At 53.6% G+C, this 139,674-nt stretch overlaps 5 protein-coding genes, 1 long non-coding RNA gene and 1 other non-coding gene across 17 annotated transcripts in view; 1 reads left to right on the top strand and 6 right to left on the bottom strand.

The window, feature by feature from the left end:
- Window positions 1-8,902: 8,902 nt before the first annotated feature.
- On the top strand, window positions 8,903-17,319 carry OPRD1 (opioid receptor delta 1). Of its 2 annotated transcripts, XM_059830734.1 has the most exons (4): window positions 8,903-8,912; window positions 9,833-9,929; window positions 15,722-16,071; window positions 16,787-17,319. In XM_059830734.1, exons 2-4 carry the CDS (start codon window positions 9,913-9,915, stop codon window positions 17,317-17,319), a joined length of 900 nt encoding a protein of 299 aa, XP_059686717.1. In that variant the 5' UTR covers window positions 8,903-8,912; window positions 9,833-9,912. The 2 variants fall into 2 exon arrangements, with proteins under 2 accessions (XP_059686717.1, XP_059686718.1); XM_059830735.1 differs by lacking the exon at window positions 8,903-8,912 and having other exon boundaries at window positions 9,883-9,914.
- A 10,155-nt stretch (window positions 17,320-27,474) lies between these two features.
- On the bottom strand, window positions 27,475-31,571 carry RCC1 (regulator of chromosome condensation 1). Of its 2 annotated transcripts, none has more exons than XM_059830791.1 (9): window positions 31,487-31,571; window positions 31,187-31,374; window positions 30,716-30,895; window positions 30,530-30,626; window positions 29,807-29,929; window positions 29,446-29,601; window positions 28,960-29,079; window positions 28,395-28,547; window positions 27,475-27,774 (listed from the first exon to the last, which is right to left on the bottom strand). In XM_059830791.1, exons 1-9 carry the CDS (start codon window positions 31,557-31,559, stop codon window positions 27,599-27,601), a joined length of 1,266 nt encoding a protein of 421 aa, XP_059686774.1. In that variant the 5' UTR covers window positions 31,560-31,571; the 3' UTR covers window positions 27,475-27,598. The 2 variants fall into 2 exon arrangements, with proteins under 2 accessions (XP_059686774.1, XP_059686773.1); XM_059830790.1 differs by having other exon boundaries at window positions 31,187-31,386; window positions 31,478-31,567.
- Window positions 31,572-34,433: 2,862 nt separating this feature from the next.
- LOC132319625 (uncharacterized) lies at window positions 34,434-36,385 on the bottom strand. Its single transcript, XR_009484518.1, has 3 exons — window positions 36,341-36,385; window positions 35,860-35,905; window positions 34,434-35,209 (listed from the first exon to the last, which is right to left on the bottom strand). It is a non-coding gene; the product is annotated as an uncharacterized LOC132319625 (long non-coding RNA).
- LOC132319671 (small nucleolar RNA SNORA73 family) lies at window positions 36,037-36,241 on the bottom strand. Its single transcript, XR_009484525.1, has one exon. It is a non-coding gene; the product is annotated as a small nucleolar RNA SNORA73 family (small nucleolar RNA).
- Window positions 36,386-37,214: 829 nt separating the features above from the next.
- Window positions 37,215-104,834, bottom strand: PHACTR4 (phosphatase and actin regulator 4). 6 transcript variants are annotated; one of them, XM_059830757.1, is made up of 16 exons: window positions 93,434-93,453; window positions 90,938-91,054; window positions 81,837-81,883; window positions 78,902-78,972; window positions 52,335-52,511; window positions 51,812-51,892; window positions 48,504-48,668; window positions 48,014-48,373; window positions 44,011-44,593; window positions 43,082-43,305; window positions 42,469-42,619; window positions 41,774-41,829; window positions 40,821-40,882; window positions 39,859-39,996; window positions 39,081-39,157; window positions 37,215-38,470 (listed from the first exon to the last, which is right to left on the bottom strand). In XM_059830757.1, the coding sequence occupies exons 5-16, from the start codon at window positions 52,474-52,476 to the stop codon at window positions 38,455-38,457; spliced, it is 2,055 nt and encodes a 684-aa protein (XP_059686740.1). In that variant the 5' UTR covers window positions 52,477-52,511; window positions 78,902-78,972; window positions 81,837-81,883; window positions 90,938-91,054; window positions 93,434-93,453; the 3' UTR covers window positions 37,215-38,454. The 6 variants fall into 6 exon arrangements, with proteins under 6 accessions (XP_059686740.1, XP_059686741.1, XP_059686738.1 ...); XM_059830758.1 differs by lacking the exons at window positions 90,938-91,054; window positions 93,434-93,453 and adding an exon at window positions 104,813-104,834; XM_059830755.1 differs by lacking the exon at window positions 90,938-91,054 and having other exon boundaries at window positions 93,374-93,600.
- A 16,304-nt stretch (window positions 104,835-121,138) lies between these two features.
- Window positions 121,139-131,271, bottom strand: SESN2 (sestrin 2). Of its 2 annotated transcripts, XM_059830731.1 has the most exons (10): window positions 131,194-131,271; window positions 125,837-125,902; window positions 124,787-124,984; window positions 124,194-124,376; window positions 123,641-123,850; window positions 123,111-123,261; window positions 122,811-122,926; window positions 122,334-122,524; window positions 122,022-122,166; window positions 121,139-121,938 (listed from the first exon to the last, which is right to left on the bottom strand). In XM_059830731.1, the coding sequence occupies exons 1-10, from the start codon at window positions 131,269-131,271 to the stop codon at window positions 121,852-121,854; spliced, it is 1,425 nt and encodes a 474-aa protein (XP_059686714.1). In that variant the 3' UTR covers window positions 121,139-121,851. The 2 variants fall into 2 exon arrangements, with proteins under 2 accessions (XP_059686714.1, XP_059686715.1); XM_059830732.1 differs by lacking the exons at window positions 124,194-124,376; window positions 125,837-125,902; window positions 131,194-131,271 and having other exon boundaries at window positions 122,811-122,917; window positions 123,090-123,261; window positions 124,787-124,904.
- An 8,016-nt stretch (window positions 131,272-139,287) lies between these two features.
- FAM76A (family with sequence similarity 76 member A) overlaps window positions 139,288-139,674 on the bottom strand; it is a 14,340-nt gene continuing 13,953 nt past the window's right edge. For all 3 annotated transcript variants that reach the window (XM_059830828.1, XM_059830829.1, XM_059830830.1), the window contains one exon: window positions 139,288-139,674. This exon is cut by the window's right edge and continues 282 nt beyond it. The gene's annotated coding sequence lies outside the window, so the exon portion shown is untranslated.

Genomic DNA, 139,674 nt, shown 5'->3' with positions numbered 1-139,674 from the left:
CTCTGGCTGATCCCAACTCCTGAGCCCTTCAGAGTTCGTTCAGAGTGTCAAGGAAAAATCCTGAGCTTTGCTGAGCTTTTCGGAGTGAGCCCTGCCCCGGCGTTGAACCGGCCGTCACCACCCCTGATCAAAGCCATGCGGGTGAGGGATGCTGCAGCCTGATTCCCTGCAACAAGTCCTGCCTTCAGGACCCGCTGAGCACCTTTCAAAACCTCCCAGGATCCTGCCACAAACCCAAGCATCACTCGGGGACCTGCTGCCTGCGAGCCCATGCTGCGGTGGGGATGTGCTGGTGCCCACGCTGCCCCACGGGCAGGCAGCCACCCTGCCCGGACTGGGCACTTGCTGGGTACGGCGAGCAGGCTCCCAGCTAGCCAGGAAAAGAAAGAACCTTAATCACACGTATAAAATACCCTGTAAACAACCGGTGCTTGATCATATGCCGTTGCTGCCCTGACCTTCACATCTCAGTGCCCTGCAGGGACCGATGGGCACGACAGCAAAGTGCCGGTCAGAGCCAGATGCTTTTTCTGCAGCTCCTGATGCTGATTCCTCCAGGTCTGAGCCATCCAAATCTCCATCCTTCAGCCCAAACACAAACCTTAGCCAAACCCTGCCGTGCTTTTCCACCTGGTTTCCACCAAGAGGAGGTTTCCTTTGCTCTCCCAACCCCAAACCAACTCATTCCACGGACATTTGGAGGAGCGTGAACAAGTAGAGAGGAGAACCGAGCTCTGCGCTGGGAGCAAGAGGCACCAAAGCGGTGGTGGGGGAGAGGAGCCGGGCTGCGCCCTGGGATTCGGCACAGTTAGAGAGCAGCAGGATTGCAGCTGACCTGGATTCACAACATCAAAGACAACACCCGCTTCCTCCCCGGCAGCCCCGGAGCCCACGGAGGAGGTGAATCAATGGGCTGAATGCCCACACGTCCGTCCCATCCCAGCACCGGCTCCACGGTGGATGTGCTGGCGATGGCTCGGCTGTGGGGACCGTGGGTCATGGCAGGAGCATCCCCCCTGCCCCAGGCGCTGGGGCAGGAAGCTAAACAGCAGAAAAAGCAAATACTTTATATGTTGAGAAGGAAAACTGCCCCCTCCATCACCAGGGCGGTCCAAGGTGGCACAGGGGGTCTAACCCAGGTCTGGCCTGGGTCTAACCCCTGCCTTGATGGTACAGCAACAGGCCCCGGCAAATCCCCTGCCAGACCCGTGGGAGATGGACAAACGGACCTTATTCCCTTAGGAAACGGCCATAAAACTCCTTCCTGTTCCTTGGTAGCGCAACATATATGTCTGCACACAGGTACATGGGGTCTTTGTCCCTCCAGCATGTCACGACCAGCCCCAGGCACCAGGACACACGGTCCCCATGTCACGACCAGCCACAGGCACCAGGACACATCGTCCCCATGTCATGACCAGCCCCAGGCACCAGGACACTCGGTCCCCATGTCACGACTGCAAGGGACCTGCTCCCTGCCCAGGAAAACCCAGCCCCAGCCCCTTCGGGGAGCCCAGGGCTCACATTCACACCAGTTCCCTCCACCAGCAGCTCAAAGCTTTATTTTTCCATCACAGCTCCGGCTCGGAGCAGCATCCCGTCGTGGATCCCCCCCTCCCCAAGATGGTTCATTTAGGAGATGACTCACAGGTTGTTAACGCTCCAGAGGCGCATCGGAGGGAAAGCAGTGATGCCACCTCCGAGAGCCAGCCTGGGGGGGGACAGCCTGGGCTCACAGCTCCCTGAAATCTGGGGGGACGCTGCCAGTTCCCAATCAATGCTCCATTGTCAGCTGAAGGCGGCACCGAGGCGGGGGCGAAAATACCTAAATAAGCAACAATCAGGAAAAAAAAGAAGTCTCCCATGGGGATTGGGTCCCCTGGGGATGGGGTATGATGCAGCGTCCTTTGTTGCCAGCACGGCTCGGGGAGGGTGGCCGTGCCTGTAGCCATACGCTGGCCTTGTCCCCGTCCCCGCTATGGGGCCAGGCACGAGCCTGGGTGAAGGAAGAGGGTTCCCTAACCCTTCAAATAAAGTAATCATTTTGGAGACATTTTTAGGAAAACAGGATGAACCAGCTGATGCACCCATCCTGTATTTGTAAGGACCCTCTGCACCCAGCCCTGGGGGGGAGCGGGGGGCTCGGGGCAGGCTGGCACCGTCACCAGCTCGAGCCCGGCGAGGGGACAGTCTCCGTCATGTCCCGGGGACACCGAGAACATCTCAGAGACACTGGTGGCATCACCCCCAGGGACACGGCTGATCTCCGGGAATGGGATCGGTGCCTGCAAAGTGCCGAGCTGAGATTTCCCATCCAACCTCCCGACCCGGCTCCAAACCCGGCCATCTCGCAGCAGGTCCACTGCAAATACCCTGCCCTCGGAGACAGCCTCCCCGCATACAATGCTGAGGAAATAACGCTGCAAAAAACCCCTCCCTCTTGCCATTCAGCCACGCATAATGGCGAGGCAGAGAAGAATCTCATCTAATTTTAACTCCCCTGACGGACGGGCTTTGTTCTTTCCCAGCAGCTGCCCCGCAAGGTATGAAAACACTCAGATCTGTTGACGTGGGAAAACAAAACACATAAATCAGCCCATTTTCCTCTTCAAGGCCAATTTACCTGGAGCTGTCAGCGAAGCGGGGGGAAGCGATGAACCCCAGGGAGCTGGGGGGAGCAGCCTGGACCCGCAGCTCGGTGGGTACCAGTGCGGTTGGGCTGATGCTCGTGGGGCATCTGGTCCATTCACTCCCTTCCTTGCAAGTCCCAAAACATCTCAGACCTACAGAAAACTGCTGCAATTCCCCGAGGTGTGATTCTGCACATGCCCCGGGCCATCCTTCTAAACAAGGGGAGCTGCGTGCAAACGGAGCCCTCCCAAAAGCGGTTCACCACGAGCTGGGCTCCATCCAGGTGCCCCCCATCGCACTGACCGCTTGGATTTCTCAAAGATGCAATGAGAGAGACAGAAATCCTCCGAGCACATCCATCCAACCTCCCTGAAGGGGCTGAGTTAGGATGGGGTGAATCAGGCCCTGAAGAAGTATAACGGCAGAAGGGGTAGGTAAATCCCAGCTGCAGGGGCTGGTATATCACTTATGTAAGGGGATGGATGGATGCATGGATGGATGGATAGATGGACGGAAGGACAGATGGACTCCCATTTGGGAAGAGAGGGCTTGCATACGGGACTGCTCTCACCACCACGTAACCTGGTCCTTGCCTCTAGCTGAGGCCGACGCTGGTCCCAGCACCCAGCACCCGTCCCCTCCCCAGGATGCTCGCAGGTCTGCGGGGACCGTGCGGCTCCGGCGGTGTGACAGAGGCACGGTCACCCTCAGCCCCGACCCACCAGCTTCGTTAATGACCGAGGATTCGTTTGGGCACTTCCCCACTGCTCCTTGCGCCTTGCTTTCAACGCGGCTTCCCCGCGGGAGGCCACGGGCTGGTCACAGCCCGTTTGCTCTCGGGCTCGGGGAGGCGATGGCCCGGGGTCCATCCCTGGGGGGGGTTTCCAAGGCAGAGCACCCCATCAGCCCTCCCACAGCACCCACAGGGCGCAAACACCACCCTGCTCTTTTTGCACGTGGTTTTCTGGGTGCTGCAGCACCCACCTGGATTTCCAGCCTTGTGGGAGCCTAGATCCCGTCTCCAACTTCCCATCTTTGACCTGGAAAACCCCAGCGGCTCAGCCTCCAGCCGTCCCGGCGAGGCTCCTCCTGCAGCAGCAGTTATTTTAGCTCACCTTGCTCTGCCCAGGTTGCTGTCTGCCTCGCTTAGCCCAGCTGCCTCCTCGCGTGATGATCCCCCTCCCAGCTCCTCTTACGCATCCTGCTATTTTTAGGCTTCGCCCGCAGACCCCACGACGGCTTCGCACCCCCGAGGGCAGACGGCTTCGCCGAGCAGAAGGGAAAGGGTCTGGTGGGCTCGACAGGAGCTGTTGCCCCCCTGTACCATGTTCCTTCCCCACGGGAGGGGTTGCATTTGCTACCAAGAGCAAAGCCATGCAAATAAAATCCCTCTCTTGGCAGGGTGCAGATGAAACCTGCAGGAAACTTTCCAAGCAGCATCTGATTTTGACTTCTGGTGCTGTGGATTCATCGAGGAGTTTATTCATTTGCTGCCACAACGGGGTTATTTTGGCTCCTCTTGAGCACCCGGGGATGTGGTGCTCCGTCGACAAACAGCCCCACAAAATGCTTTTGTCGAGGGCGAGTGGAAAAGCGGGCGAAGGGACAGAGAAAAAAGGTGCCCACACATGTGGTGTGTCCTTGCCCGCGGGTACCACCCGGCACCAGTCCATGCCAGGGCATTAGGAAGGGTCACGGACAACGATGGGACCAGGACGCAGCACCCAGGGTGGCATTTCAGTCGGTCCCCGTCCCCGCAGGATCGATGGCAGATGCTAAGCTCCAGGTCTGAGCGATATTTGCTTTGAAGGCAAAACCGAAAAACCTGCTTGTGTAGCTGCGGGAGGTGAGAAAGCGGCACACGAACTGCAGCGCAAGCCAGGGAAAGCCCGTGCATCCAACGCCTGGGCTGCTCGTCTTGCCAAAAGCAGCCCTCAGCCCTGCTGAAAGCCGTTGCACCCGGCTGCCCCAGCACCGCTTCTTCAGATTTGGGCAAAAAAAAAAAAAAAAAATCCAGTAAAAAGGGAAGTCAAGCACCAGGGAGGGGGAATAAAAATCGTAGCTTCCCCTCTACGCATCACAGCCCTGAATTGTCACAGGCAGGACTCAAGCTGGCTGCCAAACTTACATTTAAATTATATTTATAGCGATAAAAATAAATACAATTTACATTTATAGATATTCATCTATTTTTTGTATTTATATTACTGTAGTTATATACCTGGCAGAGCTGCCCTAGTGACCAGGCTCACGCCTCAGCCCCGTGGCCATCGGCACAAGACGCAGCCGTGCCGGCGTTGCCGGAGCCCCGTGCAAAGCTTTCTGCAACAGGACCACAGCCAGACAAGGTGAGCGGCACGTACAGAGGCTCACTGTCCTGAGTTCCCAAAAATCTTTGGGGAGAAATCATCTCCCCCCCTTTTCCTCCTCTATTAACCTCCAGAGATTCCCATGGATTTTGACTGGAGTCCTGCCAGAGCAGATTCACGGCTCCTGTGTGTTATTTTTAGGGCCATTTTAATTAAAACTAATAAATTCTGGAGGGGAAGAGGGTCTTCCCACGGTGAAATGCACTTTGTCAAGTTTGCAGCCTCTGAGTAAATCAAACCGCTGCCGTTAGCAGCTACAGCTGTAAATCCCCCCGGATGGACCCCAGCTCGCCGGGCAGACGAGCATCATGAATTTTCCTCCTCGACAGCTTCGGCATCGCTCTCGCCACCTCGATTTGATTTAACTCCTCTCTGCGCAGGGGCTGTTTGGAGGGGGCGGGAGAGGCAGCATCCCCCCCCCCCCCGTTATCCAGGGTGTGGAGGAGAAAATACGAGCTCAGGCGATGCCACGGAGAACTTCCTAAGAGGAGCGATCCCTGTAGCAGAGCAGGGCTCAAGCCAAGGTAAAGTGGCACCGAGAAAACTCAGGGTGCGGAGAGAAATCCTGGCTGCCCCGGCACCGCTCCTGGCTGGGGACTGACCACACCAGTGATGGGGGTCAGGACTCGCAGGAGCCATCGCTTCCCTTCGCCTGCTGCGTGCACAGTCCTCGGGCTCCGTGCACCGCAATGGGGTGATGCTCTCCCCTCCAACGTGACCTCCCTGCCTCAGTTTCCCCGATTTTGGAAACTACAGCCATGGCAGTAGCTGCGCAGGCGGAGCAGCAACAGCTGAACACGGGCGGATGAACAGCAAAGCCCTTTAAAGATTTTCCATTTGTTTTATGTATCCGCTGGGTTTATTTTTAACATTCCAGCTGAAAAAAATAAATAAATGCCGGAGCTGAGCCAAGAGGATGTGTTTGCTGGAACCTGCCAGGACGATGAGTTCCTTGCAGATAACCCCTTGGAAAAGGGTCAGTGTGGGGTCTCCGGCCGTACCGGGAGCCAAGCGAAGGGATGAACCCTCTTCCAAAGAGCTCCTCACCGATGCTAAAAGCTATTTCGCACTCCCCGACCCGGCGTTTCCCTCCTGTCGGGAGTGATCAGCAGCCGGACTGCATCAGAGCTGTGCACAGCAGAGACTCAGCACCCTGCTCCGGGCCTGGGAGGCTGTTTTCACCCCGGGAAGGTGTTTAAACCCCGTGTCCTGGAGGACACGCACGTGTGGGATGTAGCCCTCTGCCCCGCCTGGGCTTTCGGTGCCTCCTTGCAAAACCACCCCAGGAATGGAAACACCCAGAGAGGCTGATGCATCGCGTAAGGATGCAAAGTGCAGGACCCAAGGCAGATAACACATTCAAGCCATCCCAGTGCTCCCAGTTCCTGCCCGTATCCATCCCACCGGCCCGTTGGGATGAAGCTGGGACCGCTCCCACCGAAACCCTGGTTCCGTGACGGCGGAAACCCACCGCACGGTGTTGCCGCCTCCTCGGTCAGCAGCCCAGGAGCTGTTTACCGTCTGAACCATCGGATGAATGAAAAGCTATTAATTCCCTCCTAGGCGGTTTTATGAGGCTCTTGATGAAATATCTGGATGCTTCGACACTGCAGGAGTTTTATGCTGGCAGAGCGCTGCGCAGACTGAAAACCCCATCTCCAGGGTTGAACCAGCAGCTGGCCTTTCCTCCACGTCCTGTGCCCCCCGCCCTGTCCCTCCTGAGCCAAAGGCACCCAAAATTGCAGCAAACCAGCCTCCCTGGCCAAGGCAGCTCTGTCCCAGGGCACGGGGCAATGGCTGAGTCCCTCCCCAAAGTGAAGAGGCAACAGAGGCACCCTGATAATGGGTCCCCACAGCCCCCACTCTGCTGGGTCTCCAGGAAAAATAAGGCTCCTGCCTCTCTGCTTTGCAGACCCTGGAAAGGGGGAGACTTGCTGGGGGGGGGGGGGGGTCCTGCCCCAAGGAGGCGAGGGTGACCCTCAGCATCCCACAAGTCCAGCTCTGCCGAGCAGACGGTGCTGGTGGGTCTGTGTTGGTACCCCCACCCTGTAGCATCCCCCTAAATCCCTCACCCTGCAGCAGCATCCCTCCTAACCCCCCCCAGCATCCCTCCTACCCCCCCAGCATCCCTCCTAACACCCCCCAGCATCCCTCCTAACCCCCCCAGCATCCCTCCTACCCCCCCTCCAGCATCCCTCCTAACCCCCCCAGCATCCCTCCTAACCCCCCTCCAGCATCCCTCCTACCCCCCCCAGCATCCCTCCTAACCCCCCCAGCATCCCTCCAAACCCCCCCAGCATCCCTCCTAACCCCCCCAGCATCCCTCCTTCCCCCCCAGCATCCCTCCTAACCCCCCCAGCATCCCTCCTAACACCCCCCAGCATCCCTCCTAACCCCCCCAGCATCCCTCCTAACCCCCCCCCAGCATCCCTCCTACCCCCCCCAGCATCCCTCCTAACCCCCCCAGCATCCCTCCTACCCCCCCAGCATCCCTCCTAACCCCCCCCAGCATCCCTCCTAACCCCCCCAGCATCCCTCCTACCCCCCCCGCATCCCTCCTAACCCCCCCAGCATCCCTCCTACCCCCCCAGCATCCCTCCTAACCCCCCCAGCATCCCTCCTACCCCCCCAGCATCCCTCCTAACCCCCCCAGCATCCCTCCTAACACCCCCCAGCATCCCTCCTAACCCCCCCAGCATCCCTCCTACCCCCCCAGCATCCCTCCTAACCCCCTCCAGCATCCCTCCTACTCCCCCAGCATCCCTCCTTCCCCCCCAGCATCCCTCCTAACCCCCCAGCATCCCTCCTACCCCCCCCAGCATCCCTCCTAACCCCCCCAGCATCCCTCCTAACCCCCCCAGCATCCCTCCTACCCCCCCAGCATCCCTCCTAACCCCCTCCAGCATCCCTCCTACTCCCCCAGCATCCCTCCTTCCCCCCCAGCATCCCTCCTAACCCCCCAGCATCCCTCCTACCCCCCCCAGCAACCCTCCTTCCCCCCCAGCATCCCTCCTACCCCCCCCAGCATCCCTCCTAACCCCCCAGCATCCCTCCTACCCCCCCAGCATCCCTCCTTCCCCCCCCAGCATCCCTCCTACCCCCCCAGCATCCCTCCTTCCCCCCCAGCATCCCTCCTACCCCCCAGCATCCCTCCTTCCCCCCCCCAGCATCCCTCCTACCCCCCCCAGCATTGCTCCCCAAGTCCCTCTTCAGCATCCCCTCCAAACCCCTCACCCCACAGCAACCTCCCCAGAGTTGCCCCCCCCAAATCTCCCCCCCAGCACCCCTCCAAAGTCCCCCACCCACAGCATCCCTCCCAGTCCCTCCCCCAAGCCCCCACCCCACAGCATCCCTCCCGAATCCCCCTGCAACAACCCCCCAAACCTCCTCAGCAACCCCCAAATCCATCCAGCACCCCCAAACCCCCCCCCAGAATATAGGGCCAGAGAAGGATGGGGAGAAAAGGCACAGGGCTGGGGGGGGGGGGGGGTGGGGGGGGGGGGGGGGGGGGGGGGGGGGGGGGGGGGGATTGGAGAGACCCCCAGCTTTACTGTGGGGACAAGAGGGCTGTTTGTGTGTGTCCCCCCCCGCTTCTTCCAGACAAAGAAAATCCGAAACAGCCACAGCGCCGAGATACATCGCACCCCCCCCTCAAGCTCGGGGCCCCCAGGATGCTCGGGGACACCCCCATAGCTCTCACCGGCTTCGGGGGGGGGGGAGCATGCAGGGACCGGGGGGGGACAGTCGGGTGTTGGGGGTGGGGAAGGCAGGCAGGGATGGGGGGGGCAGGGACCGGGGGGGGACACAGAGGGGTATTGGGGGTGGGAAGGCGGGGGGGGGGGCATGCAGGGACCCGGGGGGGGGGACACAGACGGGTATTGGGGTGGGGAAGGCAGGCGGGGGGGGGGGGGCAGGCAGGTAGGGACCTGGAGGGGGGGGGGGAGGCAGGCAGGGACGCAGGGATGGGGGAGGCAGGCGGGGATGGGGGAAACAGAGGGGGGGGGCTGGAGGGGGGGGGACAAGGACCTGTCGGGGGGGGGAAAGGCAGGCACGGGACCGAGGCGGGAGGGAGGCAGGGAGGGATGGGGGGGGGACAGATAGGGAGCGGGGGGGAGGATAGCAGGCAGGGAGCGTGGGGGTGCAGGCAGGGATGGGGGGATACGGGCAGGGACGGGGGGTGCGGGCAGGGAGCGGGGGGTGGTGCGGGCAGGGACGGGGGGTGCGGGCAGGGAGCGGGGGGGTGCGGGCAGGGAGCGGGGGGATACGGGCAGGGACGGGGGGGGATACGGGCAGGGGACGGGGGGATGCGGGCAGGGACGGGGGGATGCGGGCAGGGACGGGGGGGGATACGGCAGGGACGGGGGGATGCGGGCAGGGACGGGGGGTTACGGGCGGGGAGCGGGGGGTGCGGGCAGGGACGGTGGGGGATACGGGCAGGGAGCGGGTGGGGATACGGGCAGGGACGGGGGGTGCGGGCAGGGCCCTGCTGCGGGAGGCGGGCAGGGGAGGGGGCAGGCGGGCGGGCAGGGCCGCCCCCGGCCCCACGTGGCTCGGGGGACACGCCGGGTTTATAAGGCGTCCCCGACCGCCGGGCGGGTGCGGGAGGCGGCGGCGGAGGCTCTGGCCGGGAGCGGGACTCGAACCCGCGGCGCTCGGATGCGCCCGGCGGCTACGGCGGGGCCAGGGCCGCCCGCGGGCCATGGAGCTGCCCACGGAGCTGCCCACGGAGCTGCCCACGGCTGCCGGTACCACCTGGGGCAACGGCACCGCCTGGCCCCCCCTTCTCGGCCATGGGGCCAACGAGACGGGGCCGCAGCGGGCCAAGAACGCCACCTCCATCCTCATCGCCATCGTCATCACCGCGCTCTACTCCGTGGTGTGCGTGGTGGGGCTGCTGGGCAACGTCCTGGTCATGTACGGCATCGTCAGGTGAGAGCGGGGCGCCCCGGCGGCACCCCACGCCGGCCTGGGTGCTGGGGTGTGAAAAAGGGGGTGTCTGGGGGTGAGCGGGTGTGAGAGATGGGCGTGCAGCGGGGGTAAGCGTGCGCCGGGGCGAGTGTGCATCACGTCTGAGACGGCAGCCGGAGCCAGCGTGCGCCGGTGATGAGTGTGCACCATGTGCGAGATGCGAGCCGGTGGGAGAAGCGAGTGTGCCCCGGGACTGGGTGTGCACCAGGGGTGGGTGTGCACCAGGGGTGGGTGTGCACTGGGTGCAAGACAGCGGCAGGAGTGAGGGTGGGTGTGCACCAGGCGCTTGTGAGCACTGGTTAGCACAGGTAGCACCGAGATGGGTGTAGCTGGTGGGTGTGACGTGCGTGTGAACAGCGTGTGTGCACAAATGTGTGTGGAGGATGTCCGGATGCTGTGCGAGAGGAAAAAGCAAAGACTGCGTGTGTATGGAGCAGCATGGGGTGGGGGGGGGGGGGCAGGAGCCGGTGTTTTGGGGGGGGAAGCTGGGGGACACACCCCGACCCCGGCAGCCGCATGTTCCTCACCTCTGCATGGGGAGTGGGAGGAAGAGGAGCTGCAGGGCTGGTCACGCCGCGGTTTGGGAGAAGCGAGAGGCTGGCGAGGTATTTATTTCCCACACACAAATGCCACCACTAACAGCTGCCCTGTTCGCAGGGAGGCTCCCGAGTCCCCCGCGCACCCACCCCGCAGCTGGGGGAGAGGGGCTGGTGGGCTCCCACCGGCACCTACCCCACTCCATCACCGGGACCGGAGATGCTCAGAGCACGAATTACCCACCCCAGCCCATTCCCAGCTCCACCGCGAGCTCGTGTTCATGCCGTCGGCACCTCCCGCAGCTGCCTGACTCCTGCTTTTCTCTAACAAAGAGCAGGAGCCCGCATCGCCCAGCCCCAGCTCGCACCACGGCTGAGCTGTCCCCTGCCCCTCCCAGCACGAGGTACCAGGTCCAGTGGCAGAGAGACCCACTCGCGCCCCGGGGGACCCTGAACCCCGCTTTGGCCCCATCCAGCATTGCAGTGGGAAAGCAGGCGCCGGGGCAGGTCCTCGGCTGGTGGAGGCACCTCTGCCGAGGCTTTCCCTGGGCAGAGAGAGGGGTCTGACGGGTCTCTGCACCCCAGGACAAGCAACAGGACCCCAATGCCCCCGTTTCAGTAGATGGGGCACGGCGAGACGCTGCTGTATCCAGCCCTGCGCTTCTGCCAGGGTGCAGAATTTCCCGCCCATACGAACCACCTCTTTGTCCGAGACGCTGGTTGATCCTCTCTGGGTAAGATGGGTTAAACATGGCCAAGGCTGCAGTTAATACTGGACAATAAAGCCAAGTCTTGCAGACCACAGGACCACCGCCGGCACCGGGGGGCTGGCAGAGCCCTCCATGGCCCCAGGTCCCACCGGCAGCGGAGGACGGGGCCGGATGGCAGCGGAGGCAGGAGCTGTGCTCACCGTCACACCGCTGTCGGCGACGGCGCAGAGACTTCACCACCTCCAGCCTGGCTGGAGGGAGCGGAGGTCTCGCTGGGTGCCTGGGCTTCACAGCACCCCCTCCCACACCGGAGGGGGCTTGTCTGGCGGGGCGGGGGGCAGGACTCATGGGGTTAGTCCCAACTCCCATCGCCCCAAGGGTTGCTGTAACCCCAGCCGGGGCCAAAACCCTGGGGCCAAACCAGACCTTGTAGCTTGATTTAGGCAAACCCCCCAAATCCCCATTTTTTTACCATTTCCATTCCCCCCCCGCAGCACTTTCAGTCCATAGCCATCGTTTCAGGAGGTCAGCATGGCCCGGCACTGCCTGCTCATAAAATAAATGCGGTGACTCACTGGGAGGAAGGAAGGAAACCAGCCTGAAACGTGCCCACGAGCAGTGCCGGGCTGCCCATCACCCTTGCGCCTGGCTCCCCACTCTTTGGGTAACTCTGCCCTGTATTTTTAACCACCTGAGAGGGTGAGCAGATGGGTAGCGGAACGGGGGTGTCACTCACTGAACCTACCCGAGACCAGACGGGATTTTTCATCAACTCGAAGCAGCTTTAAAAAATCAGCCCTAGACTGAAAAAGCAAATTAAGGTAATTGTTGCAGAGACATACGCCACGTACGGTGTCACGGTGAAGGATGAGTGTTATTAGACCCCCTCCGGCTGGTTCTGCTCTTAGAGAAGAGGGAAGGCATTTTAAAGAGAAGGTTTTAATGTGCAAACAACATCCTCCCTATTTAACTTGCTAAGTAACCTAATGCTACCCATGCTTTAGAAAGCCTGACCCTACAGCATCCACAGATCCCATCACCGTGGTTTCTAGCCCCCTCATCTTCCCACCCACCAGCTGATGCTGGAATTGAACACATCTCCCAAGGAATGAATAATTGCCGTGCTCCGAGCCCTGGGACAGGGGCTGCGGACACGCACAGAGCCCCCCGGGAGTTTCACAGGGGTTCCCTGGCAGAGTTGCCCCACGTCGGCAGGGTTTAGTCCGGGACTAGTTAGGCTTTACTGGGGGAAACCTGTGTCCGTGCAGGATAGGGCTGTGACACGGGATCGGCTAGGGTTCGCACCTCGCTGATGGGGAGATGCCGGGCATTGCCTTGTGGCCTTGGGGACATCTCCCGGTGTCACCTCCCGCTGCCCTTGGGCCCGCGCAGAGTGCCCGGGCAGCCTGCAAGCACGGCTGGAGCGCATCCTGCGGGGCTCGGGGACCTCGGGGTCCCTGGGGATGCAGCGCCGAGGATGCTGCGGAGCCCGTGCATGCCGGGGAGCAGTTACACGCAGGACCCTGTTCCACGGCCCCCACCTGAGCTCCCCGAACGGGCACCCGGCACCCCAGAGAGCGCCGACAGCCGAAACCCAAAGCGCTCCTTACCCAGAGCAGCCAAAACCCAACCGCGCGCCCGGAGGGAGCTCAGCCTCCCCAGCACCCTCCGACAGCAGCGCGGCCGACCGCTTGGATGCCAACCGGCGCTGCAATTATCGCCGCCTTGTCAGACGCTTTTAAAAATACCCCTGAAAGCAATTTGCAGCTGCGAGCTCAGGCTTGCGAGTGCCCACGTCCCCGCAGAGCCCATCAACCCCCCGCCAGCTCCCGCACAGGCTGCGAGGGCATGCCTTTGCCAGGCGCCGGATTTGTTAAGCCAGGCTCTTTTAAGGCGGTGGCTTTTAGCAGCTCCAGGAGTTTTGCAAGTGGTTTCTTTCGCTTATTTACTTTCCGAGAGGTTTGGAGAGCTAAGGGGTCCCTACCTGGGAGTCCAGACGCCGGCATCGCGGCTGGAACGCGGAGCCGCCCTACGTTCGCTCCATCCCCTCCAGCCTCATCTCTCCGTCAACACCTTCCAGATTGTTTCGTTCAAGTGCGTAACTTCCCAATCAAGGCACTGGCTTAATTGCGATGGGTTTGGCAGCCCGGGGAGCTCCATCAGCAGAAGCAGCCGGTTCGCTCTGCTGCGGGGGATAAACCTCTTTCCTGGAGCGGTGGCTTCGTTTGCAGCTCTGGTGGGGGGGGTGTCACCACGATGGACCCCCCCCACACCCCGTGCAGTGGGTTTGACCCTCAGCCCAATCCTGGAGGAGGTTGAATCCTGCCTCAAAACCCCAGCTCCGGGGGCTAAATTGTCATCCCCATCATCCCAGTCATCCCCATCATCCCAGTCATCCCCATCGCCGCTTTGCTCTCACCAGCACAGCCCCGTCGTGCCCGGGGAGGGGGCTACAGTCCCGGCCCCCCCGGCCCCCCGGCCCCGGCACATCTGGCAGGGGCTTGGGAAAGTGCTTACCCAGCACGGCCGAGGGCGCTCGGCAGAGCACGGCGTGAATAACTGATTTTTTTCCACTTTACTCGAAAAGCAGAGCTCAAAGAAGTGTGACTCTGCCTGAAACGGCAATTTTTTTAATCTAGGTGAGGCAAAACCTGACAATAACACAAATTTGCAGGTTTTTGTTTAACCTGGAATGAAACTTTTGTAAGAGATGCATTCGCAAAAGAGCTTGGAAAATAACACTAAAGAGAACTGAAAAGGGCGTTTCAAGGAAAAGACAGTTTTTAATGCCATATTTAAAATTAAAAAAAAAAAGTCCAACTCAAATATTTCCACCCTTGGGCAAGGGACTGCCATTTCCAGCCAACGCGAACGAGAAGGGAATGTCGCTGGGGCCGGGAGCCGGACTGAGCTGCTCTTTTCTCCCAGAGGGAAAAGGTTTTGGCAGCCTTCATCTCTCGGCTCTACTGACAGCGTAACCCCATGGGTCTCTGCCCCCACCGGCACGTTCTGACCCTGCTGAGATGGAGAAAAGGATAAACCGAAGGGAATTGATATTACCATCGAGCCCAGGAACCTCTTTCCTACACCAACCCGCTCTCCTGGTCTTCAGCCGGGGCGGCAGAGCAGCAACCATCTGAGATTGGAGCTACTCAGTGCCCTCACCCCAATTTATTCTGTGTACCCCATCACAGGACGGGGTTATTCGATGAACTGTGCCAATATCGTTTCATCTGGTTGTCTCCCCCCATGCACCAAGGGCCGAATCCAGCCCCCCTCCGCCTAGGAACAAACCCCACTCCGGGGATGCTACAGGCAGGTTTAGCCGTGCGCGGAGATGCTTGCGGAGATGCTTTTGTTAATTAATTAGGGTGCATCTAAATGAGCTCGGGGCTGCGGAGGATGCTCTGAGCAACGGGGACTTGCTGGAAGGGAGCGCATGGGGAGGGTTCGAGCCGCTGGCGTAGCCCTGACCTCAGCCTAGCAAAAAACCCGGGGGTGACCGCAGAGCCCCCACCCCAACCCAACCTCGATGTGTTGCCCTTCGGGGATGCCCCGACAGCAGAGATGAGCATCCGTTTCAAACCAACCGCCCCATTCAAAGCATCACCTCGAGCAAGACCTGCAGGGCAGGATGCTCCGAGGACATGCACCCATCCCCAAACGATGCCTCAGCCCTTCAGGAAGGGTTTTGGCACTCAGGAATGGGCGTATCTCTTACCGTGATGTGACAAAGACCAGAGCCGGCGTGCCAGCCATGGGCGGCTGCAGCCCTGGCCGAATTGCCCCGGGGGAAGCGGCACCATGCCCCCCGAGCCACGTGCCGTGGCCGAGGCAGCCAGGCTTCCCCAAAGGCTCCGGAGCTCCGGCCTGGCTAATTGGGCTGCTTCCAGATGGCCTGTTTCCGGGGGTAATCGATCCAATTTCTGCAAGTAAACTCGACAGGGAAGCAAGCTAGATAATCACGATTTACTGGGTGGAAAATCAGATAAAGGAGGTTTGGGGAGGTAAAGGACATTGTGCAACTGATTCAGGGAAATGGAGTAAATTGATTTAATTGGAGAAGTAAATTCTCCGAAAATTTCTTCAGATTTCCTTTGAATAAAGGCAGCCACGGGAATGAGTGTCACCTCCCTGGACAGGTATGGGGTAACCACTTTGGCAGGGTCTAAGCCATGTTCTGCAGGTGCTGGATAAGGTCCCACGAGTGAGTGCAACCCCATGCTCAGGCACCGGGACTTCAACACACAGTAACACCATGCACAAACACAAGTACTTTCTCAACATGCTCCCTGGTCCATCCAGAAAGGTGCTGAGCACATCAGTGCTGCAGAAGTGCACGTCACAAGCACGTACCTTTGCCCACCAAGGGTGATGGCACCTTGCGAGCAGCCGGGGAAAGTCAGGCTGTGCCGCCTCCTCCTCATGTTGAGTGTGCGCACACATACGTGGGCATGGTAAGCCAGCCCTGACCGTCCGTAACGGCTCCCTTCTCTGCCACCCCCAGGTACACCAAGATGAAGACAGCCACCAACATCTACATCTTCAACCTGGCCCTGGCAGACGCGCTGGCCACCAGCACGCTGCCCTTCCAGAGTGCCAAGTACCTGATGGAGACCTGGCCCTTCGGAGAGCTGCTCTGCAAAGTCGTGCTCTCCATTGACTACTACAACATGTTCACCAGTATCTTCACCCTCACCATGATGAGCGTGGACCGCTACGTCGCCGTGTGCCACCCGGTTAAGGCCCTGGACTTCCGCACGCCGGCCAAGGCCAAGATCATCAATGTCTGCATCTGGGTGCTCTCCTCCCTCATCGGGGTGCCCATCATGGCCATGGCGGTCACCAAGTCAAAAGGCAAGTGGCTTCTGCAGAAAGGTCCCCTCCTGTCCCATCCGTCCGTCCCGGGGCTGAGCTGGCAAACCCAAACCTGGTCCTGTAGCAGGTTTGAGGTCAGTGATGGGCACCCCTCCATGGGACCGTAAGCATGCCCTGCCATGGAAAAAGCATCACGGTGTCATTTTCCATCTTGGCTGCACAGGTCGGAAACCGTCCCAGAAATTGTCCTCCCCCTTCCCCATCTCCAGTCCAACCAGCGCCTCTCTCCAGCTCCTGGGGGGCAAATCAGGTGCCTGAGAACACTCCCAGTGGTATTGCAAAGTCCCCAACTGGCCCACACTAAGATCCACAGCTCCTGCCTGAGGACGCCAGCCCTCGGCTGCTAGGAAAGCTCTGGGCGCCTTGAGGAAGTGGACAGGTTTCAGTGGAAGGTGTCACAGGGACATGTCCACCACGGGGGTTGGGAGGAGACAGCGTGGGGATGGCCCAGGAGGCTCTGCAGAGAACAAGTCCCCGGGTCACTGCACCCACTACATCCCATCAGCACCCCAGGGGCAGGGGGTTGGTGGGACAAAGCTCCTGGGGAATCTCTGCAAAGAGCTGGCAGGTGGGCGTGCATCTCCTTGTGTTTTTAACAAGCATGGACGTGTCCAGCCATGACCAAGCAGAAAGCAGACAGTATTCATAGCAGACTCTCCACCCACTCCCTCTTTGATCGTCCTCTTTCCCGCAGACGGAATGGTGCTGTGCACGCTCCAGTTTCCCGATCCTCCCATCTACTGGGACACCGTGACCAAGATCTGCGTCTTCATCTTCGCCTTCATGGTCCCCATCTTGGTCATCACCATCTGCTACGGGCTGATGATCCTTCGCCTGAAGAGCGTTCGCCTCCTCTCGGGCTCCAAGGAGAAAGACCGCAACCTGCGGCGCATCACGCGCATGGTGCTGGTGGTGGTGGCAGCCTTCATCATCTGTTGGACGCCCATCCACATCTTCGTCATCGTCTGGACGTTGGTGGACATAGACAAGAAGAACCCCTACGTGGTGGCCAGCCTGCATTTCTGCATCGCCCTGGGTTACACCAACAGCAGCCTCAACCCCGTCCTTTACGCTTTCCTGGACGAAAATTTCAAGAGGTGTTTCCGAGAATTTTGCCTGCCTTTCCAAGCCCGTGCGGACCAGAACAGCTTCTCCCGTGCCAGAAACACCACGCGGGAGCGCGTCTCCACCTGCACCCCTTCCGAAGCCCGCAACAAGCCAGCATGACTAGACGTGGGCAGCCTCCACCGGGGCTGCCGGGGCCACGGCGGGGACGACCTGCGCTCGGAAGTGACCCAGGTCACCACCACGGAGCTCTAGCAGAGCGGTGGCCCGGGCGCTGCTCGATATCGCCGCTGGGTTTATGTTCAGACTGAAAGCAAGTGACTGCAAAGACTTTTTTCATCCTGGAGAACCCAGGATGGGGGAATTGAGACTCACCAAGCAATGTAGGGAGAGGACCAAAATAAGAGGCAACCTGGGCAAAGCTGCTCTGCTGCTGCTCCCACCGCGGCCGGGGAGAGCCGGCAGCCCCATACACCCAACAAGGGCTGTCACACGCGGCTGTTGGCAAAGCCCGAGCATCCTGGGACACCATGATTGCAACGACCACGTGCTTCTCCTCCTGCACGGGCTAACGCCGGCATCGCAGTCCGAGGCAAGAGCGGAAACGCTCCCATGGCAGAAGGGGACCATGCTGGATGGTGATGCCACGTCATGGGGCCTCACTCCATCCCCTTCTGAGCTGTGTCCAAAAAATGGCCAGAGATGGGAAAAGAAAACGATGCCGCTTCAGAGACAGCGTTATCAAAGAGCTCCATAGTAAAAATTTCACTGGAGTCCTTCAAACTGGGACTGGCCCCAGAGGACAACTTTCTGCTGTTAATGTCATCACTGTATTATTTAGAGACCTCTGACTGTAGCCAGGGCAGCCCTGGACATGGATGTGATGCTCGGAATACGGATACAGCCAGGGAACGGGCAGGGGACGGAGCAGGGCACGTCCCAAGCTCACCCCGTGTCCACATGACGATCCAAATTCCCCCAGCATCCATCAGGGTGATGGGGAGCCGCTCCTCACCCATCTGCCTCCTAAGACATTAAGCCCAAGGAAGATCTCATTAAGGGAGCAATTTGTGGGGACTTGAGGAGTTTCTCGCAGTGCTAAAGCAATTAGGATGGACTAACGGGCGGTGCTGCGAGGGCTCTCCCTCCCCGGCCCGTGGGGTGAGGGATGAGCAACCGCGCTGCCCAGATTTCCTTTAGCAAAGCCAAGAAGGACAGGACTTATTTTTTCTTTTTTTTTTTAGTAGAAGATGGGAAAAATACCACCATCATTTCATCATTCCCCAGGCAAGGACAGAGGTCATGCAAGCACTGAGAAAGGACCCACAGCCCGCGAGAGGCAGAGATTTGGGATTTCATGCTCGGCGCTCAGCTGGACGGAGCAGCCATCCCTCCGAGGAAGCGGCCGCGCTCCAAGGCAGCGCATCCTGCAGCAGCCACCGGCCAGGGACCTCTGGACCAAATTATCCGCCGCTAAACGATGACCGATGGGTCCTCCCGGCCTTCCGCTCCCCGACCCCCCCCGCCAGCCCCACATAGGCTGTGAGCAGCGTCTGGGAGCCGTGACTTTCCCTTCCTCTCACCTTCCCACCGCCGCAGCTGCGGTCGGGAGGTCAAACGGGCCGAGGAGGAGGAGGAGGAGGAGGAGGCGGCTCAGAGGGAGCGGTAATAGCATTTAGCGGACAAATTGATGCAGCTGGAGGAAGCAGGCGAGCGCCCGGCTGCACCTGGGGCTCGTGGGCTGGATGGAGAGCCTGGATTGCGTCTCTGGTTTTTCCAGTTGCATCAATTTAGCCAAATAAAGGTCATTACCTCTCCTTACCAGCCCTACCTTTCTCTGGAGCCTGTGGAAATTGCAGCCTCCCCGTTAGGAAGGCAGAGCTGACGAGGCAGCCGAAACCAATTTCTCCTTCAAAAGAACCAAATAGGATGAAATTGCCCATTTGGATCTCAAATCAATCGCTGCTGAAGCGCGTGAGAGATCCTCCTCATCTGCCCGCACCGTGTCCCCCCACCCTGAGCAAAAGCCTCTCGCTCGGCGTTGCGCCAGCCTGGACATCTCCAGCCCCCACCCAGGGCTCCTCGGGATCCCTTTGCAGGCACGGATGGAGTCCTGGACCACCGGCAGAGCCACGCTCGGTCTGCTCATCCCCTGCTGCCGCAAGCCCGGCTGTTCACGGAGCATCGGGTGCGGGAGGGTGAGCAGGATCAGCTCCGGGGCAGGAATTGAGGGAGAACCACCCCCGGGTCCCTCGAGGCTGAGCTTCAGCTCTGTGAGAAGAGAGATGAAGGTGTCCAGGAGTTGGAGACCACCCTTCAGCTCTCCACCTCCACCCAAACCCTCAGTGCCATGTGGTGGGAAAGGCTCTTGGTTTGGAGCCGGTTCACGGCGAGGTCCCGGCAGGGGTGGGATGTCTCACGCGGTGGACCAGGAAATCTTGGGTTTCACCCCAGACTTCAGCATGAAGCTGAATTCCAGCTTGATATCTCAATTTGGGGGGGGTAACCCCAAAAATGTGATGACCCAAAATCATTGATCTTTTTAACCCACCTTAGCCAGTGCCTCAGTGTCCCCTAGAAATACCGACCCCGTGATCGAGGCTGGTAAAGGCACAAAGGAGAGCGGCGTTTCCAACCGCAGCGGCGGTGGCTGCCGAGAGCACAGCGAAGAAACTGGGGGACGCAGGGGAGGTGAACCCCATCACCTGGGGATGGGGCATCTCTGCCCCAGCGCAGCCCCTCCGAGGACACGCCATCGTGTCGGGGGGGACCAAGCCACGAGTGCCGGGGGGTGCGGGTTGGCTCGGGACTCCGCGGGCAGCTCAGCCACCCCAATTCCCATCCCCACGGGGCCTTAGTTCCGTCTGCCAAATTCCCAGCCTGCTGGGAGAGGTGCCTGCAATGGCTTTAAAGCAGGTTAAAAGGCTTCAAATCATGATTTTTTAAACACAGCCACGCTCGGGCAGAGCTGGGAGCCCAGGACGCAGCAAGGATCGTGGCTTTCCTTAGCTTAGGTTTTGCTGAATAATACAAAAAAGAAAAAAAAAGAATATTCCTGGGGAAAAGGGGACGCTGATGGCAAACGCCGCACCGGAGCCCTTCCAATGACACGGACCTGGAGCATCACCTGCCTACAGCAGCGTCCCGGCAGGCACCCGAGAGCAGATCCAGCTTCTCCCCGCAACAGCACCCACCCAAAAACCAGCTCCACCAGCCCCTTTTTCCGGCTGGGAAACTGGGGTCGAATCCTGACCCAGGGAAACAGCGCTGGGAGCTTCTATCTGCTCATGCAGAGCCATGCCGCGGCTGGGATGCTCGGAGGGCACTCCCTGTATACTTTTATATATATATATATATGTACACCTCTGTCTACAGCTGTATGAAATTCAAGTGACCCCAGTCGCCCCATCGCACCCCCCCGCTATAGCAGCCCCCTGCTACGCTGTGCGTGACGGAGCTCGGGCTCCTGCCCGCGCCCGCCGGGTCCGCAGCACCGACCGGGACCTCGCAACGTGCTTCAGCCAATATTTCCAGCTCCAGCCCTGGTGATTTTGGGCTTTTGATGGCATTTCTGTATAGGAACCGTGCTTTCTAAAAAAAAAAAAAAGAAATAAAATAAGAGATAGCAAACAGCTTCCAGCTCTCCTTTGACTCCCAGGCACTGAAAATGAGCAGGGATGGGGTCAGGGTGGTGTTTTGGGGAGCGATGGGAGAGGAACTACCTCCAAATTCGAGTTCTAAAAGCTCTTCCGTAGTGGGAAAAACCCACCTTCATGAAACTCCAAGCCCCTTTAGCTGAGATTATTTTGCAAGTCCCAGTAACCAAAAGCCTTCGCACGCACCAGCAGCATTCGAGGCAACCCTCTGCTGCCGGTCATCAAGATAAAGTTTTATTTTAATAGCCTGGCAGCTCAATCTCTGGCCCAAATTACATTTATAATTTAAATGCAAATGAGCATTTAGGGAAAATGTAATGGGAAGGGGTGTTGGAGTCTGTAACTCCGCTCCTGCTTCATGAGGCTTTGGATTTTAAAGTATTTCTCGCTTCTGCCATGTCGATTTGTGGTTTGGGACTTCCCAAAGAATGGGAAAAACCGTAAAGAGCGCGGAGTGGATGCGAAACCTGGATTTCCAGCCCGGAGGTGATTTCCAGCAGGAGCATCGCTGCTCCAGCGCCGCTCCAAGACCCCTCTCCATCACCCAGCGCCTTCGGAAAACGACTCCAGGCACCGACTCCTGTGATTTCACAGCCCAGTTAAACCAGCCCGGCTGAATAATGCAGCACACGGGAGCTGCCACGCACCTACAAGCTATTTCCAGGGCCCGTCCTCGCAGTTGAATAACACATTTGCTACTGCAGAAAATGGGTTTTTTTTTAATTAATCCACCAAATACTGAGCCCTAATGTAACAGGCTTTATTCTTACACGTGGGATTAATTACGAAGCCGCCTGTTTCTTTGTCTGCACCGCAGGTTTAGGCTGACTTTGTAATTGCATTATTATGCATATGGAAATGAGTAAATCTGGCTTTCCTGGCGAGGACGCGGGCGATATCTCCCACCACCCTTGCTCCGGAGCAGCCTGGGGTGGATTCAGGCTCTCAGCCCTGAAGAGACACATCTTAACTTGCGATTCATCATTTAAAAAGAAAAAAACACCCACTATGGATAATCACTAGCGCTTTTTTTTTTTCTTTTCCCTCCTTTCATAGTTATGAATTCTGCACAACTCATGCTATTTTCATCCCTGCGCAAGCGGGACTGGGAGGAACAGGCAGAGCACAGGGAGCGGCCGGGCGGGTGGCTGGTGTCCCACGGGAGCACCAGGGCTCCTCCGGGCAGGGAAGGAGCCGGACTCCCGTTCCCCAAATCCGGAGCGACGTCCTGAGCTGGATGAGAAGTTTTCTCTATTTTTGGCCCGTTAAAGGAGATGAACCAGGACTTCAGCGGTTTTGGGAGGGGGGGCAGAGAGCTTCACGCGCCGCTATTTCAGCCCAGTTCCCGTCCCCAAAACACCCAACACGCTCCTCTACCAGGAGCCACACCAGACCATTGCGCGCCCCAGTTGTACTGGGATATACTGGCCAGGTTCCCGGCCTTAATGATGGGACTCAGGGGGCTGAGACCACCCGGTGCAATGACCAAACTCTCTCCTTCGTTTGCAGACCCATCGTTAAAGACCCGCGTACCCCGACACGCTGCGGCAGGCTGGTTAATTAGCCGGCTCCCAAAGCCCGGGGAAAACCACGCGGCCCTGCCAGCACGCAACTCAGCAATAATTAAAGCTCGTTTCCTCTTTGAGGCGGGAAAAGGCGGCCAAGAAATCAACTCAGTATCCCCCAAACCCTCTTGAAGACGCAATTCCTTCCCGGCAGATCCTGCAGGAGCATTGCACAGGTAGATTTTTTTTTTTTTTTTTTCAGCCAAAAAAGCAATGTGTTAAAAAACAAGGGGGAAAAAAGCCACAACCACCACCCATCGCTCCAACAACGCACAAAGTGCTTCTATTCCGGAGACAAAAGAGCCTCACACCACCAGAGCTCATCCTCCGCAGATGCTAAAAGCCCCAAATTCCACGTTCCCATCTTTTGTCTGTAAATTAAAAGCCTTTTACGCACTTCGAATAGCAACAGATGGGGACCGGGAGTGCGGGATCAGAGCCGATGACCGGGGACCCCCCAGCAATGAGAAAGGGTCTGGCTGTGCCGGCGGTGGAAAACCTCCGCCATGTGCCGAGGCCGGACCCTGGCACAGCCGGGGGTCCCCCCCAAACCCCACCATGGGACCCAAATTCTTCCTCATCCCCGAAACGCCACCGCCTCGCTCCGCCGTGGCAAAACCTCGTTAATGAGATGTTTCCCTTCCCTCAATTAAGCTGTTTTCCTTCACCCACCCTCTCCCCCTGCGCGGGGGCTCATCCTTCCCCCAATTTCCAGCAACTTCCCATTGAAGTGCCACTCCGGCTCCCAAGACAACGCTGGCTGATTCATCAGCTCCGAATATTTTAAATCCTATTGTTCTCCCCAGCCCTGTTTTCCCCTTTTTCTTGAAAATACCAATGGGTTCCCTACTCACCGGGGGATGTTTTCCCCCTCCTGGAAGCAGGACCAGCCCCTCGGGAATGGGTGGATGGGAATGATCCCATCCCATTTGGGAACGATCAGGGTTTTGTCCCCAGCTGCAGGAGATGGAGGAGGGAATTGCATCGGCTCCTGGCAGGATCTGGCCCCGGTGGGACCACACAGGATGGTACCACCAGCCCGGTCCTGCTCGTGCTGCAAGAAATTGCCCAAATCTGGGGGGTGGATGCAAAAACCTGCCCATGCTAAGGGGACGGGGAGCACTGGGAGCACTGGGATGGGGGCTCCTGGCTCGCACTGCGGGGAGATTCGGGGAGGAAGAGGAGGTCGGGCAGGACCAGCACGAGCCGACCCCTCTGTAAGGGTGTCCCTGCCCCGGGGTCGGTGTTACCGGGAAGGGACAAACCAGCCCTTGGCCAAGACGCCGGGCGGGTGTTTGTTCTCAGGGGTTATCGATGGTGCTCGGGAGCGGAGCCCGGCCACCGCGAGAGGCTCCCGGCTCCCCGCAGCCGAGGCGATAGGGGATGACCGAGCAGGAGGCTTTCGGCAGCACCAGCAGCTGAGGAAATAAGGAAAATCCCGCTCAGTAGAAGGGAGGAGGAATCTCGCCCACCTACCCTATGTTTTGCTGTGTGCCCAAAGATGCTGCACCCCGATAGGGACACCCCGGTTCAGGGGGACGGGACCTTCTTGGTGCAACCGGAGCAACCGGGCCAGGCTCCCTCTGGAAAAGCCTTCCCAGGTACCAGCTCAGCCCCTTGCACTGGCTTGTCTTGGTTCAGCATTGCATCGTGAAACTCTTCCCTGTCCAATGGTGGGACTGAGAAGGAGGGATCGGGAATGGTGCTGCCCCGAGCTGATGGTGAGAGAGACGCTGGGAGTGGAGCCGGACCCACCGGGGACACCAGTCAATGGGGTGACGAGGAGGGGAGAACCCAAACTCCAGCCAGCCCTGGGTTTGCACCGGGGAGGTTGCAAAGCAAAACACTTCGCTGCCGATGGAGCGGTCGCTGGGAGGTGGTGCCTCGGCCAGGCTGGTCCGGTCCCTTGGGTCCCTCCCCGGCTGCTCTGCGTGTCCCCTTCCCCTCCGTGCTGCCAGCAACGCCTCGGGGGGCTCTAGCCCTTACCAGGGCGACTTTTGTCCTTCCCAAAATCATTTACCACAGGGTTTTGAACAGCACATCACCTCTACAGAGTCCTAACCTTCTTTGGGAGACATTCACACCACCCAGGCATGGCACCAAAACCCACACCTCGAACTCCCCGGACCCCGAGCCCGGCTTAACTGGCAATTTAACCCATCTAATCCCAACCCCAACAGAGCCAGCGCCGGAGCCGTCTCCTTCCACCCAGGCGCCGGGAGCCCCGCAGAGTGAGAAGCCGCTCTTCCAACCCCAGCAGCCACCGTGGCTTGGCAGCATCACCCCGATGCCGGAGGAGTCCCACGTCTCCCTTTATTAAGGCGCTCTGCATTTCTTAGCTATAAATAGGCCGGCGAGGTTCGAAGCGAAGGGCACAAAGACGCACAAAAAGCGGCCGCCGAAGCGGGACTTTGCAGAGCCCGGCACAGCCGTCTGCATCACGGCGGCATCAATGGGCTTGGAAAAAGGGTGGCAGAGCAAGTCAGGGTGAGCTTTTCCCTGGGAGGGATGTAAAAATACCTGTGCTGGTTTTGGAAACAAGACATTAACGTTGAGCTTGTCGCTGGGAGTCAGGCCCAAGACAACAAACAATTTCCCCATCAGGTATCCAGCACCAGCAGGTCACATTCGATGGAGGACCATCAAATGGAGGGTGACGGTCCCCAGGGAGCAGCATTAGCCACGGTATTAGTGAACACTCACCCATGGCTCAGCCCGCAAGTGACGGCAAATTACGGGCTCCATCCTTGGCAATAAAACACTCCCCGTGGGGCCACATCCCAACTTCACGCTTCCACGGAAAAAAAACTTGAGCCCTTTGCAAGCCTGGCACCGCAACCACCAAACACAAACCCGGCCTTTAGCGGTGGGAGAGGTGGGTGCCCACAGCACCCCCAGCCTCGTGCTGGACCCCCCACCAGCTGCCCACTGAGGCTGTCCCTGATTGCAAATCAAAGCTCGTCCTTCCCCAGCCCAAAAGACACGGGAGCAGCAGAGGCAAGAGGCCACCGGCAGCCCAAACTTCTCCCGGTACTCACCAACCACCCGCCCAAAGCCCATTCCGGGCTGGAGGCTCATTAAGGAACCTGCTCCTTCCCAAACTAATTAAGAGTGAACAGACACCGGGGCCTCTGGTCACACCAGAATGCGGAAATTTGCTCCATCGGTGCCAGCCTCTGCGCTAGAGCAGACACGTGCGTCCGGCTCAGCTCTGACAGAGCTGCCGTGAGCGCCCAGCCTGCGGCAGGGACACATCAAGACGCCTTCCGGCCGTGCCGGTGGGCTCAGCTGTGTCTCTGGAGGCCCAAATAGGGCAGGAATAGGGGTCCCATGGGGACCATCCCCTCTCCCTGCCCCACGTCCCCCAGTCCAGCAGTCCCCAGCGCCTTCCCCTGCTGCCATCCCGTGGCCGTGTCCCACAACTGCACACGTGCACACGCGTACGGCACCGGACAGGGCTGTGGCCAGGCTGGGACCACAGCAGCACCCAAGGGTGGCCCCACACCCTTACAAAGCGGGCGCCCATCTCAACCTGTCCCCAAGCGTCATGGCCACAGAGAGCTGGCCTCACGCCACAGCGGCCCCTTGCCCAGGGGTGGCAGGAGGTCTGGGTGTCCTCAGTCCGTCCCCTTCTCCCCCCTGAGCACGGGCTGAAGGATGCTGAGCCTCCGCTCAGCCCGGGGCCACCTCGGCGCAGATGCCAAAGCTCAGCTGGAAGCGCAGCTCCCGTGGCAGCTTGGGGACAGGAACGCGGCAGGGTTTGTGGAGAGAGGTGGCAGGAGGGGACACGAGCAGCCCTTCCTGGCCCTACCATCCTCAGATGTCAGCCCAGAGCAGGGCCGTGCCTATGGGAGGAGGGCTGCCCACCCCTCCAAACCACGGGAAACCCCAGGGTTTATCAAAACTCAGTTTATTCCAAACGTTAAAAGATTACAGTTTTTTTCCTCTCTTCCTCAATTAATCAACCAAAATACATTTTCTTTTAAAAAAAAAATCAACCTATTCTGAGCCATTGTACAAGTCCCAGCCCCCCGCCCCACACACACCCCCCACTTCCCCCTATTGCTATAACTTAACATATAAAATTTAATCTTCACGGATCCCCTTCTCAGTCCAAGTACCTGGAAGGCAGCACGGAAAGAGAAGACGGGGCAGGCCGGGCGCAGGGAGCGAGACCAGTTGGACCGAGACCAGAGGCGATTGGGAGGCAGGCGTTAGGTTGTTTCGGGTGATTCGATGCATAGCTGGGTTTTGGTTGTCTTCTCAGTGAGGCCCTAATGGCAAATGAAGCTTCTTCCTCAGCAAAGGGAAGAGAGAAAATTAAAATAACAAAGTCCCCACCCGTGGGATGGATTTTGTTGGGTTTCTGAAGGCAATGGGAAAGAGCAAGAGTGGCTGGGACTGCAAAAAGCAGCGCTGGAGGCGGCAGCTCCAGGCAGGAGGGAGCGGGGGAACCTGCTCCCGGCCTCGCTGCCTGGGGGATTTTTGGCTCAGCCCTGTAAATGGTGACAGGTGGGAAGCAGGAGCCCCCCTTTTCCAGCAGCCACAGCTCTGTGTGCAGTGCAGGCCGGGCATCATCCAGCCACGTTTCCCCTCGCAGCCTCCCAGCCGCAGCTCCCCACTGCGGCCACAGCGTTGGGTGCGAGAGGAGAGAGCTCCCCGGGAGCGTTTCTGCTGGACTGAGGTCTCACCCGGAATGAGCCCAGAGGGGTTTGGTGGGTGGCAGCAGACAAATCCAAGTCAGAGAGGTAAAAGATGTTCATGTTGAAGATGGAGGAGCACCCAAAGACTGGTGGAACATGGGGACCTCAGAAAGCCCCATGCCCAAACCCTTTTGTGTAGTGAAGAACAAGGCCCTCAGCTTTGCCAGGCCAGGAAATATTAAAAAAAAAAAACCAAAACAAACGAGAAATGGAAAACCCATCCAGCCACAGCACTGAGATCAGTTTAGGACCAAGCCGACCCGGGGGAGCTGACAGAGCACCGGGCACCACGGGAAGACAGACACACGCTTGCAGGGAGAAAACATGAGCATCCCTGAAGAGCCCTGCTCCAGCCACACAGACATTGCCGGGGCCCGGCTCCGGGAGCCTCCCGCCTTCCCCACCGCCATCGGTGGGAGACCAGAGCTAGAAAGCGGTCGCCCGACCCGGGCGGAAGGTGGGGGTGTGTGCGAGGGTCCCACGATCCTGCTGGGCTCGGCTGCGCGGCCTCGCGTCATCAACTCTGCTCTTTGTCCTTGACCAGCAGCACTGTGTGTTGGCCGCCGCTGGATACAGCCAGGACCGTGCGGTTTTCCAGCTGCTTGCCCGTCATCTCTATGGGGCTCCAGACGTCGTCCTCCTCCCCCGTGCCCAGCTGGTAGTTGGTGCCCATGCCCCAGGCAAACGCTCGTCCTGCAATGGAGGCAAATTTTGGCTTCCAGGTGGCCGCAGGACGGGGTGACAAGGGGACCCAGCAGCCAAACCCAAGGGGACTTCACACCCAGGTAGGGGAATGAGCAATGGGTGCCGGAGATGCAGGAAGGAGGAAAAGGAGCAGCACTTTCAACTCAAAGAGGCATTTCATCACGCAGTCAAGGCAGTGTTTTGCCCCCAGGGAGCAAACCAAATCCACCCGTCCCCTACAAACCCTCCTTCCCACAGCCGTGGGCTGCAGATGCCACAGACAAGAGAGCACAGCACCAGAGCACGGAGGTCTCGCAGCAGCGAAGTTCAGGGTGTGGAGAAGGGACCGGCAGGCCAAGGACCCCCTCCCAGTCAACACCCTGTTACAAACCTCACTGCCAAGGGCTCACAAAAATATTTGAGCAGCTGCTGCCCAGCTGCCCCCGGGCTGAGTGCTCGGCAGGGGCTGCGTCAGCACCAGGACCTGGCTCCAGTCCCGACCCAGCCAGCAGCGTGCGATGACGCTGTGTGGGTCCGGCTGGATCCAGGGGGGCCAGGATGGATGGATGAGGGGTGGGGAGGGTATATAGGGCAGCATTCCCAAGCCCGCAGAGGCCCTCGGCACTCACCATCACTGCTGACAGCGTAGCCGACCGATGCACCGCACGCAACGGAAGAGATGCTGGGGAGATCCGGGATGACCGTGGGCGTGCTCTTCTCCTCCGCCCCTGCCCCGAGGCCCAGCCGGCCGTACTCTGCCCTGCCCAGGCTGTAGGCTTTACCTGGGGCACAACAGATGCACAGGAGTGACTCGAGGCAGGCAGAAGCCCACAGCAGGCCATAGCTGGACTCTCTCTCCCCAGTCTGACTCGTGGAGGAGCATCACTCCTCCCTACCACACCCTAGACCCCAACCAGGAGGCGCAGGGTGGGATAGAGACCCTTGAACTCCCCAAAAATCAAGAGGGTGTGTGGGTGCCTGGACAGACTACTGAACCTGCAAGAGCAGAGTTCACAAGTGACTCCAGGTTCCTGCCATCCTCCCTGCCCTTTGCTGCAAATTCACGCCGCCCTTGTTGCCTTGAACACCAAGAACCTGGAGGGCTCCAGCACGTCACGCTCACCCCGACACCTCCCCAGCCAGGACGAGGGCCTCGGGAGTCCCCCCCATCCCACCCGTCGCGCCAGTGCTCACCCTCTGAGTCGACGCACACCGTGTGGTGCTGCCCGCCGGAGAACCCGACCCAGGACTTGGTGGAGTTCTTGAAGCACGTCAGGTTCTGCGGGGAGAAGCAGGGCTCGGTGCCCTGGGTCCCTGCGGGGCCGGACACACAAACGCAAGCAGATCAGATCCACAGGCACAGACAGCCCAGGCCAGGCACCGGCACTGAGCCATCCACCCTGGGGCTCACCCCACCAGAGACTAACACAGCCCCCCAGGCCCCCAAAATCAAATTTCTGCTCAAACCCACCAGCTGCAGGGGCTGGGACCTAAACCTGGGGCTATGCAGGGTGACTCCGCACCCCAATTTCAGCTCTGGTGTGTCCAGTGGGTGCTTGGTGTTCAAGATCCGGGCCACCCAGCAGCATTCCCCCACCAGGCCAGGGCAGCACAGGACCAGGGAGTCCACAGCGAGACCAAAGCGGGCAGGAGATCTGGAGGGACGTAACCGAATCTCACCCAGCTGGTGGTAGTTGGAGAGGCCGAATCCATAGATGTGTCCCTCCTGCGTGACAGCGAAGGTGAAGTAAGCCCCACAAAAGGCGTCCTGGAAGCGCATTTTGCCTCTGTTGCCTTTGCCTCTGACAGGGACGTGCTGGGGGACCAGCAGGCGCTCTGGGGGCAGGAGACAAGGCATCATACAAGGTCTTGTGATTTACACCCTCTTCATCCCCTCTTAGATCCAGCTCACTGAATCCAATTTATACACAAGCCCTTGAGCAACAGGGAAAGAGACTGGGTCTCTTCGCTCCCCTGCAAAGCGCAGAGCTGGGGCTGAAGGCCGCAGCACCGCGCGCCTCTGAGCACCAAAGCAACTCACGCAGCCCTTTCCTTCCTCCTCGGTTGGCAAAGAGCGCCGGCACTCTCCCCAGCTGGCCCTGCTCGCCACAGCCGCACGTGAAGAGGTCACCGTCCACTGTCAGCATCACTAAGTGGTCATTCCCTGGGAGGAGATGGGGAGAAGAGTGAAGCAGAAGTCATGCTGCAGGTCCCCCAGCAAGACCCAGGGGCTGAGATCCCACATGTAAACCCCAGCTGTCCCAGCTTTCTAGAGTTCAGTGGGGTTTACTGCACCGGATACCTTGACACCAGCTTCTGGCACAACTTAAAACACCAGGATCTCCCTCCTCCTGATCCCAGTTCCCCATCTGAAACTCCAAAGAAGTTTCTCTAGGAAGGTTTAGGGGCACAGGTCGCCCGCAACCTCACCTGGGCCCTGGACAAGTTCCCTGGCTGCTCTGCTCAGCTTCCCCAAGTCTGGAAGAGGGGGAGCGCTTTGACCCCGCAGGGTCGTGATTAGGGCACTCTTGTAAGACAATTTACATCAGATTGGGTCAAATATGAACAATATTGTTGGGGCTAGAAGAGGCACAAGGTCTGTTCTCTCAGGAGCCAGAGGAGAGCAAGCACACCCTTGTACCTGGCTCAGAGCAGCCAAGAGGGAGGAAAAGGACATGGATCTCTGGGATCTTCACCTCCTCCCGAGGGTTGCAACAGCCTCGTGCAGCAGCCTGACCGGCGTGCACCCCAGGACCTTGCTCACCTGAGACAATTTTAACGATGGGTGCACTGAGCTGGAGCAGCACAGGAATAGAGCTCGTCTTCATGGGCTCCAGCAAGCCGATCACCCCGTTGTTATCCTGGGTGGAAAGACAGACGCGGGGACATGAGTAGTCGCAGAAGCAGCAACCATCAGCAAAAGCTTCCAGCGTCCAAGAAATCAACATACCCGGAAAGAGCCCCAGACAAAAACCCTGCCGTCGTCCGTCAACGCAGCCGTGTGGCTGTCCCCTGCAGAGACCTGCACCACCTTTTCCTGCAGCTCCACCAGCCCCGGCGTGGTCTCCGACCCTTCCGCCGAGGTGTCACGCCCAAGGGCGCCTTCATCGTTGCAGCCAAAGGTGTAGATCTGCAGACAAAGAGCGAGCTGGTCAGGATGGGACCCGGATGGGCAACAGGTTGAGTGTGAAGCCAGGGCACAGAGACACACCAGGCTGAGTTATCCCTTTGATCCCCTAAAATTTTGCGGTCCGTGGCATGGAGACCACACTCATCCCTGGAGCTGGAGTGAGCTACGCGTCTGGGCAGAGCAGGGTCTGATTCAGACCCCCTGCTCCGAAGCACGTCCCAGAGCTTGTGGGGAAGCGCATCTCAGCCTCCCCAAGCCCCCCGGCTGCTGCCCCCTCCACCCTGCACTCACTTTTCCCGTCTGGCTGAGGCACACCGTGTGCATCCCTCCGGCTTCCACCTGCACCATCATCTCCGGCAGCGGCACCAGGGCCGGCTTCTTCCTCTCCATCACGTCCTCCCCCAGGCCCAGCTGACCAACATCCCCCTGCCCCAGCGTCAGCACCAGGCCGGGCTGCGTCCGGTGGGATGGGTGGCAGACTGTGGGGCAGAAGGGAGATAAAGAATGTATATAACATGTGGGGGGAACAACTCTTCCATTAAAGCTGGTCCCTGGGAACAAGGAGGGAAAACTCCCAGGGATTTTTCTTACCTTTAATCTTCTTCCTTCCAGGAGACTCTTCCTCCGGCACCGGGCTCTTCTTGGCAGAGCGCTTCCCTGGCATAGTGCGTCGGATCTGAACCCCAAAGACACCCTGTCAGGGGCTCACCCACGGGGCTTTGCTGGAGAGCCACAGCGCAGCTATCAGCTCTCAAGGGCTTTTTCTCCCCCCCCTCGCTTTAAAAATCACCGTGGATCTCCTGAGAGACAGGTGACCGAGTTAGGACTTGAGCCCCGATCTCCACTCCCACTTTGGAAAACGGTAGGGATTTTTTTTTTTTTTTTTTTTGCGTGTTTTCCCCACTCTCAACCAGACGTGAACCCCCTCCGCAGCCGGGGAAAGCCGCCAGGCAAGGGAGGCCTCCAGCCCCCTGCCCACCCGCCCCAACGCTGAGGCCCACGTACTCCCCACCCCACGCAGGAACACGGCCCCGCGGGGAGGGGGGGGGGAAAGGAGCACCCCCCCCGGACCGAGCCGTGTGGCCACGCGGCGTGTCCCGGGCCCGTGTGCCGGGCTCACCGCCCTCAGCGGGGTCCCGTCCCCGTCCGTCCCCCCCCCCGCGCCGCCGTTTGAATTCCCCGCGCCGCCCCCCGCCCCACGTGGGGCCGCGCAGGCCCGTGGCCCGGCCGGGCCTTTTCCTCCCGCCGGCTGCCGCTCGCCGTGGCGGCCGCACGCACCGAGGGCGGGCCGGGGCTCAGCGGGACCCCGTCGTCGTCGTCCTCCTCCTCCCCGCCCGGTCCCTCTCCCCTCCCCACCCGCTTCCACCGGGGCCGCTGCCGCGTTCCCACCTCCGCTCCGCCGCCGGTCGGGCCGCTGCCGCGCTCCCTCACCGCGCATGCGCGGGAGCAGCGCCGGCGGGGGATAGCGCCCTCTGCCGGCCGGCGGCTCCACCACCGGCCCGGTCCCCCGTCCCCCCCCCCGCGCCCACCGGCGGCGGCCGCAGAGCCCCGGGCGGGTAGTGGCCGCCCCGGAGAGCCGCCGAGGCCCTACGCAGGCTTCTGCGGGGCCTCCCGGTTAATAAAGGCTTCGGTTACCATGTAAATAACTCGTCCTCGGCCTCCCACCGCCGAACACCGGCGGTTCCTACAGCCCCGCACCGCCACGGGTTCAGCCGCACGGGGACGGATCTGCAGCAAAAAATAAAAGAGATTTAACGCAAGGAGAGACTAATTGGGTGACGGGAACGAAGCACGACGAAGAGTATGAACAGAATCCGGCAGGTCTGCGCTCCGAGGTCCGGCAGCCGGGACCGGAGCCGAGCCGCCATCTAAAAGGTTCTTCTCGAGCTATTTGATGGGAAATACCGACTTCTTTACCTATTCGATCCGTTTGGACCGCTCCGTATGAAAGCAACAGGCTCAGGAACACACACGCTCCTCGCTTAGGGACGTGGTTTACTGGTGGACTCGGCAGGGTTAGGTCTACGGTTGGACTCGATGATCTTAAAGGTCTTTTCCAACCTGAACAATTCCGGGTAGTTAACTGAGAGCGACTTGATTTCAGGCTGCGAATTTTTCAAAGCATCTACAGTAGCGTTTTGAACCGTTTCAAGCGGAGCAGAGGTGTTTGTGACAGCCTTCTCCAGCTCAGGAACACCTAATTGTGGAAACAACCATTGCGTCAGTTGAGTAAAAGTCATTGATCTTTCTACCAGGGGATTAAGAGAGTCTTGTTTACGACGTAAAAAGGTTTTCGTAGAGGTTCCTGCCCGTGGGAGTGCAGGAATCCTACAGACACCAGCGCTGCAGAGCCAGGCCACCACCACGCATGCCTTCGGCCATCGCCATGCTGGCGGAAGGAGCACTGACCGCCCAGTTCCAAAGAGCAGCCGAATTTTATCGGGCACGGTTGACCCCATCGGACCGTTCGACAGGGTCAAACCTTGTTTGCACAGGTTTCCCAGCTGCAGCCAGCACTCAACCGTTACTTTGTCAACTATTAACATGTGGAATCAGGACCCATCCATTTTTAAGTATTTTTGGCAGTTTGTGCCAAACGTCCCAAGGAAGGTTCCAGGATTCGGTTTATTTGAAAACAGTGTCATTTGTCAACACGGATTCATCCTTACAACAGGACTCCTTAGAGCTGTAGGGACTCCTTACAGTCCAGTTATCAGTGTTTTGGAACTTCCTGGTCCTCATAATTATTACAATTATCTTAAGATAAAGCCAAGTGCCTTTACTTTGCTTCCCAAAGGGTTTGCTGATTGTCAATACATAAATCCACCCTTCAGATGTTCTAGATCAAAGGCCTAAATAATCTATTTGGCATTTAATAGCGCCCCCCCCCCTTTTTTTTTACCAATATCAAGTTCCTAATTATGTATTTAGCTAATAGATCTCCAACAGTGATCTGATCATGATGCAAGGATCTGACACACATTCATTACCCAACCCTTTCCCTTTGGATTTCAAATGGGGCAAGGGCAGGATATCCAGCCAACTGCTGGAGGGTAGCAGTAGGTAAGTATTAGATTTTATTATTTAATACTAAATGTCAAAAGAAAAACTTATGTCTGCACTTTAACCCTTTAAGCACAACCTCCACAAAAGCCACCCATCAGCATTGTTCCCCTTTTGCGGAAGAGCGCAAGATGGACTTACTCCCACACAACAGCAGACCTGGGGTACAGACCAGGTTAACTGTTCCAGGTTTAACCCTCAACAGCAGATACAAAGGTTAATCTGCCATGAGATCATCCAAAACTACACTAAAGGCATCGCCTGCTCCTAATCCAGCCCCAACAGGGTTTTTGAAGTGGGTTTCTGCACCTTTCACCATCACACCCTGGAGAGGACACGTGATTAGCACACAGGAGACACCAAGTGAGAGGCACCAACAGGAGCATCCAGGATTTCTTTCATATTCCAGGACTACCCAAGTGATCACCCACAAAGAAATGCACACCAAGCAAAAAAGGTGAAGTTTATTTAATTCTCTACTGCAACTAGATACACATTTACAATCAATCAGTACTTTAAGGCCTTATTTCAGGTAACATGGATGCACAAATTACCACTCACGTCCAATGAGCCACCCCTCCAGTATCGGCCTCCCCCGGAATGTCCTTGCCACGCATCGGATCAAACCACGTCTTCCCCGGCAGCTGGCATCAAGGGTGGCCCCACCAAGGGGCCCAGTTGTTGGTCTGCACGCCAGCTGACGGCAAGTCCAAGTCCCCACAGAGTATGTGGCTTCTTTTTCTTATTCCTCTCCTATACCCCAGGCTCCCACCCTTTGAGAGCACCCCAAAGGTAGCCCCATCCTGGCAGGCCAGACCACCCAGAGCCCGGCCCTTGACTTTGCGGCACCTTTCAAGTCTGTACACACCAAATTCACCGTAGCCCCATGGCTCTACCTGCTTTCCTGGTGTGTAGCTCACACCCACACAGGCTCAGCCGCATTGTACCCCGAAATTCAGCAGCCACATAACCCACCATGCAACACTCCTGCCTTTTCTTCTGATCCAGGCCATCTAATGGGCAGTCCCCTGCATGAAGCACGTGCTATCAGAAATGCAGGCATCTTCTCCTGCTTCCAGCCCATTTTGATCCCTATGGCTACGTTCCGATTACACGTAGCGCATGAACTGAACCTTAGCTATCACCTCTATCCATTATTCGGGCCGGTACTTTCAATATACTCACCCTCTCCCACTAGACAAGTGGATTCTTTTCTGTTGGCAGCATCTCATCACAATCAGGCACCAGTGTCTGCAACAATTTAGGGGGAAAAAATGAAGAAAGCTTATTACTTGGCAAGAAGCACATACCCCATTAGCTATGTGATGAACAGGTAAAGTCCAGCCACATGTTCCCAGTCCCAGCAAGCGTGACATGTGCCTACCACGTGCCTTCCCAGTGCTCCACCACCCGCACTAATGACGCGTTCTTCCTCACAGGGGGCAAAATGTCTGCTCTGGGACCGGTTAACATGAAAGAACGGGTGATTACAGGGGTCTAGGCCACGGTCTCCATGACTTTCTACTAAGTTTGTTTCTGCTCTTCCCCCAACTTCCATATCACACAAATTAAGGCCTCAAGCAAATCAAACAAGCATTGTTCACCTCCGCTTCAAGGATTTTTTTCACCCCCTTAAGATTGGGCCATCAGCCTCTTTCCCCCATCCATCCAAAGTCCAACAAAATCTTAGATTTTAGGGATCTTAGGGAACACCTAAGCTAAGCTTTCGCTGTTAAACAATGCCTATAAAGTCTGCGTTGGTATTCTATTACTTTAAGCCGACCCAATCCAGTTTCCATAAGCCACTTAGAAACAGCTCAGGCTTATTTAAAGTATAAAGCATTAAGAGAACCAGGTAACTACGCACAGCCAACAGTATTACATTATTAGTGCAGTATTACCTTCCAAATCGGTGCTCCACTCGCTTCAAACTTTTCAAGTTTAGAACTGGAAATAGTAAAGAAAAGGTATTTTAGGTAATTGCTCAGGAGTTTCTCCTTTTCCCTCGCACCCCCCGGCCCTACAGACCGGCACGTGGCTCCCCACAGCCCCCCCCCCGAAGCCATTTTGAGTGGCAAAGCTGTTTCCTGCATGGTTTATCTCCCCTGTCACCGCCCGAGGGCTCAGAGAAGCAGTAGGAATATGCAGGCTGCAGACTCGAGGCCCGGCTTGTTCTCCAACGTCGTGGAAAGGGACTGTACGTCACGGGCCCGAAGGCCTACGCTCCCATGCGCCACACGGACAGAGCCGAGAGAGAGCGACTTCTCCGGATATCCACGTTGGAATGTTTGAAAGCGCTGCCGCCACCCTCACCCCCCAACCCACACGTCTCCCCGCCTTCCACACACAGCTCACAGACGTGACCCCAAGGCCGATACTCACGTCAGGAGCGAGCTGGAGGCGGCCGGGCCGTGGCGGGCGTCAGCACAACCTTAGGGAAGAGAGAAGACGGTGAGGAGCGGCCGAGGACAGCGCGGCCCCAGGGTGCCCCCCCCAGCAGCGTCAGCGAAAGCCACTCACGGCCTCTTCTTATCAGCAGGGACGCAGCGTCCCTCCAGCAGGCCGCAGGCAGCGCAGCCCCTCACGGCCGCAGCGAAAGGAAGAAGAATTAAGGCCGCGGCCCACCGCCACCATCGGACCTACCTGCGCCGCCGCCGCGAAGAAAGAGGACGAGCGCTCGCGCGCCGCGGTATTTATAGATCGGGCGTGGGCGGGGCGAGGAGGCGCATGCGCATGAGCTCAGCGCAAGAGGGCGGGACAAGCGGCGCGTGTGCAGGGGAGGGCGTGGGAGTGGCACATGCGCAGTGGCGAGGAGGTGGCGGTTGGCGCATGCGCGTTGGGAAGGCGGGAAAGGCGGCCGGCTCCGCTGAGGGGCGGCCGTGGCCGGGCCGCCCGCAGCCGCCGAGCCCCCGCTGAGGTACGGATCCACAGCTGGAGCCCCGCACCGCCCTCCTCTGCTGGGAGGGGCAGAGTCTGAGCCCCCCAACCCTCCTTCCCCCTGACTGACCCATTTAAAACACAAGCGCAAAAGCAGTTAAAAAAAAAAATCCTAAAATACTTTTATTCAATAATTAAAATCTGTTGATGAGGAGACTGATATACAACGCAATGATTTCGTCTAGAGGCGTACTGTACAGGGGGAAGCTGTGAGGGAAGAGCTGCCCCCCGCCCTCTCCCAGAGGCAGGCCCGGCGCAGGCCCCGGCCGGGGGGCGAGGGCAGCCCGGGGTGCCGGGCCCGGCCTTGGCACGGCGCGGAGGCACGGGCAGCGGGGCAACAAGGGAGGCAAGGTCTGTGAACAAGGCAAGTCCCGGTCCCCCCTTCCACACCCTCCCCGTCCTGCAATACTCCCTTCTTCACCTTAAGTGGCATCTCGCACAGGGGTTTTGTGCACAATACAGCAGTAGCCCATACCAGATATTTTTTTAAAACCCACATTTTCAAAGAACCAATATGCGATCATTCCCCAAAGAGAAAGAATATCTTTTTAAGGTCACTTCTTAAACCTCTCCTTCCCCTCCCTTCCACCCACACAGTGAAATTATCAAGTTTCCAGTAGGTTTAGCTGTAAAAACGAGAAAAGGCAAGTTTCACCCTGATTTGGGAGAGTAAAAAAACATCTGAGAGAAAGCCACACTAAAAAGAATCAACTACTCTCACAGCTTCCCCAAATTAAAAAGTTTTTAAAAGGCAACAGTCATTTCCTGGTTCTGTAATTTGTTAAACAAGCCTAGATATCTCAAGACAAGATCTGTTAACACCACAGCAAGTGTGAGAGAGTGGGGAGGGAATGTTTTGCACGCTTGTGTTTTTTGTTTTTCTTTCTTTTTTTTACAAAAAGATGCAGCATATGTTAATATCTATACAATTCCCTTCCAGGACAACAAACTGTTGGTCAGTAGTGATTCAGGACATTAAGGACATGACAGAGACGCAAGCAAAACCAAAAAATTACGAGTCACATGTCAGTTGTCTGCCAGGTCAGCATCTGCACAGGGTTCTCTGTACACAGCTAATATACACACGTGCTTCCTAGCACATCCACTCTCCGTTCCTCAGCTTTCCAACACCAGAGCTGCCGGTTTTCCCCCCCCTCCTCTTGGTAAGGAGGAGGAAACGAAGGAGTTGCACCCCAAAAGGGGTATGTATAGCTGAGAACTGGGCCTGTCCGGGCTGAGGAAAGGAGCTGGGGAACGAACCGTTCATTCACATGTGCGTGGTCTCCTGGCAGGGATGCTGGCGCCGGAGCAGAGGCGTATTGCTGAGCCGCGCGAGGTATAGTGTTCAGTTCCAGCCTGATGGCACTCGAGACGTGTTTGTTCCAGTGAAATGCTACATTCAGACAGGATTCCCCTTCCCCGGCCGAAAGCCCTTTTCTGGATATGTTTTGAAGGCAAATCTTGGAAGAGCCAAGGTTCCACCCTTGATGTATTGCCTAGGAGAGGGACGCAGAGAACTTCCAGTCCTCTCGGGTCTCTTGCTCCCTTTTCTTGGAAGATTACGGTCGATGGTACCTAAAAGCCAAGTGAAAAATCCGAGTGTCATCTTTGGAACTCAGGTTAAATGGTTAGCGATGGCCAGAAAGAGTAAATTGAATTATCTCTGAACTCTCAGCCCTCAGTGAAGCTGTTAACATCAAATGATTTCACCTCTGCCTTAGAAAGCTCTTGTGCTCTGTTAACACTCATCTTAGCCACACAGAGCAACTACTGAAGAGGAAAAAAAAGAAACACTTGGGCCATGATCCATAGGTTACTTCATAGATAACATCTGAACTAACTACCAAGGTGTTTTGTGGCCATGGCTGCTGCTGCACATGTCTCTAGCCCCAGAAAAGCACGTTTCAGCTGCCAGGTCACACTGGTTTCAGATACACCTCAAACCAGTCCCCGGTCACTTTGCGTTTCCAGGATCGAAGCCCCAGTTTAAGGAAGAACAACCCACTTCATGTCTGTTACTCCTCCGGTCAGCCAACACCACCAAGGCAGAAAGGGACATTAAATCTCCAACTGCTGCACAGGTCATTTTTCCAAGGTTTTAACGTTTTGCCCCTCAGCACTACTCCTGCAGCACAGCTCTCCCAACAAGACCGGAACTCTGAGCTGGCAACGTGTTCTCACTCACCTCGTGAACTGCTTGCTGTCTTCGTGGACTTCCATTTCACAGCTCTTAAACTCATTCAGCTCCTTCCGGATGGCAGCCTACACAAAGAGGGAGAGATCTTTTTTATCTCCTGCTAAGGCATACATATATTACCTTCTCTCCCATCTCAAGTGAGCTCAGAGATGGCAAGAAGGTGCTGTACCTCCAACACCCCTGCTCAGGGCTGATCTGTACCACCTTTCAGCGGTGAAAAGTTAAGAGCAGTTTTGATATGCAGGGCTGAGTCCCACAGCTCCTTTTGTAAAGGAAAGAGCTCAGACTGCAGGAGCCACCCCAGCTTTCGCAGTCCGTTCACACTAGGCCAAGCTTAACATGCCCCACCTCCTCCACACTGAGGGCTGGGCAGTCCCCACAAGCAGTCAGGGAAGACAAGAACAGATTGCTTCCCTGCCAGCTTCTTGTCTAGGCCTGCCTCAGCCTGCATGGAACAGCACTCCTCTGACCAACGCCCTGCACCTCGCATCCTCTTCTGTCACTCAGAAGCTGAGGCAGAGGCCACGCCGGCACGCAGGCCGTGCCCACTTGGGCTCCACGTCACTGCGGAGGGGGCAGCAAGCAGGGCTGGGTACAGCACACGTGGGTGAAGGGACACTGGTGGTGCTTGGTGGGGTGGCAGAGGGAAAGATGCAGAGGTGAAGCAAAAGGAACTGAGCAAGTCTCCTTGGCTCACGGCCTTTTGCATGGGACACCCAGATCTAGCTCCCCTCCCCGCACTGGGGGACAGGACACTCCCCGTTACCTTGTCAGCTGGAGTTAGCTTTGTCCATGGCTTATCTGCTCGCCGGTCATAGTCTTGAGCATCTGTTACTTCCACATATTCGTTAAACCTCAGGATCTTCCTGGCCTGCAGCTCTGCCACTGTAGGCCTTTGGCTAAGCTGAACACCAGCAAAAACAAAGAAAGTTAGTTTGTGCTTTATCCACAAAGCAGTTCAGGACTAAGCATCCCAAGCAAAACTAACACCAGCTCCCTCACCGGGCCTGAACCACCGATAATACTAGGTCCTGCTCGCAGCCTGCAAGGGAATAGGCAAACCCTCTTACAGACAGCGTAATCTCATTTGGATCACGATGCCAGGCTAGGGCAGAACCCAGGCCACACTGCCAAGGAGCAGGAAGACACTGAGGGGTTTGGGAACAGCCACCGCAAGGTTAAGCCCCACGTGACACCCATAAACCAAGCGAGCCCATTCCCCGCTTCAGCAATGGCAACACTCACATTTCATATCCACAGGCCCTTGGGAAGCTTTTTCCCAGCCACGAGTAACAACCACAAGTAACCCGGACATAATAGCTAAAAGCAGCTGTTGCTCTGCTCAGCTTCTCCCACGCTGCTGTTACTTCGGAAATGGATTTTGGGGAGCCTGGTGTGAAAGTCGTGGCCACTGAAGTACTGCGTGAGAACAGCCCAGCCAGCACCAGCAAACCTTTCAAGTGCCAGGTGCCAAAATTTAGTTCTCATCTAGCTTGTTATACTTGATGCCAGCTCAGATCTATCACTGACAAACGTGGCTGCAGTGCCAACGGCTCACCGTTGGTGACAGTCCACATTCCAAAGTCACTGCAGTCAGAGGGCACTGGGGACACTTACACAATAGCCCCGTGACTTCACCCACAGCAAGGTACCTACGATGTGCTCATAGCCACCACCATCCCCGACAGCTCTGCCAGATGGCGATCACAGCACGGAGACCAGCAGTACCTTTCTGGTGAGCCTGCGTTTGATCTCTCGCTTCTCCGCTTGACGGTCAGCTTCATTTTTCGCTGCCAAGGGAAAAGAAAAAAAAAAAATTTTCCTGTAAGTGTTACAGGTTTTGAAAAGTGTGTTCTGGACTTGAACAAAGGAGTGTATCAAGCTATATCAGATTATTTACGTATCTAAAAGCTCACCGCGGCGTGGCTGCACTTACTACAGGCGGAGAGTGCAGTCCAAACACCCTTACCCACCAAGCACCCCCCCAACTGTCAGTGGCAAGACGGGCCCTTACACAGCACAAATGAGTGATTCTCTCCAGCCCCGTGGATGTTAAAGATTAATGGCCATATTGTCAAAATACATCCGAGCCACTTTGCAGATTGCTCCTCCCTAAAGCTATTATATGAATAGTTTAAAGAGAATAACAGCACAGATAAATATTTTAAATGGAAACTTCCTGAACTGACATTTCCCTTTCCTCAAGATGTTTATTTAAAACTTTTGCAGAGCAAGGTACGGCCAAGAGAAACACCACTGACTGAGCAATGAACTGCTGCTTTTTGGATCATGCAATACAATGCTGTAATGTCTGGACCACAAATAAAAGTCCAGCCCAAACAAAAACACCTTTAACAGTCTTCTCTGTGTAACATCAGAGTCTTAACCAGTTCACATACTTTTCCCTGAGGCATCAGGCAGGGGACAGGTAGCCTTTCTATACTACAACGCTTTGAACCGTATTGCTTGGTACCACTGCTAAGGTCTGATTTTATCCACAGCTGGTTTTCTGATGGTAACAAAATCCTGGGAAAAATCAGTGGAACTGCTTTACTACAGCGATATAACCAAAGCACAGTCCTCCATCACTACGTTTCAAGCAGATTCTGGGAACACCTGGACTCAGATGTTAAAGGCAAACTTATTTTATTACTTAGGACCACTAGAGAAGCATTACTCACGTTGAAGTATGTTCCTCTGCTCCAGTTCTTCCGCTGTCGGTCTCTGACTCAGTCGCCTAAAGACAAGTGGGACAAGTGCATAATGTTTTATCTGGTCATTCATCAGTGGGGGATGAAGAATACAACTGCTTGGTTTCAGTGCACTGGAAAGCCTCCTCAACACCCCTCAATTCACCAGTGGAGACCACTGCTGCCCTGTTTTGCACTCTCCTCCACTCAAACAGCTGTTCATCCGCAGGCACAGGTTTGGAAAGCGCTATGGCCTCTCAAAAGCTCAGAGGCGACTTTGCAGGGAGCTGAAGGAGATGGCAGAGCCTGGACTATCAAGAGCCCCAGCTTAACCCACTACCTAATGCATCAGCACTCAGCCTGCATCTATCCACATCTTTATACGCCATCCCTATTTTACAGCAGTGACATTTCTGTAGTCCTTGAGATTTTCCCCTCCGAGTGAATTTAACCCCTGGGAACAGGAGCCTGTCAGGGGATATTGCTCAACTCTGGGAGGAGCTTCCAACTTTTATAACCGAGGAGCGAAAGCACCATTTAGCCTCCCAGCCCTGATCCAGCAGCAGGGCCCAACCACCCATCATATTCCAGCACAGGCTGCTTAAACAAGGCAACAGCCTTGTCCAATCCCACCCCTCACACCGTGGCAACAGCTCAAACGTAACACCCTCCTCCATTCTTCGTACCTGATCAGTGTCGTCCCAATCTGGTGCCGAATTTCGTTCCACTCTTCCTTGGTCTTCCGAGGGAAGACAACCTTCTCCTCCTGCGGCGCGGTTGTGTTCCCCAGTTTTATAGCTAGCGTGTCTTTCCTCTTCACTTTGTTAGCCAGCGTGCCTGTGGGGAGGAAGAGCAACGGGATGCGACTGAAGACTGCAGTGCCTGAGCACAGCGGTACCAGCCACGTGCCCCTGGCAGTTGTGCTCTCCCCTGGAGCTTGCTTTCCAAGCTCTGCACTACAGCTCCCGAGCTAGCCAGAGCTAGTCACTACAGCAACAGCCAGCATTTCTGCGTGATGCCCACCTGCTCACCTAATGCTATCCCACCTGAAGGGGTGGGACAAGACGAGGTGTTGCAGGAGCCATCTGCAGCTGGAGGGGGTTGCAGCTCAGCAGATGAGCATACAGGTTTGGCTGCAGAGCCTTTGAAAAAGTGAGGAAGAGGACATGTGGCACATCATGAAACCAAGAACCAGCTGCTTTGAAGCACTGCATGAACTAGCTCTTTGATCCAGATCTCAATGCAGCCAGGCACAAGTTCAGCAGAGAAAAAAAGCCAGCTGCAATGTCAAAGCCTTACTGTTATGGCTTTCATCTTCTTCCTCATCCTCATCATCTTTGTACAGGATGGGCCCCTCCGAGTCAGAGTCGCTCATCCCTTCATCTCCTTCCTGCTCCTCTGGCAGGACCTGGGGTACCAGTTTTGGGATGACTGTGACAGATGGCACATCTCCAATATACACACGAGGGCCTGAATTCTGCTCCTCTTCCTGGTCATCTTCTTCCTCTTCCTCATCGTCTGGACTAACGAGAAGCACACTATTACATCTCTTCACACATGCCACAGGGGCTGGGGAGTACCCCTGAGATCAACATCTTGTTAGCTCTCCTCAGCCTGTAGAAGGCAAGTCTGTGGGGAGCCCCAGAACCAGAGATGCAAGAGACACCCCACGATCCTGCACCGTCCCCTCTCTCCAAAGCACGGGGAGCTCTGGCAGAGGAAATGCCAGAGGCAGGTTCTCTGCAGAACCAAACAGCCCTCTCACCCTGCTACCCTGGGATTTTCAGGTTCAACTCTGTTGTAATACAAGACAGTCCTTTTCCCACTTCTGTTTTGCAAAATGAAAGGCTAAGGAGGGCCACAAATGGATGAGATCCAGGACCTTGTTTTGTCTTGGTGCAATTAGAGACAGGCCTGGATTCCTGGCATCAGCCTGTGTTTGTAGTCTGGAACCCATTTTCCTTTGTGAGCAATAAAATCCCAGAACGAGGATTAATTTCATGGGGAAGATGCACTGGCCCCCCTAAGAGGCTGAAACACAGATTCAGCCAACAGGCAAAATGGTTTCTAAGCTGTTGCAAAAAACAGCAAAAGAAACCAGCCCTGCCCGGAGCCCTCCTCACCATCACAGCCTCGCGGAAGCAGGGAGTACGACACCACCACGTCAGAGCCCAGCGTGACCCACACCACTGCCAGGTGTTACACACACGTGCACAGGAGGTACTCACACTTTCAGCATCTCGATGGTGACAGGCAGGGACCTCGTCCTGCCCAGGGTGCCATTGTCTTCTCCAAAGCCATCGTTCTCGAAGAGCAGCGAGTGAGCCCTGTGCGACCCCTCGGCAGGCGGGGTGACAGGCAAGGGGCTGGCCAGAGCCTGTTGGATACGGATGTGCAATGGGATTTGGGGCAGGCGAGGCAGCACGTGAGGTTCGACAAACCCTTGCTCTGCCGTCCTCTTTGACACTTCCAGGGACCTGAAGTCTTCAGGAGGAGGAGGAGGAGTCTCTTTGGGTAGGTCCAGGGAGCGCGGAGGGTCCAAGACAGGGGTGGAGGCAGGCAAGGGCATGCGTGGAGGTTCAGGGGGTATGTGCGTGGGCAGCGGCGGCGAAGGCGAGGGTGGCGGGTAAGCAGAGGTCATGTGCATCGGTATCAGTGCGGGGCGGTTAGCCGTCACTGTCCTGTCGTTTGGGGGCTTGGAATTGACAGCTCCCTCTGACGTGTTGTTAGGCAAGAGGCCTCTCTTCGGTGGGAGAGGAGGGGAAGGCTTGGACAAGCCTGTACCACTGTTCATTGCTTGAGAAAGTTCAGCTGAAAATAAAAAACACAAAAGCCACTATATTTAAAAGGGCATTTTCCAGATATCCTTCACCAGTGCGGAATAAGCATGGCAAAGCACTCGGAGCCTTGGACCAAGCAATCTCTGCTGCTTTTCTGCTAGAAAACAGTGCCAGAAATAACCAGTTTGCAAGCCTCTAGTTTGTCCTTCCTGCAGCAAAGGTAAGACTTGGGAGAGCAGCCAGAAACAAGCAGGCTGGGAGAGGTCTGTGCATCCTGCTGCTTTGGAGAGAGAGAAACAGCATCAGCCCTCAAGTGACAGCAGATGGAGCTCACCCGGAGCAGCACGCTGCCTCAGCCAAGGAATGCAGGTATGTAGGGCACTTTATGGCTATATTTACAGCATCAGTTTGCAAAGGAATCTGAGACATCCAGGACACCCGAGACTCCAGTTGTGTTAACGGCTCCCTTGCACATTAAAAAACTTTTGGGCAAGTCTCACTCAAAGGCAAAAGTCAGCAATGTGCTCTCTCCCTTTCCAATTTAGCTGCCAGACCCAGCCCAAAAACACCTTGCGGCCAGCAGCTCCTGCCTGTTTGAGGATGAGGTTCTGCTCTACTCCCTCTGCACTCTGTTCCTTAAGCCCCATATAAAACTACAAAATAACTAGCAAAACTTCCAAAAATACCTAAGAGCCTTGAGTCTATGTAGAGTTTATCTGCTGTGTGATGGAGGAGAGAGGGAAAGATGGAGACCGTGTCATATCAAGGAAAATGCCTGCAGCAGGCAATCTCAAGTTCTTCAAACACCCCTTGGTTCCCCAGGAAGAAGCTGCACCAGCGAAGACTGCTCTTGCTTTAAGAGTTTGTAGCCTTTATCATTCATGTATCAATGGCTTCTTGGGCTTGGAAAGGTTTTGTCCACCTCCTTGAAAAGGCTCAGATTTACTGCACGTTTCACCTGGAGCGGGTGATAGTCACACAGCGGTGGCCCCGGGACAGAGCTGGGAGGAATCCACAGTACCAGACACCAGGAGAGGGTGCTGCAAGCAGGGAGTGTTTCACCGAGATAAGGCTGCAATAACCCGAGAGAGGTGGGCACATTTTTGGGATGTTTAGCATTTTCAGACTTTCCCCTTGTAGATTAAGGGCCAGATTGTGCAAAACACCGAGTGCCCTCAGCTCCCATCAACTTCAGCGCAGAGGGATTCCAGCATCTCCTCAGCAGCGCTTGAAGCCTGGCGGGACCAGGCTCCAGTCACCTTTGAGTAACGATAGACAGATTCTGAAAGGGGCCAAGCAGCTGGCAGAAGGGAGAAGAGACAGAAAACGGCTGGGTGCCGCTCAGAGCATCCTCCCGAGCCAGCCCGGCTCCCTTCGGTGCAATAAACCCAGTGTGACGACTGGCACCACCTCTTGCGACGTGCCACCGCGGCCAGATCCGGTGCTCTAGCGCAGGCTACAGTAACTGTGGCTCCTGAAACCCGTCAGCGACACCAAGCACCAGGGCTGCCACCAAGCTCCCGGCCAGCGGGACAGCACCATTTGCCCTGCTTGCTTTTTCAAGCTGATGCTCATTAAGTTCCCGCTCCCTGCAAGCAAGTGTTTCCTGAGCCTTATTTTTAGCTACTGCATCAGACACACCAGAACTGTTCAGAGAATGAACATAAGGGAACATCTTCACGAGGGAACAAAGGGGTGATTGGCACATTAACAGTCCTCTCGTGCCTTAGGTTATAATGGCAGCACAAGAACAAACACATGCCCCAGTCAGAGCATGCATCAAAGGCCTGTGGAGAGCTCGTGAAGCCAATTCCACTGCTGCTTTTTACCCGCAGCAACAAAACACGGCTCGCACAGCAATGACTGCACGCATGCCGCAGTTACAGCTCCATCGTGCTGGATGCACGGCCCTGCAGAGCTGCAAAGCCTCTCTCTGCATCTGCATTCTCATCCAGGAGACAAAAGGGGGGGTGGCTGTTCTCCTCTCCTCCCCTCCACACCCCTGCGGCCGCAGGTGCACCGAACCCAGCCCTGTATTGTTGGGGAGAGAGGCAGGCCGGGTCTGAACAGATGTTTGATAGACTGCTGTCTCCAGCCACATTTTTTGTTCCACAAGTACCTCCTGCAATTAGCGCTGGGGCATTTCAAAGACCATCTGTGATGTGTGCAAGCAGCTTAAAGAAAACAAGAAAGTATTTCATCGAGCGCTCAGGCACGGTCAGACTAATCAAGCTGGTCTGGCGTACAGAGTGTTTAACACCGTATCAAGGTCACTTGCAAAACCTGCTAGAGCAAGGAGAAGCCCCAAGCAGCACGGAGAGATGCAGTTCATGCTGAAAGCAGTGGGCCCAGGCTACTTCAGATGGTAACTTGCACGCGATCTAAGCTTCTACCACTGCCTCCCAAACCACACCTGGGTAACACCTCCAGTTTCTGTGATAACAGTGCAGACCTGCCTGATTGATCTTCCCAGGAACCTCCCTCCTGATCTGTACTAGCCTCAGCTAATCCAATCCAAAGATTAGCAGGTGGTCTGTGAAATATGAACAGCCATTGACTGGATGGAAGTTGTCTCATTTACTCCAGCAATGTTGCATCTTTAAGACCTGTAAAATTCCTGAAGATAGCAGGGGCTCTTTCAGCTTTAAGAGACTCTCCCCAGATCTTCTGCTTAGAAAAGTTACAGAGATGAAAAGACATTTACTTCTTTAAGTGCGAAGATTCAGCTCAAATGACAGTTGAGCTGATTTATCCACGGGACAAGACTTAAGGACAAGACTAATATGGCAATACCCTGGCCACAGACCTTAGAGAAGGTGATGGAGTTATAACCAGGGAAGTTTGAATTATCCCTGCCAGGCCTGCCTTCTCTGCACCAAGTGCAAACCACATAGCCCAGCAGCGACAGCCATAACAGACATCGTTTGGTGTGATGTGGATTTTTTGGTTTTGCTTTTTGCAAAGACCAGCCGAAAGCATCAATTCTCACTGACTATAGTCTTGCAAAGCAAAAATCTCATACACCATCCACCAATCTCAGCTGTCCACACCTGAATCCCAGCCCTCAGTGAAGCATCAACATCCAAAGACGCTGTCTTACAGTTGACAGAGAAACACCTTCCCCTCTCCTCGCACCACTCCCACTCCTGCCAAGGGCTGGCAGGGAGTCCCTCCTGCAGGTAAGCTGTCGGAAACACGCACATCCGACAGATTGGACGGCTCACGGCGGAAGACTCCAGTAATTACATTGTTCTCAGCACACACATGCCCTGGCTAAACGCTGGCAGATCTTCTGAGTCCAAACGGGACTGTGTTCGGGAAAGACGGGCAGACATTCATGATACATTTGCTACATCATACTAAAAATCTTCCCTTACGAAGGGAAAAGACTGTCAGAGCAAGGGCTCCAGAACATCCCAGGGTACAAAAACCAGCTTACGGAGGCACTTACCTATGACTGAGTTGCTATTTCTGTTGACAGGTTTGGGAGGAGGGATGGGAGGCTGTTTGGCAGGAGCTGTGCTGGTTGTACTCGTGGGAGCAGTAGTGTTGGCACTGGCAAGAGCAGGGGGCAGAGTCCTGGGAGCTGGGGAAGGGGCAGCTGTGGAATTGACTGTCTTTGCCGCAACAGGGGCTGTGGTGGAGGGTGCAGTTTTTGCAGTGCTGCTGGCAGGCGTTGGATCCTTCGCCTGTGCTTCGTTTGCCTCCTGGGAAGTGGAGGGAGGTCTTTTTGGAGGAAGCAGAGGCTGTCTGGGAACATACGGCTCCTGAGGTGGTTCCAGTTCAGGCCCAGAGTGGCTGCTGGAGGAGCCTGCAAAGTGAGACAACTCAGTTTAAGAGACTGGAGGGCCCAGAGAGGAGTGGGAAGAATCAGATGAGAATTCAAAACTGGTCCTGGGAAAATGTGAAGCAACCGATTTTGCACACATCTGCTTTCTTACCCTGCCTTTTCTTTGGTTCCTCAGCTGCAACAGGCTTCCTAAGGCTGGATGGCTTTGTGGCCTCTTCCTCCTGGCTGGCCAGGTTACAAACCCCAGGGCCACCGATTGGGACTGTGTGGCCATTCTTCAGTGCAGCTGGGTTCAGCTTGTCTGGTTCTTCACCATCTGCAAGGGGACGGGAGGGGAGAGAAGCAAACAGAAAACACTCAGAAAGCAGGAGACGGAGGAGACATGACTGAGCTGACTGAACTGCCATCGATCGGCACCAACTTCTCTCTGGCTTCTGAAACAGCTGGTCTTCAGTCTACCTTCTGCAGAGGAGAGCACAGCAACACCAACTAGCTGGAGCTGAGAGCCCTTGATTCCATTATCAACAAGCAAAGCAGTACAGCACTGTAGCCCATCAAGTGTTTTTCTTCTTCAGCAGCCTCTTAATCTATCACCTTGTTTAGAAAAAATGCTACTGCATTTAAGACTACTATGCCCAATGCTGCGCCACAGCCCAAGGAGGCTGCAATTGCAGTTAGAAACCTCCAGCAGCTTCTGTATCTACCCACCATTACAGAGCATTCACAAATTCTCCACTGCAATACAAATTCCAACACCAGCCAAGTAATCTACTGGAAATGCAGTAATAGATTTTGATAAAGTCTTAAAATTAGTTGAGGCACCTCTATTTTCCTTCTGGTTCTACCCTGAATTCGGCACAAAAATCACTGTTCTACCCAAAACATCCCACAGCAAGGCATATTTCCTCACTTTTTTACCTTTGTTTTAATCAGATGTAATGATACATCTCCAGAATCTGATGTAGTTCCTCTTGACTACTTCTGCTTTTACAGATGGAGTTTCCCAAATGTTAGAAGCAAGACCTCTTTTGGAAAAAAACCCATCTTCTTTTCAGCCCATGCTTCTGAGAGCACTTAAAGCCCTAGTCACAATGAGGAAATACTCAACCATTCTCTGCCTCTGTAATTGCCCTGACAGGACAAACTCTTCATAATAATATTCCCAAAATCAGACTTAGCGTCCACTCTCATGGGGCACTGCCCATTTTGACTGCTTTCCGACTCAAGAATACTCAAATAGATACATCACCCACTTGAGTCAAAACCCTCAGCACTGTCAGGCTACTATCCCTCAAGCAATTGCAGTGTATGACATCATGGGCCCCCGCACTGTCAGACCCCAGCACACTCTGTTGCTCTGATTTTTGATTATTTATTCCACTGCCCTCTTCACCTCTCCTTGCCAAGGTATTGCCTCCCCTTCCCTAACCTGGTCTTATTCAGAAGCTGAAAGCAAAGATGCCAAGAAGCCAAAAGCTCCCCAGGCTCTCTTTTCTGCAGAAAATAGCCTTGGTTCCTGAGAGGAGATGGAAGACAGCTCTGCCTCACTTGCTTAGCTGCCCTTCCCTGAAACGCGGGACATACAGACAGCAACAAGAGGGAGCTTCCTCCCCAGCCAGGGCTGAAACTCAAGAGATGAGCCGGGGCTTTTTATAGCAGCAATTGCCTCTGGCTAGCTGAAGTTTTCAGCAAGGAAGACAGGAACAGTATGATCTAGCTTTCCTTACCATTCAAACCTCGCATGCCCTTCTCTGGCGGGGAGCTGCAGCACACGCAGAACGCTCCTGATGGCCTTCTCACCAGTTCCAGTGACCTCCTCCAAGGTCAAGACAGTCCAACGCCATCTTCTTTCCTTACTGTGAGCCCAACACAACCTGCTGACCGCCAGCCCAGAGAGCAGCAGGACCTCCTCTCCCAGCTGCACAGGCTTGAAAGCCTCCACTATACCTCTTCGCTACCTCCTCGCTCACTCGTCTCAAAGGTTTCCAGCATTTTTTCCCCTAAGGACTTGCCTAAGAAAATTAACTGACCTTGTAAGAGCAGGTTTTAAAATTGCAAGCAAATACAATAACCTACCACCATCTTATGACTGCCCAAGTGTCTTAAACTCATAGAAGGGATTAAGATAATGCGCTTTCTAATCTAACCCTCCTGACAATACTGACTGCTCCCTCCTACCTTGGGTTTGCACTTTGTCCAGATTATAGCCATCTTCTGTTTCTTAAGCCAGATCAGATGACTCAAAGCAGAAAATAATTCCACCTCCTAGCCACGCTTCTGTTACACCCTTACAGTTTGGAAGATCTCGCCTCTGTCATCTCTAGTTGGAAGTTTGTTACCCAAAGCCTTTGATCTCTCTTCCACAGTTTCATCCTGTGACCTCATACATTTTTGTACCCCAGTGATCTCTTCCTCCAGCCCAGCATTTACACCCTCAGGTAGTTGTAGGTGGCTTTCATTACAGTGTAGCTGCAAACAACTGCATTAAGACTTTTCCTCTCAGTTTTGCTTTCAGTGGTTTGGTCTGAAAACCACTTTTTCACCTCCACTTTTCCACTTCGCATCTTTCTTAGAACCACCCCTGAAATTTGCATTAGGTTAAGGCTGCCTCTGCAGTACATCTCTTGAGGTACAATTATACATCGCTCTAAGCTAAAGAGCACGCTGCCACCCAGACTGGTGGGCTGCTCTCCCACCACATGTTCCTGCCCCCTCCCTTGTACCCACATCACCCAACACGCAGCCAGGTGATTAGACGGTGAACCGATCTGCCTGAAAAGTTATTTTAGCAGGATGGCCCCAACTCAGAGACATCAGGGATGACAGAAAAGGGTATAAGACTTCTTTGACAACAGGGCAAGCTTCAATAAGCTTAGCTGTGACTAATTATGACACCATACCATGAAGCATCTTGTCTATAACGTTTGAGGAAACGCCCCTAACCCAGGCAGCTCAAAAGTCATCAATTGGTTTCTTTTTCTAAGCCTAAGGCTTTCGAACCTGAGCTCCGAGGTCAGCAGCTCTCCTGCAGCGGCTAGAGTGCAGTCTGGAGCGTGATCAGAACAAGCCGGAGATGGTGAGCGCAAGTGTGATGGAGGAGTTTAGCAGGACAAGACATGGAGGCTGGAGCAGGACACGTACAAGAGGGACAGGATAAGAAGAGGCACACAGAACACCCCTTCCCTCCCCGCTGGCAGCAGACAGGAAGATGTCCAAGACAGGCATTGTGCTTTCTTAGCAACACCTTCCTTACGGAACAGGCTGCCTTCCTTGCCAGGTGCAAAAGTCAGACGAGAGAGTATATTGAAAAGGGCAAGACAAACAGGAACCACATTAGCAAAGAGCCCTTAAATTTGTCTCCCAAAAAAGAATGGCTGCAAGGGTGAGGTTTGCCAGAGGAAGATCACTACACAGCTACACAGAACACAGACAGGAGGAGAAGTTCATTTGCAGACTCACCCTGCTCAGGGTCTTCCAACAGAACCCCTCTTTTTACCAGCTCCTCTCTCGGCTTTCGCATAGAAATCTTTCGTTCTAAAACTGATATTAAATTGAAAAAAAGCACTCAGAAAACAGGGTAAGCTAGAAGTTCAAGAAGACACTTTTTTAAAGGGATCCTCTGGAGGAAATAAAAGGGCTTCAAATTTCACTGGTTTTGCATGGATTAAGACGAGGGAGGAGGGACGGCACGTTCAGGCCTGCACTTCACACTAGACTGGCGATCATGGAGCAAACCCTCCCTCCCCAGAGCTGCTTGGGGAGGTTCTTTGCAAGAAAGGAATTTGTTTGTCTGAAACTACTGCTCCATGGCAAGGTGTTTCTGGAGAGATTGCAGGTGCCAGTCCACCACCAAAGTCACATTTTGATTCTCACACATGTCAGCACTCAGGCTTGTGACAGCAAGCCCTTCTCACTAGCCAGATGGCTAACAGCAGGTTTCCCAAGCGGAGGAAGGGACTCCCACCCACCCCGATTACTCTACCTTCCGAAGTCTCCTTAAATTTGTCACTGCTTTTCTTTTTCCTCCACTTCCAGGGTTTGAAGATCTTGCCAAAGCTTGAGAACTTGCTTTTCCTCTTTGTAGGAGGTGTGGTGTCACCCGATTCCAAAACGTCTACCCCCATGCCGGCATCAGTTGGGGGGTGATCCACCTCTTCAGCTGCACGGAAAAGAATAAAGAAGTTACTTTTGAGCTGCGGATAACTGTTGCCATCTCCCACCAGCCTGCCCCTTGCACACTGGGAAATGGTGGCATACGTTCATGCAAAGAAGGTAGCGAGACTCCATGCCTTCAGGTAACCCATCAGCATTTCACATTAGCTTGGGAGACGAGAGTGGGGTTTCCAATGTTAACAGCGCAAAGGGTAACCAGGAAAAGGCTTTCTAATGAAAGAAGGATTAGTTTAAATTTGCAGTGTCACAGCTTTGCCCAAGGAATACAAATCTCTTTGCTGCAGTTTCTCATCTTCAGTTGGAAGCAACTGGTGCTAGACACAAGTAATTACATGAACACAAATACCTTTCAGACTGCAGAGCCGACTTTCATGACTGTCTATACACACTGAAATTACCAGTCCCATTACAACAGCTGTATGTGCTAGAACCTAGCCCCTCTGATTTTTCCCTCTATAAATACAGCCAGCAATGCTGGCCAAGAGCAACAACTACACAGGAAAGCAACACAATACAGGCCTGCGCTCCACCTACTGTACTCGAAGTCTCTGGAGAACAACACAAGAAGGACACGGAGGCGGGAAGGGACACGCAAAAAAAACCCCAACTTGCTGCAACAAAAAAAGCTCATAAAGAAACAACTTGTGAAGCAGAACCAGAGCACAAAACGCTAAACTGGTGACTGTCAGTTCTGGCTTGCCTGGTGTTGCTGTTTTCTGGGTGTTTGATGAAACATAAGGGAACACTTACAACCGGCAGAATCTAGCAATGCCTGCAAAAAAATAAAAATCAGAGTGCACACAACCTAAGTGGAGCCAGCTGGTGGCCTGCTTCATGGTCTTAATTTACAGACCAAGAATCCCTTGGCTTCAGCACTGCAAAAGGCAGGAGCACCCAAGCTGCATCGCGGAACTCCGTGAAAACATGCAATATTGAGAACAGAGCCTCGAGACTTCCTACAGTGCTACGATGCAGTCCTGCCAAACGCCGCATACCGCAGGCTGAGGTGCCGTGTTACAAATTGCACTTGCGCGTCTTATTTTTGAGCCTCTAAGTCAAACGTTCTGGAGTTTGCAAGCCTTCTGGGATCACAAAAGACCTTTTAGTCAACTTCAGACAAGCCTGTATGACGCGCCTGCAGAAAAGACAATACCCCGTAGGCCACGCAGAAAGTTCAGCCAAGTATCCCATCTCCTGAGGCTAAGAGATTGGGAAAGGAATTTCAGGGGAAAGCCATTTTGCACATAGGACAAAGCGCTAATAACGTATCTGCTATATCCTACAAATATCCACCAAGGATACAGACCCAGATGTGAAAAAGCAGATTCCTCTCAACATGGGGAAGAGCAGACTCAGGACAGGGGAAAAAAAAACAAACAGGAAAAAAATGAGTTATTTGGTGGACCTCCACCTGCACCCCTGCACTGCTTCCTAGCATGAGATTTCAGACCCCAGGAAGCATCAAGCACGGGGAGCCCCAGCCACGGGCTCCCGAGCAGCCTCAAGCCGGCTGGGCTGGGGACAGGCTGTCGCTGTGCAACACTGCAGGACAGACGGACCCCGATTTTTCAGTCTGAGCACAAGCGAAATGGAAGATCACTAAATAATAGGGAAGAGAAGAGCAACAGAGACCATGCTAGCAGCACAAGGGAAAACAGAGTATTTCAGTAGGAGGATATAGATCACATGTGAGAAGTGTAGCCTTTAACCAAATGATGGAGGAAGAGGAAAGCCAGTCCAGGACTCCAGTTTACCGGGAGGCTGGAGTGGCAAGGAAGTGCCACTGTGCTAACCAGCAGGAAAAATTATTTTCAAAGCTGACTGTGGCCATTTCAGACTTTACCTAAAATGCATGACCCTTCCAGCTCTGTACAGGTTTCTCTCCTCTCACTTGCGGGACTCCAGATTTCACACAGTTGTGGCTGATAGGGTTTTTCTGTTTGGTTGTTGGTTGTATTTTTTTCTTTTTTAAATCAGCCCTCTAACAGAAAGCTCACTGAGAACCAGGGAAAAGCTGATGCCAGCCAACATTTATTTGAAAAAGCAAGATCAATCCAGCATCTGAGCTGCTGCTTAAAAAAAGAAAAATCTGGCTTCATAACAGGAGAGAAATTGGGTGGAAAGTAACATACAAGATGTCAGCACCGATCTGTGATTTTCTGCGGCTCTATTCTGTGATTTTCTGCCGGGAGGGAGGGAGGGAGGAAGCGGCAACAACAAAAAAAGGCATTTCAAGCTCCCAGAAACCCAGGATGAATTGTCTGGATGTTTAGAGGCACTTTCTTCAGAGACTAGAACATTAGCCCTGGCGTTGTACATGTAATTTTAAAAGGCAGTATTCACTTTGTTCAATAGAGCGTTCCCAAAGTTTACCAGGCAGGCAAGACAGCTTGCCAGGCACAAGCTGTGGACTGAATTTGGATCCCAAATGCCACGCAAAGGCATTTCCCTCACCTTTCCAAGGAGCAGTAACAGCGCTGAAGGCAGTCAAACCAAGCTCACTTCATATATATATATATATATATATATATATGATCTCCCTTCCCTGAATTACTCTTAGGAATGTAACTTATGTGCTGTCTGCCACCCAAGGTGTCAGAGTGCTGCACTAAGCAAAACAAGTTATTAAAAGAAAACTCAACCATCAGGTCCACAGATTAATGAACGAAGACCTCAGCAAGCTGTGATGTCTCCATTTCCAATTAGAGGGAGAGTGACAAGCATTCCCCCGCCACAGTCACCTCGGAGCAGCTAGGGGAGGAACAGTGGACATGAAAGGATGAGCCGAAACTGCAAGAGACACACAATATCCCCGAAGCAGGAGCAGCTAAAAAGCAGGGAGGGTGGGGGAGAGCCCACATGCGAGTTTTACTCCAGGCGGAAGAACCTCTTTCAGCAGCTCCTGCAGTCCAGGTCTGGCTGTCAAATCAAATACCATCTCAGGGTGGAGTTTCACACCAGGTGCCTGACTGCCATGAATTGCAATCACGCAGGTTAATACAAAAGCTAGGTTTCACAATGACGTTCAGCATCGACGTCGAATAACTCAGTTCTTGCTGTTCTGCCATGCGACTCCATTAGCTATGCTATCAACTGCTTGTAGGCTTGTGCTGTGCATCAGGTCTCGTCCAACATGAAAACACTCAGTTTTGCTGTTCTGTAATCAGTTCCGTGTCTAAAAACAGCCAGGCAAGAGGGAGAGACAGGCATACTATGTACCCCTTCATAGCATAAAATCACAGTCCAAATCATTTTCCATCCCTTTTGCTCTGTGTAGAATAAAGCTCGACACACGTTATTAAACAGTGTGAACATCCCAAGACAGCCCACCGGCTGATACCGATGCCGTGAAAGCAATTTCCCTCCCCGATACAAACGGGGATTCATTCTGTCTGGTTCTGCAGCACAGGCTGCTCGCAGGAGAGCTTGTAATGCCCGGATCCCTTCCACAGCACTCTTCCTTTTACCATCCGCAATTGCCACATGGACATAGACATTTAAAACAGTCTGTTGTGATGCAATTATGAATTACATTTACTGCTAATTAGCAGGTGGATCAGCAGCTGTAGGTGTGCTTTACTGATCTATATTTTAAATAACCTCATTGTTCAGTGATTGTTCACATTAGATAGTGCTCATACTCCCTCAGAAAAAGACCTTCCCTTCCATTCACAGCCCATTTCCAGCTCAAATTTCCATGGAATGGTGCAGAGAGGACATTTCTTGCCCAAGCTGCCTTCACTATGAAGAGAATCGGCAAAGAGGAATCCACCTCAGCAAGGTGCATTTTCTGCGCCTCCTCTTGCTCTGCTCTACAAGGTAGAAACCCCTCCTTATCCGAGTCATGCACTGGGAAACTGCTAAGGAACCACAGCACAGTGCTCAGGGAAAGAAACGGGACAAAAAAAGATGAACCAGACTTTAAGTGAAGGGTCAGAAGCGTCAGGAAGCTGATGCCCTCGCCAGACACAGCCCTTGCTCAGCACCACGGCTGCTTACACGCATGGCAATCTCTGTCCAAGAGACCAGCCTCACCTTATTCACTGTGGTCCCAGGCTGGAAAACCCACTTAAAAATTTATTAAAAAGGTTGAATGCAGTCACACAGGTGAACCCAGGGGAGTCCTCATTAGAAGGTCCAGAGCTTTCCGATAAGCAGCTCCCTAATGTGCCCCCATGCCAAAGCACAGCCTTGTTCAACCTTTCTGCAAGAACAACATGAAGTACCCACTTCAGAAAAGTGCCTCTGAAGCAGGGAGAGCCCCACAGAGCCCACCTGGACACCAGCATGCCATGCCTAACGCACTGCCCCACAACACAGCCCCAGCTGAGAAAAACTCCAGAATAAAACATCTACTGCACCTTCAGCACATTGCCCCAGGCGAGCGTGGGTGCTTCTCCTGGAGAAGATATCCCGGAGCGCTCAACCTGCCTCGGACAGACCCCCAGGACCCAGCTGGGCTGGGGAGGCAGCTGTGCCCCGGCTGCTATCTCCCAGCTTCCCTACCAGAGCCTGCTGCCATTTCAGATCTTCTCTCTGAAACACTTAACATGTCCTGATCCCGTTCCATCAAAACAAGCAGGTGAATTTGAACTGTTTAAACAGCAGATTTGTGTTAACCCAAAATGTTTAGACTGAAATAGTCTAGGGAAACGTCACAAAATTGGCACAGCCTGGAGACACAAGAAGGCAGAAAGCTCCAGCAGTGCCAAGCAGCTAGGGATGCAATTCTCCATCAGTCCGCCTGGCCAGCTGGTCTTTCAAACCCTCCCCCTGCAGACTGCTGCACACATTTACACTCAAGTCTTGCTGTTAAAATGCAGGCGGAAAAAAGCTCTTCTCCCACTGCATCTCGTGTTAGGTACAAACTGTTGTGCAAGAACATGGGTGGTGTTGAGCTACCGCTGTAATGTTGGTTTTTTTTTTTCCAGAGGAGAGAAACCATTTCAATGGAAGAAGCTGAAGACTCACAGTTGGTCTCCAAGCTCGTCACGCAGTCAGCAAGTGGCTGTGGTGCTGCATGTGTCATCTGCTCCCAGAGCTTTTCTCAGGCTCGGGGCAGCCCTTCCTATTAAAGATGGTAAAGCTTTCACTTCTACCACTACTCTCAATGGGTCAAACCAGCAGAGCAAGGATCCATGGGGTCAATTAAAGATACCACACGTGTTCACACCATTGCCATCCACACAGGACACTCACAACAGCAAGCAGCTATCTAGCCCACCTTCAGAAAATACCAACATATAAATGTAATGGTTTAATGGTCACAGCGTGGTCTAAGGGAGGAAAAGCCATTACGTGAGCAAATATAGTTAACCCCCATCTTCAGAGATCAAGCCCCGTAATACCCTTTCATCCAGCAATGCGCTACCAGCCTAGCAAAAGGCACAGCAGAGACTTCGGGTACCAACATGAATAAACAAAAAGCCTTTCCTTCACTAAGGACCACAGGGAAGATACCTACAACAGTACACGAGATAGCAGCACCTCTGATGCCCATTATTAAAAAATTAAACCCAAGCTGCATCTAGTGTAGTTCATTGCAGAATTAGTCCTGGTGACTTTTTAAACCATTTCAACTCAGGCCACACACCATCAAAAGCCAGCATGGCCATGGAGAAGTTTATTTTGGTTTTAACTGGCACACCATTACATCAGCTAAAAATCACTTCAAGATCCAAGTTACAGACCCTAACAAAGCAAGACTGAAGGCTGTGAAGAAATCAAAGAATTGCATCCCAGATGCTGACAATTCATATTATATTGCTATATGTCTGGGAGGGAAACTACCGATTTCCAGCGTTCACGAAGAAAATGGCACAATCCTTTAAAGACGAATGGTCAGTGAGCCCCAGGACAGGACTGCAGAGTGAAGCCATTAGGAAAAGACTGAGAACATGCTGCTTTTCTCCCTGAAATATCTCCGCAGACATCCAAGAGCTGGTGGAGCAGACTTTAGCTCCAAAAAGATGCAACTTACCACTGCCTACACGACGACAGGCTTTTTACCCCACTCCTTTTCAGACATGTTAAGATCTGTTAAATTCTATATTCATTAAGAGACATCCTTGCAAAGGAAACAAGCAAGCATCAGTATGTTGCTTTGTAATGGGACTTGCATAGTGCGTAAATCACGAGCTTGAGCCAGATTCTTTCCATCTGCAAACCACAGTTCACCCAGAACCTGATCCATCTCTTATCATAGTAGTTACTAACTACAGGAGTCCCACAAATCCCAGGAGTTTCTGTTCACAAGGAGCTCACCAGGCATTTCTGTCTCACAGTCATAGCCTCAAGGCTCACAGACAGACAGAACTGCAGCCGTAAGACTACGCTACAGCAAAAGACAGCGTAAATGCTTAGCTGAGAGCTAGAAAGCACTCAGACAAATTAGGCACTTCAAGGCCACACAGCAACTCTGAACACTTCTGCTTAATCACCTCTATTTTCCTAAGTTACACATGCACCTGAAATTCTGCTATCACAAGCCCAAAAGGTGCAACAGGAACTTTTGCTGAGAACGTGGCTGCTCATTACACACCTAACATCACCATACCTTCAGAAGCACGTTATGCAGTACAGCCTGGACCTAAGGCGACAGCGGGACCAACCGCCTCGCAACACCGAGCCTGCGCGGGATCCTCACTGGCTCACGCTGTGGGATTGCAACAAACCCTCCCGTTGCCAAAACAGTGTTGATGCACAGGCTGGAGGATAATTCAGCTCCCTCCTCTTCAGCTTTGTTGTGCCGGGCAGAGCAGTTAAGAATCCAAAAAGCTTTCAAGCAAACAGCTACAACTCAAAAAGCAAACAAAGACTCTTTTGAGGGAAATGCTCTTAAGGTTAAAGTATCAAAAAAGCACTTTAGGTGAATGTTTCTAGCTTCCTGTAACAGCCTTAAAAACTTCATGTGCATTTCCTGAATGGTCCAGGGAAGACGTGAATCCTGACCTTAAAGCAATAAAAGACTGTGGTCACAAAACAGCCTCAAATAGTCCCAGCCCTCGGCTTCCCTGTCTTTTGTACACTTCTAAACACTATAATCTTCACAAGACTTTTCTTTTCAGCAGCATCCTGCCAAAGTTAATGCAAGAACCATCTCTTCAAGTTCACAATTTATTCAGTAGGAGCTATGCAAGCTGTGCCATGAAAAAAGACTTCAGATAGCAAATGACCATTTGTGGAAACACCAGGTCTGCTGGCCTCCAGTCTCCGGCAAAGGACAACGTGATCACACCAAGTGAACCCGCTCCCCTGAAAATTACCACCATCTCTGGTGCTTGATGAGAGAAGGAGCCCAAGACTGAACAGGTCGGCTTCTAACAGCGCGTAAGTCCAAGGAGAAGATGCTGTTAATCTCCATCGAGAGTATGAAGATGACTGAAGTTTTACTTCTCCCTTCCGCTCTCTCAATACCACTTATTTTTAGCAGCCCTTGAACAAGACTAGCTGGATTGAACTGGGGCTGGGGAAGAAAGAATCACTGGTTTAATCTGAGCCCTAAAAAATACATGGTAGGTTCAAAATTGTCCAAGCGAAAAAGAATGAAAAAAAATAACCTGTACATCAGGGAGCTCTGCATGTGCAAATGTCAAGTGTTTCTCTAAAAAATCAGATAATTCCGCTTTACAGATGAGAGTAAGCAACTCAGCCCCGACAGCTGACAGCGAGTCCATATGAGATAAAAGGGAAGGGCACGATGTGTAAAATCTCCTGTTATAGTCAGGGCATCGCAGTCCCAGCACTGGGAACAGCACCTAAGACAGAGACCTGGAAATAACACTGACCTACACACAGTGTTCTGGAAGTAGTGCTACAGCAAGGACTTAAAGCAAGGTTGTGTTTGCTACAGCCTGCCAGTTACTCAGACACCTTGCAGAGTAGAGAGAGAAAACAAGCAGGAAGATAACTGCCAAGTCCCTTCTCCCCCCAGAACTACTATAGCTGCCCCAAAAAGCTGGGTGACATCCCACACAAGGAGGCAATTGTGGGCAGCTTTGATCCGGGCAGACTATCGGGGCTGGCTCCTACCCCACTCAGGTGAATTTACCACTGTCCAAGTGCTTTGGCAAAGTTAGCATCCCTGAACCTGTCCATGCAAGACAGAGGCTATCCCTAAAAACTGCAGCTCGGAGCCTGTCTGAAGATCAGCAGAACGTGTTGCACAGCGATTGCGTGTGACATGAGTAAGAGAAAGGAAGGAAATGGAGTTATTTCTCTGGTTTCTCTTCCCAGCTCCCAAGCCGGGCGCAGGTTACACAAGCCCCGCATTCCACTCCTCCCGACTCCTCCGTTTCACCTGCAATCCTGCCCTGCCGCAGCCCCAAAGTTTCCTCCGTCTCCCTTGCCCTCCATTACTCACCAAAAGCAGCTGGATTTACCGGTCTCGAGAAGTGCGGCTGCCCCATTAGATTCTTTTCTAAGCAGCTCTCCCGGGAGGAGGCGGGAGGGGGAGAGAGAAAAAAAGTCTACCCTGAGAAAGCACTTTAGTCCTTTAAAATAAATCCACGCTTTGGACCGGGAAAGAGCCTGGCAAGCGAGGCGGCTGCCAACTCTCAGGCAACGGCACGGGTGTCCAACGGTCCCGCACAGGTCCTCTTCTCCCCATACCCCATGGCCGGGCACTTGATTCTCATAAATAGGCGTCCGTGCCAGCTCCCTTCATGCAGGAATGCCTGTCATTCCAGAGCCGAGCTGGCTAGGGCCGAAGCTCAGGAAGGGGAGGAGACAGCCAGCCACGCTCCAGCCACTTAGCTGCATAATCCAAATCATCAACACCCCTCGCTCCTTCCTCGCATCAAGTTTAGGGAGAAGAGAGAAAAGCTGGGAGCGAGGAGAGAGGGAGACCAGGGTGTTTTGCTCAAGGAAGCGCTTGGAGAAACCACGCACACCAATGCACAGAGGGGTTTCACCTCCCAAACGGGATCAAGGAGGGAATAGCGTACCTGAGCCTGCAAAATACAAACCAAGGCGGTGATGAATGAGAAAGCATGGTACTCTAACTGTTGTAGGAGCTGCACTATCCTGAGAGTAAAGGGAATTGCAAAAAGAGTGCCTGAGCTGATATGCATCTAGCCAGATGTACAATAAAAATACAATTTCATAGTAATTCCTCCCTCCATTGAAGTTACCAGGAAGAAGGTAGGAGCAGGGAGTGTGTCTTCTCGTTTAATTTAAATTTAACAAAGGAAAATGTAAATTTAACAAGGAAAGCAAGAATTTGGTTTTTATTTTGCGTATCACACCTTGATGGTTAATGTAACAAATATCCCCCTCAATCTCTGCATCACAATAAGAAAGATCTCCAGAGTTTAAATATGGCCACCTGGATTCTTTAAGTTTTCATCAAAATCTGTGTTAGGACTTCAGTGAACCTACAGATCATTTCCAACCCCTGTACACCACACCACAGAGGAGCGGGAAAACCTTTAAACATCCAGAAGCTTAATCTTAACTCGGGGGAAAAGGAAAAACAATTTTCAAAAACGTACAGGAATTTGCTGCAGCATCACAACCAGTGACTAATCAGGAACTTGAACCCATCTGACACATCCAGGTTTGTTCTCTCCACTGCAGGAAGGGCTGTAGGAAATAGCAGTTTTAAACACACCAAGATTTGCTACAGCCCTCAAGGTCCCCGTCATTGTCAGGCCAGCAGCCGTAGTACTTCAATATCGCTGAATATTGCTGAGGCAGCCAGGAAGAGTTGAGGACAAACTCACTACTGCAGCAGTCCCAATAGTAAAAATCTTCTATTTTGGGAAACAACAAAATCCAAGATTGTCAATTTGGGCTGGTGCAGCTGGGAACAATCCATGCTGCACATTAGTTGGAACAGACACCCGAAGCGAACGCCTGCTTCACGGCGGCAGAGATCGCCGTTCGCAACCGCATGTCGCAGAGGGAGGCAGTTTTGCGGCCAACGCACCCCAGAAAAGGGAAGGGGGTAGTTTTGAAATCTAATAAAACTCCACCTAAGCCACAAACACACCTGGAAGACGTTCATGCTCTTAGTTCCTCCACTAACATACTAGACATGCCATCGGACAACTTGCGTATCCATTCCTCTCTTCCGAAGCACAGCCGTAAAAACACGGGAGGAAGCAGGACACCTCTGCACCTTCTCCGCCTGCACCAGCACCCCGCTCGTCCTTAACCCCTGCCTGCTGAGCAGATGACCACCGTCCCCATGGGCAGCAAGGGCACGGTGGCAGAAGCAGGTGGAAGAGCAAGGGATCAGCAGACATGTGGAGGCAGAGGAGCAAATAGCACTCTCCTCCCTCGCACAGAACATATGGACGTTCCTGAAAGCATTGCTCTTCTCAGCCTCCCACCACCAGACATCTCTGTGCTCAGAAGAGGAGCCTGTGTTTCTGTCTGGTCAGCCACAGCAGTCAGTCTTCCAAGTACTTTTGATTTTCATTGTGGGCAATTAACATACTGATTCACAGGCATGCTCCACCTCATTTAAGACTCTTTGCTTTGAAACAAAGAAAAAGCCATTTTAAAGCCATTTAAATATGCTGCCATCTGGCAGAGACCCTCAAAGTTCGGAGATAGAGGCTGGAAGACTTCTCCAAGTCTGTAAATCAGCTGTCCAGCTTGGAAGGAGGTATGGAAAAAATATCCCTGCATCTGGGAACGCTACAGAACGCTAAACACTGCATCTAGACTTGCCTGACTTCCAAGGAGATTAAAGCCATTGCATTTTATATTGCATTTGCTGTGAATTAAAAGTGCACAAAGCTCTGCTGCAGAACAGTGACACATGGTAGGTTGTTAAAGCACAGCAGTACAATCATATGCCTGACCTCTTACTTCTACATTAGTAAAACATGAAACATTGGCTTAAATGTCAATGAAAGATTTAAACTAATGCATTTAAATTCAGAGCGGCTGCAGTCCAAGAGCACGCACGACTGTTACTCAGGCTCTGGTGCCGCACAGTAACTCACCAGGCTGTGAAAAGACAATCACGCAATAAAGCCCTTTCACATTTCTGTATCGTTGATCAGGCCTCACGAACCATCACAAAGAGAACAACAAGACTATTTGGCAAAGGCACTTGTAATAAAGTTTGTACGAGAAGCATTAATATTTGCTTCCGAAACCCAGGGCTGTGATGCTCAAGGAGCAGAACTACAAATCTGCATTTCAATTTGCAACTGGCTTTAGACTCCAAACACCCTTCAGGAGTATCAACCACAACTCTGTCCTCTCTGGGGTAGAAAGAACAAAAAACCCCACCAGACGAGGGATGACAAAACGCAGCGCACAGCAGAAATCCAAACCAAAAGTAATGCCAACACCATTATTTTCAAGGTGGACTCCTGGCCAGAAAAGCCTGCCACTCCATCCTTCACTTCCAGCTCTGGAAAGAAAGGTGCAAATTCTGTTCCTGTCGCATCTCCAGCATGAGGACAGAGCGTAAGTGCAGCCGTAACTTACTGGGCTTTTAAGTAACCCTTTGTATCCATAGTGCTTTGTTTCACAGCTGGGGAAAAATACGGGTCAAAGCAACCTGCCCAAGTTCTCTGCCAGCAGCACATGAAGAGCAGAGAGCACCGACGCTTGGGGTTTAGCACCCCGTCTAGTAAGGCTGCTTCAGCTCTACCAACAGCAGTGAGACAAAACCTCAGCCCGCATCCAACTGCACATCTAGGATAAAGGAAAACCTACATTTCAAGCAAGGACAAGTAACAAATGTCCAAAATTCCCCTAATAATGCAGAAGGGCCATCTGACATAGCAGTAACCAGAAGAAACCAAAGCAAAGCCTTTACTCCGCAGGGACAGGTGAAGATCTTTATGAGAAGGAAGAGCTCGGAATAGCAAAGAGCTTTCTACAAGAAAGCAAAAAGGGATACGGCTGATAGTCCCTTCAACGTTTTCTTCTAAAAACGTAGTAACCAAGGAACCCCAGTTACATGAAAACTTTACAGGATTTCAGGAGTCAAACAGCTAAAACAAAACAACAAGATGCCCAATTATGGGCAGTAAATGACCAAGAAGCGGGGTACATCGCTTTCCTCTGAAGCTTCATTTCCTCTCGATCCAGACCAGCATCCCATTAAAAACCCAGCATTCACATGTTAATAGTCTGTTTATATACATTGTAAAAGGAACTCTTCTGGATTGTTTCACTTCAAAATCTAATGAAACCCATAATGAGCACAAATATTAGCTCCTCTAATAAAGGCACTGTTGTTCACATTTCAGTTCACACCAACGTGAAACACCGCATTCATCTGCGGTGACTCAGGCATTTATGTTCCATGATTCAGCCACAGGAACATTAAAAAGGACTCTTGCATTATCCCATCCATGCAGATGGAGCTGTCTATTTAAAACCAGTGATACTGGGCGTTTTCCTTTCAAGCCCATCAGCAAGAGAATCAACAGTAGCTACAGGATGTTTAAGGCTCTTTCCTTGCTGGAGATGCATCTACCTGGAATACGAACACGGGCCCACAGTACCATTTCATCAGGAGGATGGGCAGGGAGAAGAAAAAGTGGCAGCACCACGACGCTGGATGCGTTTCACCATAATCTGTTTGCTAGCAATCCTCAGAAGCTTTGGCAGAACAAGGAGAAGATGAGAAAATATATTATATATATGTAACAGCTCTGGCTACCAACCAAGATGACCATTTCTGGGCTGTGCTCCGAAACAGAGCATGTGGAAGACTTATTAACCATGAGAGCAGACCAAGGGGAAGCAAGTGGGTAGGAAGCTGGGCAGTCAATCTGGAAGGTCACAAGCCAACACAACGTGACGCCCTTCCTTTCTCCTCACATGGTATTAAAAGTCAGCCCGATACCCGGTGTGGAAATGGAAAATGGTTTATTTATAAGCCAGCTGGCATCGCATTGTTTAGGTTCTGTATACTTTGATGAAAGGGCGCTGGTTCGGATGAGACAGAAAAGTGAGGTAACCACTCCTAAACCACATGATTTCCTCCACGCTTCCTGTGACATTTCCAAGAGGGAAACTCCTATTTCCCAGAGCATTCCAGTCCCCTTGTCCCCACCAATTAGTCAGCACAGCAACAGCGGCCGCTCGATCTCGGAAAGCAAAGGGCAGCGGATCTAGCACACCAGGGACTGTCTTGGTGCCACCATGTATGTGCTGGTGGTGGGGAAGGTGAGCATCCCATGTCCCACAGCAGCCCAGACGTTGACCGGGATGGAGCACAGCTGGAGGAAGAACACTGCTCCGGGCTCAGGAGCAGCCTCTGCCAGGAAGCTGACCGACAGCACGTTCAGCCTCACGTTTAGGAAGGGAAAATAAAGCTGAGGACATGCTCCTGGAAAGCCTCGTGATCACAGCGGGTGGCTGGAACACAAGGAATCGCTTAATTGTCACAAGGATAGGGCTAAAGAAAATTGCGTAGTAGGTCTTGGGGCCAAGAGGAGCTTAAGGCCAAAATATCCCCCAGCCTTGTTTTCCAGCCGAGGAAGTGCAACTTTCAACGAGAGCACATTTTAGCCAGTACTGAAAACATGTCATCTTCAATGCCTCCTCACCATTCACTATAATTACAACATATGCTAAATATTTTCTTGTTTACTAGTGAGGGAACGCTAAGGAATGTAATCCTGACAAAATGAAAGATTCAGTCACATCTTGGCTGACTTGATCACCGCGGTGATTCATGGCTGTGCCATCTCGAGGCAAGGGAACCTCCAAAGCTGACAAACTACTTTTTGGAGCACCTTGAAGCAGCGTTAAAAGAAACACTGGTCAGAAGCCAAAAGAAGCACAGATACAGGACACATTCCAGCAAAGCATCAGGCATCAGCATATTCCCAACAGTGAAGCACTCGGAGGCAGGATACCCATCTGCCACTTGCAGCTATATTATTAGGAACACATTAAGCAAAAACACGGAGAAGAAAATTACATTAATTATTCCATTGTTTAAGGAAGAAACAGGCATGGCATTCAGCTTAACTCTTATTTAACCTTCCCCCTCAGCAAAAGCTAAGATACTCAGAGAAGAACCTATAAACTAACATCACCTAAAGCTTCCCGTCGCAAAACACTGGAGATGAAGAATTACAAAACTAACAGAGCTTCAGCACAAAATCCAAAATTTATCCTTCTCCTTTCAAATCACCACCCGGCACGTGCTTTTAGGACTGGCACAGCACAAGTATACAGTGTTCTTCCTAAGCGAGTGGCTGCAGTACGGACGTGCTAGACAGTCACATCCTCTGTGTTAACTACCTTACTGGACAAACCTAAGATTTTACAGCTTTATGCAGATATTATTCGAAATAACTGAGTCCTTTGGAAAAGAGGTAAGTTCGTCTATGCCACCTATAAAACTGATGAGACGAGCTCTGTTGAGCACTACACTGGAGACTGCAAATTAACAGCAAGAATAGCAGTAAATATTGAACCTCTAAAATAAGATGAAATCGAAGTTAACCCTCAGAGGTAGCACTATATTAAACTCCAGAAGCTCGTCTGCAATGTCTAGGTCAAGGTCCACAGGCTAGTATCCCTGCTCTGATTCACTGAAAGACTCATGATTCCAAATTTCTCTTCCTACCTCTAATCCTTCAAGATGACAAACTATGTCTTGAGCTGAAAGCCTCTCTGCCTACATGCTAGCTGAAAAGAAAGGCAGCAAGATTTCTCTGTAAAACCCATTTCCTCTTTTTAACATTTCACAAAAATCTCAGCAAGTACACTCGCTCTTCACATCCAAAGATGAAACTGCAGCAAAACATTTTAGTATTTCCTCTGCCACCCCAAAGGGCTCATTGCAGGCATGCTACACCAATAAGCCAAATTATCCTTCAACACCTAGAGCTCTTCAGGCTGAAGTTACGTTTTTTCCGAATTACTGCACAAAACCAGCCAGTGCCAGGGCATCGTACTATCCTTCACTCACTTGGCTCTGCCCAGGGAGACTTACAAAAGCGCCTTGGTTTAGCTTTTGGGGAACACCCAACTTCCCCACCGCACCTGCTCTGCTTTAATTATTGACTAGGCTAGAAACTCCTTATTAAAATGCAAGGCAAGTTTGGCACACAATCTCAGCTTCTGATCATCTCAAGCAGACACATTTGGAAGAGAAACCCAATTTCCCTGCCACAGTTTAGAAATTAAAAGGAACGGCAGATCGATTTGGCTTAAGGCACTTAAATTTCTCAAGAAAAATACTTTTTGCACCCATACAACTGAAAACTCAGAATTTGAAATGTTTAACCACGACTTCAGATTCACACACAAACATCAGGTTTAAAAGCTTCCTTTCAAGCGTACTGTGTTTTTACAAGCCATTTCTACCAGAGTGAATCTAACAGGTAATTACAGGTTTGACCTCCATCTATTGCACAAATATGCCTTTTGAAACAATGTGGATAAATATTTGCCCAATATGAGAAGACAGCTCCAAGAGGAACCATTCCAGTTTATCAACTTTATGATTCATGTTGATACAAGCTTTATTCTCTATTTAAGGAACAAGATAACGCTTAGGAAGTTCATCTAGCCAAATACGTTTCATAGATCTACCTTGGACCACCCTGAACAGTGGCACATCCAGACCACGGGTCACACCCAGACAAGAGCCATCAGCAAGACAGTGAGTGAACCTCAACCTCAACTCTCCAAATATTTACTATTGCTCAACCACCAAGGTGTCTCCAAGCAGCAGCGAGGCTTAAGATTGAAACATGCCGAGTCAAAGATTGCTGCTGGTGTGATTAAAGCAATGCTCTGGTTTGTGTTGTGAATCATCCCCTTCCTTACCCCTTTTGAACTGGCTCGCTGGGGAGAGAATTATGGAGGCCCAAAGGAGCTGAAAGCAAAACGTGAGCTCCCCACCTAACCCCCTTAGGCTCCTCCTGAAATCCCAGCCCCTGCCCTGATGCTCCTCTGTTTTCTGGCAGCACCAAGAGCTCTTGTGAAAACAAGATGGTGACAGACACCAGCGCTAAGCGCCATCCCAGAATATGGCACAAAAAGCAGATGTGACAATTGCAAACAGGTAGTTTACATCCCAAGATGTATACAGATCGGGTCCCCAAAAACAAACGCTGTTTACGCATCACATTGACTCACACAAGTTGCAGAGACAATGCCATGGCAATTGTTTACAGTGTCAAGGCCATTTCATATAATTAAAGGAAATGTCAAGAGATGAGATAACACCAACAGTTCAGGCGGTACAGCCAATCGTAACCTTGTAAGAAGCTGTTTCTCCCAGAGTTGCTCCCCCTCTTGCAGATGCGACCCTTCACACATTCCCAGAATCCTTATTTCACATAATTGCACCGCATTCCCTTCCTCCTGCACTTGTAGAGCACCAGCAGCAACCTTATTTAGGAACAAGTACCACCATACCAAAACAGCGGCCGAAAACCCTTTCCAAGACTATCAAATAACACTCCTGTCCACTCACACTTGGCATGGTTGCATGTGGGGCCGCAGACAGCCTCTCAGCACTGCTGCAGACACCGCTGCCGAGAGGAAATACGGTTAAATTGAAACAGGACTGTTTCTGCCAGTAAGAGGTTTGACTGTAGCCTAGCCACGACCACTGCAGTCCATCAGGACGGGCTTTGAAGCAGACAGCTCAAATGCCAACAGCCTACTTGTAACAGCCGTGAGCTCTGCAAGGGCCAGCTACTCAAATATTTACTTACCTTCTCAGACAAATTTTGCAGCAGAAGAGTTATAGCACACTACTATTTCAAGTATGTAAGCTAACAAGCTTACAGCCAACCCAGAAAGGCTTGTGTGAGCTGTAGTCCTACCTTCACCTGCAGTGGAGATAACCCCCAAGTCAGTGGGCTAGACAGAGCAGCATGATTCCCCTTGCTGCTGCCCACGGCAGCCTTTGTAAGCCTCACACCTATGTAAAACACCTTGAGATAGGGGCTCGGATCAAAGAATCACATGGCAGAGATTAGGCAGTCACGGAGCTCCATGCTACATCCCATGGATCCATGAGGTTACAACGCACTTCCCAATGCTTGAAGAGGTCAACACTGCTGATTAGGGAGAAAGATCTTACAGGCAAGTATCAGGACAAACTCCGCACCATGGCATCCACCAAAGAGTTCCCGCCTCAAGATCCACATTATGCAAGACCTAGCAGTACCAAAACTCAAGTTCAGGGGTTTTCAGCTTGCGGGAAGAATGAGCAAGAACTATCTTTAAGGGGCCCAAAGAAAAGCCACTGAAAAAAGAAGGTACATTTGGATTAACTAACTTCACAGGGGTCTGTGCCTCCTATCAGACGCTGTTCAAAGGCGCACAAACGCAAAGTTGAAAACCATAGCTCCAGTAAGCGTATTCTTCAAGCAGTAGTTATAGCTACTATAGTAGTTAAAGATACAGTAGAGAAAGAATTTGAATTGGTGCACAAAATTTCGGGTGTGTAAACATAAACATCAAACCATTTCTCCATGTACTTTACATTTAAAATATGAAGTTTGTTCTTGTGCTGGATTCCCATCTAAACAAGCTTGCAGAAGGCGCTAGCTCCCTTGCCCTAAGAATGCCATCCCAGGGCTTCCTCCAAGGTCCCTGAACTTAGAGGCTACAACAACACTATCTAAATCCATTACCTTATCAACAACAGGGCTAGCTGGCCCCTGGGCACTTAAACTGCAACTCCAGCTGGTCCCAAATCCTAGCTGGCCCCTTGGCTACAGAAGCCCACGGCCGCTCCCTGCCTTCTTTGAGGCAGCCCGGACACACGAGTCATTAGCAATGCTGAAGCCCATTTCTGCTGTAAGGGAGCTTCTCGGAGCTTCCAGAGCAATTCTCACCTTCATCAAGGGAGTAAAAAAGAATAAAACGTCACCAAAAAAATCTGCAGTTCTTACCAAGATTCAGATCAGCTTTAAAAAAAAAATATCAAAGCTTGGAAACTAAAAGCTGACTGACTCTTTAATGGAACTTTCCCATATTTATGGAAATTTCTGGTTTGGCACAGAAACATCTGCTCATTTAGTGGGTGTTGGGGAAATCACTTCTTTACTCTAGTGATGCTGAAAGAAAAAGGCCTGTTTCATTGTTAACTGCGCCTCTGGCTACAGAGTAGAGAAAAAATGTTTTCCCTGACTTTGAAACTCAATCTCTAATTCTCACCAGGGTGTAGGTCTTCACCTCTCGCACGACAGGCAGTAATCTGATTTCTGTCCACAATTGCAGGCAGAACCATAAGTCGCTACGTTTTGCTAACTGCAACCAAGGACATAACTTGACCTGGCAGTGACAATGCCATTGTTCCAGCTCTTGACAAACCCCACATAAAAGTCAGGCCACTAAAACTTGGAAGTCTGCAGGTCCAACAGGAAAGCAGTCATGTCTAATGAACATCGGCAAGTGACTCAATATGCATTAGGGCTTTTCTCTCTCCTCCCTACACAATCATTTTGGTTCTTGGGTTTTCCTGACATCGGTTACCTTGCAGTTTATCAGACTGCTTAAAAACAAACTCAAGACAATCCTTTTAAAACCCCCAGCAGTTACTTTTGTTGAGAACAACTGCTACGGGCTATCACGGATGCAAAATTACGCTTTCAAACCAGAAATGATTACACTCTGCAAATATGATGGCCCAGAACAGTCTCCAGCACAGGAACTCACTAAACTGCAGATTCTTAATGCCAGGAAGGCATGACGAAGGGAAGTCTCCTTTTATACTTGTCCTTGTTCTTCAGTTCTTTTCCTAAACGTTTATTTAGGGATGGGCTCAAGGGATCTTTGCTGTGGAGGAGTGAATGGCTTCATAAGGCAACAGGGTGCTCATTATCAAACTCATTTTTCAAAAAAATCCAGCACCACTGGAAACCAGTGCCCCAGGCAGCACCTCCCAAAATTAACTCTAGGAAGACTGATCGATAGTTTATCCTCAACAGGAAAATAAGAAAAAGCCCTGAACAGATAGGGAGTGTTGGGGGTGCCAGACTGACTAGTATAATCCCATTATAGAGTTATTCAGAGCAAGCAGTTTGCTCAATATTTGCGAGATAACAGGATTAACTTCATGTTCTACATCATTTCAGCCTAATAATTGCAGAATCACTCCTAAGGCCCTAATGTCATTGATTCAACAGGGGATTCCCATCAACCCTGCCACCAGCCCCAGCTTTGAAAGCCCCTTCATTAGCGTCAGCATCTTAACTTAATTACTTTGAGAGATTTTCCTTTCCTCCCCAAAGCAAAATGTAACTTAACCCCTGCAACGCACAATGCTCGAGCAGAACAAACTTCTGCCTTCCCTCCAGGAAGGGACGATGTTTACTTTCCTAATCACCGCTCCAAGATTTAATGTTAAGATCAAAGGGCTGGGGGGGGGAGGGCACTGCTTTTTCAACATTTTTGGTTGAATCTCAACGAAAAAAATCATCGCAGAAGCTGGTTATAGTCCTATCAAGGGTCAGCCTCAGACGTCCGCCTCACTCTACCTTCCTGAGATGGGGAGAGGGTGTTGATGTGCCCTTTGAGAACATCGCTACCGGCAGATCCATCCAGCAAGGATCACCACCGAGTCTTCGGGACTTATTTTCCTTGCCAAGCGATGACTCACTCTTCGCCTAGCCTTGGAAATGAGTCCCTGGCTGCAGCCGTGCTGGGGAAGCAAAGGGAAAACACACAAAGCAAACAGTACACGGAGCCGTTTCCTAGCCCGCGGGAGAGAACCACAGGCACCGGGTGTGTTTTGCTACGGGATTCTTATATGGAGCATGGAAAGTTATTAAATTCCACCTTTTCAAGCACGGAGGGGGGGTTGTTTGGACGCACTACACCAATGAGGCCACCCTTATTTTGCCCCTAACCTGATGCAACTGCCGAGACACCCCCCACCTCACAGCATCTGCTGGCTCACAGCAGTGCACATCCATGGCCACCGCTTGGCTGCACCTCCATGGTTTTTTTTTTTCTCCCCAAAAAAAGAGGGGGAACCCCCGGCCCTGCTCCCGTGGGGGTCCACACACCCCCCCGGTAAACCCTGCTTTTACAGGGAAGCGCCCGGGCAGGGGCTGCGGCACGCAGCTCTCCGCCCCTCGGGGGTGAAGCCATTGCGGGCAGCACTGCGCCGCGGGAGAGGGACCCCCCCCGAGCCCGGACCCCCCCTCCGGTCCCCCCCGAGCCCGGACCCCCCCTCCGGCCCCGCCGCTCCCCGGCCCCGCCCGCCCCCTGGCGGCCGCAGCGCAGGGCCGCTGCCGGCGCCCCCCCCATCACCGCCGGGGGGGTTGCGGGGCTCTGGGCCGCGTGTCCCCCGCCCGCAGCACCGGGCCACCGCGGGAGGAGGGCGGTGGGGGTGCGGGTCCCCCGTGAGTGACTACGCCCAGTCCCATCCACGGGAGCAGGGAGAGGGGTTCGCCTGCCTTGCATCGGTGCCGTGAGAGAGGTCTCGCAAGCGAGGTGCTGTCTCGGACACGGATCTCTGCACCGATTCTGGTCGACTTTAGCACAATTTGTTTCTATTTCCATCTCCAGATTTCTCCAGCGACCACTCTGCGACCTCCCAGGTTAGCAGCCGTGATGCCCCACACACCTGAGATGGAAGCAGGTTTCCAGGCCGGAATGGAAGGTACTGACAGAAGGACTGAGACGCTGCAAGGAAATCGTACAGCTGAGTTACACCAAAGCTTTATCTTACACAGCCTTAAGACGAGCTCTAATGGGCCCCAGGATCCGCTGCAGATCCTGAGTCTGCAAAGCTCAGCTCAGAAACAGAACAGCCTGAGTACCAGCAGGCTACACAGATCTCGAAGTGGAACTTAAAAACTCCTGTAAGTATTATTTTTAGTGTACCAGGGAATACAAATTTATCATAACCCAGCTGGTAAATCCTTCAGAAATCTTAAAATCTGTGCTTCACAAAGCAAGACAAAACCAGGCTGGGCTGAAGAGCAATGCTCCTCCTAACCGAGTCGTGGTTATCGCTCGTCCCATCACAGCTGGATTGGTCCAACCTGTAAAAAATCCACACCAGATCTCTAGTTTCTTGTTGCAAAGTGTTTTAGGAGACAAAAGACACCTTCAGAAATCAGAGCCAGGCTCCTTTTCAAGACAAATGAGAAAGAAACAGATAAAGGGGTGACGTCAGCAGTGACAACATGCAACTGTTAGAAGCCGGGCTGCAGATCAGCCCCAGCTTCGTTCAAGCCCAGCTTCGTTCAAGCCCAGCTTCGTTCAAGCCCAGCTTCGTTCAAGCCCAGCTTCGTTCAAGCCCAGCTTCGTTCAAGCCCAGCTTCGTTCAAGCCCAGCTTCGTTCAAGCCCAGCTTCGTTCAAGCCCAGCTTCGTTCAAGCCCAGCTTCGTTCAAGCCCAGCTTCGTTCAGCCGGTGGCTCAGCTAACACTGTTTACAACTCACAAGGGCGGCAACATTAATGAGAACATTCAGTATTTTGTTTTTAAAAAGCCAGGTTTGCCATTCAGCCTGGACACATTGGTGCTGTCTGAACTAAGAAAAACAGTAATAACAAAAATCACTTCATTTATGCCAATGGTTCCAGGCGGGCTTACCTCGGGTTCCAGGCAGGCTCCTCTTCTACCTCCAACCCCAATAAAATCAGCTACTAAAATCTTTTGACAGAATTTACAATGTTGCAGAGAGCAAAGTGAATTTAAGGTCCAACAAGTTGAAAATGAAAACTAGAAACGCAAAATCTGACCCTTCTGCTCCGTGCCCTACTTACTGAACTGCAGTAACTCCACACTCACTATTTTCCAGAGAGTCGACCTGAATTATCCGGAGGATTGATTACATGTTCTACAAGGTCTTATCTCTTAATGCGAGGAATAAGATTGTTCAATTCAATCAGGAAGCACTTCAGCAGACCCAACATTTCTCACTCAACATCAGCCTTTGCTGCTATCTTGCTCCAGCCAGCCTGGAGGCCAAAGCACCTCATTCCCAGCACATCCACAGCTTAGCCACTAAACCACAAAACCAGCAAAATGAACCTCCGCTTTCCTCCAGGCAGACCTATCTGTAGAAACCGCACGGCCATTTACTACAACAGCTTTAAAAATCACTTGAAATGGGGTGCCACAGAATTACAAGGTCTCTGGCAGGTCAGCAAGTAATCTCTGTAAAACACTTGGCTTGAAGATCAGGAGGGAAAGGCAGCAAGAGTTCAGACACCTACTCAAATCGTAAGGGGCTTGTTCTCGGGGGAATTATTGGGTATTTCTTTTCATAAATGCCACACCAACTAGCAGATGGATAGCTGATCTGAATCACTTGCAAATACAGCAGGCAGAAGAACAGCACCAGCATCCCATTAACTGCCCCAAGCACCCTGACAGCATGCAGCACATTCATTACACTAAGAACTAGAACATCCATCGCAGATCTAAGAACGAAAGGCCGTCAGGATAACATCCCGAAGTATTTGGCTAACTTGTTAAGTGCACTCGACTTATTTACAATAATGCTTTCACCTCGGTAAGCAAGTGTTCTGTTCTGCACCTTGTTTAAAAGTCAAACGGTCCCCACTGAGATCGGTTCAACCCTCTGGTAAATCTGGCTAAGGAACAGTAGGATTTTGCCTGTCTGTGTGCTTGCAAATTAGCATACATCAACTGTAATTAAATGTTTAATCTCAGGCACTTTGACCACTTTGGCTCTCTTCTATTGTATCGCACAAAGCAGTTATATTGCTGTATACATAATATACAGGATCACATACGGGAATCGCAGCTTCCATGTCTTCCTGGAAGAAAAACCTGTTCTTTTGTTCTGGAACAGATATTATAAAGAGATTTCCACTGGCTAGTTAGCATTAACCGTTCTCCTCCGGCACGCTTCAGAGCGGTGTGACAGCAAAGCCCTCTTAACACTGCAATGCTCTACATTTGCCTCTGCAGATCAAAACCAGAAAACAACGAATGCTGTCTCCAGCAGCCCAGTTTAAACTAAGAACCACATCGTCAAAACACTTTAGTTCAACATAAAAGTGCACATTTGACAAGTTTTCCCTAAAAGCTGCTGAACGGTTAGTTAAATGCCTGTCCTGGCAGCAACCTCGAAGCAGCTGATTTCCAGTTGAAACTTAGTCATCAAAAGGGGATTCCCACCCAGGCAGTCCCGAGCACTGGCAGTAAGCTGAAGAAGCCCTGAAGCAGAGGCTGGCCTTTATTCCAAGTTCTTCAGCAAATGCAAAGAGTAAAACAAAGTGCGCTCCACCTCACCCTCTCCCTTCCTGCCCCTACTTGGATCCTTCCCTTTTTGAAGCGCGGTTCCCAAAGTACCAGAACAACTGTGCTAGACATCTAAAGCCTTCTTAGGCTTCTGAGGAACAGATGACATTGAGAGCAGCACGTATTTCCTCCTCAACCCTGACACCCTGTGGCAGTCACCATCAGATCAGAGGGAGGTGCAGGTGGAGATGTTCTTCCCATGCAGGCAGCTCCATCCAGCAGCTGTGGTCCTTGCAAAGTCCTTGTCTCTGCCACCCATCTCCAATCCACTCCAGAGGCATAAGATGGGAACTTATACTCATGATCTCTCTCCTTAGATTCCAACTAACAACCTACAAGCAAAACGTTTTACATCCTAGCAGCCACTCCCTCAGCTTTCACTGCTGCTGAACACAAAAGGCTTCATAAGCAAAGGAATAGCGAGAAGAAAGTCACTTGGCAGACACCTTTGAAGCAGAAAACTGGTTTTCCTGAGCAGGTTTTGTTTTCTCGTAACAGACTTTGCACATCTGTAGTCTTCTGCTCTTTTCCACTTGTACGTAGTGCCTACGCGGAGGAGATGCCGAGCTTGGTGGGCCTTGGCAAAGAGCACCAGCGAGGGGTCCTGGCGGAGTGCGAGAGGGATCCCACACACGTTCCACGCATCAGCCAGCAGCCGTATGAAAACAAAGTGTTATTTTCAGATCCCAAGGCAGCAGGTTGATGGAAGCCAGTGATGAAAGCGTCTTTGGGACAGGTCGTGGACTTTGCACCTTCACCGTTGCGTCCATCTCCCTTCTGAGCAATAATCTTTTGAAAGGCAGCAATGCCAGAACCTGCTCGGACAATCTAGCCCTGGAACAGCTTGAGATGTCTTTTTGATCTCAAACTTCCTTTCAGACAGCAGGGCTGCTAGGAAGTTGGCAGCAATGGATGTATACTAAAAGGTATTGCTTCTACAGACATGCTTTGAACCAGGAGCGATCTAAAAATCCTGTTACCTCTGCACATGCCATGGTCATGCACTCATTTCCATAATGGTTTTGAACCTCTGAGCATCTAAAGGTATTGCTCGTATTTTTAGGGATAAAAATGGGAAATGGGTAGGCAGCCATCCATCCTGCCAGGAACAAGTAGCAGAGCTGGTGGCATAAGAAGCAAGTACTCAGATTTCTAGCTGTTTCCTCTACTCAGACTATATTTGGAGTCTAACTCTCCAAAAGCCGCAGATCCATATCACACTGGTTTCCTTATGAGGCACATAGCCCAGAAGTCAGCATAGATGCTAAAACAAATTACTTCTTTGTTTGCACAAAGGTTAAGGACTCAAAGAGTATTTCCTATTTTTAGTAGGAAAAGAATTGGAAAAAAGTAGCACAGCAGGAGATAAAGGGGATGAAAGTCAAAGGGGATGAAAGTCAGCTTTGAATAAAAGAAGTAACTGCAGAATATTCTTAAAGCATCCGTAAACTTCGTATTTCAAGTGCTATTCTAAAAAATCAGCTTTAGGTAAGAGCCTGTGTGTGCAAAGGCTACTGCACTAATTTCCCAAAATGCTTCACAGTTGTCCCACAGAGATTCAGACCTTTTAGGGAAGCCCTAAAGGTTCATATCCCAATACCTGCAGAGGAAGCGCGTAGCCACAAGCAGAAACTGTAAACACAGCACTGAAGTACAGGAGGTCAAAGGACCCAAGAGCAAACACTTCCCATGAAGAAAGGCATTGCCATGCTCCCCTCACAGCTATTCATGAATGATTAGCTCAAACATTACTGGGCAAGTGAACTGCAGGCCTGCTTCCACGTTGGGTCAACCCAACACCACAGCGGAGCTGTCAAGGAACCACAGGCACAAGGTGAGACCTGCCCTGCCAAGCACCAAGCTCCCACTTCTTCAATATTTTGCTTTTTAAGATCTCACAGACTTACAGGCAGATGAAATACTAGATAAGACAACAATTCCTTGATGAAGAAAAAGGTCCAAACCTAGCTCATATCAAACTAAGATAAGTCAGTGGTCTTTGGGAGGGGGTCGTGGCAGCGACAGCGTGGGCAATAGATGGACCAGCGGAAATAGGCTCCGAAAATAGAGTGTGATCCTTCACCCGCACGACAGGAAGGATCTGAAGAGGGGAAAGGTATTCCAGTGACCTTTCCCTTCAACAGATCACTTGTGTAGGTGGGATCTCAGAAAGCAGGGAAATTCGGCCTGGCAACGTGTGTATATTTAGATTTCATTTATTCCTCTCACCAACCTCCGTCCTCCCACCTGCCTCACAGCTCCGCTGACGACTCGGGGGCAGCACTCTCCCTCCAGCACAGACAACGCAGGGCTGTGCCCTGGCCTCACACCGAGGCACAATCCATCGCCACCGCCTCTCAGCTCCTACACAGAACCTTGCAGGCTCCCACCACTTCAAAACTTCTTCCGTCTCCGTAGGTTTCACAGCATGAGTTGGTAGCTGAGGGCTCAGGCTGACAAGCGACACAAGTTGCTGCGATTTGAGCAGTTTATGCATTCGTTAAGCCGATGCCAGTCACACAGGCACAGCCTATAGCAAAGTAATTCGGTTTTGCTTAAGTCCAGCGTTAGAGTGAAAAATTAAGCCGTATGATGCTGCCCTGGCTACAACATATGCATGTCCGAATTACTGCAGATAGCTGACGTGGTTATTTATTTAAACTACAGTCACTTGCTCAGGACCACATGCCAAGGCTTGCAAGAAGTTCCCATATATTCTTCTCTACACTTGAAAAACAACCCAGGGTAGGGTTGAGAGCAAATTTTAAGTTGCATACCTGTTCTAAAATAACTGTGTGTAGACAAGCTCTGAAACTTCATTGCAGCTGCCTGGAGACCATGCTTCCACTAGTCTTCAGAGATCAGCATGAATTAAAATCTGAAGACAACAGCAAATTTCGTTTTTAATTAGCCAGGGCAGCCAGCCAAAGAGGGCTCCCCCACCCACCCATGGCTAGTGAAGCCTGACAGCTAAAAAGGATTTATGTTTCAACTGTGCAGTCCCAGTGCCATTCGAAGCACACCAACTCTGAACACGTGCCAATGCAGTTAAAACAAAAGCCAGCCATGCAGCATTGTGAATGCAGTTAATATACAACCAGTTAAGGACAGCAATACATCAAAAAGCACTGGGCTCTGAGGGAACAAAGGGCATCGACTTCAGCTCAGCTCCTGCACGCAGCTCCGCCTTACCTCATCTCCAGTCTCAGTGCCGGGGACAACCCAGGAGTCCTGAGCTTAGCAGCACTTGGAGAATGAGCATCCTTAAAAGCAAAGTAATTTTAAGGAAATAATAATAAAAGACCCATCTGCTTATTCCGCCTTTAATATGGGGCTCTTAGCTCCCAGCACTAAGAAGGCAACACGTAAAGCTTCACAACCAGCTGTGTGGGGTGTCCATGCATGCAAAGATCAGGTACAGATACTCCATCCTAAACTTGCACAGCTGAATTTGTTCAGAGGGAAAGGGGAGGTAATTTTACTTAAGTTGGCAAAATGCAAACAGAACATAAGGCCTTCTGCATCCCAGGCCACGGGCACTGCTCAAATCAGGAGTCAAAGCTCGCAGTAACCTCAGCAGGCTCCAACCCCCTGGCTCACCGACCGACCCAAAAAATGGAGTTCAACTGCACATAAAAAAGGGACACAAAGCTTTGTGAGATGAACACAGCTGGCTGCTGGCAGTCCCAGCAGAGGCCGAGTCCTGGTGTATAAGCAGAGCTCACAGCATCACTCAAAGCCATCCCATTAATGCAGGCTGGAGAGATGGAAAAACTCGCCCTGCTGCTGTCTGTGCTTTGTCCTGGGGTTGAGCAGGGAGCTGTCATCTCCACGGCCACTGCTTCCACATCATCTGCCAGCGCCACACTCATTTTACCCATCCTCCCCCTTCAAAAGTCATCATTTGGGATTAGTTTGCCACAAGCAAATCATAAGGGAAAGCAATCACCACAAATTAAATGTGCACCTTACAGGCTAACAATTAAGAGGGCACAGCAGCAATTCTTGCCAGCAGGATTATCAGCACGACATGTTTTTATGCGTGTACACTTGGCTCGTAGCTGTTCCAACTGGGCCACTGGGTTCCAACAGACCAGCTTTGCATGAAGTCAAAAACTGGCCTTCAGCAGACAGGCCCGGTACATCTGCCACGCCAAGCACACCATGCTGCTGACAAGTACATCGATTCTCAAGTTTTAAGGTTGGCATCACCTGGCTGCACAGGAATAATCTAGAAATAATATTTATGGTCACACAGTTGCACATAACTACCAATTAGAAGTGACCAACTGCAACATCATGGTCCATGAGATGTGAGGGCAGTATGCTTCATGGAGACTGGCTTCCCACGGTGCAGGCAAGACCTTTCACGCAAATCTCATTTCAATGGGAGGGAAAAAATGGCCATTTAGCTAGTGTCTTCCATAGCCATTTTAGGCAAGCAGATGGAAAAAACATTCAAGGCAATCTCTAAGTCAAAAATCTACCAGTTTTAGTTGTAACCATATCCTTGCAGCAGTTAAACCTAACAGCAATGAGTTTGCTTGCCTCAGGACAAGCAGTACACAGTGCCTAAAGCAAGAGCTTTAAAGCCAAATTTTAATCAAAAAATCCTACATCTTCTGCAAGACAGAGCAGCCTAAAGAAATAAATACAGAAAGAGAAGTCAGGAGCTGATCCTTCTTTATGGCTTGCCATGTGCCTTGTGCAAATCCCATACCAGCTCAATGCTTCTAGCCTCCTACCTATTAAGAAAGGGGATGCTATTTGTTTTCAAGAGCTTGGGATAGTCAATAGATTTGTATTCCAGGTTTCACAGATGGGAAATTTCAAAAAAGCTCTTCCAGACGTAGAACGCAGCTTTAATCAGATCTGATCCACACCATTAGTGCAGTCCAGTTGCAACTGATGCATCTGCCAAACTAGCTGATTTTCTAACCGCCTTCTACATTTGAATTGAAGACACAAAGTTGAAAGTAGTAAGGTTCTTTATGATGCTTAACCAAGGAGGAAAGAACAGGTCCACAACCCATGGCGCACTCTTTGGTGGGTAAAAAACTGGCTTGACAGGCGAGCCCAGAGAGTTGTGGTGAGAGGAGTTAAATCCAGTTGGCAGCCGGTCACAAGCAGAGTCCCCCAGGGCTCAGTTTTGGGGCTGGTCTTCTTTAATATATTTATCGATGGTCTGGATGAGGGGATTGAGTGCTCCCTCAGTAAGTCTGCAGACAACACCAAGTTGGGTGGGAGTGTTGATCTGCTCGAGGGTAGGAAGGCTCTGCAGAGGGATGTGGCCAGGCTGGATCGATGGGCTGAGGCCAATTGGATGAGGTTCAACAAGGCCAAGTGCCGAGTCCTGCACTTGGGTCACAACAACCCCATGTAACGCTACAGGCTTGGGGACGAGTGGCTGGAAAGCTGCCCGGCGGAAAAGGACCTGGGAGTGTTGGTTGACAGCCGGCTGAATATGAGCCAGCAGTGTGCCCAGGTGGCCAAGAAGGCCAACGCCATCCTGGCCTGTATCAGAAATGGTGTGGCCAACAGGAGCAGGGAGGGGATCGTGCCCCTGTACTCGGTGCTGGTGAGGCCGCACCTCGAATGCTGTGTTCAGTTTTGGGCCCCTCACTACAAGAAGGACATTGAGGTGCTGGAGCGTGTCCAGAGAAGGGCGACGGAGCTGGTGAGGGGTCTGGAGCACAAGTCTGATGAGGAGCGGCTGAGGGAGCTGGGGTTGTTCAGTCTGGAGAAGAGGAGGCTGAGGGGAGACCTCATCGCTCTCTACTATTACCTGAAAGGGGGTTGTGGGGAGGTGGGTGTTGGTCTCTTCTCCCAAGTGACAAGTGACAGGACAAGAGGAAATGGCCTCAAGTTGCACCAGGGGAGGTTCAGGCTGGATATTAGGAAAAATGTCTTTCCTGAGAGAGTGGTGGAGCACTGGAAGAGGCTGCCCAGGGAGGTGGTGGAGTCACCATCACTGGAGGTGTTCAAGGAACATGTGGACGTGGCACTGCGGGACATGGTTTAGTGGGCATGGTGGGGTTGGGGTGATGGTTGGACTTGATGAACTTACAGGTCTTTTCCAACATTAATGATTCTGTCATTCTGTGAAGATATCTAAGAGTGTACTCACCAGCGTTCTCTTCCATTCCTCTTGCACACCAGCTTTCTGAGCAATTCCTACAAAAACAGGAAACAAAATTGACACACAAATTAAAATTCCAAGTGTGACCAAAGCCCAGGTTTAGTTTCACTTCTCTATCAGCTCTGCTCAGTCTCCACATAACCAGCATGGAGGGAACCTAGAGCAGGAATCCTGCGCCAGCAAACTAGGAACAAGAGTGTGTGGCATCTTCACCCCTCTTTGAAGATATTGCTAGTCTCTAATCACACACACGCTGTGTTGGAAAGAAAAGGGAAACAAAATTAAGGTGCCATAATTACAAAGCACCAAATGTTTGTTCCCAGGGAAAACATCCCGCATCTGCTTCTTCAAGAAGGCATGTGTCTGCTGTAAAAGGGAACAGCTAATGCTTATCTAGCAAAGGCAGCTATAATAGCACGTGCACAGGAAGTATTTTAGATGTCACACGACATCAAGACAGTTCTGAACATACTGGGGGAAAAAGACAAAAAGGAGGAACTAGGAGTTTGGTAGCAGACTCAGCTTTTCTCTGGAGAAAGTTGCGAAACAAGGTGCAAGAGGAACTAAGTTTGGGGAAATCAGGAGACATCTTGATTCTGATACATTATGCAGCGTGGTAAAAACATGCTCAGCATTTTAGAAAAAGAGCGCTTCTGTCCTAAAGAGCTTGCAGTTCAAACTAAGACAACCGCAATAGGAACTGTCAAAAGACACAGCATGGGCTGATTGGGAAGCAGGTACAAAATAAGCTCGTTTCCAGTGCTGAGAAGTCAAAGCGAGCTTTTATGCGTAGCCCATTTCAGCCTAACCCTTCACCATTAGGTCTAGGACAGCTCATAGCTGTACCTCCCAGCAGCAAAGTGCAGTTTGTTGGCTGCAATGCAACATCAGATGGATCATCTCCATCTGATAATTTGCTGACTTTACAGCACATGCTCAGCTTGCACGACAGCATCGGAGCATCACAGGGCTGCGGCGTCAGAGGAGATAACCCTACCACACCGTCACTGGAAGTGTGCCTGAACAAGCTATCGCCAGCAGGGCTTTTAAGTTTTGCTTTGCTGAACTGTGTGGGTGAAACACTTCTTTTGATCAGACAACCATGCTCCAGGCTACTTCTCTCTGTTGCAGCTAGAATACCATTGCAGCAATATTCTTAGATGGGGAGAACACCTTGACAAAGCCATTAAACTCTCAAAACATCCTTGGCAATCACAGCATTTAAACAGCTTAGCAAAAGAAGCGCTATCTGTGCAGACTTCTGGGCAGCAAATCAGTTGCCCCAGAACATCAGATCTTCACTTCACAGGCAGATTACCACGAGGTTACTGGGGAAACACCTTCAGAATCCCTCCAGCTTAATCCATTAACACTTAAAATAGAGCTAAATTTCACGTGCATTTTGGATGCGCAATTTGGTACCTCCACGTGATATTCTAAAGGCTGTCTCAAGGACACCGTTTGCAAAAACTCGAACAAATGCTCCCCACTGAAGGCAGAAGAGCCATGATTTTTACAAATACCATTATCAAGTCAGCATCTTCACACAAACCCAAACCCCCAGTTAGCAGCAACTCTACTGTACAGGGCGTTTGCAGGTCAGGTCTCCCTGCCTGTCCTTTCAGTAAGCCCTTCTGGGAAGGGAAAGCAGAAGAGAAACAAAAGGAGACACCTCAAAACCTACTTTAACCTCAGCAGAGATGACAGCAACCTTCCTACTCCTCCCAGAGCCACCAGGGAGTTCAGTTTAATTTGCCTTTCAAGGGCATTCCTGCACAGGCTGCGCTGAGCTTTGCATATTACGAGGGGCACATTTGTGCCTGGAATACTAATCCTGGCAGCCCGTCGCCGCTGGACACTCACTGTATGCACCAAGGACATCTGTCATCGCCTGACAGCACGGCTGGAAGCACCTCAGCCTGTATGGGGAGGGATCCTTCTGAGCAAAACACTAAATCCACAATCAGCTGATCATTAATAGAACAAGCATAAAAGGCACATCAGAGGAAAAAAAAAAAGTGATGCCGGGTTAGCACAAGAGGGAGCAAAGTCAGGCCTCCCAGCATTGCCACAAGGCTGCCAAAGCAGGAGCGCACGTCTCTGCCTGTGCTAAGAAACAGGCACATTCTCACCGAAGCAACGGATTAAGTAGTGCAGATCCTGCTGCCAGCGTTAACTAGGACTGGCTAATTGGGAAGCTGTATTCTGCAACGGACAGTTTGAGATAACCTGCCCTGCAGAACAGAAAATTACTTTTATCCTCTACTGTCAGACGTTTCCCAGGTACGTAAGCCTGAGAAAACTTGGATTTTGCATTTTCTTTAGTACGACACATGCTACAGCTCCTCTGAATATTCATGGCCTCAGAGCGCTCAGACATTCCCTGGGCCTGACAGCTGTGTGAAATTCCTCTGTTACCGGCACAGCGCAGCTCCTTTCTCTGCTCCGGGATACACCGCTTCGCAGCCCTGCCGCCTGCCCCTTGCTGCTGCTCAGCATCGCAGCGAGCAGAAGCACGGCCTTTGTCTGGCTTGTTAGTTCAAACGCTTCACTTTTTCTTTTTTCCAGCTCTTCGTACCAATCTAAGAATATATTCTTGTTCCATTGACCCGTCTCTGAACTCTCAGCAGAAAGGTGATGGCTTTTTTCCAGCTAGGCAGCTAATCCATCCGTAATAGAAAATGACTGCTCCGCAGCCATGCTGTAGTATTTCTACACTGTTTTCTACCCTGTTTCTTCAGTCTTAACGTGCTCTCTGCTGAAGCGGGGAATTTCATCTGTCCCAGCTCTGCCCATGTGCTCACTCTGTTGCACCCTCCTGAGGGTGCGGGTCCCACAGCAACACAAACCGACCTAAGTCCAGACTCCAGACCTCCTCCCATGCCTTCCCACCGCTTCCTTGCGCCAGCACTGATGCAGCCATCCAGGGAGCAGTCAAAGCTGACCCAGATGCAAACTAAGCACTTTCAGAGGAGTGCGCGGTGGCTTGGGAAGGACCGGACCATGACAGCCCCAGCTCCAAACACTAAGTCACCATGAAGCTGCGCACCATTGTGCCACTGTTTTTTCCAGCCTGGGGCAATTCACATAATTCAACTACAAGCTTTACTGATTAGCAGCTCACCCACTTTCTCATGGTCTCATTTTCAGCAATCCTCACCCAGACCTCTTGAACATTACACTTCCAGCTTCCTCCACAGTGAAGCTCATTAGCCGTACCACTCTGTCCTCGCAAGCGCTTCTGATCTCAGATGGCTCATCTCCTCCAGCAACACTGAGTGGCTTCCTTCAAAAGACTAAGGGATGTTTCCAAAAGTCCAACTAAAAACCAAGCCAATGTCAGTTGGTTTTCCCCCAACTAAACTAGAAAACTGACAACTGCTCCAAAGAGAAGTGGCACATTACTTCTCCGCAGTATCTGCTAACAGGCTTGCCTTAGGCGCGGAAAGCCAGCTTCCATGCTGGCTCAGCTCTAAATCACCAGTCCAGAGAGGGACATGACAGCAGCTGGGCAGCTACTACAGGGCTTTTCCTGTAATGAGACAAAACCGGAGGCTGTCTTGGAAAAAAAAGCATGTGGGGGAGAGAAAGGATGTTCTTAATAACAGCCTTGAACTGTACCCATCAGTTGGAGGGAGAGGGAAAGGGAAGTGTTAACAAACACCCGGTAGCCTGAGGAACAAGGTCCTGCATGAATACAGGCCATTACCGAGCGCTCAAGTGACATACCCATGGAATGAAACCAAGCTCACTTGACAACCTCCTAGAAAATATTTTATTTTAACCTAATATGGTGCTAGTAACAGGCAGTCAATAAACAAACTAATACTAATTCATTATGCTAGTTCAGTCCTTTGCTTTGCACTGGTTTTAAAATGTTAGGTACCACAGCAGCACCCAGAAGCCCAAATCCCAAGCAGGTCCTCGCTGGACCAGATGAGTCTAGTGAGGGTCTGCTCCTGCCTGCAAGAGCTCACAATTGTAACAAGAAAAAGTGGACAAGAAGAGTAAGTCTAGCTGGGAGACCGAGGCCAGGCACCGAGCAGCCTGCTCTTCATCAGGCAGGTTATCCAGGGAGGTTCTGAGCTTTCATCCCTGGCTTGCCAAACTTTCCTCGAATGGTTGAACCAAGCCATCAGAAGGACTCTTCTCAGCGCATCAAACCCAGTTGCAGATGTTTCTGAAAGGCTGGACTCACAGCAAAAACCTCCCCAGCTGCCCCACCAGACCTGGTTGTCCATCCCTTTTTATAAACGCAATTTAAAAAAAAAAAAAAATCAACATTTTATTCTCTCACCAATCAATTACTCATTGCAGGAAGACAGATGAGCAGATTTTCGCAAAGCTGAGATAACTCCACCTAATGCTATGGGTATGCTGTCCACAAAGCCCCATGAAGTCCCCAGGGGAAGGGCTAAAGTAACTCAATTTATCTGCCAGCCGTAAGATTAAGAGCGTGGTAAAAAATATTAAAATTCTGTTCTACAAAGCAGAATAACTCAACAGAACAGTTCTCCCAAGGGGCAGCTTATAGCACGGGTGCACAGACGAGAGTTTAAGTATCACAAGGGAAATTCTTAAAAACCCTAAACAGATCAACCATGCCCAGTGCACTACTATAAATTACAAGACAAGGTGTGAAGGCAGAGTTCACCTCTTGTTGGACCGAGCAGTGGAGAGGGGAAGAGAGAGATATACAAGCCCTTCTCCAGGTCAGAAGAAGCCAAAAAGCTTGTCTGTTTTTCTGACTTCATCTAATAAAAATCAACTCCACCTAAAAAAATCATGGTTTGCTCGTGTCCTTCAGTTACCATGGTTTGAACATCTTTTGCTACAAATGGGCATGCTGATTTCAAAATCCTCCAAGCAGCCTCTGCTGACCCAGTCTGTTCTGTGCTAATCACGGCCAGAGCAACGGAGAGGTCAACTCCCGTGCATCCTGGAGGTAAATCAGAATATTCCCCCTCAATAAAATGACACAGATTAAACCAAGTTGTTCTCACAGCCTAATGCGGCAACACATCAATGAACAGGGTGCAGCGATAATTAACAGCCCTGCAGTTTTTCTCTCTTCGCAAGGATCCCAAGACTTCAGACTGGAACACGGCTTGCATTTCTTCACTTGCTGGAAAGCAATTGCTGTTGAGCAGGAACACAGCAGCTGCTTCGCACAAAGAAAGGGTTTTGTGGAAGAAGTGACAAACATCCCATGGAAACAGTGGGAAAAATCAGAAAATAGTATAACAATTATAAATGCAATTTAAACGGAACACTAGAATGACTGGGTCTGAGAAATCTAAATACAGTACATATTACAGCAAATGAAACCAGTGGCTTTTTGTCACCGATTTAACAGTTGATAACTGGCTCCCCATGAAAACGGCAAATATTTTTCAGCAGCGTGGTAGCTGCCTGTGGGTGGCACAGTAATATAACATTACCAGAGAGGAATTGGAAAGGGAAGGGAGCTGCATCCTCTGTGGCTGCAAGATGTGGTAGGCGAGTGGGTTTTTTTCATCACTCGCGCAAAGTAAACCTTAAAAATACTCATCGACACACTGTGCAGAACATTGAACTGTTCCAGACCCACCTTCGCTCGCAGCTCTGCTACTGAACAGCACATTTGACTCTGGACAAGGCCCTTTGTCTATCTGTGCCTCGGTTTCCCCCTCTTCAAGAAGGAATTAACTTATTTTGTAAAGCAATTCAAAACCAAATGAAAACATGCGATACTCCATTTCCTAGAAACTGCTAACCTTAGACAGGACTCCCACAGCAGCACCTGGACACCTTACTCAGCTAACAAGCCAAACACAGCAAGTTTTTTTCTCATAGTTCTACTTGAAACAGATCATACAAAGTCCAAAAAGCCACCTATAGCCTCTCCCAGGTGTTTCAGTTCACTGAATGAGCCATATTTACCAAACCTTAAACAAAAAAGCCAGCTGCCTATAGGAAAGCATGGCACAGAGATGAACACAGCATGACTTCTAAGCCAGCTCCCAGTGACAAATGCTATTTCTATTTAGCTATCAGCATGGTAAACACTTATCATTCGCCTCCAGACCTTTTGGCAGCTGATCAACCACTCTGGAGGTGTGCATGCACGCAGGGGAAAAAACCTGCGGTACAAATATAGCAAACCAGCTTCCCTACTCACTGTCCTTGAAGCAGCTGAAGGGCTTGCCTCCACCAAAATTATCTTCCTGATAAAAGCAGAGGGGAAAATTAAAGCAGAATGGCTGATTCGTGCAGAGGACAGATGTTCTTGTTCTTATTGTCGTGAAAGCTGACGTAGGACTAAGAGCATCCAAAGGGAGGTAGCAAGGCATGGCTATTCCTTGATCAACCTCCCAAAAGATGGAAGCCCTACATCACCAAGAACAAGAGACTACCAACCCTCTGGATTCCTGACTGACAGCTAAACTGTAAAACTTTAGATTTACCTCTACTGTCGAGGAGATGTGGAAGTTTTTCCCTAGAAGGGGTGACAGATGTTCTCATCACCTGCATGTTACCACACGTCTGTGTGCAGCTGGTATTTAGTGCCCCATCCTCTCAAAATTCCATTTCATCAGCTGTCTGCCCAACATTTAGCAACGCAGGTTTCAGCTTGGAAGAGTTTCATAAAAAAACAAGATTTTAGCTTGGCTTAGCAAGAAGGCTCAACACCTAACACCTGAACCACAACACTCAAAACTCCCCACCACCACAGCTGCAAAACAGTTCTACTGCAGAAACCTTTTCAATAGGGGAAGATGTACATTTAATTGTCAGACAGAATGAACAACACAGCCCGTTTGCGGAGATCAGAGATGAGAACTAAAAGCCACCCAGGGTTGAAATTTTAAAAAAGCCAGAAGACCAAGCTTGATGTAATTAAAACCAGGATATTAAAGATGTTCTAGACATCCACAAGACCAAAACACACTACTTAATCTATCAACACATACAAACCCTCAAAACATGAATGTTAGTAAATTATTATACTGAAGAATGCAAATCACACATTTTGCTATTACCCAGAAAAGTCTTGGCACCCCAAAAGGAGAGAAGGAAAAAAAATTATGTATTTGTAGAGTAGTTTCCACAGAGGATCCCAGTTATCCGAGTACCCAGCTCATTTTTGCACAGTGGGACTTAAGAAAATGAACCAATTCCACAAGCACCTGCTTCAGCATACTGCAAGCAAAAAAACCAATGAATATTTGAAGTGCAGAGCTCATTTGCCCAAAATCTAAGCTGTACTTTTATTTCTCCCTCTTTCCAAAAAGCGTGAGATGACAAACTGAATTCTTGACTACGTAAGGTCCCATATTAGGAATAACTTTATTGCTGCTCGAGCCACCATAGCACCAGAGCATCCCTAGCTAGCTACAAAAATACCAGCTGAGCTTCTGCAAATCTAGACCACAGCCCAATCTCTGCACCAGAGCAAGGTCTGGATAAATTAATTAGTGCAGTGATAGGAGGCACACAGGAGATCGGGAAATGCCTGGAGTCCAATTCACCTTTCAGAGAGGGTTATGCTAGTGTAAAGGGAATGCATTCAGGAGTGTGGTCCCTATTCCTCAGACCTGTGAATATTAAGAACAGTAAGTCTCGAGATGCCTTTTTTTTTTCCTAAAGGCTATAAAACAACATATTAAACATTGAGCATCTAAGATTCAAACCCAAAAGTCAGCCTGACTGCCTTAAACCACCCTAAATGCAGGCCACCAGGATCCATTGTCACCCAGATCTTTTCCAGCTTGTTTCATTGTCACAAAAACACTAACCCCAGCTTTTTTTAAGGGAGAAAACGTGGCAGACACGGGGCTGCAGAAGGTCTCCCTTCCAAAAGCAACTGAAGGTCAGCTTGCAGCTCCTGTGAAATCCCAGCCCCGGCAGCACCACACTTGTTTCAACTCTGGAACTGGCATGTTTCCATCATGTCTTTCTGCACAACCGATTTCAGTACAATGGGGCTTGTCAGAAATTAAAATTCCTTTGTGATCAGTACATACCTGCTCATACAACAGTTTGTTCTCGTACCACACCTCGCAGGGAATTTCAATTTACTCAAAAAACCTCTAACCAACTCTATCTATACAGAACCATGGACACAAATAGAAATGAGAGGATTACTGACTTGAGGGTGAAGAAACTGCAGGAGCCCAAAAGCATGGGACAGCTTGTCTGAAGCTAAGATCCAATACTGCAAAGCAAAGCAAGCTCATGATAGAAATAAACACACTGCCAACTTGCACTCGACTGTACAGACGAAGTTACATTTTTTCCCCCCAATTTTAACAATTATTTTCCAGCCTTTTTGAATTTGTACAAAGACCAATGAAGAATCTCGCACCTCCACCACAAAAGACTGATCAGAGATAATCATCACATTTGTTAGGTCTCAGCACTGCACACAGCACTGATTCAGAGAAAAGGCTGTACTGTTTCCGAGGTAGCCTACACCTTTTGAAGTAGCAAAAGCTGCTTTTAACAACCCAACAGGACCTCCCAAGAAAAACTGCATCTAATGAACAAAATCCATTTTAACCTGACAAATGCTACCGCAAACACAAACTCGGTCCTCGGTTTGTAGTTGTCTGCCATGAAGCGTAAGAGTGGGCTTGTTTGGATGTATCAGCAACAAAAACCTCCATCCTTGTCCTAGCATTAAAGCATGCAGTTGAGGACTGTGGGTTGCATATATCATCTGGGCTATATATAATCTGCGTCTGCATTGCTTTATAACACACACGCAAAAGGCGTCTAATAATAGGGTTACTTATTTACCTCTGACTTCCAGGGTAAAATACAAAACAACTTTGCCTTAGTTTTGTGGTTTCCATTGTCGTCAAACTTTTCATTGAAAACAACATAGCCGAGCACACACTGCAACACTGCAGTAATGCCCCCGTAATTACGACTCGATAGACGATTTCATTCGCAACCACCATTTCCTCACCTAAATGAGGCCACTCTTCACCTCAGCCACTGCAAAGCCAGTTGGCGAAGCGTTTCTTTTCGCCTCTTTTTAAGAAGCGACAGGAATGAGTTTAGCCGCTATCAAAGCACTAAAACGAATCTGTCAGGAAGCTCACCTGAACTCTGAAAAAGCCATCAGCAGTTGGGGCAGTAGCTGAATTTCCAGTCCTGCCATACGGGTCTTTCCCAAGGCACCTCGCACGCTTGCTCCCCGCCGCACGCCCGACTGCTTCCTGGGATAAACAGAGCGCAGGGTACACGCAATCTGATTAAACGCCACGCTTTCACCGGTGCACATTCGAGTACATAAAACAGGCACCTCTAATCAAATTCCATACCAAAAGGCAACACAATGTTCCCACTTGGAAAAATGCGAGATACAGGAAACCTGTGCTGTGTAGGTGTCTTTATCAATTTAAAGTATAGAGTCAACACTCGTTAACTGGATGCAGCTCAGCTATTTAAAATTAAATCTCTTTCTGAATGGACACTCTGGAATCACGTCATTGAGTCTACAGGAGCCTTAAAATTCACCTTTTGATTCAGATTTTGCCAAACAGTAAGCAGTTCAGGTAGAGTTTGCAATTCAGTTGTAGCCTTATTTTTTCCTTCACAGTCTCACTACAGTAATTTCTAATTACTTCTGATTAAGATATCGAATTTCCTTAAAGAAACCCTCCCCAGGCAATTTATTATTCTTGTGTTCCACAGCTCCAGCTTTAATAAAAACGTGCCCGAGCCATAAATAGGAAAACAGAGAAATTAATTCCCACTACTGATCTGGCAAATTCTTTATAACCTAAGTACAAGCAGCAAGGCATCCCACCATGAAAATAAGCCCATAAAGCTTCTGAACGAGAACATTTCCTTTAAAAAAATCCTTTGTAGTTCTCGTTGCTGTGCATGAAGCTTATGAAGCAGCAACACTGTCTGCATGAGGATTGTGCTTACTACAGCAATCTGACCTAACATGCCCCAAGTCGATTCTAGTCTCAGGAGAAAGCTGTGCCTTTCCTCATGCTCTTCCAAATGCTTCCGGATAGGGATCAATACCATTGCTAATTCACACACGGTCATTCATCTTTCAGACCTGTTGGAGATTTTGGACTGGGACACTCCCCCAAACCTCAGGGAGGATGATCTTAAAGGCGGTGGTGATCTCCCGAAACTCCACCACAAACAGGAATGTTTCTTTCAGCCTGCTCTCATTCTCTCATTGCCATTCTACCAACTCTCAATTTAGAGATGGCAATTTCCAGCCAACACATTTAGCTGCATTAAGAGCTCAACAAACTATCACCGCTTCTTTTCAGCCACAAAAGGACCTTCTACCATAACAGTGGCTAGAAGAACACCCAACTGAACAAGCAGATCTCACGTGGTGAGATGCCTTGCAGGTGGGCAAGTTGATCCAGTCCAAGAAACTCAATTCAGTGAAAACCACTCTTCTACCAACTGTGCAAAATTAAACAAGAGGAATCAACTTCAACAGCAACCACCAGATCAGTGAACAGATAGGACGTGGAAGGAGAAAGCATCGAGTGTCTCAAACACTTTTCCAAAGCACAGAAGCCGCTAGCTGAGGAAATGCCTTCAGATGGGGTGTATGAACTGTAAGCTCGCTGGAGCTGGCTCTCTGCTCTGCATACCTGGCATGGTGAGCTCCCGGTTCACAAGCAGAGGATCCCCCACACACGAGAGACGCCTCAGACGGGAGCGCTCGGGGTACGTCCGGCAGCTCACAGCCCTGCCTCGGGAACCAGCACACCTGGGCGGTTTGTCAGATCGCTTGACTTTGGATCACCTTGAATAAATCCATCTAAGAGCTAAGCGAGAATTATATACGCCTCGCAGGGTGATATAATAGAAGTCCAATATGAGAAAGAGCCTGTGAGGAGCTTCAGAAGAGAATTAAAATCCAATAAGGAAAAAATCCTTTAAAAATGAGCAGCTTGAACTGTAAGCTATGACTTTCTGGTGACCTCTCTTGTACACCAGATTCAGCCCTTCTGTTCTGTTCAAGTGCTGTGTCCTTGGACATCAGAGCAGGTTCGCTAAGACACTCCCTGACCCCCCAACACACACACTCCCAAGCACAGCTTTCAACAAGCCAGAAACTGCTGGTTTGCTCAGCAAACAAGACCTTTTGATAGGTAACCATGAGGAATGGTTACAAAAGTACTCCCCATTCCCTCCACCAGTGCTCCCAGCAAATTTTAAACAAGAAGGTTTCTGGGAATGGACTTAACTATATTTTGGAGCAACAAAATAGATGAAAAGGGGTGAAATTGAAAGGAGGATGTCATCACTTAAAAAATGTAATATGGAAAAGGCATATTAAGAAAGAATGTTAACACTAGCAGGACCTAGATCCATACTGAGACATATAAACCAGAAATAAACAAAAAGTGCTTTACTATGCTTTTAAGACTTCAAAGGTAGCTCTGAGTAAGCCTCAGGAGTTCGAAGTATCAGGCAGCCACGAGTATAAGCTGACAGCATTTCTGGAAATGTAAAAATATGCTGAAATCATGTTAGGATTGTATCCTTACCTACAGCTGGAAAACTTACTCATTTTAAATGAAAGCTGACATCAGTCATGTGAAACACACCTTGGTTCGGTTCTTATAGAAGGTAGCAGGTGGTGAAATACTCCATTTTAAGGAGAAGGAAGGTTTTTCAGCATGGCCCATGCTTCCAAGGAGATGTCGGTAGCCACAGAGAGACTGCACAACACATACCCACTCATGTTCAACACTTAACCCTGTTAGATGTGTCCGCAGAAAGCCACACAGCTGAACGCCCTCTCCATCCCTACTCCAGCACAACATGCCCTTCTAAGGAACAAAACCCACTATTTTCCCACTGCTGACAGTCATCTCCAGCACGTACACTGCGACGCAGCACACACGCAAGGGTACGCATTCAACAGACTTGCTGCATACCTCTGCCACGCGAGATAAGGAGCTCTCGGTCCCTGCATGTGGGGATCGCGTGGCTGCACGTAAACGCCCAGCACACCGTCACTTCTCACTTCCAAACGTCAAGCCAAGCTGTTCTAAAAGGACACCTCGTAGCAAGATGGCCAAAGGAAGTGTTTGCGCAGATTATACTGACCTACAGTGACAGCTTTATTAAAGGAAACTCTGTTCTGCAATAAAAAGGGCATTGATGAATAGCTATTTTGATGCAAAAAGGAACCGAAGCTTGATCCGATCTGACTCAGCTTCACTCTGTAAATTAATGACGCTTACAGCAATCTTCGGAATCGATACGTATCTTTTCCCCTCTGACATAAGTCAGACAGATGATATAATTCATTTGAAGGCCACAGAAAGTATTTGTCAGCCAGCTTTGAGCTTTGCCTATAAACAGACATTTCCTAAATTACTTCATCTGAGGAACACTTCAATTCACAAAGAGGTGTCCACAAAAAACAGTGTTTAGATACACAACAGCTGCCCAACAGCAATAAACAGCTCCCCCAAAATACAGCGAGCTGTAAAATGCCCACACACAATCGAACACAAACCTACAGCAGCTTTCACCGGGACTTAAGCTAACAGGTTTGCACTCTCACACCCCAACGGCAAGGAATGAGCACGCAGAAAGCTACAGGAGCTCTGCCAACTATCAGTCATTTGCTTCACTGGAAATTTATTTGCTGGAACCTGCAACTGCACCTTCTCTGCAGCCTCTCCTGTCCCTCCAGATGGGTCAGGGAGCTCCAGGCAAAGGCAGCCCACGGACCGAGCTGTAACTGCTCTGCAGCAGGGACTAGCTAAGACCACTCAACCACAGCACCTTCCACCTCCATCCCAGTTTCGGCAGCCAAAGGGAACGTAGTGACTGATTTCTCCAACTGCCCTCCCCATCACTAAGACTTCCTTTCAGTCTGGGGTTAGGTCTGCCTATTAACTATCTTGCTGCAGAGTCAAGCTTTGAGTAGCTTTTACCATAGCACAAACTAACGAGGTCTTTATGTCACATACCTATATTTGCAGCAAAGAGAGCGCACCACGAAAAAGAACCAAAGCACCCCAATTTCCCCGATGTCTTCCAAAAATATAACATTGTAGTGCATTTGGGAAAAAATAAGCTTTTGTGAGGAGAAAGCACTCATCTAGGTGAGCCAAAAGAAAGAACAGGCTTCCCACAAAAATTAACAGGCCTGAGGAAGAGCCCCCCCCCCAGGAGCAAACCATCCTAACCCTGTAGAGTTCAGCGTAGCTCTTCCATGCCTGCAGCATCACAGCTCTTTCGGGTTAGTTTGAACTGAAAACGAAACTGGAGAAACAACTAAACCTGAAAGCTTCCTCGAGGGAGCAATTCAGTGCCAAGCACCAGGTGAGGGCATGCAGGCACAACCACCAAACACAGGCCAGAGCAACGGCACTTGAACCCCAAAATACCTCCGCGTAGAAGGCAATGAAAGCCGCAGTTTCGCAGGCGCTTGGCAGCCACAGAGCAGCTCTGCCTGCCCTCCTCTCTGCTGGCATCAGGAATCTCATCAAGCAGCTGACCCCAGGCAAAACCAGCCTGGTGCAGAAACAGCTGGTTTTAATCCAATTCAGTTCCTCAATTTGTTTGTCACATGGCCCACAAGCAGTGGTTTGAGTGTAAGGGAAGGGGGTGAATACACAGAACCTCGTCTTCAGCAGCTATAGCAGTTTTAGGTGTTGACACAGCTGCAACCCAAAATAGGGGTCTCACACTGGAGAGCAGTTTGCTGCCACAGAGAAGGGGTACGATTGGGTTAGAAAGGCATCAAGTCAGGCTTCCCAGCACCACAAACAGGCTTAAAAAATCTGACATGAATCATCAGAGCCTGCCCACTCCTCTATTCCTTTTTCCATAGCAAACACCACAGGAAAGGTGCCATCCTTATCTTTCCATGCTGTCTGAGCCAGTTAGATCACCAAGCCACGAGCATCTCTGCTGGATACTCTCAGAGTATCTAATATTCTGACAAAACAGGATTGTTTACTCATATTTATAAGATGATTTGAGATCTCTGCTACAAAACTATTAAGCTCCTCCGATACACTTCAGAGCAAAAACCTGAAACACCAACAGATCCCAACGCGCCAGGATTTGCCAGCCCCAGGTTTTGAAGTGAGCAGGACCTTGCTGTTCATCACCCAAGGCCAGGCATGACCCAGGAATTCCAGTTCAACCAGTTCCACCCTTCCTGCCCCTCATTCCTCCCATTTTCTTGGAACTACAGCAACAAAGCCCTACCCCAATCTACACCAGAATAAACAATTCATTGTAAACCCATGCAGTGGAAAGCCACCTGCTCCCCCGCACAATTAAAAGCATTTCCAAATTCCAGCTCTCCCCCAGCCAGCACAGACAGATGGACACAAGAGGCACGCACGGCACAGAAAGCCCGCTCCACTTCCAGCAAAGCCTTTGTACTGCAGCGGCCTGAGACACAAAGCCTAATGGCAGAGTCTGCCTCCACAAGAACTGTTTTGTTAAGGGATCACAACATAAATCAGCAATCCTCCAGCCACAAAACCAGCTCAAACACACACGTAGGCCAATTAAACTTGCAATCCGCTAAAACACACATGCACTCTGACTTCTGGGGACTGTGGCTCTCAACTAGCAGATCAGGTCCTGCAATCTAGCTAGAGCTGACATATTACCTGCCCCAGATGTCCCCAGATAGCAACAGTAAATGTGACTAAATTTAAAATGCAATGGCTCAGTCATCACCACAGACAACTACAGATTTTCACTTTCTTGCACACCCTCCTCCCATTCAATACGATGTTACAGGAAGGAAATAACCCCTTTGCAAAGGAAGCGATAGCCCTGAGAGCTGGCAATAAAATGCTGAAATGGGAGCCGATCTTCCGCCTTGCTCACTCCTGCAGGACCTGCCCTCAACAACGTAATCCCTCAAGTCTGCAGGTATTTAGGCTAGACCTGGATTCTCAGCAGGAACCAGGCTGCACAATGCAAATGGAGCGCCTGGCCACCAGAGACTGCCGATGATTCAAACAGATACTTGCCGCTGCCTTTGCCAAGACAGAAAATCAGTGCGAGAGGCTGTTCCTGTAGTGCTTTGCAATGCACACCAAGTACAACAAGCACCAGAGACCGAAATCTCCTTCCCTTCTCCCCTACTTGTGGTCTCTATGTGCTGTTTAGGAAATCTGCCTCTCTGCAGTACACTTCCATTTGAAACACTGGCTATTGACAGGACTGGATTCCCGGCGTGGTTAATCATTTCCCCAGCAGATCCGAAGCAGATCTGCTACGCCATAGCTCCCGGGCCCCTTGCGACGCTGCGGCCAGCATAGCAGCGACCCATGCGCAGGCAGAGCCCTCATTCACCCACGCAGCGCTGCCCTCCGTGCCTCCCTCCCTCTCCGCAGCCCAAGCACGAGGGGAAGAACTGGTGACCATGGTGCTGTGTGGCTCACGTGGCCTAAGCACCAATTCTTCCAGTCCCCTCAAGCGTACCAGGAGCTCTATCCACAAGACCCATCCTACCAGCACCGCTCAGGAGCTGTTTCTGTTAACTTCTGGCTTTCAACTCAGATTTCTTTGAAGACAGATGCTAATATCCCTAAAAAAAAAAAAGGTTCACCGATCCAAAACCAAAGACTCATCACTCTTATGAATCACACAACATTATTTCTCCTGCCCGTCAAAACAGAAATGTCTCATCTTGCAAAACAATTGCTGTGGTTGCCCAGGCTCACAAAAAATCTATCCCATCTGTTAAAAAGCCGAGTGCACTGAATGAAACTATTTGACAAGCACTCTGCTAAAAGACAGCAAACATTTCACCCCACAATGGCTACTTCAAACACAGTCAAACAGCAATTGCAAGGGAGCTCAGCTAGTATCAGCCATGAGAAACACAGCTTTCTAGCAAGTCATTCTTTTTGAAGACAGAGCCTGTGGGGACACCGAATTTAACTCAAGCCTGCAACTGCGAGAAAGCTCCACAGATGCAGGTTTAGAAGATCTCACGTGCCAACTACCACAGTCAGAAAGCAAGGACCAAACTGCTTCTGCTTTCAAAGCTATAACAAAAAAGGGCAAATAAACCAGAACCTCCACTTTACCTGCAAAGTCTGTTCAACAGGCAAAGCTTCTCTGATCTCCGACCGCAAGGGACAGGCATGGAAGGGACACCTACAATAATACAGGAGCTAATCACCACACAGGGTGAGACACTACCACCACTGATGGAGCTGAGCCGCATGCTGACATGCACCACCCCAGCGCCTCGTGCACCACATTCCCAACTGCTTTACTGGCCATTTTTGAGCAGCAGTTTAACCCCAAACATGATTCATCTTGGGGACACGGGCAGAAGTCAGTCTGCTACTGGTGAACCCAGCACACAGCAAGTTAAGCGCAATGATTTTTAACCAGCATCTCCCTGACAGCCTGTTGGCAATGGACACATTCTCCTTCTGTTTAATGCAGATACAAATCCGTTCCCAACAGACTCCTATTTCAGCTGCCCTCGCTGTCAGAGGCAAGTCACATGCCATATCAGAACCAGAATTTTGGATGAGAAAACTTTATTTGCTTCTAAAGCGTTCATGCTGAAAAGGGGTGCAAGGATGAGCAGAGCGGATGATCGATGCAGGCAAACAGCACGAGCCATCACGCCTTCCCAAGAGCAACCACTAACACTGACTTCAGAGGAGGCTTTGCTGAAGCCCAACTCATTAGCAGCATGGTCAGCCATCCCAGAAGTGCTGCGCGCTGAGGACACATCCAGCTAACGCACTTCTCCACAATCAACACTGCACTCTAAGTTCAAGGATGCACCGTATTTTTATAGGACATGAAAGCGAGACGACATGTGGCTTTAAAAACACAAAGAAACATTATCCACTGCATTATCTTGATTATGCAAATCAAACCCTTGCTACTGGCATTAAGAATGAAGGCTCAAATAGCTTCCTGTAGCAAAGTCACCTTGGAAATACCTAAGAATCTGAGCTTTCAGTAAGACAGGACTAAACTTCAGTTGTAAAGAGTGTCCCAATAACTTATGAGCCAACAGATAATGTCAAACCCCAAGGGAACGATTTGTGGAGAGCACAGGAGGACTCACCATCATCTGCCCATAGATGACGAGGTAGTTCGACTATCTTAACTGATAATCAAAAGGTAGTAAGCTAAACATCTCACAACACCACAAGAAATCCTACTCTTCACATTTACTTACCAACGCAGCCACACAGCATGGTACAAACAAACCTCAAGAAATCCTCATGGCAAGTATTAAAAAAAAGCTAGAGTTGTTTCAGTACTCATTACACACACCACAAACGCAGAATATCCTTCAACATTAGTCCCCTATAAAAATGACACCCATCAGCAGAACACATTAAGGAATCGGCCATAATATTCGTGAAAAACTTGCAATGAACTGAAAGTGAACTCCACCCTCTCGTTAAAGATTTAACTGCTGTAGAAACTATGATTAAATACACAGGGCCATGAATCAGCTACCTGAAATGAAGGTACGCCTCAGCAATCATGGCAGTGCCCAGCACTAGCAGGCAGACTGACATTTCGGTCACTGAAGACAGCCCCGTGCCCCAGCATCCCAAAACTGCAGCATCGTGCAGACAAGCAGCTTTAAGACACTTCACAGTTCCCGTGATCGTTTAATCTTTCTTACCTTTTGGGTTGTTTGGTTTAGGGGCTTTCTGTTTTTTGGCAGTGCTCAAAGCTGCACACACTCATTACAGGAACAGAGCGAACAGTTTCCAAATCCATTTTGACACAACTGGATAAAGCACCTAAAAACAACCCCCAGATGCCTCTGGACCAGCTCTGTCTCTCCACAGCATTTCCAATCGAGCCCACAGGAAAGCTGGAGGAAGATGGTAGGGCTTACCAGCAGTTCCCCAGTCTAGAGTCTGAACAAAGTGGACTTAAAAGAGGTTTAATTTTCCTAGAGACTAATGCTCTCAAATCATAATACATTCTCCAAAAGAAGATATCCATAAATTTACTAGTTAGAAATGTTAATATATCCAGTGCTTATGCAAGGACTGCTGCTCTCTCCATGCAAGAGCATCACCTATACAATTTCATATTAAAGGAGAAATAGATTTCTGCTAGTTTCTCCCCCCACCTCCGTTTCCACACTGAAATGTAGCACAGCAGCTTTATAAATACCACTTGCCAAGGGCAGCAGTAATTTACTGAAGAGTCAAAGCAAACTTGTTCCTATTACACTAGGAAAGCTCTGAAGAATCCTCCCCTGCAAAGGAACTTCACACAGAAAACAAGATCCACAGGCAGAAAAGTCCAGTGTGAAACCTGGAAAAACACTCAAATAAAAAAAATGCAGAGCTAAAACTTCAAATTACACATTCATAAAATATAGGACATGGTGCAAATTAAGAAACAACTTCTTGAACACTGCTGATTCAACCAGAGCACAGCAGCAACACCCATCTGCATTGCCGGACTTACCCAACACATACCTGCTACTCAGGCAAATGCTTCCTCCTGTTATTCATATTCTATTTACTAAAGGTCCCATCTACACCCTGTACGACACGTAGTATGATGGGACCCAGACCAGTATAACCTGGCTCCTAATTATGGCCCTTAAGGCTGAGATGCATTAATATATCCCTCTGGCTATGAACACGAGTATGACTACGCCCTCACTAAGCACACATAATCTTGGAGAAGATAGAGAGGAGGATGAAACAGGTACAGGAAAAAGTGACTGGCCTGACATCAAACAGCACAGCAGCAGCACAGCTGGGAGCTAAATTAGGCCTCCTGTCCACCCAAGCATCCTTATTTTCCCTGTACTCAGTCTAGTTGATAGGTAGACAGAACCCAGTCATTAGAATACAGATTGAAGGCTTGGTTTTGAAGCTAAAAGCAGATGAGAAACAGCACTGATTAATGTAATCGCTAGTGTCAAATTGATTTTGGAGATCCAGCAGTCTCGCAGCACTCCCTCGTTCTGCTTTCCAAGCCCAATGTGTTCACACAGGTTTCTGCATGCCTAACGCTGGTGACCGGACTGCACGCACTGCAACGTGTTCAAGACACCTCAAAAACCTGCTTAGTAAATTAATCTTAAAAATGCCCTGATTTCTTTCCATCAGATGCATTCTGTGTAAGCCCACCAACATCCCCCCCAGAGAAGCTGGATGCTTTCTTAATGCTCCCAAATAACAGCCTCGCTGGGTGAGGTATGGAAGGAGCCAGCCTGAACTGAGATGTCAGCAACAGCAACTGAGCAGCCCGTGCACAAGCAAAGTTTTCCAGCCCAGGCACTTCTCCCTACAAACCCTATTTATCTTCACATTCAAAAAAAAATCCAGTATTTATGAGACAAGTGAAACAGAACAATAACAACAGCAAAAAACACTTCTTGTAATGTTAGGTGTCAGGTTGAGTTAGCAGGTACGAATTTTCCTCACATTTCTCCCCCTCTGCCAGTGCTGGCCCTCTATTAACTGTCTTCACTTTGTTCTGAACAGGTAGCAGAAAAGACAGATGGCCCAAAGCCATTGCTAATTTCAAAACTGCTACAAAATAGCACAAACCAAGAGAGCCTGACAGCACTCATTTGACAATTCCACCCAAAGGTTGATATTACTCTAAAAAGGCGCAGCTGAGCCAAGAGAAATCATGTTTAAACATGCCTGCAGTCTCAGTTTTTTCTGTCAATAATTGTGGGACTTTATGTTAAAAATTGATTTGGAAGTACAAGATGAAAAATTCTATGACCTTGCTCACCTCTGGACCTGATCCACAGCCAGGAAGAGGATACAGATCAAGTTCGGAGCAGAATACAAGCACCAATTTAACTCTCAGCCCAAGGTAAATGAAGTTTCAGAGACCCTACAGGTTACATGCCACTTCTCACCTGCTACTAATCAAAAAATGTAAGTGAAAAAGACTTTGTTTCTAAATATTTGTTCTCTCTTTTGGCATCACACAAACACCCTTTACAGGGGAACAAACCCAAATGGACTTACCAGCCCTTTTCCTACTTCTGCCATTTCCCATCTAGTAGTACATTACACCTGGTTGGCAACAGACAGACTAGACTTATTATCCCCAACAATAAGACCACCCTTGCTGGCACAAATCAGGGAGCCTATCACTTATTTCAGTAATTATTACCCTCCTCCTTCTAGGTCCCAGCTGATAACCTAGGCAGCACGAGGTCACTCCATGCAGGAGCACGGATCAGTAACTGAAATTCTGTGGGTCCATCCGGATTTCCACTGTCAATATTGCAGCAGAGCAGCTTTAAAATGTATTCCCAGAGAACCTCAGGCAGCCTATTCAGCTCAGCCAGCAAAGACCAGTCCAAACCCTCTTCACCCTGCTTCTATCCCTGCGTAAACCCGCTGAAGTCTCTTCTGCCCTAGGATACAAAGGCTTGTTGGTAATAGCTGTACCTGCAAACCCGCTTCCTGCGGATCTTGGCAGTACATCAAACCTGCAAAAACTTTTAGACAGTTCTGGAGGTGAGAGTAATCAATAACACACCCCCACCAGCACTTGTATGCATCTGCAGGGGAGCTCTTGCCAAGGCAGAAATAGCATTGATGGAAATCAGACTTCCAAGCAGGCACCGCTCGAACAGCCGATTACCCCAGACCTATACCAGCAAATTTAGTCAGTGACATAAAAATTACTGATTTGACTTTAAGTAGGAGAAAAGAATTAGACAAGAGAACACAACCTTCACAAAGGCATGCAAGTACAGCAAATGCCAAAGTCCCCTTAAAATTGGCTTAGACAGTTACAGGCTTTGTTCAAAGCTCAAATTCTCTGAAGGCGACGACCTTTGGCTTTTCCCCAGTCCATAAGCACCTCTGGGAACTTCACCTCCCTGAGCACAGTCTCTGCAAACCCACTGAGACATGGCTTGCGATCCTAACCTCCTACCTGAAGGCCACATCTAGCAATAACCTCTTTTTTTGCTAAGACACCCGCTGCAACACGGCATTTATAACACCGAGAGCCCTGAGCACACCCCAGCGCTAAACACTGTGCAGATGCCAAACAAGACAGTGCCTCTCAGACTTTGCTCCAAGTTTACAAATCAAGGCTTCTCAGTAGGACTCGGGCCAAACTTTTCTTGCTTGCACTCTTAAAAGCTAATTGTCTTTAGGGGAAAAAAGTAGGCACAGAGAGATTCACGCCTCCCACAGACAAGTGTAAGGCAATGAAGAAAGCCCATAAGGGGCTGCCTCTGGTTTAAAATCGACGGTGGGGATTAATCTTGATGGATTTTAGACAACTAAATCTATGGCAACACAGCTCTAATTAAGGGGTTCACTTTTGTGGATTGGTTAACTAAAGCTGCCAGCACCTCACTTGTCTGCAAAGAGGTTCGTACTTTTAGCAGAAGCTTTCTGGAGCTGGTGAAGTGAAAAGGTCCAAACCCTCTAGTTTAAGCGCCCTTAGACTTTACCAAAGTCCAATGATCTTTCCCAAATCCGTTTCAAAAGGCATGCAGCTGGAGCAGTTAGACTAGGAGCTTAGCGCAGGAGCGAGAGAAGTGCCAGACTTGCACAAACCGACCTCATCAGTATGCACCTTATTTTGCCCCATGACATTCAGCAGACATGGTTAATTAGTTTGTGATAATGCATTGCCCATCACAACTTCTGAACTTAGCTGTGCAGCTGGTAGGTAAGCAATTCTTAACCGTGTTTTGTAATCAGCATGCCAAAAGCACAAACACAAAAGAATAAAGTTAACAATCTGTTTACCCATTCCCCGCCTCCTCCGATTGCTGCTGCTAGCCAACAGCGTGGGGAAAAAATAATACCTATTTCCAGGATTCAGCAGAGAGAAATCGTTTGGACTGCTCTCAATTTTCATATCTTTGCCACCGGTGCTTCACGTTATTTCACACAATTCATTCAGTTACGAGATGAAGCCTGTTCCTTTGACTAAGAGCATTAAAAGCCTCTCTCTGGAGATAATTAGTCTCCCTCCCCCATCCCTTCCCCAGTGCAACGTGGAAAGAGCATACAGTCATCAGTAAACAAAGAAATTCAAACAGTGTGACAACCAGGCTGTAGCTGGGGACGAAAGCTGCCTCTCACCTCCCTATCTCAGCACAGCTGATAATCAAAAACAAGGCGACACCACAAGCAATAGAACGAGCAACACAAGAACAGTATCTATAGATTAAGGGCTTCGTCATTCAGAAATCAGGAAAACAGCAATTCCTCACTTGCAAGGAGCATAAATACCAATGCATAGTTAGTCATCCCTAGAGGTTTTGCATGGTCACCTTCCAACCCCAAAAGATTGACCTGAGTCATTCAAAACCAGCAGATAAGAGCCAGAATTAGGAAATCTGCAGTCTTTTACTGATGATCCCAAGCCTGTCACCCAGCCATCAGCAAATCACACCAACCTCCACACCTCAGTTCCTTGTGAGATACAAAAACTCCCCCGGGGCAGAGAAAAATTAAGGACAGTCACCATTTGGAAAGCACTTTGAGACCCTCAGCTGAAGACTGACAAAATTCTGTATATTTATATGCCGACTCCTCACTTGGAATCTGCCCTTGGATTTGGGGGCACAGTTTGGAAGGAGTTAAAAACCCCCCAGCCAGAGCCAGCCAAGGGTCTGACTGCTGGCTGGTGCGCTCCCTGCCCGACTAATGCGTGACCCCACTGCGCAGAAAAGAACTGGAAATAGTTATCACCACAGCATTGACAAGTCAGCAAGAGCTACTAATTAAATGATAAAAATAGATCTCTGAAAGGGCTTTTTTCCCCCTCGACACAAAGCCGAGGCCTAACGATGCCACAGTCACACATCCATTAGTTTTCCACTGGCTCCAAACCCACCAGCGAAAAAAAAAAGCATTCTCACACTCACAAAAAAGCCCACACGGCCCTTGTATGCAGAAAATCCCAACTAAACAAAATCAGGGAACCTGTTCTGAACGACATGGAGCATGTCTTCTCTACGCGCACTCCACTCCCACCTTTAATGGTAGCAGGAACAAGATGCCATCTTTGCCCCCAGCAGCCGTACCAGCTTCCTTGCACTCCCTGTAGCCCAAAGTTCTGGTTTTGCCTGAAAAATGAACATGTTTTGAGGTGACCCAGATGACCCCAAGGATATCTGCAATTTGCTCCATGCATGGCATCGCTTAGACCAGAGACAAAAAAGTAGTTATCAGTGCAACTTCCACCGTTGTGTGGGTTTTGCTTTGAGCCCCCCCTCTCCCACTCCCTGCCAGAGACAGCGTTTCTATAGCTCGTAACTGAATATTCATCACCAGCTAATAGACCTGCAAGAACTGCAGTGTCAGCGATTTTTAATACATATAATGCCCCAACACATGCCAAACACAATGAAATTTGATCAAAATAGAAGCCATTTGTTTAAATACAAGTGATTTGGCTCTCAAAACTGTCATCACATTAAACTGGAAATCAAATTAACCAGTGATTGAATGAAGTAGAAGGCTGTGTAATCACAGATCACTGATCCAGCAGCACAAAAACAAGGATGCAATCACATTCCCCTTGTTCGTGGCAGCCTCTCTGCACTGTCCTGTACTCCCAACGGGACTCCCCCTCCCCATCTTCCAGGACTTGAGGATGCTCTGTGCCTCAGATACAGCTCATCCAGCCATTTCTCGGTAGTCCAGAAAGGAAACGTTCCTTACAAATACACCCTTTGAGATCTTAGCCGATAACAAAGCCAGCCCCGTGAAAGCGCAAGCTGACACACTTGAAACCACACTAATTCAGGACAGTCATTCCCAGCGCTGTTGGGAAGAACAAGTTTAAACCTACCCTGAATGGGAAAAGGGGTGCGTTACCATCACCATCCAATGTATTAACTAACGTCAATTGGCGTAACTGTGTGCCAACCAGGTTCCCTCATGAGTGGCCTCATTTTGGCTTTATTTCCCCCTTTCTTGCACTCTCATTTGGAAAGGAATTTAAACTATGTAAAGTTACAATTTTAGGTCTTGCCTACTCTTAAAAGTAACTTGGATTGATTTAAATGGTATGTTAGAAGAGCAACAGGCATTTATACTGAAATCATAGCAGGCAGAGGAATTTAATTACACTCCCATGCAACTTCTACAACACTAGCACATCAAGCTAATTCAGCTGAAGCGATCCTTTACCCGCCAAGAATGGACCACAGAGAAATTCATCATTCCCCTTCCTTTGCGAGCAAACCCGATTCTGCCCGGGACTTGCGGATGTTCATATTTTTCAAAGGCAAGCTTCAAGTTTAAAACTCACTCCTGTAGAATTCAAGGTTTCTTTACACATCGGAGGAGCAATCACAAGCGTTCCCACTTCTCTTTCTTGGGGGCCAGGCTTGTGGAAGCAAGATTTAAACGTCCGAACATATGAGAAGAGGAGCTTTTGACTTCATTTCAGCCTCAATTAAGCACTTTCTCACCTCACTCCCTTTTTTTTCAGTACCTTCAGCCCCAGAGAGGGGCACCAAGCCCTCACCTACCTTCACCTGGACAAACACAACCCAGCGCAAGGCACAGAGGTAAATAATTCATCTGCACGCAAACAGAAGGAAAGAACAATTAAACGAGAAAGCACAGCAGGGGCGTTTCAAGTTTCAGCCAACATTAAGACAGAACAGCTCAAACAAAGAAATACCACAGGGGCTGCCTCAGAAAGAACTTAAAGAAAGGTGAAAGCGCTCCCACAGCGAGCAACGGGACGGCAACACGGATGAAAAACCAGGTTTTACTTTTAGTCACAGCCCCAGCCCTTCAGAGGACAGCAGCGCACAGGAATTGCAGCTCCTTTGGTGTTCAAGGGGGTTTATACCGCATGAGCGTGGACTGGGAGCCGGCTCCCGCAGCAGCTTCCCCGCCGAGGGAGCCCCCGCCCGCGGGAGGCCCGGCCCGGCCCGGCCCGGCCCGCCGGCAGAGCCAGCCCAGCGGGCAGAGCCCCGGCCTCCAGCCGCCGGGGGAGCTCCGGGGGTCCCCGCCAGGCAGAGCACGGCCCGAGGTGGCCCTTCGCCCCCGTCCCCCCGCCGCTTCCCCTCACTGACCCCCCGACGCTCACCCCACACCAGACCCCCCCACACACAGGGCCCCTCTCGCCCCCCGCCACCCCTCACAGCCCCTCGCTCGCACACCGCCTCCCCACCCGGAGCGCTGCCGCCGGGGAGACGGGCCGGGCCGGGCCTGGCCGCCCCCCCGGCGGGGCTCCCCCGGGCCGCCCGCCCTCACCTGCCGCCCGCGGCCGCCGGCTCCCTCCGCCGCTCCCGGGCCGGCCCCGCCGGAAGCCTCGGGGGGGGGGGGGGGGGGGGGGGGGCGCGGAGCATGCCGGGAGTTGTAGTGCGCCCCACAGGAGGCCACGCCCCCTCGTGGCAGGCCACGCCTCCTCATGGCAGACCACGCCTCCTCATGACAGGCCACGCCCCCTCGCTGCGGAACGGGGCGGTGAGAGGGACGTGAAGGGGGTGAGGGGGGTTTGGGGTGGCGGATGATGGGGTGCTGGGGGGTGAAGCTTTGGGGTCAAGGGGGGAGGGGGGGTCGTGGGGGGTTGGGGTGGGGGATGATGGGGTGCTGGGGGGTAAAGCTTTGGGGTCAAGGGGGGAGGGGGGGTCGTGGGGGGTTGGGGTGGGGGATGATGGGGTGCTGGGGTGGGGTGAGGCTTTGGGGGTGAGGGGGGGTCGTGGGGGGTTGGGGTGGGGGATGATGGGGTGCTGGGGTGGGGTGGGGTGAGGCTTTGGGGGCGAGGGGGGGTCATGGGGGTTTGGGGTGGGGGATGATGGGGTGCTGGGGGGTAAAGCTTTGGGGTCAAGGGGTGAGGGGGGGTCGTGGGGGTTTGGGGTGGCGGGTGCAGCTTTGGGGTCAAGGGTTGAGGGGGGGTCATGGGGGTTTGGGGTGGGGGATGATGGGGTGCTGGGGTGGGGTGAGGCTTTGGGGGTGAGGGGGGGTCGTGGGGGTTTGGGGTGGCGGGTGCTGAGGGGGTGAGGCTTTGGGGTTGGGGGTGAAGGGGGCTGTGGGGGTTTGGGGAGGGGGATGATGGGGTGCTGGGGTGGGGTGGGGTGAGGCTTTGGGGCTGGGGGTGAGGGGGTGCCCTGGGGGGATTGTTTGGGGACAGGACGGATTTGGGGTTAGGAGGATCGGGGGTTGGTCAGGACTTGGAGTTGGGGGATCTGGGGGCCAAGAGGGTGCTGGGGTGCTCTGGGGTGGGGATTTGGGGTCAGATGGGGCGTTGGGTTATTGTGGGGTGGGGGTCTTGGGCCAGTTACTGCAGCACTGCAGATGGAAGGATTTGGGGTGACGTGGGGTTTTGGGGTCGGTCGTATAGCAGGGTGCTGTGGGGTGGGGATTGGGGGCCAGGCGGGATACGGGGGTACAGCCGGGTGGGGATGTGGCATCGATTAGGGCGTCACATGGAGGGATTTGGGGCTGGGGGAAGTTGGGGCCGGTGTGTCACTGGGGTGCTGTGGGCTGGGGTATTGGGGGGCAGTGGGGAGAGTGGGGGTGAGGTGTGGGGTGAGCCGGGGATAACGGGCGAGAGAAAACCCTGCAAAAGGCATCTCCCACCCGGGCTGGGCATTGGGGTGGGCCCCCTCCCCTCCCGGCACCCCGAGCCCAGTGTGGCTCTAGCGCGGCTCCAAAGGGACGTGACGCGATTTACGCTGTCACCAACCTCCGCGCGAGTCTGTCTAATTACTGGGGTCAAGATTTTACTCTCTAATCCTTCAAGTTATCTTGTATGGGAGCCCCTGGGGAAACAGGGTGATGCATCCTCGTCCCCCAAAGAGGCTCTCGGGCAGCAGTGCACAGCCGGGACGCGGGAAGGAGGGGGCAGAGCCATCAGTACATCCACGAGATGTCGAACCCCACTGCCCCTTCCCTTTCCCCTCGGACGATTGCCCTAAATCACGGGGCGAGGGGTTTTATGGGGCCACCGGCTGGCCCAGGGACAGAAAATCAGGATTAAAATGCTCCTGGGGCACGCACGGGGCTTCACATCCGACCTGCTGGAAGGAGGGAGGATTTAACGTCCTTGAGCAAAACAAGAGAATATATTTTTTTTTCTCATATATATATATTTAATTTCAGTCCTCTCCAGTGAAAGCTCAAACATCAACAAATCCTCGTTTTCCTTGGGTTAATTTTTATATTAAAGTTTTTAATCACTGTAATACATCAAATTACAGCAACAAACACTTGCTGTACCAGAATAAAAACCAAAACACCTCATCCTCACCAACAGCTTAACACCAACTTCCTAACAACCGGCTGCGCTGTGGCATGAGCGAGACCCCGGTGCCCGGGGAGCTCGGCCACGTGCTCATTTGCCGCCGTCCGATTACCGGCGGGCGGCTGTTTGTCTGGCCACGTTGTTTGTCTGGCCACACCATTCACTCCTGGCGCAGCATCTCCCCACGCTGACATCCACCCCGCATCCCTGAGCCCTCCCACGCCAGATCCTGGCCCTAAATCCTCTCCGGGGAGCCCTGGTCTCGCTCCGTTTCCCCCCCGTTAGTGGATCCCGATGTCCAGCCAGAGGTGAGGCTCCTCTGCCAGATCCCCTGAAGGCAAAATATCACCTTCAAATAATAAAACATGGGTTGTTTTTATTTGCTGCTGTGTTTTCTGAGCTTGAAAGGGGGGCACGTGTCCAAGCCCGTTTGTTCCCATTGGCATTAAGACCCCTCCCGGGTTGGGCACCCCTCGCCCCGTGGGTCTGCGGCAGCACCCAGCCATGGTCCCCACCTCCCAGCCCTGCGCTGCGCACCCCAAATCGTTGCAAAACCGCCTGAAGTCTCCCATCGCCGCAACACGTCTGCCTCAGCCGCCACCGAATTCGCCTTCCCACGCTCCGGCCGGAGGGATGGGGTTTTCCCGCAGAAGCCTGAGATGATGTTCCCTGGGTTACCTGGGAGGTGGATTTAGCTCTTAGCACCCCGGCGAGGGAAAGCTCGCCCCTTGAACCCCGGCATCCCCGGGGGGGGACTGCCGGCACGACTGCACGCACATGCGACGCGGCGCTGGCGGGGCTGCGGGCAGGAGGCAGCTGCCTGCCCGATCCATCCCTCTGCGGAGCTCAGCCAGGGCGGGAGCAGAGACCCATTACCCGGACAGGGCACGTCTGTTCGAGGGATTCCTGATCTCCTACGACACCCCCCACCTTCCCCAGGCCCCCTCTCCCCCACCTCCGGGCTCCGCTGTGCCGCATTTCCATCGCAGCCTCATTAACTGGTGGCCTCCAGCTCTCTGGCAAATAAATCCTGGGATGTTCAAGGCTCTGTGAGGGATTTCTGCAGGGAAAGCTGTGCCGGGGCTGTCTCCCAAGCTGGGAAACCGCAGCCTTTACGCCCCCGGTGATGCTGATACCATTTTCAAGTCTTACCAGTGCTCCCGGCAGCTGCGGGATACCGACAAGGAGACCCCGGGACTGCAACCTCCTTGCCCCCCCGATTTGGGTGAGTTCTCCCTCCTGAGTGAGCCAAGGAGCATCCCGGCGCGGCCGGCAGAGCCGGAGGAGCCAGGCAGGCAGTGCGCCGGCATCACGCACTGCCGGGATGCTGGGAGAAAGCAGGCGATGGTGGGAGCCGGGACCGAAATCACTCCCAGCGCCGCTCCGACACGGTGCCCGGTTTCCCACGGTGCGTGCGGGTGCGTTGATGATGCTCAGCGGCTTCTCCCCATCGCGCTGCATCATCCGAGCGGGGGTCACCGCAGCACCCCGGCTCCCACCATCCCCTCACCATACACAGATCACCTTCCTCCGTGACTTTCAGTGTCACGGCTTTGGCTAAGCCCCTCTGGAAACACACCAAGTGACCCAGAGCTCGCTCTTCCCTTTTTCAGCGTGAATGTATGTATTTAATTCCCTTCTATAGCCGGCTCTGGGAAATGTGACTCATCCCTCAGCCGCGGTTGGGGTTCCCCTTTCAGCCACGAAGCGAGAAGCCGCCGGGGCGGCTGGAAATGGCTGTCGTGCATCTGCAGCGGTCCGGCTTCGCGGCACGGGGCGAGGGCGAGCGGGGCCGGGTGGGTGCTCACGACCACCCCGCTCGCCCCAGGGGAGGAAAACCCAAGGGCAGCCTTGCCTGGGATGGAGCCGGGAGCGAGGGTCAAGCCGTAAACCACCCTTATTAAACACGTGGGATGATAAAGCAGCTCATGGTGGAGTCCTGCTGATTTCAGCCGAGGACTGAGGTGAGATGCTCGCCCTCCTTCCCAGCCAGGGATATCCATCAGCTCCCCGGAGCCTGTCCTTCCTCCTCCACCACCTCCTGCTCCAGAGCCTCTAAACCCTGGAGAAACCATCTTGGAGAGGTAGCAAGGCAAAGCCAGCGCTTACAAGGAGCTTCCTCTAACGTCTCAGCCGGGAACAGTGATTTTTATCGGCCAGAGAAGCCGCCGGCGGACGATGCACCCTTCCCGGCACCGGCAGCGTCCCATGCGCCTGTGGATGGCAATGATGCCGAACTGGTCTGTCACACGGGGAAAACCCTTGTGTCCCCGTCCCCGTGCAACACGCCGGTGAGCCACCCACCACTGCAAAGGTGCCGGGGCGGGGGAGGCGATGAGCCCACCTTGGGGTGCCATGCTCGGAGCCACCGACTCGTCCCCGCCACCTTCCTCAGTCAGGTCAGGGGCTGGCTGACATTAGCAGCTCAAGACCATCCCTATTTCACGAGTCGGGCTCGGAGCCCACCCGCTGGGTGATGAAACAGCAGAGGCGTTATCCAGCGAGGGGGGAACGCGGCACAAACCCCCGCGACAGCTCCCGGATGCTGAGCAGCATCCTTGAAGGAGCAAAATCCGAGCTGAAGGGCTGTGTCCCGGCTCCAGGGGCTGCGACAGCCCACCTCAAGCCCGCAGGAGCTGCTAAAAACCCTGGCTCTGGATGTCAAACCCTCCTCCCCAAAGCCCCCGGCGGTTAGAGGGACCTCGTCGAGGTGTCAAGCAGATAATGAGAGGAAAAGGCTTTGCTCCTGTAAAGCGCTGCGTGCTGCGGAGCTTGCTCGGAAGCAACCGGCCCCTGCGGGGAGCGGTGAAGCCCAAGTGGGGCTCTGCACTGCCCCACACCTTCGCTTTCCAGCCCCCCCCTCCCCTTCCAGGTGTTTTTAGGTGAGAGCATCCATTTCACGCACGCAGCTTCCAGCCCTTGGAGGACACACTCACCCCATGTCCCCAGGGAGCACCCCAACCCCTGTGCCCGGTGGGAAGGGAGGAAGAGGGGGTATTTCCCTCCGCGACCATCCAGGCAGGCTGCGGGCAGAGCTCGGGCTCTGCCGGGTGCGTGGCACCGCTGGCCGGTGCTCAGAGCAGCTGCCGGGCAGGGGCAGGGGCAGACTCGGGTCCCGGCCACCATCCTGGCTCTGCTCCCCGCTTTGTGCAAGCACTGCGGCACGGGCAGAGCGGGGAGAGTGCTGGGGACGGGGTCTGAGACCCCAACTGCTGCCACGTCAAGCGTGGGCAGCCAGCTCTTGCTGAGCTCCCGGGAGGGACGGGGACACTCCGAATCCCTCGTGGGAGAGGGAAGAATGCAACTCGCGTTTTTTTGCTTCCTGGGGTGGGCCCTGCCATCCTGTGAACCAGCCACTCCGCAAGAAAATGGCATGAGGGGGGGCCTTTCCCAGCGGAGCTGGCAGCAAGAGGGGCAGGGTTGGCAGTGGGGCTGGCAGCACCGTGGGGACAGTTTGCAGTGGGGTTGGCACCAGGGACACAGGGAGGGTTGACAGTGGGGCCAGCAGTGGGGCTGTGGGGAAGGTTGGCAGCAGGGCTTGCAGCAGGGACGCAGGGCAGGTTTGCAGTGGGGATGCGGGGAGGATTTGTGGCAGGGAGATGGGGAGATGGTTTGCAGTGGGGAAGGTTTACGGCGGGGAAGATGTGCAGTGGGGCTATGGGGAAGGTTGGCAGCAGGGCTGCTTTGTAGCGAGGATGCAGGGCAGGTTTGCAATGGGGCTGATTTGCAGTGGGGCTGCAGGGCAGGTTTGCAATGGGGCTGATTTGCAGCATGGATGCAGGGCAGGTTTGCAATGGGGCTGATTTGCAGCATGGATGCAGGGCAGCTTTGCAATGGGGCTGATTTGCAGCAGGGATGCAGGGCAGGTTTGCAATGGGGCTGATTCGCAGCAGGGATGCAGGGCAGCTTTGCAATGGGGCTGATTTGCAGCATGGATGCAGGGCAGCTTTGCAATGGGGCTGATTTGCAGCAGGGCTGCAGGGCAGGTTTGCAATGGGGCTGATTTGCAGCAGGGATGCAGGGCAGGTTTGCAATGGGGCTGATTTGCAGCAGGGATGCAGGGCAGGTTTGCAATGGGGCTGGTTTGCATTGGGGCTGCAGGGCAGGTTTGCAATGGGGCTGATTTGCGGCGGGGATGCAAAGCAGGTTTGCAATGGGGCTGATTTGCAGCGGGGATACAGGGCAGATTTGCAATGGGGCTGGTTTGCAGCGGGGATACAGGGCAGGTTTGCAATGGGGCTGGTTTGCATTGGGGCTGCAGGGCAGCTTTGCAATGGGGCTGATTTGCAGTGGGGCTGCAGGGCAGCTTTGCAATGGGGCTGATTTGCAGTGGGGCTGCAGGGCAGCTTTGCAATGGGGCTGATTTGCAGTGGGGCTTCAGGGCAGGTTTGCAATGGGGCTGATTCGCGGCGGGGCTGCAGGGCAGCTTTGCAATGGGGCTGATTTGCAGCGGGGCTGCAGGGCAGGTTTGCAATGGGGCTGATTTGCGGCGGGGATGCAAAGCAGGTTTGCAATGGGGCTGATTTGCAGCGGGGATACAGGGCAGATTTGCAATGGGGCTGGTTTGCAGCGGGGATACAGGGCAGGTTTGCAATGGGGCTGGTTTGCATTGGGGCTGCAGGGCAGCTTTGCAATGGGGCTGATTTGCAGTGGGGCTGCAGGGCAGCTTTGCAATGGGGCTGATTTGCAGTGGGGCTGCAGGGCAGCTTTGCAATGGGGCTGATTTGCAGTGGGGCTTCAGGGCAGGTTTGCAATGGGGCTGATTCGCGGCGGGGCTGCAGGGCAGCTTTGCAATGGGGCTGATTTGCAGCGGGGCTGCAGGGCAGCTTTGCAATGGGGCTGATTTGCAGTGGGGCTTCAGGGCAGGTTTGCAATGGGGCTGATTTGCAGCAGGGATGCAGGGCAGCTTTGCAATGGGGCTGATTTGCAGCAGGGATGCAGGGCAGCTTTACAATGGGGCTGATTTGCAGCAGGGATGCAAAGCAGGTTTGCAATGGGGCTGATTTGCAGTGGGGCTGCAGGGCAGGTTTGCAGCGGGGCTGCTTTGCAGCAGAAGGTTTTCAGTGGGGCTGCAGGGCAGGTTTGCAATGGGGCTGGTTTGCAGTGGGGCTGCAGGGCAGGTTTGCAATGGGGCTGATTTGCAGCAGGGATGCAAAGCAGGTTTGCAATGGGGCTGATTTGCAGCGGGGATGCAGGGCAGCTTTGCAATGGGGCTGATTTGCAGCGGCGATACAGGGCAGATTTGCAATGGGGCTGGTTTGCAGCAGAAGGTTTTCAGTGGGGCTGCAGGGCAGGTTTGCAATGGGGCTGGTTTGCGGCAGGGATGCAAAGCAGGTTTGCAATGGGGCTGATTTGCAGCGGGGATGCAGGGCAGCTTTGCAATGGGGCTGATTTGCAGCGGCGATACAGGGCAGATTTGCAATGGGGCTGGTTTGCAGCAGAAGGTTTTCAGTGGGGCTGCAGGGCAGGTTTGCAATGGGGCTGGTTTGCGGCAGGGATGCAAAGCAGGTTTGCAATGGGGCTGATTTGCAGTGGGGCTGCAGGGCAGGTTTGCAGCGGGGCTGCTTTGCAGCAGAAGGTTTTCAGTGGGGCTGCAGGGCAGCTTTGCGATGGGGCTGATTTGCAGTGGGGCTGCAGGGCAGCTTTGCAGCGGGGCAGGTCGCGCTGGGGCTGGCTTGTCCCCGGCGGTTCGCAGCGCTGCTGCCCGCCCCCAGCGAGCGGCGCTGCCGCCCGGGGAAAGCGGGGGGCGGCGGGGACCGGCAGCCCCGGCCCCGGCAGCCCCGGTGCGGCCCGGCGGCGGGAGGCTCCCCCGGAGCGGGGCCGGGAGCGGCCGCTCCACCGGGGCTCGTTTGGGCTGGAAAATCCGCTGCCAGGAGAAGCACCAGCGGCCTTGAGCCCCTCTGCGGCACGGGTTGGTGACGGGCACCCCTTTGCACCCCCCGGGGGGCTTCGTCCCCCGGCTGGGGCGGAGCTGGGGGTGCAGGGTGGCACCCCAGAGCCCGGGGCGAGGGAGGTGACAGTAGCTGGGGGACACCCCATGAATCAGGGCTGCCTCCGGCCCCGGCACTCCCTGCACGCCGCCGTGCCATGCTGTGCCTTGCCTTGCCGTGCCATGCCTTGCTGTGCCATGCCATGCCGTGCCATGCCGTGCCGTGCCTTGCCATGCCATGCCTTGCTGTGCCATGCCTTGCCGTGCCTTGCCATGCTTTGCCTTGCCATGCTATGCCTTGCCGTGCCTTGCCATGCCGTGCCATGCCTTGCCATGCCTTGCCATGTCGTGCAGTGCCTTGCCGTGCCTTGCCGTGCCATGCCTTGCCTTGCCGTGCCATGCCGTGCCATGCCTTGCCATGCTTTGCCTTGCCTTGCCATGCCTTGCCTTGCCTTGCCATGCCATGCAGTGCAGTGCCTTGCCGTGCCATGCCATGCCATGCCGTGCCTTGCCGTGCCTTGCCATGCCGTGCCATGCCGTGCCATGCCTTGCCTTGCCTTGCCGTGCCGTGCCATGCCATGCCATGCCTTGCCATGCCATGCCTTGCCTTGCCGTGCCTTGCCGTGCCGTGCCTTGCTGTGCCTTGCCGTGCCGTGCCATGCCTTGCCGTGCCTTGCCGTGCCATGCCGTGCCATGCCGTGCCTTGCCGTGCCATGCCGTGCCTTGCCGTGCCATGCCATGCCTTGCCGTGCCTTGCCATGCCTTGCCTTGCCATGCCATGCCATGCCGTGCCTTGCCGTGCCGTGCCTTGCCGTGCCTTGCCGTGCTGTGCAGTGCCTTGCCATGCCTTGCCATGCCTTGCCTTGCCTTGCCGTGCTGTGCAGTGCCTTGCCATGCCATCGCTGCTGGCCAGCTGCTTTTCAAGGACTGAAACAGCCGGTTGGGATTTACAGCCCACGGGGCCCAGAGCCCACAGTTCCCTCCGAATAAGCCCAGTTTGTCCCCAGGATAAGCCCAGTTTATCCCCAGCGAGGACAGCAGTTCCCGATGACAGCCGAATTGTCATTCTTAAATCCAAAGCAAACAACTTATTCCCTGCTGCAAGGGAGCGGAGAGCTGGGCCCTTATCCGCTCCCACCCTGCCAAGCTTTCCCTCTGTGCCTGCAGGGATTGAGCTGATTTTGGAGGGGCTTGTGGAGGGACTCTGGCTCCCAGTCACCAGCGGGACGGCTCCTGGCACTCCGGGGACCCAAAGGTGCCCACCTCAGTTCCCAGGCTGGGTGCTGGCAGGCTGCAAAGCCGCATTTCTGGGTAAAACCTGGCTGCAAAAGCAGTGCTCAGTGTCCTGAAGCTGCAACACCGTACGTGTGCCCTGATGACGACGGTGTCCGTCCCACAGCAGTGACCGGGTGGCACGGCCGCGGGCTGGCAGCCGCAGCGGGGCTGGGCACGGTGTGGGTTACGCGAGGAAGCAGGGCTGACGCTGGGCGCAGGCGGTGCCAGGGGATATTTTGGGCTCCATGGGCAGGACACATTCTGTTCCCATGAGCTAAGGCAGCGAGCGGGGGGCCGGTCCCTTCCCTCCCACCCACCACCCCACAAAACCCTCACCAGGGTTCCCAGGTGGTTCTGGGGCTCCACCGCTGGAAAGGGACTGGGAGGGACTGGGAGCACTGGGGCTCAACTGCATCGCAGTTTGGGGTGACCGTGGCAGAAGCTCTGCCAAGACCGCTGCTCGCCGCCGGGAAACGTGTGAGCCCATGGGAGACACGGGGGATTGCCCACGGCCCTGCGGACACGGGCTCTGGGCAAAGCCGGGGCAGGGACCCGCACCCACCAGCACCGCTGGTGGGAGCTGAACCTCCACCTCCACCTCACCCTTGAAGATCCGCTTTGTTTCCAGCCTGAATTTATCCATCTCCAGCCCGTGCAGCCGGTCCGGCTGTCAGCTCGCAGCCGGAGGACAACAAGCTGCCAACACTCAGGGCGCGGATATTCCCCCTCATCTCCAGCCCCGCACGAACCCCTGGGGGGGCTGAGCCCCATCCCAGCCGACTTCCAGGGCGAGGACTTCCCCGGCTGCTCAAATCCCTCCTGCAGCTCGGCCGGGCACGGCACAATGCCATATTACGGCACGGCGAGGGCAGCTCAGCCCTGGTAATGCCCATTTTACAAAGCACTTTGGACTCCATCAGCCTTAAAGCGCTCATTCAGCACAGCCCACGATGATTATTATTATTTTCCCATTTCATCGCTCCATTTTAACCACTGCTAACACGTTATGTGTTTAAATTGAGGACGATTTTAGTGCAAAAAAATTGCGTACGTTGGGATCGTAACTATCACCTGCAGGTAGGGAGATTATTAACACGCCTTCTGCCTTGCGAGAGAGACAACGAAAGCTGCCGATAAATTATACATACGCATACAAATTGCAGGCTGTCGTTAAACGCAGGGTGAGGAATTTATTGCTTTATAATTGTGACCGCCTGAAAAAAAGGAAGGGGGTTAACCTGATACGATGACCCAGGCGATGAGTTAAAGGAGGCCCACGGCACCGGCTCACCCCCCCAGTTATTTGATGCTGTAGCAGAAAAATGGGGGAAAAATAAAGCAAGGGACTGATCCTGCCCGGGTGCTCCCGCTGCTGGTGGCTCTCCCTTGGGAGAAGCGCGGGAAGAGCTGGGTGCCCATGTTGTGGATTTAAAATAAACCTGGGGCAACTGGGAAGGAAAATTTGGAGCTCAGCCCTCGGGTGCCGGAGCACCCTTTTCTCTCTGCTTTAACGTGAGGCTATAACATCCCCCCACACACACACTGCCTGGGAGGTGCCAAAATAGGGGTTCGCCAGAGGAGAGGGGCAGAGGAGCAGCAAAGATGGGGTGGGCGAAGGGGACGGAGCCCCGGTCCCACCCAGACCGGGTCACTCCATCCACATCTTCTTGCAAACGCAGCAGGGGACCGGTGGGAACAGTAGAAAGTAACGCAAAAAGATAGCGGCCCTTCCTTGCCGCGGGGTCCTGGGTGGAAAACCTTGGTGCACCAGGGATGCCGGGCTGGTACAGAGCGGTGCCGGAGCTCAGGCTGCTGCCAACCACCCTGAAAGCACAGATATAGCTCTGTATGTATATATATATATAAAAAAATTATGTGTATAGAAATAAATGCATGCACATATATATATGTATTTTTAAGCACCAGAGGAATTGACCTGAGCTCATGCCCTCCGCTCCCCGCGCCAAACCACCGCGCAAGCATGCACCTCGCAGGTGAGCAACGCACCCGGCTGCTCGGAGCCCTGCCCAACCCAAAACCTCAGCCGGCCACCGCTGCAGCGCAGCCCTGCGCTCGCAGCCCTCCTTCCACCTGCCCCACGGCACCGAGGGCCGAGCAAACCCCGGCAAGGCTCTGATGCGCGCCGAGCATCGCTTGCTCAGGCGTTGCAAACCGGTCGCCGTCCCCCGTGGGTTTGCAATCGCTGCTGCATCACCCGGGTGCTGGGGTTTAAATATGAGCCTGGTCTGAGGTTGCAGGGCTGGAGGTTGGGTGCTGGGGTGGCATTGCTGCTCCCTGGGTACCCCGGGACCCGGTTGGACTTGGTCTCATCCCAGTTATTTGATATTGCTGGGAAAAGTGAGACAGGGTGGGGATGCAGAGCGGTGACCGCACTAGACGCTGGTGCTCACCAGACACGCCAGGGTGAAACTGCAGCAAAAAAGGGGTTTTTTTTCTTTTTTTTTTTATTTTTTTCCAAAGGCTCAGCCCCTCCCAGCCTGGCTTTGTGATCAGAAACAGCGCCTTTACTGGGAGGATTTCTTCCATTTGAACAAAATCTTTTCCATGCCTCAAAGAGAGCCAGAAGGCAGCAAGAAAAATCCCTCCTCGGACAGAATCTCCCCTTTGATTTGACCCTTTTCTAATGACTGTCATTGAGCTGCCTCTAAAAGATGAGATTTTCTCGCTTCTTTTGAAAAAAAACCAACAGACAAACACAATTTTCCCCTCTTCGCAGCTGAACCGCCGGTCCCAGTGGGACCTCCAGCACCAGGTCCCCGAGACCCCGCGGCCAGACCCCTCCGTATATACGGTAGAAAAGCCGCCAGCATTAAAAATCTAAAGCACCCTCATGCCAAACTCACTCAAAAATAAGCTCATGGTTGCTATTCCCAGTATATTCCGGGAATAAACCAACCGAGCTGCTGGGCAGGGAGCTGCCACCCTGGCAGGGGCTGTCCTAGGGACCCCGGGGGTCCCCAAGCACCCACAGGTCCCTGCACGGTGTCGTCCCCTCGCTGGCTGGGTGTTACAGGGTGACACCCTAAAAATACAGCATGGGAAGGGGGGTGTTAGAGGGTGACACCCTAAAAATACAGCACAGGGAGGGGGGGCTTTGCTCTTCTCTCGGCAGCCCGCAGGTGCCGTCGGCGGCTCAGCCTCCTCTGCCAAGGCTGGAAAAACACGCTGGGAAATATTTGGAGGCTGTGACTCAGTGCTGGAAAACTGCTCAGCCCCGGCTGACGCCTCGCACAAGCCCAGCAAGCACAGGCAGGGCCCTCCCCACACCCCAGGGGATTCTCCAGTGTCTTGTAAGCATTAAGCTAACCCTTACCTATGGTTTGCAGCTCTCCGCTGCAATACGTTTGCTAAACCCGCCTGCGGTCGCTGGCCACGCGAAGGGGACCTGGACAGACGTCTGGATTGGGACTCCAGCCCAGGGACTTTGGCACGACCACCAAAGCCAAGGGAGACCTGCCCCCCTGCCTCAGTTTCCCCAGTGCCCTTGAGCTGCCCCAAGAGCACTTTTCCCCCGTGCACGGTGCAAAGAGGCTCTGCCCTATAAACCCCCAGGAAACCCTTAACCATGCTGGTGGTGCCCGAGCCCCATCCAACCTTGCTGTCCCCAGCCCCACATCCGCACTCAGACATGGAGCACAGTGGGTCCTACCTGTCCGGGGCCGGAGGGTCCGTACAGCCCCAGAGCCGGGATCCGGCTCCTCACTGCTGCTCAGGCACATGGATGCACGCTGGTCTGCAGGGACAGGGCTGGAGCAGGGGGACGTGCCGGCCCCTCCTTGGGGATCTTATCGGCAACTGCCAGGGGCTCCTGCCCGCACCCTGATAAGTGCTGGGCTCCACATCGCAGGACTGGGGTGCCCCCAGTGCTGCTTCACCACCCCCCCAGCACCACTGCAGCCCGCTCAGCTCCATCCCAGCAGCAGGACCAGAGCATTCCACAGGACACCCTCATTGGGATGAGTATCCATGCCCCAAATCCTGGCTTTCCAGGAGGGTGCTGCACCCAGGAGAGGCTGGGAACAGTTGCTGCAAGGAGGGTGCACTGGAACTGAGCCCACCCCCTCGAGCAAATGGGGAGTGCGCAGGCCCCCCATTTGCACCCTTGGGCAACCCAGGGCTGCTCCCAGTCATCCCCATAGTGGGACACCCCCCACCCCATACTGGACTATGCAGGATCAGGCCCTGGGGCTGAGCAAGAGGAAAGGGAAGCTGCATCTCACACCCACCGGTGCTGCCCTGCAGAGGTGTTTGGAAAAAGAAATAAAAGGAAAAAAAAAAGAATAATTTTATTTTTTCAAACAAGATCTGTAGCAAAGTCACAGTGGCATTTCCATGCCCAGTCAGGAGTAAATACACCCAAAAAAGAAAAATAGAAATAACTTAACTGGAGCTACAGTTCAGCAGAGACAAACCAAGACTGGTCGAGCCGCAGGCGACGCTGCTGGACCCGGACCCAGGCTCCAGCGGAGCCGGGAGCAGGGGCTCTCCCGAACAGGCACCTCCCCGGCGACCCGCGCCACTGGGAAATGCTCTGGCACATCTGGGTAGAGCTACGGCCACCCCACGTCCCACCCCGTCACCCTCACAGCAGGCAGGAGGGCAACCGCAGGCAGCCCCACGCCCCAGCACAGCCACGAAGGTTGAGGCAGCAGAGATGCGCCAGCGGCTGAAAAATGATGTAAAAAAAGGTGTAAACCACACCGCAGTCACTCCTACCCTCACCCTGCTCCTGTCCCCGGGACCCTGGTCCGGGACCCCGGTTAAGAGGCACTTCACATCCCAAATTGCAGGAGCTTAACCCCTCCTGCAGCCCCGCCAGCGCCCATCCGAGGGCTGGGGTCCCCGGGGAGGAGTGGTGAGGGGCTGCGTGCACCCCCAGCCACGGAGGGGACGTCCCCCCGGCACAGCAGGCACTGAAGGCAACAGAAACACCCAGGGCAGGGCAGGGAGGAGCCGCAGCCTCTCCCCCAGCGTTGGGGACCCCGACGTGGGGGGACTCAGCTCGGAAACAAATTGCATGGGGGGCTGTCTGGCTGGGTGATGGGATGGCCGGATCCTTCCCACCACTCCTGAAGCGTCTTCCTGGGGTGTGAGCCAGAGATGGGGAGGTGGTAGCAGAGCAGCATCCCCACCGGCAGCGCACATCTTCCAGCGCCCAAGGAGCAGGGGCAAAGCCCGTGGTATCCTCCAGCGATCTCTGGCATGAGGACAGTCCTCCGTGGCGACAGTCTTGGTGCCAGGACGTGGCACAGAGGTGTAACATCAGCACCGCAGGGCGAAGGCAGCACCCGCGAGCACCCCAGTATGGCTTTATTTGGGCTCACCCCTGAAAAAGGCACGGAGCAGTCGAGCACCCCCAGCTCTGCCGAGCCCGGGGCAGCACTCTGGGGTCTTCCTGGCACTGACGGCTTCTTGGGGGTCCCCTCTCCTGGGATGAGGGGCAGGGAAGCCGCCCCCTTCCTTCCACAGCTCCAGGCCCCTTAAGGGGGGAGACAATATTCCAGCAAAGTCTTTAGGGTACCAGCTCCCTCCTGGCCTTTCCCCAAACCTGGGGCAGGAGGAGGAAGGAGCAGAGGCCAGTCAGGTCATGTAGCGCGTGACGGCTCTCAGGGCGTAAAGCAGAGCCGCCTGCATCCGAGCCTCCAGCAATAGCAGGTTGATGTGCACCTACGCAGGGAGAGCGGGGTCAGGGCACGGGGGGCTCAGCACCCCCCTACGCCCTGCTGGGAGGGGAAGGGATGGGGCAGCACCTTCTCCGAGTGCTTGAAGTGTCTCCAGAACTGCGTGTACATCCGCTTGGTCGTCTTCTCCGGGTAGCAGGCCACAGTCTTGATGTAGATCTTCAAGCTGCGCTCCAGGAGCTGGTTCACCTCCCCGTAGTTGTAGTCGTCGTAGCTGGGGGAGAGGAGGGTGTGTTACCCCAGGCACAACCCCTGCCCATTCGCACACCCCGCGGTCTTTCTGGACCTAATCCAAGCCCCCCACCACCAACAGCATCGCTTTGCCTTAGTCTAAACAGCAGCAACCAAGTCGCAGGCTCCGGCCGCGGCTCGGGGACCTACCGGATGCCGAAGACGCAGTGGACGTAGTTCCAGATGGCCCTGCGCAGCATGGACGTGTCCACGCCGCAGTGCATGGCGATGGTGTTGTACGTCAGGTTGTAGACAACCTGGAACTTCTCGTCCAGGAGCTGCCCCACGTCGGGGTAGAGGCGGTTGATCAATGAGTAGCCGTGGTCCTCCCAGGTGTAATCCTAACAGAGAAAGGATGCTGGGGTAGGGGCTCAGCAGGGAAATGTGGGGTCCCTTCCAAGCCACGGACGCAAGCTGGGGTCTGCCCCCACCATGCTGACCCCCCCAACTATTAGCATCTGGTTGCACTGCTTAGACAGCCCCAGCCTGGTCCCAGCCCTTCGCCCTCTGCACCCACGCTGTCCCCGACCCTGGAAACAGCCCCGCTGTCCCCCCTGCCAAGACAATCAGGACCTGCGACCCAGCACCCTGCCACCCCTTCCCCGCCGGCTGGCCGTGAGCACCCACCTGCGCACGGAAAGTGGGGGGTGCCTGCTCGCCCCTCCGCGTGAAGTCCTTGTAGCCGAACTCGGGGTCCTCCACGAAGCAGAGGACGTTGGACTGCAGGGAGTGATCTGCAATATCTACAAGGCACCGCCGCAGTGGCCGTGAGCGATGTGGCGTGACCCCAGACAGAGCCAGCCCTGCAGCTGGAGGCCTGATCCTGCTCCTCTCTGGGCAGATGCTGGCTCCTTCCCTCCTCCCCTGTGACTTCCCTGGCCCACAGAGACCCCGTCCCCAGCCAGCTGCACCCCTGCACCTCCTCACCCGAGGGAGCGACCAGCAAGCTCTCCGTCTTCTCCATCTCAAAGCGCGTCGCCATCTCCTCCTGCGTGACACCCTCCTCCTCCAGCTGGCTTTCCTGCAGCAGCTTCATCCTCTCCATCAGCACCTCCACCTCCTGCATGGCGTCTTTGCCCTGCCGAAGCGGACGGCAGAGTCAACCCTGCCCCAGGTCGAGCAAGGTTGCAGAGGGGTTGCAAGCCCAGAGCAGCACAGAGCCGCTCTCGGCTCCGCTGTCACTTGGAGTAGCCCCAGGGCTGCTCTGAAGAGCATTTGCCTTTGGGTTTGTCCCATCCAGACCCCAGCTGCTCCTGTGCCTCATCCCATGCCTCATCCCAGGGACTGGGAGGAAGGGACAGCCCTGCGGAGGATGCTGCTTCACAGCCCTAAAGCATCTGCTGTTCCCAATAAAAGGCCTCGGAGCAATTCCCAGGGGAAGCACCGTAAGGCAGCCCAGCACCCCACCATGCCCTCCCTTCCCACCCCACCCCTGCAAGGCGAAGCCCTCCCCTTACCCCGGAGCCCCCCATGCTGTCGTCAGAGGCAGGGCTGCTGTCGCTGTGAGGCGAAGGGGGCCGGCAGCCGTGCCCCCCATCCTGATCCTCCTCGGGGTTGATGCCGCAACCGAAGACGAAGGAGGCGAGCGAGTGGTAGTGGGTGAGGAGCACCAGGGCCTGCACCAGCTCCGCCAGCGACCAGCTGTCCTCCCCCGTCTTCAGCAGAGCCTGCAGAGCACACGGGGTTGGAGAGACCCCCCCATCTCGCTGCGCCGTACCCCCCAGAGCTGGGGTAAGCCAAGGGCAGGGGGACAGGAGGGTGTTTGGGATGTGCCTCCTCCATAAACCAGCCGCTTTCAGCAGCACAGTCCCCAGCCACGGGGGACAAGTCACCCCTTCCCCATCCATGCGGAGCAGTTCAGACGCTGCCCTGCAGCTCAGAAAATCCCTCAGCCCTGAAAGGGTTAAACGTGGGGGGGCTTGTGCAAGCAGGACGTGGCCTCTGGGGTCAAACCCACAAAAACAGAGTGCGTTTTGGGGGGGCATCTGCACCGGCAGCATCAGCTCTCACCTCGATGTGCTCCTTGGTGATGAGCCAGGGCCGGTGTGCCAGGAGTTTGTTGATCTCGTTGAGGTTCCTGAGTTTTTGGGGGGCACAGTGTAGTCCCTGCAGCCACGCCGGGTTGCCCCCCACCTGCAGGAACTCCCCCATGTGCAAGCCCACCAGGTAGGAGCACTGGTGCCGGGCTGCTGCCTGCGGGGAGAGCCGGGCAGTCAGCCCCCAGCACTGGCCAGGGCCCCCCCAACCCTGCTACAAGCCCTTGGAGAAGCCAAGGCAGGGAGCCACCCGCCCCGCATCGCCCTTGGAGGGTTTTCCCTGGGGATTACAGGCCAGACAGGGGTCTCTGCCTGCCCCCCCCCCCACCCCATCAGTGCCAGTCCCCAGGGGCTCTGGAGGGAGGGGGTGCTGCGGTACCCTGGGTGGGCACCACGGCACCAACCCCAAAGCGGCTTCCAAGCCTCTGGGACCCCAGGTCAGAGGTGGGACCCCCATCTGTGGGGTCCCAAACACTTTCCTGCCTCCAGGTAAAAACCCAGCGGAGGTGCTGGGACCACAGGTACCCCCCCAAGGGACCCCACACCCCGAGGGACCCCCATCCTCACCATGATGGCGATGTAGTGGCGCTTGTGGTAGGGCAGGGGCCCGTCCATGCGCAGCAGCAGGTACTGGGTCTTCCAGAAGCTGCTGAGATACTGGGGGTGCAGCCCCATGACCATGGTGATGTTGTCCACCCTGCCCGCCGAGACGAAGGCCTCGATGAGGAGCTGGTGCCGGCTGCTCTCCGCACCTTCCTGCGGGATCTGCCGGGATGGGGAGAGAAGGGTGGTGAAGGGTTGTGTGCTGTGCCCTGCCCCCAACAGCCCCCCTGACTCCGGGGGAGCCCCCCCCCCCAAAAAAAAGCATCGGTGGCTGGCAGGACCCAGGAGCACCCGTCCCACCACATCGGATGCTCACCCCATCGGATGTGGTCAGCCTCCTCCCCGCCGCCCGGTAGGGACACCGCCGGCAGCCCCCCATGCCCGTCTCCCCTCTCCCCGCCTCGGGGGGCAGGGGGTGACGGGGGGTCTCCATGTCGGACCCCGCAGAGCCCCGCCGGCTCAGCCTGCAGGTTGGGTTGTTTATTTGGGCACTGGCGTGCGGTGGGGAGATGGGGCTCAACACCCCCCCAGCCTCTCCACGCCCCCTCCCCGATGACGAAACCACCGCGCTATCTCTGCCGAAGGAGGAACCATCTGGGACACCGACGCCGGGTGCTGAGATAGGGCTGAGGGTGCCCCGGCACGGGGAGCCCTGGGGATTTCGGGGCACAGTTTTCAGGGGGGCAGGGCAGGACGGGGGCTGCCTTTGCAGCACAGGGGAAAGACAGCCTGTTTGGGTGAGTGGGGAAACTGAGGCACGGGTAGGGCAGGGACTCGGGGCAGGAAAACACCAGGGTGAAACACAAGTGCTCCCCTCCATCCTCCAAAACAAGATACCCCCTCGCTGCCCCAGGGATACCCCCAGCTGGGTGACCCTTCCCCATCCCACCCCAGCGGGGCACCAGCAATTGGGGTGGGGGGGTTGGAAACTGCTCCTTGACAGCCCCCTGTCCCCCCCACCCAGGGCAGGGAGGGAGGGACGCACCCACCCAAGACCATCCCCATTACTCTTACCTCTCCCAGAGGGATGAAGGCGCTGGGACCCCTCCTCAGCGGCCGGGGGACCTTGACCCCTCTGTCCTAGGAAGGGAAGAGCAGCGGCTTTAGCCCGGCACCAGGGCAGCCGGGAGTCACCGAGCGTCCCCGGGACGAGCAGCCGGCGGCGGCGGGACGAGCGTGGCAGCACCGGAAAGGGTGACTCAAGCAGCCACCCCACACGGGCCACGGGGACACGCGGCCATCGCCCCCGCACCCTTACGTCAGGCCGGGCAGCACCTGATGAAATCGGGCAGGGGTGTTGCTCTGCGCCCCGGGAGGTGTGACACACGGGGACCGTGCCAGGACACCGGAGCCGCGGCATCACGGGCCAAGAGAGCGGAGACACCCCCAGGACTTGGTTTACCACCTCCACGGGAAAACGGAGCCGGGGGGTCCCACGGGATGGCGGGGGGTCCCGGGAGCAGCACGGCTCCGGCCGTGGCCCCGATCCCAGCTGCAGCCAGGCGCTGTGGTTTGCAATCACCAGTATAACTACGGCGCCCGGGGGTGCTGTTAACCACCCCCCCCAGACACAAAATGCCAATAAACATCTCCACCAGTTGTGTTTTTTCTTTTTTCCCTCCCCAAATCCATTAACTCAGTTAAAACAGAAACAAGCCACCCAGTTACGGGGTAGCTGCTGCCCTCTGCATGGGGTGCAGCTCCTTTTTGACCCCCCACCCCACGCTCCCTCTCCCCCCCAGCTCCCCCCGGGCAAAGCAAGTGTTTCGATGCTGTATTTTCTCCAAGCAGATAATTTTTCTCCTCTCTGCCTGTGGGTGAGGGCCCGGCTGCACCCAACCAGGGTGCACCCAGGAGCAGCGATGGGGATGCCGCAAGCAGGAGCCCCCATCCAGAGCGCAACGGGACCCTCTCAGCCCTCCTGCTGCAGGGGTGGCTCGGAGCCCACGGGGACCCCCCAGTCAGCCCCAGAGCTGAAAGACGGGGATGTGGCAGACCCCGAATCCCCCCCCCAAATCCTGTTTTTGCGCCGTAGCATCCCACCAGCTTGCAAGTTTGCGGTGGCGCAGGGGAAATGTCTCTGCTTGCATCACAGCAGCACCCACAGGTGTCAACCGCAGACGGGGCGGGGACACAGCACCCAGCCCCAAGAGCTAAAATAATCCCCCCCGAGAGCTAAAATAATCTCCCATCCTGGTTTGGGGCTGGGAGAAAAGTGGGTGGAAAAGGGTTCAAGTGCTCCCAGCCCTGGGAAGGAGGTGAGGGGGAAGGGGGGGGGGCTGGTGCACAGTCCCCCCAAATACAGGGGGGACACGGTCCCTGCGTGAAACCAGGACCGAGATGGGGCAGCGGCAGCAGAAAGGGCATTCGGCAGACGAACGCCCACAGCATCGCTTCCTCCAACCCACGCTCCAGATACAGGTGCTGGCAGCAGCACCCCGTTGCTTGCCATGGAGGAGGTGCTCAGGACCCCCACTCCAAGTGGGGAAGCGCCAGCCTCCTCTTCCCGTTCCCCACAGAAACCCCCCGGGTCCCCCCGCCAGCAGGAGCCGGGGTGGCACCGTGAGGCTGGGAACCGTCCCCAAGCACAGGCTGCGCTCCGTCACCTCTGCCAGGACTTTTGAATGGGAGCCCAGCACCAAGCGTGCAGGCAGGATGTGAGCCCACGGTCCGCATCCGTCGGCCCAGGGAGCAGGCAGGCTCTCAGCCCCCCCGGGATGCCCACGACCACCCTGCTCCACCCCACGGCACACGTCCCCTGTGCAAACCCAGCAGGGAGCAGTGGTACCCCGGAGAACTGGAGGCAGCAGCAGCAGCCGTGCCCGTGGCGTCGGACACGGCAAAGCTCCTGTGGCCCATCCGGAGGGATGCCTCGGCTGGCAGAGACCTGCACCCTGCTTTGCTCCGGGTGCAGGGAGAGACACAGCCGGGAGACACACACAGGGCAGGCAACGGTCACCCCGGCTTGCGCTGCTGGGGACGCAGAGGGAGCCGGGCACCCCGTCCCAGCGGCTGCACCCCGTCCCAGCGGCTGCACCCCGTCCCAGCGGCTGCGGGTGAAGGCAGCCCCCAGGACCCAAAATAAGCGGCTCATCCCGGCGGGAAGAGCAGGGTGCTGCCCACAGGCTCTTCACGACTGGAAGCGGGCAGCCTTGTCCCGTAGCACCCAGTTACTGGGTGAACCGACCGAAGCGGGAGCAGCGCCGGGGACCACGTGTGAGGTGTCCCATCAGCTGCACCGCGCCGAGGCCATTCCCAGCGACCCCCTTTCTCCCTTCCCCACATCGCCTCCCTCCACCCACGGCTGTCGAAGGCTCCCCGGGGTGGGCAGGGCACGGCCACCCCTGCACGCCCGGCCGGCAGCTGGGGGAGGCGTGGGAAACCCACGGCATCAATGGGGAGAAAAGCAAGCACAGCACCCGGCAGCCTTTTCCAAAACCAAGAAGCCTTCCAAAACCAATGGCACAATCGGACACACACCTTCCAGCCCCTTAATGACAGGGATGCTCAAAGGGCAGCTCTGCCCCCAAACCTCCTCTCCCCGCCACCCCACGCTCAGCATCCAGCGTCACGCTCCCGGCCTCCTGCCACCGCGCAGGAGAGGCTGCGGGGACGCAGCAGCGAGGGTCCCGCTGCCGGGATTCACCTGCCGGAGACGGGACATTCCCCGGGGGACGGCGGCAGCAGGAGGAGGAGGGTGCCCCGACACACGCAACTGGGGGTGCCGATGGCACGACGGCACGTCCCGCTCTCCAGCTGTGGAGCACCGGGGCAGGGAGACGCTTCTCCCGGGGGTCTTTTCCGTGGTGCCCTGTGAAGGGACGAGCCTCGGGGCTGCTGCCTGGCGTCACCGGATTGATATCCCAGAGCTGGAGCCGGGCACAGCCCAGGTGACGGTGGGTGCCTTCTCCTGCCGGCTGCCTCCGAACCACTACCGAGGCGGCGGGCGCAGCCTGGCACCCTCTCCCAAGCGGGGAAGGGGTGTGGGATGGCACGAGGTGACCACGCAGCAGCTGTCAGCGCGGCCACGCGCTCCCCACGGGTCAGGCAGTGGGTCACGGCACGCGGTGGGCTCTTGCCAGCGCGGGGCTGCAGCCACCCAAGCAAAGCGAGCGGTGCCCGCATCCGCACGCCACGACGGCTCCGAGTATGCGGGATGCTCCCGCCCTGAGTCACCACGGAAGCGAGACTGGGGTGACAGCGGGAGCAGGCTCATGCCATCGCTGCTCCGGGTGTGAGCTGGCTCCGCGCTGACTCACGGTTTGGGGAGAAAGAGCTTCTTTGGTGCTCCAAGAGGCTCCCTGGGAGGGGACGGCAACGGAGAGACCCTGGCAGGCAAATCCACGGGATGCAGACAGCAGGAATTCCGACCCCGAAGACAGCGAGGAGCCGGGGAGCCCAGCCCGGCCGCTTTCCAGTGACGGCTCAGGGTGACCTTTGAAGGTGCATTTTAATCATCCCTACGCAGAGGCTCGTTATGTTTTGCTGCATTAAGCAATCCTCAGGGGTGCTGCAGTTAACCCTTGCCACACCACCGCCGCATAGGGTACCACCTCCTGCTTCCGCTGATGGGGAAACTGAGGCACGGAGGCGATGCTCTAACCCGCGCCAGCCATGCAACCTGCTCCCAGGCTCCAGCCAGCACAGGGCAGGCGGAGGGTTTCGACGGAGACACTGGGGAAAGGAGTTAATCCCCTGGGAGCAGAAAGATGGGTGTGCCAAGCAACGAGCCCCCCCCACGCTGGTGCCAGTGCTTAGTCAGGTGTTGGAAAATCATTCCCAATAAAGCGAGGTTAAACAAACACCGCCGCAGCCATCCGGCAGAGCAGGTTTGCCCGTCGTAACCGTGCTCCTGCCAAAAACGGGGCGGGAGGCTGATCCTGGGCTGTACCGGGGGGCGAGAGCAGCGCCGGGCTCGGCCCCGCTGACGCACGGAGCCGACGTGTGAGTGCAACCCCCTTGGCACGACTGCAACCCCAGCCCGACCCGCTCCCGGAAAGCAAACCTGGCTGCCACCACGCTCCAGCAAGGAGGGCAACGGGATCCCTAAATCCCACCCTGCCTCATCCTGAAAACCCGAAGAGGTTTCACGGAGAAGAGCGGAGCTGCGGCTGAACAGCCAGCCTTGCAGCGGTGCAAAACCCCACTGCCACAGCACGCAAGAACAAAACCAAGATGCTTTCACAGCGGGTGCGAAGGTCCCAGCCCACGGAATTTTGGCGGTACCTGCTAGACATCGGTGGCCAAGGTCTAAGGCATCCCCGCTGCCGCCGGCCAGCCCCCAGCCTGCTCCAAAGCACCGATTTCAGGCTTCAGCTCATGCCAGGACAAGTGCCGGATGGGATTCCCGGCAGCACTGCCGTCTGGGGTCTTTCCCACCCATCATCCCGGCGTTTCCAGCTCCCAGCCCATGTCAGGAGTAAGCGTCCCCACAGCTATGCCGAGGTGGCACGGCTATTTGGGGAGCCACCGGCTCCCCGCAAGCAAAGCCCGGAGCTGCAGAGCAATCCTGCTGTCCCTGGGGAAAACCGAAGGAAGGGGAACACAGGAGCAAGAGGGAAAACTGCAAATGGGTTTTTTTCGGAGGGGAAAATAAGTTTTACAAATAAAATTCCCAACTTCTTAGGAAACTCAGCAGGTTGGTGGACTGGCGTTGCAGATGGGTCCGATCGCCCGGGAGGTCCCGCAAAGCTGTGCGGACACCTCAGGACTCCAAACGCCAAAGCCCCGGGCGACCTGCGCGGTTTCCCAGAGCTCTGGGTTAACGGGAACATCCGAGAGATCCCATGCCCGGCCCGGGAACAGCAGCACGAGCCGAACGACTGGACGGAGCCCCCAGAGCCCCCCAGCTCCGCACCACTTACCCCAGTGGGCACGTCCCATCGCCAGCCCCTGCCTCAGTTTCCCCTCACCTCCCGGCCCATGCCTGCAGGCAGGACCCCTGCCCGGCTCCCCCACACACATCGCAGCTCCTGGAGGGTTCGGGACACCCCGAGATCTCCCCGTCCAGCCACCCCAACGTCCCCCCACCCGGCCAGGGCCACCCCATCCCCAGGAGCCCCGGGTGGGCTCCCAGCACCCCAGCCTGCTCCCGCACCCCAGCACCCTCATTTTTAAAGCTGGTTGCGAAGCAGATGAGCAAAGAGGGTGACTCCTGCAGCCCGGCCCGACATGTCGCTGCTCGTCCCCTCCCTGCAGCCGCCCACGGCGGGGGGGGGACCCCCCGGTGGGGGACACGGACGGGGTCCCGGGGCGGGGGGACCCCCTGGGCGGGCTGCAGGGTGACAGCACCCCGTCCCACCCCGGGGAGGGGGGGAACGATGCAAATCGGGAGCGTCCCGGGGCAGGCGAGCACCGAGCCGGGCCCTTACCTCGCCGCCCCGTCGGGCCCCGCAGCCCCGGTACTCCTCCGGCCCCGCGGGCCGGCACGGCGAGCCGGCCACCAGCATGGCACCGCGGGGAGCAGGGGGAAAGGCGGCGGGCACGGCCCCGGGACCCCCCCCTGGGCTGCGGGGCGGGGGTCCCCGGACACCCCCGGGCTCTAGAAGGTTCCCCGGGCCCCCCGCGCCCGCCCCGCTTTCATAGCGCGGCGGCGGGCGGGAGGGGCGGGAGGCTCCGCCCCGTCGCGGCCAATGGCAGAGCGGGGGTGTGGCCAAGGCGCAGGCGTCAGCCAATAGGGCGCGGCGGCGCGGGGGGTGCTGGGGGTTGTAGTTCGCCGCGGGGCCTCTGGGGTTGTTCCGGGTTGAGGCCGTCGGGGCGAGCGCTGCGAGCCGTGCGGGGCCCCCGGGGCCGGCTGCAGCGTCAGCCCCCCCCCCGCCCGCGGCCAGGCACCCCGGCGGAGGGTGCCGGCTCAGGGGAGTGCCGTGGGGGGGGGCTGACACTCCGGGCATCCTCTCTGCTCCGAGAGGAAGGGCAGGACCCCTCCGCACAGCCCTGCTGCGGCACCTTCCCCAGCCCGCGCACCGGGAGTCACGGAAAAGAGTCACGGAAAATGTCTCCTGGGGCCAAAGGGAAAAGCAACCGGATGGCCAAGGCACGCCAGGAGCCCGCGCGCCTTTACGGGCAGTGCCGTTTGCCCAAAACCGCTCGGCGGCCCTGGTCCTGCCTCCTGCGCGGAGCCTGTCCCGCGGCCCTGCGAGGCCACGAGCAGTCGCTGTGTCCCCCCTCCTGCACCCCTCCTGCACCCCGAGGCTCCCCCCAGCTTCGCCCGCAGCAATTTGAGGCACCCGCCGCAGAAAAGCCCCCGAGAGCTGCGGAGCAGCTTTCCCCTCCCAACCTCTACAAGCGTACGGCCCTGTCCGCTTGAATAATAAACACCAAACTCAGTAAAAGAAGGTGAAAGAAGGAAAAAAAACCAAACCCCAAACCACCCCACACCCCCCAGACAGCAGCGCTGGGAACAGCCCGGTGCTGCTTGACAGCCCGCGCATGGCAAAGTCCAGCAAACGGCAGTCGCTGCGCAAACAACTCGGGTTTTGCCCGGCAACAGCCTCCTCCGGCTCCATCCTGAGCTCCTGCCAATCCAGCGACCATGCCAGCGCGGTGCCGGCGGCACAGCCAACGGCCGGCACGCCATGGCACGCTCACGGCTGCACCAGCCTCTGCGGGGAGAGAGGACAGAGCGAGTTTCAAATGCCCCCCCCCGCTGCCCCAGTCGGCTTCTCCTTGTCCTTGGCCCCTTCCCGGCGCTCCGCCGCCTGCAAACACCCGGTGCTATTTTTAGGGGTGTTTTGCAAACGTGGCTCTGCACCGAGGGCGTGGGGTCTGGGCGGCTCTGGCCACCCCGAGGTGTTTGCTTCTCTATTTGTAGTTGTGTCATTTGAGAGGAACAATTTGGGGGTTTAATTGCACCTGATCCGAGGTCCGGGTGGTGCCTGCTCCGAGGGGAACGCGGCCCCCACACTCCCCTGGGGTTAGAGGTGCTGTTTCAGCCCCTCTCACTCCAGTCCAGCTCCATCGCCTGCTCCTTTGGCCCCGTCACACGCCGCAGGGAGCCCCGGCGCTGCCTTACCCATGGGGCAAGAGCCAAGACGCTGCCTGGTCCCCGGCCAGCACCGGGGCTGCGGCTACCTGAGGCCACGAGCTCCGGGTTTGCTTTGCCTGAACACGTCAGCCCGGAGACAAAAAGCCATCTCTTGCTTTGCACCAGCAAAGGCAACGGGGTGTAAGTAAAGCAGAGGGGGGGCTGCCTCTCTTCCCCCCTCTCTGCCCCCCCCAAAAAAGCTCCAGACATGAGGGGGACAGGCTGAGACGGACCTGGGCTGTGGGTGTGCGTCAGACGGTGGTCCGGTTGGAGAGATGGGCTGGAGATGCTGCCAAATATTTAATATAAAAATATCCCATCAGAAGACACCGAGGGCTGTGCCAGAAGGACATTTGCCCCGGAGCCGACAGGGCTGGCCATCGCCGCGGCCCCCGCGTGCGGAGCAGGGGCTGGAGGGGCCGAGCACGGCCGAGCGGTCGCAGAGCCGGGCAGTGCACTCGCTCGGCAATAAGGAGCAGCACGCGATCCCCCATCTGCTCCACGGCCCCGGCTCAGCCCACCCCGGCTGATTAGGGGCAGCCGGCACGTTACCTGCAGCCTCAGCACTTTTCGTGGCCTGTTTGCGACGCTCCTGCCCACGTAGCAGCCGGCTCAGACCATCAGCAGCATCTCCCCTCATTGACAGCAGCCTGGCAAAAGGAGATGACCTGCCGCCGCCTCGGAGCTGCCAGGGGCTCGTACCCTCCCGTGCCGCGTGCCGGAAACGGGTGACACCAGGCAGTGCCAAAGCAGCTTCAGCATCTCAAGCCCTTTCGACCCATAAGCCTCACCCCAGAGCGCTTGAGGTCTCCCCTTTTGTCCCAACTTGAGCTCAGCAGTGCTCGTTCTTTGAGGAAATACCAACCGCAGGAGGGTTTCGCCGTGCCGGCTAATGCGTGGGGCTTTACCTGGGCACCCAGCGGCGTTGCAGCTGGGCTCATTACAATATTCATCAGAAAGGAGAGGCAAAGGAGAGGCAAAGGAGAGGCAAAATTTCCTGGAGAGGGGAACCCAAGAGCTCAGCCCAAACACCCCATTTCCAGAAACACCAATCATGGGAAACATGCAACGGCTCAGTAATTATTTAGGGATTGACAGTGCCCTAGTTATCAAGACGCTGACTGTACAAGTCTGCTGCAGTAGTTGATCAGCACGCTGCAAGAACGCTAAACAGGAAGACCAGACCAATTGCTTAAGATAAGTCACCTTAGAGCAAATAGCGAGGTTGGCTGGGGACAGCCGTTGCCTTGTCTGGCCTTTTGGTATGTCACCAGCCCGGTGATTTTGGCCAGCCCAGACCCCCGAGGACAAAGGGAAGCAGCAGCGACCAGGCAGGGACGCTCTGCAGGGAGCCCCTGGGGCATCTGGAGCGGATAAGACATGCACCGTTTTTTAAGCATTTCCTTTCCTTACGTGCTCCGCTCCTGTCCGAAAACTGGGGAGCTGGATTGCCAGCACGGCTGGTCACCCCACACCTCCCCGCTAACAGCCTCCGGTGGGAAAACCCACCGGCACCTGGTCTCGGTGGGCTGGAAGAAGGAAGCTCAGACCATCTGTGGGGTGGAGAAGGGAATTCCTCCGCAGCTGCCTCGTTCGGAGCCGCGGCGGGAAGGTAACCCCCCAACGGGGTCCTCAGCGCTGCAGCACCTCAGGAGCCGCAAACGCTCAGCATCTCGCTCCGTCGGGGTTTCTGCACTGCAGGCAGATGGATGCAGCTTCAGCGGCATAAACATATGAGAAACAATGGTTTGTGCTGGTTTGTACTGGTGAGTGATCCTGGTTGCTCTGGAGCCTCTGGGAACAGCAGCAGGAGGGAGCTGCTATTCCCACGTGCTCCAGGAGCGGGGATGGAATACTGGGCACTGCTAAGGATGGGGGTTACAGCCAAAACACCTTTGGACTCCCGGACCTCTAGAGCTTTCCTTTGGAAGAAGGCAAAGGGCAGCTGAGTTGTCTTCGTGGAAATCTCGTGAAAAAGGGAAAAGCTCCATCCCAAAGGAGCAGACCTCATTGCCTGTGCCAGCTTTACCCCCTCAGCAGATGACTGAGGTCAGTAGGCAATGCTGAGCGGTTCCCACCCTAAAACCCCGCTCGCTTTCTGCAGGGCCCCCCCATTGCCCCCAAAGCACCCGCCGCTCTCTCCCCGGGCATTGCAAGGAGCCCGGTCTCCTCGGACAGCTCGATTCACTTCTCCGCCCGGCTCTTCTTTCTGCCCTTGCTTCCCTCATCTCTGGAACAAGGCTTGTGCTTACCGCTCCTGGCCCAGCTACAAAACACACGTTGCTGAAGCTTTAAAGGATTTAAGATCCTTAGTGTGTTTTTTTTTTTTTTTAAAGATAATTTTAAAGCCTGTTGCCTCCAGGGCATGCTGCCTGAGCCAGCGCTCCCAGAAAGCCCCAGCAATTAGGGAGGAATGGAAGGGAGCGTGTTCGTGGGCAATTACCGGCTGGTTAAGTCGGTTTACTTCTGCTGCGGGTACACGCTGTCAGGCTGCAAAAGAGTTTATATTCATTTGCGTACTAAAGTTTTAGATCCTTGCCAGGAGGCCTGCAAGTTTGGAAAGGAGGTATTTATTCAAGTAATTACTTTAAAAAAAAAAAAATCTAATCCTCTGGGTTAGTAGAGCTCAAGAAATGCTTTGCAAGAGGTTTTCCTTGTGCCCTGAAAACCCAACAACCTCCAGCTCCCCAGGTCAGCGCTCCGGAAACTTTGAGCTTCTGCGTCTTCAGGAGAGATGTCTGCTGGAAGCAGGCAAGGGGCAGCCAAAGACGAGCTCACCTGAAATGAGTGGAATGGGGAAAAACACTGACCAAAAAACGGGAAGTCTCATTTTTGACCTTGATTTCATTACTAGCAGGTGGCTGAGATGAGTATGTAATATCCAGGTGTGTTCAGTTACTGTCAAAACCCTGTTCTCCTAAAGCTTTGAAACAGAAATAAAGCAATCACAACCCAAAATAAATTAACTATATATATATCTCCTCCTGCAAACATTCAAACTGCTTTAGAAGCAGTGGATAAACCACAGAGAGAAGGAAGCGTGTGCTAGCAGATAAAGGCAGGAGCCAACCATTTCTTCCCCAAGGTCTGGCCGGGAATTGCAAAAATTGCCCACAAGCCGTTTGAAATCCTCCCTGCAGCTCTGCCGGGGCAGAGAGCGAGCGGCCCCTCGGAGACACGGCACGGGAGGTGGAGCGCGAGGATCTTTGGCTGGCGCCGGCTCTACCCGCTGACTCGGAGCCCAGCCTGCGGCAGATCAGCTCTCCTCTATCTCCCAACCTGCCGTAACTGCGGATAATTGGGCGCATTCCAGGACAGGCAAGGTTTGTGCTGCGCTCAGCAGAGATAAAGCGCCCCGTAAATACTAAGCCCCAGTGGCACAGTGAGGCAGCATTCACCGGGAAAGAGGTGCTGAGCTCACCACCTCGCGCGGGGCGAGCCTTGCGCCCGGCCGGCAGTCGTGGCAGGCCACGAGCTTGCGATTTAGGCACCTTGATCTGAAAACAAGCCTAAGGAGGAGGGACGAGGAGCTGCTCAAGGCTCAGGAAGCCTCCAAGCCACCCCGCGTGAAGGACGCGCTCAACACACCATGCTGGTTCTGCGCCCTCTCCCCAGTGTCCCCAGCAGCCTCTGCTTGGGTTGAGGGTACTGGCCCAGATTTTTGGCCTGACCCAGCACAGGCATTTGTACGAGGCGTCACCCTGAGCCGCAGGAACCCGGCGAGGCTGCGGTAGCTTCAGTGCTTCAAGCAGGACATCCCTCCTTCGCCAGGGCTCTCGGTGAGGGCCGGGGGCTGAAATCTGGCAAACCCGGGGTGAAAACTCTGACCGGTGCACAGCATCAGCCTCTGCTTTCACAGGCGTGAGAAGCCAAAGAAGAATAATAAAGAGATTGGAAGAATAGCACTGATGAAAAAGATTGCCTAGAAACTGTTTTTCTTCCCCGCACTGAACTATGAATTTGGGTATTTGTCACAACTAACGATTCCCAGAAAAACAGCTGTTTTCTGTGTGAAACTCCGGGCTTTGAAAAATAGAATGTGGAAAGAGTATTTTGAGCTGGAAAAGCTGTTGTGGTGTTCCAAGAGAGCTAGGGTTTGCCTTCTCCCACCCTGCACTACCGGCAGCGCCCCGGGAACAGACGTTCACGGACATGGCAGCTCCTCCGCCCTGCCAGAGGAAAGCACGGCCTGCCACCACGCTGCTCGTCTCACCGGGAAGTTTCTGCTGGAAAATTAGCAGCTTTCCAAAGAAAAAAAAAAAAAGAAAAAGAAAACCAAACCTATTTTTCCTCCAGACTCATGGCTGAGATAAGGGGAAGAGTTCGGAGACACAAATGGTGTTTACTCACCTTGTCTCCATCTGTATCTTAAAAGAAAGAACCCCCTTATCCTCTTGGCTTTTTGTTTCCTACCAAGACCGTATCATTCCTGCACTCTGTCTTCATTCATGTGGTTGGGGAAGAAAATAGAGAACAGATCTCCTCAGATGCGGCCGGATGGGTCCTGGGAAGCTGGATGTAACCAAGAAAGGACGATCCTAGCAACGGGCTTGATCGGGAGGATTTAAAGATAGAAACAAAAGTAGGAGTGAACCAAACGACGGCAAAACACCGTCTCCTTCCACTCTGCGCCAGCCCCCGACGCAGTACGACTGACGCTTCGAGCCGGCAGCAGGAGAGCGAGCAGTTCCAGGCAGGGAAGGACGCTTTGGTTGGGTGGTTTGTTTTTTTTTTCCTTTAAGGCAAATAGGAAGTATCAGACACAGATGAGGATTTTTTAAAACACTTTTACAGTTGTCAGTTTTGTACAAATCAAAGCATCCCTTTTAAAATCGCCATTATTACAAACATACAAAGAAACAATGTTATTACTACAAATCATCAGCTACTCAACCGCATGATCAATTTATCACAATTAAAAAACCCCCATAATAGTATATACAGGGCCTTTCTCCCTCTATTTATTTCTGTATCTTGAGGGAAGCAGAAAAGCAAAGCCCCCATTTAAAAAAAAATCCCACCAATGCACCTCATTTTCTAAAAATGTGTGAAGTATAAAATTAGGTGAGTGTTTTCCTGCTGTCACACTCTGGCAAAGTGTAACAATTTTTTTTTTCTTGTTTTCACATCAGAAGTCTCCTTAAAAAAAAAAACAAAACCAACAAAAGAACAAAAAACCACATGGCAGAGTGTCTGATGCTGCAGTGTGCTCCTTCCATGCCGGAAGCCAACATCATCAAAAAAAGTGCCTTTGAGTAAAGTCATCTTTAGTAACAAAAAAAGGATGAAAAAAAAAAAAAAAATCACAATTTCTAGTTAAAAGCTTAATAAAAACCCTGACAGAGCAGCCGGCCCCGTGTCAAAAAAGACGTTTTCTCCTCTCTACTACCTCACCTTCAGTGCCGCTCCAGCCTAAGGCTTCATCCCCTACTCCTCTGCCCCGAGGGTCGCCAAACCCTGAGCTGTTTCTCCCCACCCTGAACAGAGCTGGGTGCCGAGGAGCGCTCCTGCCAGCCGGGAGCTGGGTGCCGGGGTGCTGAGGAGTGCTCCTGCCAGCCGGGAGCTGGGTGCCGGAGTGCCGAGGAGCGCTCCTGCCAGCCGGGAGCTGGGTGCCGGGGTGCCCTCCTGCCAGCCGGGAGCTGGGTGCCGGGGTGCCAGGGAGCGCTCCTGCCAGCCGGGAGCTGGGTGCCGGGGTGCCGAGGAGTGCTCCTGACAGCCGGGAGCTGGGTGCCGGGGTGCCGAGGAGTGCTCCTGCCAGCCGGGAGCTGGGTGCCGAGGAACGCTCCTGCCAGCCGGGAGCCACGCAGTGCTTTCCCCGCCCCGCATCAGCCAAGTGCTTTTTATCACCCCTCCACCAAGAGACAGAGCCTGGGGAGCGCCCACCCGAGCCGGCCTCACTGGAAGGGGATGGGGTCTCCGTGCTGTTTCTGAGAAGCACATCCCTGTTACAGGGAACGGTCATAGCCCTTTTGTTCTGCTGGCTTTTCATCGACAGGGAGAAATGTCCCTGGAGAGCCCCAAGAAACGCTCCCCGGCTTGGGTCGCTGCCTGAGTAAGCGCTTTCCTGAAGCCAACCTGGCCCCTGCTTCTGCATCTGGAAGGGAGCTATGGGGCAGGGAAGGGGGGAGAAGAGGGCGAGCTCGATCCAGGGACTGAGGGGAGCAGAGGGAACATCCAAGCCTTGAACTCTCCTCGTGTAAAGAAATGGAGTAAGAGACACTTGATCACACCAAGCTGCAGAAGTCAAAGGCCCAAAAGTCACCAAGTAACCAGGTCACCGGGGAGGGGGGGGAGCGGGATATGGGGTGGCTTTGGGTCTGTATCGTTACGCTCTGGCTCTCAACCCAAAAGCTATCATAACAAAACAAAACAAACCACAAAACCAGGCAGTTCAGTTTGCCAAGTTGACATAGAAAAGAAGAAAAACAAAACAAAACAAAAAACTTCCAAGATAAATACATAGCCCCCATTTTGGAAGCATCTTCAAAAAGCTGGATCAACCGTTCTCAGCAGTGGCACAACCTTCCAGTAACATCTGTTGGGCTGGTGATTTATCGGCTTCCTTTTGAAGAGGGAACAGTTCAAGAAAAATCAAGCTCCTACCACACGCAGCTCCCGTCTTATCTGCTTAACAACTGGCCACGGCTATTGCCTCACAGCAGCAGTTTGGGAACCAGCAAGAAGTCTCTAACGCAGCAGGTTCCCGTTTGCTAAGAGAAAAGGCTGGCAGTGGTAGTAACTGGTTAGGAAAAAATACTTCTTCCAGAAAGCAGTACTTCAGGGGGAATTTAGGATGGCTGGGACCTCTCCCCGTGGATCACCGTGATAC

Source organism: Gavia stellata, chromosome 29 (genome assembly GCF_030936135.1).
Source record: "Gavia stellata isolate bGavSte3 chromosome 29, bGavSte3.hap2, whole genome shotgun sequence".
NCBI classification, from domain to species: Eukaryota; Metazoa; Chordata; class Aves; order Gaviiformes; family Gaviidae; genus Gavia; species Gavia stellata.
Note: the sequence above shows the minus strand (reverse complement) of the source record. Positions and strands in the feature narration are given on the sequence as shown.

Excerpts from the sequence above, each read along its gene's own strand:
- SESN2 (XM_059830731.1), bottom strand. The coding sequence starts at position 131,271 with ATGCTGGTGGCCGGCTCGCCGTGCCGGCCCGCGGGGCCGGAGGAGTAC. Across the intron at positions 124,985-125,836 it reads CCTTCATCCCTCTGGGAGAG|ATCCCGCAGGAAGGTGCGGA; the intron begins GTAAGAGTAATG and ends CCATCCCGGCAG. Across the intron at positions 123,851-124,193 it reads TCACCAAGGAGCACATCGAG|GCTCTGCTGAAGACGGGGGA; the intron begins GTGAGAGCTGAT and ends TGTGCTCTGCAG.
- OPRD1 (XM_059830734.1), top strand. Across the intron at positions 16,072-16,786 it reads GGCGGTCACCAAGTCAAAAG|ACGGAATGGTGCTGTGCACG; the intron begins GCAAGTGGCTTC and ends TCTTTCCCGCAG.
- RCC1 (XM_059830790.1), bottom strand. The coding sequence starts at position 31,559 with ATGCCAGGGAAGCGCTCTGCCAAGAAGAGCCCGGTGCCGGAGGAAGAG. Across the intron at positions 29,930-30,529 it reads CATCGTTAAAATTGTCTCAG|GGAATGACCACTTAGTGATG; the intron begins GTGAGCAAGGTC and ends ATCTCCTCCCAG. Across the intron at positions 29,080-29,445 it reads CTCCAACTACCACCAGCTGG|GGACCCAGGGCACCGAGCCC; the intron begins GTGAGATTCGGT and ends CCGGCCCCGCAG.
- PHACTR4 (XM_009822050.2), bottom strand. The coding sequence starts at position 60,933 with ATGGGGCAGCCGCACTTCTCGAGACCGGTAAATCCAGCTGCTTTTG. Across the intron at positions 48,669-51,811 it reads GTTGGAAGACCCTGAGCAGG|ATGGTGAAGAACCAGACAAG; the intron begins GTGAGTCTGCAA and ends GTCCCCTTGCAG. Across the intron at positions 48,374-48,503 it reads GGAACCAAAGAAAAGGCAGG|GCTCCTCCAGCAGCCACTCT; the intron begins GTAAGAAAGCAG and ends CTCACTTTGCAG.